The sequence below is a fragment of the Saccopteryx bilineata genome, chromosome 3 (assembly GCF_036850765.1).
Source record: "Saccopteryx bilineata isolate mSacBil1 chromosome 3, mSacBil1_pri_phased_curated, whole genome shotgun sequence".
Lineage (NCBI taxonomy): Eukaryota > Metazoa > Chordata > Mammalia > Chiroptera > Emballonuridae > Saccopteryx > Saccopteryx bilineata.
In genome coordinates, this window is record NC_089492.1 from 87,264,546 (window position 1) to 87,373,871 (window position 109,326).

General features: G+C 50.2%; 2 protein-coding genes across 5 annotated transcripts; one reads left to right on the forward strand and one right to left on the reverse strand.

Annotated features, from left to right (window-relative positions):
- Positions 1-16,190: 16,190 nt before the first annotated feature.
- TOGARAM2 (TOG array regulator of axonemal microtubules 2) lies at positions 16,191-70,256 on the forward strand. Of its 3 annotated transcripts, none has more exons than XR_010730264.1 (23): positions 16,191-16,256; positions 16,300-16,374; positions 22,550-22,634; positions 23,090-23,299; positions 24,806-24,948; positions 27,424-27,537; positions 29,549-29,830; positions 29,944-30,155; positions 31,049-31,239; positions 34,846-34,892; positions 37,328-37,494; positions 40,222-40,372; positions 40,586-40,750; positions 42,707-42,860; positions 43,604-43,709; positions 44,442-44,677; positions 46,523-46,681; positions 57,136-57,253; positions 57,936-58,030; positions 59,438-59,618; positions 60,500-60,716; positions 62,918-63,047; positions 65,359-65,424. XR_010730264.1 is itself a non-coding variant. In XM_066266811.1 (23 exons), the coding sequence occupies exons 5-23, from the start codon at positions 24,921-24,923 to the stop codon at positions 69,854-69,856; spliced, it is 2,967 nt and encodes a 988-aa protein (XP_066122908.1). In that variant the 5' UTR covers positions 16,191-16,256; positions 16,300-16,374; positions 22,550-22,634; positions 23,090-23,299; positions 24,806-24,920; the 3' UTR covers positions 69,857-70,256. The 3 variants fall into 3 exon arrangements, 1 of the variants encoding a protein (XP_066122908.1); XM_066266811.1 differs by lacking the exon at positions 62,918-63,047 and adding an exon at positions 69,600-70,256 and having other exon boundaries at positions 65,359-65,445; XR_010730265.1 differs by lacking the exon at positions 62,918-63,047 and having other exon boundaries at positions 60,523-60,716; positions 65,359-65,445.
- Positions 70,257-78,030: 7,774 nt separating this feature from the next.
- On the reverse strand, positions 78,031-89,660 carry PCARE (photoreceptor cilium actin regulator). 2 transcript variants are annotated; one of them, XM_066266814.1, is made up of 2 exons: positions 85,682-89,660; positions 78,031-81,431 (listed from the first exon to the last, which is right to left on the reverse strand). In XM_066266814.1, the coding sequence occupies exons 1-2, from the start codon at positions 89,362-89,364 to the stop codon at positions 81,266-81,268; spliced, it is 3,849 nt and encodes a 1,282-aa protein (XP_066122911.1). In that variant the 5' UTR covers positions 89,365-89,660; the 3' UTR covers positions 78,031-81,265. The 2 variants fall into 2 exon arrangements, with proteins under 2 accessions (XP_066122911.1, XP_066122909.1); XM_066266812.1 differs by having other exon boundaries at positions 78,031-81,434.
- Between the last annotated feature and the right edge of the window lie 19,666 nt (positions 89,661-109,326).

The following is a 109,326-nucleotide window of genomic DNA, read 5'->3' on the forward strand; positions in this document are numbered from 1 at the left end:
TCTGCACTTCATCATCCTTTGCTACTGTTAATCTCCATCCTCTCCCCCCTTTTTTTTCCTTTGTTGTCACAGTTTAAGTTTGGTTTTATTGTGTTCTTGGTGGAGCTGTTACTTGTGGTGTTGTTTTCTTTTGTTCTTTGAACCTGGTTGGAAAACCCCCTTTAGTATTTCCTGGAGTGGGGGCTTTCTGTTGATAAATTCTCTCATCTTTTCTGTATTTGTGAATGTTTTTATATCTCCTTCATACTTGAAGGATAGCTTTGATGGGTATAGTATTCTTGGCTGAAAGTTCCTCTCTTTCAGGGCTTTAAATATTGGGGTCCACTCTCTTCTAGCTTGTAGAGTTTCTGCTGAGAAATCTGATGATAATCTAATAGGCCTTCCTTTATATGTTGTACTCTTTTTTTCCCTGGCTGCCTTGAGAATTTTTTCTTTGTCATTGGTTTGTGTCATCTTTATTATGATGTGCCTTGGAGTGGGTTTGTTGGGGTTAAGAAAACTTGGTGTTCTGTTTGCTTCTTGAATTTGAGGCTTTAGTTCCTTCCACAGGCTTGGGAAGTTCTCGTCTATTATTTGTTTGAGTATATTCTCCATTCCATTTTCTTTCTCTTCTCCCTCTGATATACCTATTATTCTTATGTTATTCTTTCTGATGGAGTCAGACAATTCCTGTAGGGCTTTCTCGTTTTTTATTATTTTTGAGTCTCTTTCTTCTTCTCTCTGTTGTGCCTCAAGTTGTTTGTCTTCTATTTCACTAATCCTATCTTCAATCTGGGCTGTTCTGTTAGCTAAGCTTGTTACCTCGTTTTTCAGCTCGTGAATTGAGTTTTTCATTTCTGTTTGATTTGTTTTTATAGTTTCAATTTCCTTGGTAATATATTCTTTGTGTTCATTGAGTTGTTTTCTGATCTCCCTATATTGCCTTTCTGTGTTTTCTTGTATATCTCTGAGTATTTTTAAGATTTCTATTTTAAAATCTCTGTCATTTAGCTCCAAGGCTTCCAATATGTTAAGTCTTTTCTCCATAGATTTTTCCACATCTATTTGTGTTACCTCTCTTTCTTTTGTATCCATGATATTCGATTTTCTCTTCCTTAATGGCATCTGAGGGTGGTTTTGTTGATAGTATTAATGAGATTTAATAAAGAATAAAAAGTTAAAAATAATAATAAAAAAAATCGAAAAGAGTTTTTTTTAAAAAAATTAATAATGAAATAAAGAAAAATAAAATAAAATAAAAATTTTTTTAAAAAAGGAAATTATTCCCCCCCTCCTTTTTTCCTCTCCTCTCCTCTCCCCTCTTTCTTGAGAAAATCTTGTGGTGAACTGTGAATTATAACAAACAATGCCTGTGATGGAGGGCCTGAATTGGGGAAAAGTAATAAAGGGGCAAAAAAGAAAAAAAAGAAAAAAGAAAAAAAAAGAGAGTATGGACCCACAAAAAGCAAATAAGGAAAAAATTTGGGTCAAGAATAAAATGATTTGCTTTTAGGTGTTGGTTGTCTAAGAGTTATGATGAAAGGAATAAGAGGAAAATGGAAAAATGGGGGGACAAATTAAAAAATTACTATTGTATTTAGTGGAACAAGAACTAGATAATATGGAGAGCCAGGGATGGGAGCACTGCTAGTGAGTTAAAAAGGTGAAGTAAAAACCCCCCAAAATGCCACAAACATAGGTTTGAGTCCCAGATAAGATAATTTGTTTGTTATTGAGGTTTGAATGAGAGGAGATGTAAAGGAGAAAGGAAGAAACTAATGTAGAGGGAGAAAAGAAAGAGAGAGAGAGAAAAAAAGAGGGAACCACTAAAAGAAGAAAAAAGAAAGGAGAGAGAGAGAGAGAGTTAAGGGTTTTGGAGTGCAACCCTCATAGAGAGAAAGGAAGAGAAGAGAAAAGATAATGGGAGATGTAACACTTTTGGGTAGTGTAGTTCAAGGAGAGGAGAGAGTAAGACCGGTAGAGAGTTAATCGGCCAAATTGGAGGAGGAAAAAAAAGTATCAAGAATGAAGATAAGAGAAACAAACGAACAAATATAATAAAATGGGATAGGTTATAAAGTCTGCAGATTATTCTTGATTTTGAGAGGTTATCTTCTTGCTTTTTCTTTTCTCTCCCTCTTCCTGGTCGGTGACTCTGTACCCCGGGTTCTGCCCCTTTGGCACGCTCAGGTAGAGGTTTACAGTTGATAAGTCTCTATGGCAATGTCATGTATTGTGCTTTAGTCTCGTTGGCAGTCGAAGCTCATTAGCATTTATAGGCTCCGACAGTGAGAGAGTCCATGTTCCTGGAGCCTTTCTCCTAGTCTTTCCTTCCTCAATTAGTAGCCTGATAATCCAGCTATGGGGTTGCTGCTGCCTCTGCCTGGATAGTAAGAGGCTCAAAGAGCTGGCAACTCCCCACTCTATTTCCACTCAGCACAGGGCTCTGGGTAAGGCTCAGTCAGTCAGAGCTGCTAGCATAATCAGGTGGGCTTTCCGCCCACTCAAAGACCTCTGGCTCTGCCACTCTGTCCGGTAACACAAGCGGGCGCCCACTTCCAGGGCGCTTGGAGGAAACTCTCACTCACTGTCTGCGAGCAGAATATCCGGCCAGCAGTCTCACGCTCTGAGTGAAACCCCCAACCGCAGGGAAAAGTTGCAGCGTTGGAATTGAGTCTCGCTCCGTCCCCGTGCGTGACTTTTGCAAGGCTCTGGGGCAGCCCGAGATTCCGCTTTGGCCCACACAAAGGCCCCTGACTCTGCCCCTCTGTGCGATAACACGGGCGCGCACTGCCGAGGCACTCGGAGGAATCGCTCACTCCTTATCTGCGCGCGCAAACCAGGATATGAGGCTGGCCGCGTTTCCCTCTGAGTGAAACACCCTCCAGCACGGAAAATCTCCACCGTTGGAATTAGTTCTCACTCCCTCCTGTGCGTGGCTTTCCCAGGGCGCTGGGGCTGCCCAGAGACTCTGCCCTCGGCCCACAGAAAGGCCTCTGACCCTGCCTCTCCGTGGGGCAACACGGGCACCCACTCTCAGGGCCTAGGAAGAAATTCTTGCCCACTAACTGCGCACCGACCAGGAGACCGGGTAAAATGGCCGCTCCGCTTGTCTTTCTTTGTTTGGGTTTGGCGCGAGTGTTAGCTTGTATTGCCCGGGTTGCCACAGGATCAGATTTTCCTCGGCTTGGATCTCCGTGCCACAGCCTGGTTCGGCCGTTCGTGTCGCAGTCTGGATCTATTCACCCCCTTTGCCCGCCTCAGTTTCTATATTCACAGTTACCAGAGAAAGCCGCCCTGTTTAGGTTAGTGAGGAAGGCGGAGCATTTCTTACTCCCTATTTCCTTCGGGGTTTGGTTATATATTTAGCCAATTTTTCACTCAATCATACCTTTGGGTGTATTGCGAAGCATCTGGAAGCTCCAAGTATAGGTTTTTCTGTTTCTGGTTGAAGATCTTGTTGAGTTTTGGGGGAGATTTATCGGTATCGCTTCCTACCCCGCCATTACTCTGACGTCATCTTCCAGGTTTAATAGTTTTGACAAGACATCAAAGGTCATGATATATATTTTATATTGTAGCACATCAGGAGGTGAGGTAATGAAACATTGTTCCAGTATTAGTGATGCTAGTTAAAAAAAAAACCTCTTTACTGATGTATAATCTACAATCAATAAAAACATTAATTTTTTTGTATGTGTGTGTGTGACAGAAACATAGAGAAGGACAGATAGGGACAGACAGACAGGAAGGGAGAGAGATGAGAAGCATCTATTCTTCATTGTGGCACCTCAGTTTTTCATTGATTGCTTTTTCATGCATGCCTTGACTGGTGGCTTTAAGACCAGCGACCATGGAGTCATGTCTATAATCCCATGCTCAAGCCAGTGACCCTGTGCTCAAGCTGGTGAACCTTGCTCAAACCAGATTAGCCCGGGCTCAAGCTGGCAACCTTGGAGTTTCGAACCTGGGTCCTCTGAGTCCCAGTTCGATGCTCCATCCACTGCGCCACTGCCTGGTCAAAAACATACATTTTAAATGTATAGCTCAATGGGTTTCAACAAATGTTTACACCTGTATAACCATCATGTAATCCAGATAGAGGAAATTTCCATCACCCCAAAAAGTTCCTTTGTGCATTTTCCTAGTTAATCCCTAATCTCCCCACTTCCTAGAAGTCTGTAGCACTATGGACTAGATACATTTCTAAGAGCCTCACATAAATAAAATCATATAAATGTACTCTTGATTCTGAGTTTCCAAAGAAGGATGCTCAACATACTGTTTTAGAGATTCATTGATGTTTCTGCAAGTATCTATATTTTGTTCTTTTTATTGCCAAGTGATATTCCATTGTGTGGGTATGCTACAATTAGTTTATCCCTCTGTTAATGGAGATTTGGGTTCTTTCCAGTATAGCGTTGAAAGCTAAACTTTTCCTCTAAGCACTGTTTTAGCTGCACCCAACAAATTTTTTTTTAATAAATAAATTTTTATTTTAATGGGGTGACATCAATAAATCAGGGTACATACATTCAAAGAAAACATTTCCAGGTTATCTTGTCATTTAGTTCTGTTGCATACCCATCACCCGAAGAGAGATCGTCCTCCGCCACCCTCCATCCAGTTCTCTCTGTACCCCTCCCCCTCCCCCTCTCTCTCCTTCTCTCCCCCCCCCCCTGTAACCACCACACTCCTGTCCCTGCCTCTTAGTCTCGCTTTTATGTCCCACCAATATATGGAATCCTGCAGTTCCTGTTTTTTTCTGATTCGCTTATTTCACCCTGCACAATACTACCAAGACTCCACCATTCCGCTGTAAGTGATCCGATGTCATCATTTCTCCTAGCTGAATAGTATACCATGGTGTATATGTGTCCCATCTTCTTCATCCAGTCCTCTATTTTTTTTTTTACAGTGATTAAAAGCCTTTAAGCAAACTCTTGGCCAATACAGCAAGAATCCATTAAAGAGTAGTGTCCTTAACATGTTCACCAAGTCCAAGTTGTTACCATCACCATGCCAAATCCCTGAAAAATGCAACCCAACCACAGTTCAGTCTGTTAGGAGCTGTCACAGGGAGCGGGAGTCCAGGAAAATTCCCCACAGGAAAAGTCTGCATGGCACTGGAATTGTTGTCACCATTCTATACTTTGCAGCTCATGTCCAAGTCCCAATGACCGCTGCTTCTAGCTGGTAATGATTCAGGTAGACTGGAAAAAGCCATTTGCAGCATGCGTGGATACGGAGCTTCTGTTCTCCTCTGCCTGGAGAGTTGAGACCAGTTTGCTCTTCCCTGGAGCTCTGTGACTGTGGCATGGTAAAGAGAACCTTGGGATACACTAAGCTGGGTGGCAAAGGTAAATTCATAATACAAGTTGGCAAAAGGAGGAAAGAGAGCTCTAAATTAGGAGTAGGTCCCAGCCTGAAATATGAGTGGGGCATTGAGGTAGGAGGGATAAAGGAAACACTATATATTAAGCAAAGCAGCAGAAAATAGGATTATCAACACCCACAACAGAGATCTTTGAGGGAAGAATAAAAAACCTGACTATTCAGGCAAAACATAGTTAAGTGGCCCTTTGCACCCAACAAATTTTAAAGGGTCTGTTTTCATTTTCATTCAGTATAAAACATTCTCTATTTTCTCTTTCTTATGTGAGTTCTCCTTTGCTGCATGGATTATTTATTTATTTATTCATTTATTTTTACAGATAGAGATTCAGAGAGAGGGATAGATAGGGACAGACAGACAGGAACGGAGAGAGATGAGAAGCATCAATTATCAGTTTTTCATTGTGACACCCTAGTTGTTCATTGATTGCTTTCTCATATGTGCCTTGACTGTGGGCCTTCAGCAGACTGAGTAACCCCTTGCTCGAGCCAGCGACCTTGGGTCCAAGCTGGTGAGCTTTTGCTTGAACCAGATGAACCCGCACTCAAACTGGTGACCTTGGGGTCTCAAACCTGGGTCCTCGGCATCCCAGTCTGATGCTCTATCCACTGCACCACTGCCTGGTCAGGCTGATGCGTGGATTATTTAGACACAAGATTTTTATTTCCAAATATTTGGAGATTTCCCCCAAAGATCTTTCTGTTATTCATTTCTAATTTAATTCTGCTTTGGTAACAAGGCATCCTCTGTATGACTTAATCCTTTATATTTACTGAAACATTTTTATGGCCCAGTATATGATATATCTAAGTGAATGCTCTTATGCCTTTGGAAAAAGAAATGTATCTGCTGTTGTTGGGTGGAGTGTTCTATAAGTAGCACTTTGGTAACACTGTTTGATTGTGTTCAGGTTTTCTACTTTTTGAGTCTGCTTATCCTATCAATTATCAAAAGAGGTCCGTTGGAATATTCAACAATAAATGTGGATTTGTCTGTTTTTACTTCAGTTCTGCTAGTTTTTGCTGCATGCATAATCTTTGTGATTGGGAATATTATATTTTCTTGATGAATTGATTCCTTTGTCACTGTGAACTATCTCCCTTTATACTTGGTGGTAATATCTCTTGTCCTAAAGTCTACTTCATCTGATATTAATGTAGGTTTCCAGTTTTTTTATGCTTATTGTTTGTATTATTCACCTTTTTTTCATACTTTTACTTTTAACCTATCTGTGTTTTTCATTTTAAAGTGTTATTTCTTATAAACAGCATATAAATAGGTCTTGTTTTTTACCCAGTCTAGCTCTCTCTTCCTTTTATTCTGAATATTTATATTAATGACATTTAATGTAATTATCAGTATGATTGGGATTAAGTGTACCATTTTGCTATTTGTTATCTATTTGTCTCATCTGTTCTTTGTTCCCCTGCTCTCCCTCTTTTTGTAACTTTCAGTAGAATTAAAAAAAATTCTACTTGATCTTCACTATTGGCTTATTTGCTCTACATTCTTCCTCTGGTGGTGGCTCTAGGCTTTGATGACACCTCACACCTTGCCCAGTCTTCCTGAGTTCCCCAGTGACAGGTCCTCACTGCGGACTCCCCTCTGGCTCAATGGAATGTACAGGTTGTGACTGCTCTGGGAGCTGGTTAGCGACCTGTTTCTCCCTGGCTCTTTGTCTGACCACCTGGAACTTCACTCTATACATGAGAATGTGGTATTCATTGAAGGCTCAAGGGAACATTCCTGGGCAGATTTTTTGGGAGTTGTTTTTCTGTCTTCTTCTCTCTTCGCCAGAACTCTGTTCTGCAACTTCTAGCTACCCCAGCTTCTTTGAACCCCGGTTCCTGTCTCCTCAGTGTGGCGGGTGGGGAGCCCCTTCCCTGCTCTGTGGTTTGGACTGCGCCTCCAAGCGCAGGGCGCTGGCTCCTGTGGGCCTTACGTCACCGGTTTCCTCTCTCTCCGACACCACAGTGCTGCCTATTGTCCGGGGTCTGAAAATAACTGTTTCATATACATATTTTGTCTGGTTTTCTAATTGTTTGTTGTGGGAGGATAAATTTGGTCTATGTTATTCCTTCACATCAGAAGGAGAAGTCTCATTTAACTTTGCTTATTTATCTTTTTTATGTGGCTACAGTCTTTATTATAGTAATTTAAAAATACACATAAATAATCTATGTTCATGATGGAAAACCTTGAAATGCCAACTGAAGTAAAAATCATCCATAATCCCCACCAGTAAACAGAAATAATGTTTTAGCATATATCCTTCCAGATTTTTCTATGTGCATATGTAGCTATAAACACAAACATAAGACCATACTATCCCTACCACAGCGATGGTTTATAACAGCTGCCTACTCCCAAGAACGCAGGACAAATGGTGCCCATTTTTCCTCTGCATTGTGACAGCCCCTGAGTTTCAGGGGAGTGCCTATTGCATTTCAGAGACATTTGCATGACCCTGGACTTGAGAAATTCTAAGTGTAAATAAAAACCATTATTATTTTTTAAATTTTAATTTATTGTGTTTACATAGATTCTAGGTTCCCCTCGAATGCATCCCCCCTCCCCCGTGTTCCTTCTTCCCCCCTCCCCACAACGCCCTCCCCTTTTCCTTCCAGAATTAGCTTTTTTGCTCTCTATAACGTTGTGTTGTGTGTGCATAATTTCACCAATCTCTTTCCCTTTTCTGATCTCTTCCTATCATCCCCTTTCCCTCTGTCTACTTTCCCTCTGGTCCCATTATTTTTTAAAGTCTGCAAGTCTGCAAATGCAAAACTTTGTAAGAGAAAATGTTTTAGTTGAGAAAGAGAGATAGAAAGATTTGACATTGCAATCTTAAGCCCGTCATTAAATGCATTAAGTAGACAAAGTCAGAACGTTTTTAAGGATTGTCAGATTTCAAGGAATTTGTCCAAGTCTCTACTGATTATTAATTTTAATTTTTTAATGTTAAAAAAACCAAATAGGCTACTTAGCTAAAATAAATACATAAATAAATAAATACACACGCACGCACACACATAGGGGTCCTCAGGTTATAACACAGTTCTGTTCCTACAACAGTGACATAACCTGAGTTTTAGTGTAAGTTGAAAGACACCCTAGCCTAAGTCACTTATACCTATCCTTAAACACTTAAAAATCAGAATCTAGAACATAAAAACACAATTAAGCCACAGAAAAAGGAAAAGGATATAAATATATTGTACTGTGTACTATACTGTAGTAGAAGAAAAAATGACAAAAAAATGAGTGTAAAAAAATTCCTTACCTTTATTCTTGTGGTGGCTTGCACACTGGAAGGGGCATTGCAAGGTGGGAGAGAGTGACCTATTGGGAGGGGGAAGCTGGGGAGGCAGGAGAACCTGCAGAAGGTGCTGAGACACTGGGTCAGGTGAATCAGGATTGCCTAAGGAACATGCAGGAGACACTGGAGATGACTCTACCTGTACTACAGGTGTTTCATCTCGAGAAGCAGCTGATGTAGAGGGTACAGGATCTGTTGCAGGCTGCTCTACCTTCTTAAAGAATTGTTCCAGGCTAGTCTGGAAGGTTGATGACTTCTTATCTTCCAAAATCTGCCTATAGTGTTGCAAGTCATCCATAACAGCTGAAACACTCACATCTCAATTTTTTAAAGTTTTTCTGGGAGTGAACATCGTAAACTCAAAACATTGTATGTTGAGACTGTCGTAACCCGAGGACCCCTGTACACTAAAAGCACTGTAGCTCTTGTCATGAAATGGCTTACAATTGGCCCTATCAGAGGCAGCCTGTATTTTCTTAAAAAAAAAAATTAAGGCAAAATCTTTGGAATTAGAGCGGTGAGGACTCATACTCTGGCGCTTACTCTGTGACCGTTGGCAAGCCACTTACCTTCTTAGAGTGTCAATTTGCTCATCCACAAAATGAAGATAAGTGCAGCTCAGAAAGGGCTGTGAAGATGAGATGTTTGTCATGGGTCTGGTGGCTTAGCACCATGTGGTGTTCAGTAAGAAACCTCAGTGGTGTTCCGAAACTAGTTTAAGACCATAGAGCCAGCAGAGGATCGAGTACGAAACCACCTCTTCCACCCCCAAGCCCATTTGTTCTCTCTGTCTTCATCTATTGTCTAGCTAGGACCTTTCTTTTTAACAGTTACATTGTTATTATTATTTTTAAAATAACGCTGCAAATTCTAGACGTGACCACCGTGGCTTCTACACTCAGAGATGTCCTCTGATATAGCTATTCTCCCCCTGTTTCTGTCTCTGTTTTCTCTCTCTCTCTCCCTCCCCTTTCTCTCTCCCCTCCCTGAGTGTGCCCTTTTCCTCAGAGTGTCTGTTTGGTGGAGAGTATCTTGGTCCCTATGTCTTTGTCCTCCTCCTCCAACCCACATGCATCCTAAGAAAAGTGTGCACCCGGATGTGCTTCTGGCGGAAGCACTCCTTCATGTCACCCACAGGGTTCTTAGAGAGCCGTTGCTTCTGCTTTGGTCAGAGTATGTCAGAGGGTCCCCCAAGCAGGCTCACCCTGCCTCTGGGGTGGATGAGGCCATCTCCTGGCAGCTCTGTGAGCTCCAGGAAGATCAGCAAGAGAGGTGCACAGAATATTTGCTCTTTGATCTCACCAGAAGGACCTGCCATTGCTATTTGCAGTAGAATGACAAATAATGAAGTATCAGGATACTCTGTGCACAGAGAGGCTTCAGGAGGATTCCAGCTGGCCTCAGGAGCTTTGCTAGGTGTGCACACAGGCCGCCTCTGAGGTTGAGATTGGCTACGTGATCTTCGGTTCTGGTGTTAGCCCCATGACGGTTACTGGATCTGTAACTGTGTGACAGGATGTGGGACTGAGCAGCGGGTGCTGTAGAGGATTCGGGGATAGGCCGTCTGGGGCTAGGGTGGCACTTTTCCCGAGTGCAGCCAGTGAGGCAGGACATGCTCACACTGGTGGGGCAAATGAGGATGCCTGAAGACTTGCGTTCCCAGGGCACTTGGGTTATTAATGCTACTGGGTTCTTTTTGTACCCATGACGTCTTGGGGTACAAAAACAAATAAAAAACCAAAAGTTTTAGAACCAGGTACAATAAACGTCTGTCCAAATCCAGACTCTTGGCCTTCCTGACTATGAGGTCTTTAATACATGGCTTTCCTCTTAGGTTCCTTATCTTTCTTGCAGAATTAGAAATAAGCCATTGTAAGTAACATTATAAGTAATTGTTCTGGGACATTGTAGGTGATTAATGAATGTTAATTTCCTTTCTTTTTTTTGTTTCCCTAAATTTGGATTACCTTTGACATGATTCTTATACCAGTCCTGGAACATAAGCAGGGAATATATTTTTATTCCCTTTTGAGAGATGAGAAAATGGAGAACAGAGACATTTAATGATTTGCATGTGGCCGGAGGGACAGAGCTGGGTCTGGACCCCAGAAGTCCTGACAGCACAAAACTATGGAACTAGATAAACTGGATTTTAATCCTGGCCTACCTCTGCTGGCTGGGAGGCCTCTCTGACCTTCAGTTTCCTCCTCTGTAATGTGGGGGTGATAAGAGTTCCCTCCCTCGGCAGACATGAGCTTGCTGTCTCTGCTGTATGTCTCTGAATGACCTCATTCAGGAAGAGCTCCCTCTTTACATTCAACTGATGACTGATAGGTACCAAAAATTGATTTATATCCATGGCAACTGTCACCCAGGGGAACAATGAGAAACGAAAGTCTTTTCTCTCCATCCACATCCAACAGAGCCAGTGCCCAGAGACCATCAGGCCTGGCTCTCCCTCAGGACGCCCTGGCTTGTCTCTGCCGAGAGGATGTGAGTGTCTCCTCCTCCTCCTCCCTCCCAGGGAGCCCTGACTGCTTCCGTGAGGCAGGCGCTGGGACCAGCAGGCCCGGAAACTGCAGATCCAGAGCTGGGACTTCTCGCCTTTGAAAAATCCCCTGAAGCCCGCTCCTCAGGTAACATGTGGGAGGCTCAGGGAAGTGTTTGTCAGTCATATTCCACAGGGGCCTTGAAATTGCTCCTAAAAGCTTGTATTTGGTGATAGTTAACACTTTTTTGAGAAAAAAATTGCTCATGGTGGTGGGGAGACCCTCGATCAGCTTTCTGATGGTGGGCAGACACATTCCCTCTCTTCTCACCTGTGAGGCTGCTTTTATATCTGCTCAAGGTATTTTTTTCTCTGACAAATTTTTCTTCCTCTTTTTCTTCTACGGACCTTTCTGGAGGGAAGCAATGACATTCTGGGACCAGCTGGAGAGGGAGCGACACACTCTGACTCATCTGGGCACCTTTCCTGAGATCTGATTTGTCCTGATGGTCCCCAGAGGCAAAATATGATTTGAGTTATTTGGTTGGGCTCAAGTTCTGAGCTAGTGGCCTTGGAAACTTTGATACATCAGAACATAGTTTTGCATCGTATGTGCCCTAAAACTCTGGTCCTAAGAACTATTTCATGAACAAAGGGGTCAGTGGTCATATAGATTTGGAAATTGCTTCATGCTCTGACCCTTATAGGCACATTACAACAGTGGTCCCCAACCCCCGGGCTGCGGACCGGTACCGGTCTGTGGGCCATTTGGTACCGGTCCGCAGAGAAAGAATAAATAACTTACATTATTTCCGTTTTATTTATATTTAAGTCTGAACGATGTTTTATTTTTAAAAAATGACCAGATTCCCTCTGTTACATCCGTCTAAGACTCACTTTTGACGCCTGTCTCGGTCACGTGATACATTTATCTGTCCCACCCTAAAGGCCGGTCCATGAAAATATTTTCTGACATTAAATGGGTCTGTGGCCCAAAAAAGGTTGGGGACCACTGCATTACAATACATAGAACACACAGGGTGGGGTAAAAGTAGGTTTATAGTTGTTCGTATGGAAAATAATACAATAAGTAATAAAAAAATAATACAAGAATAAACACTGTTTCGCATACTCACACCTATAAACCTACTTTTGTCACAACTTGTATTAAAGGCCCTGTGATATGGTATAGTTAAAAAACTAGTTCAGCATTATTTAAGCTTGTGTTTCCCAAACTTTCTTTAAAATAATTTTTTTTTTGTATTCACATTTTTTCCACAAACAGACCTAGGGAATGGCTAGGCTGGAGATTCCCACTGGTCCTGGAGTAGGTCTCGCCAATAGCGTGATTCCAGAATGTAGTTGGAATGAAGCATAGCCACCTGAAATGCAGGGGACTGTATGTGCCATTTACCCCCTATCTGAGAATCATGGGGTTGGAAAGGCTCTTAGTGGGGTTGGGGAGTAGGAGGTGAGTGGAGGGAGCCTGGATCCCTGTTAGACATCTTGGAAGGTTGCCGTCTGGTTTCTTGAACATCCCTAAGGATGGAGAGTTCATTGCCTCCTGAGGAAGCTATTGATATTTGCTAAGTGTTAGGAAGTTCATCCCCCTGTACACACATTAATTAGTGCCCTGGCCTCTGGAACTATGTGACCTAGTCCAGTACACTGTGGCTTGTTATCCCCACAGAGGCTCAATGGAGCCCACACCTTCCCCTGCGAGGGAAGCTCTCTAGATCTTCCCTGTTCCTTACATGATGTGGTCCAGAGCGCTTCACCTTTTCTTCTGGGTGGGCTGGAGTTTGCTGATATCCTTCCCACAGTGTGGTGAGGAGAAGCTGATCTGAACAGACTCAGCATTCCCCTTCAGAGCCCAGAGCAGCACCTGCCCCAGTCTCTGGTCCAGAAGGGTCAAGTCCTCCCCTGCTTGCCTTTTTCCTAGAGAAGCAACTCATTCGATGGGGAAAGTTTCCTTGATTTGTCTGTCCATGCCACACAGGTCCACACCAAGGACATGATCTGTGTTCACACGGTTGCATTAGGTATTGCCCCGATAAAGAAGATCTGTCCAGGCTTTCCGTGTTAGTCTTCTCAGCACAAGAGTCTCTGACTGGATGGAAAGTCTCAGTAAGCTGCCTTGTCAGTTAGGAAGCTGCCATCTTCAAGTAATAGAAAACCCTCCACAAATTGTTTTAAACAATAAAGGACCTTTATAAACCCACAGCTAGCATTCAGCAGTAGGACTTGAGAGTTGCTTGACTCAAAATTTCTCAAATATACTCCTTTACTCTGTTCCTTGATAATGTCTAATTGTGCGAGTTCTGCGTGGGATTTCCAAGCTTCTGGAACATCGTCCCACCCTGTGCACCTGCCCTACTCCAGGGAGGAAAAAAATAATCTATTACATTTTCCTGTATTTTACTCTTTTCCTTGTTCTTTATCCCTGATGTTTCAAACTTCTTTCTTTTATCATTTTCTTTCTGTTTGAAGTACTACCTTTAGCTATTCATTTAGGATAAGCCTGATGGTACAAGTTCTTCACCTTTCACAGTCATCTGAGAATGTCTTGATTGTATCTTTATTCCCAAAGGATATTTTTGCTGGGTACAGATTTCTGGGTTGACAGGTGTTTTTCTTTCAAGATTTTTTTCTTTGTCTTTAGTTTTCTAAACTTTGATTTTGATGTGCACTAATCTGGATTTCTTTGGGTTTATTTCATTTGGTATTTGCTGAGCTTCTTGAATCTATGGATTAACGTATTTCATTAAGTCTGGAAAGATGTTGGCCATAATTTCTCTGAATACTTTTTTTAGGCCCACATTCTTTTTCCTTTTCACTTAAGTAGTACAAATGTTAGGTCTTTGGTTATAGTCCTACAGGTCCCTGAGGCTCTGTTAATTTCTTTTTGGTCTTTTTTCTCTGTTATTCATATTGAATAATTGTTTTATCTTTGAGTTTACCATTCTTTCCTCTGTCATATTGAGTTGTTTGTTTCAGTTGTACTTTTCAGTTCTAAAATTTCTGTTGGTTTTTTATATCTGTTTCTTTGCTGAGACTTTCTATTTTTTATGTATTTCAAGCATGTACATGATTGCTCATCATACCATTTTATGACTGCTTTAAAATCCTTGTTAGATAATCCGAACATCTGTGTCACCTTAAGGTTGCATCATTGACAGTCTTTTCTCATTTAAGATGAGATTTTCCTTCTTCTCAACATGATAAGTGATTTTCAGTTGTATCCTGAACATTTGGGTGTTACGTTGTGAGACTCTAGATCCTATTTAATCTTTCTGGCAGGCAGTCACCCTGTTAGGTATAGTCCACAGATCCAAGTGGGGATGGATGTTCAGTTCCTCATCAGGCCCCACTGACACTATCCCAGGAAAAGCAGAGCACCACCTCACACTGTCATGCCTTGCCTCATTGTCAGTGGGTAGGGGTGGAGGTTCCACTCTCTACTGAACTCTGCAGGACAGAGCTCTCAAGGGCTGTGCAAAATGCACTTCTCTAGTAGATAATGTAGAAAAGCGCAGAAATGCACCTGTTGGGGTTTCTCTCATCACTCAGCTCCTGAAAGCAGACTGTGGTCTCTCTGCATAGCTAGCATCTGGCACAGAGTGTGGCACAGACAGGTTCAGGAAATGTTTTATATTTGACAGTTTGGCAGGGTCAGGGTGCGAGTGAAGGGAGCAAGAAGAGACAGAGAAGGGGCCAGGTTGGAGGGGCTTGTCAGCCAGGGTGCTGAGTGCAATCATTACCCCAAGGATACTGGGAGCCAAGAGGGGTGTCTGGTTGGAGAGTGACTATCAGATCTGAATTTTGGAAGCTCTGATTCTCAAGCTATTATGTGAGGGTTAGAGGGTAAGGGTAAGGAATGGGAACAGTTACCATTTGAGGAGGGAGATGCTAGCCTACGTATATCTGTCTAAGGACCCAGGCTCAATGAACTAAGGTTCAAATCTTCCAAGAGTTGGGCTGTGGAATCTGGTTGTGCAGGAAGCCACAGGCTTTCTGCTAGCCAAGTATTTCTGGGGAAAGGTGATGGAGGGCCTGCTATGGGCTAGCCCAGGTGTAGTCAACCGTTTTATACCTACCGCCCACTTTTGTGTCTCTGTTAGTAGTAAAATTTTCTAACTGCCCACCGGTTCCATAGTAATGGTGATTTATAAAGTAGGGAAGTAACTTTATAAAATTTATAAAGCAGAATTACAACAAGTTAAAGCATATAATAATAATTACTTACCAAGTTCTTTATGTCGGATTTTCGCTAAGTTTGGCAGAATAAATCTTTATAAAACAACTTACTATAGTTAAATCTATCTTTTTATTTATACTTTGGTTACTCTGCTACCACACATCATGAAAGCTAGAATGCCCACTAGTGGGCGGTAGGGACCAGGTTGACTACCACTGGGCTAGACATAACCACAAGCCTGTTACATGCCCTATTTAATCCTTACAGCAACCTTATCAAGTCAGTACCATTGTTATCCCCATTTTATAGATGAGAAAACTGAGGCTGAGGAAAGGTAAGCACTGGCCAGAGATCATAAAGCCGGAAGCAGCAGGATCAGGATTCAAACCCAGCCCTGCCTGCTGCTAAGGCCTAGATGATCACACCACCTGCCCTTCTGCCTCTACGAGCAGCATGAGAGCTGAACCGTAATTGGGCCTAGGAGCCAACTGCAGCAAAACCAGGGGTTAACTGCCCATGGCCTCCCTGCCCCAAGCCTGCCATGCGCTCCCTCTTCGGTCACCATGCAGTGCGGCCCGGCTCTCTCTCTCCCTCTGGTGATTCCAAAGGACAGGTTGGCCTCCTGTGAGTCCCCAGTGCTGGGTGAGCCCCGGAGGGAATGAGGCCAAGAGGAACCGTCTCCTGGCTCCCTCTCTCCCATGCAGGGAGCTGTGGGCTCCTTTGGAGCAGTGGTTGCTATGCAGCCTTGTTTATTCAAGGAGTGCCTGGCAGAGAGAAGACGCACTCCAGCGGCAGGGCAGGCAGCTGTGCCCAGCCCCTGCCCAGACAGGACACCTGCAGCCCAGGGCTGTGAGGCTGGGCCGGGGCCAGGGCAGGCCAGGTGTGGGGCCATCCTGTCCTTTCCTCCTTGGACCCAACAACAGCATCTTCTGCAGAGAGACCATGGAAGCTGGCTTTCTCTGGTGACAGGGGTTTGGCCTCTGGAGGAGTAGTCAGAGGTGATGTGTCCACCAAGTTGTTTGTAGGGGGAGGGAAATGGGCAGTGGATTGGGGCACCTGAAGTCCTTGGAGGGACCTCAAGGACCTGTTCTGGAGCAAGGTCAAAAGGTGCTGTGAGGGGAAAGGCCTCATGCCACGAAATGGAGGCTTTGTGACTGTGGGCCAGTCCTTTCCTCTCTCTGAGCCTTCAGCATCAGCGCTGGAGGAGGGGATGGGACTGTTGCTCTCTGAACCTGTGAGCCCAGGGAGGAGGGGCTGCCCTGGGCTGCCCACGCCCCAGCCATGCCTCTCTCACAGCTCTCTGTTTGGCAGCAAAATGCACGCAGCATAGCCCACCAGCCAGCCAGGGCTCCATGGTAGCGCCCAGGGCTATGGTGCATGCTGAGAGGGATGGGTGCACGGCGGGGAAGGCTCTGTGTTCAGGGGCACAGGCGTCCAGGCATAGGCAGGCGGTGGAGGGGCTCTGCTCTGGGCGGGAATTCCGACCCCACCTCTTACTGGCTGGGTGGAACCAAGTCTTCTATCAATCTGAGCCTCAGTTTCCTGCCCTGTAAAGTGGGGGCTAAGGAACCCTCCCTCGGGCGGCTCATGAAGTGTGGAGGTAGGAGGGAGGGGATCTGGTGTGTTAGCCCCTGTGCCAACAGGAAGCTGCTTTTGTTGCTGCCCTTATTGTCATAGAGGTGATCGTGTTCCTCTCCACAGCAGGTTTCGTGTCCCCCCAAAATACTAGTTTTGGGAACCCCTTCTTCAGGACAAGGGCTCATGGTGGCTGGGGACCTCAAGGGCTGGCATCTCTTCCAGGACACTGAGCGGGCCGTGCTCTGTTGGTGCATCACTGAGGCAGGTCGTAGAGCACAGTGGTGCCCAGGCCCAGGCGGGGGGTGCCGGGGCCAGTAGGTGGGCTGGGCCTGAGCTGGACGAGCCTGCACTGCCCTCCTCCACAGCGGGCAGGGCAGGCGCTGTGCCCCCCCCCCCCAGGCCAGTCTGTCGCAGCTGTGGACCTGAGGAAGAGGAATGTAGGAGGAGCCAGCAATGGGGAGCCATCCAGCTGAGCTCTGGAGACCCGCCTCTGAAGGTCTCCCTTGGCAGTAAGGGGCCACCTCAGAGGCACCAGCCTCTGCTCACCTGCATGGATGCTTGGAAGTTTACTATTTGTTTTAGGCTCAGTTCCTTGAAGACAAGAATGTATGAAACTCGCAGTTTAAAGAAGGATTCTGCAGTGATTGTCTGCGCAGCCACCACCACCCATGTCTAGAAGTAGACAGCTGTCTTCCTTTGAACTTTATACAGACTGAATCATACTCTACGGGGTCTTTTGTGTCTGGCTTCTTTCATTGAACAGTACATTGTAGAGGCAGACATCCATGGTGATGAGTAGAGCAGTGGTTTGTTTATTTTCATTGCTGGAATGTTCTGTGGCATGAGTACACTATGATTTATTTCTCCATTTTCCTGTTGGGCATTGGGATTATTTATAGTTTTTGACTGTTATCAACAGAACCGCTATGAACATTCTCGGACTTCTTTCTTGGTTCTCACGTGCAAGGCTTTCTCTGGGGTAGATACCTAAGAGTGGAATTGCTGGGTGTAGGGTTCGCACAGCTGTAACTTGATTATAAAGCCAGACTGCTCTCCTAAGTGGTCGTGTCCACTTGCCCCTCACCTGCCGTGTGCGACTGCCTCTCTGCTCTGCACGTCATCAGTGCCCGGCATTGTCTGTAGTCTTCATTTTTGCCAATCTTTGCAGACTGGTGGCGGCATCTCATTCCGACTTCATTTGTATCTCCCTGGTTACCAGCAGGTCAAGTTCCTGCACTTGTCTCTCTTCCTCCCTCCTTCCTTTCCTCTTGGTGCCCCCTCCCCCATCTCTTCTCTCTCAGGGACCCCTCCCCCGCCTCGTGCTGTTTCCTGACCTCTGTTTCTCTCTCTCTGCCTTCCCGCCCCTCTGCCCCTACCCCCCTATTGCCCTCCTTGGGACACCAATCACTTACCCACAGAATTCCTCTGCCATTGGTCCTTGAGCTGCAGACCTGGGCTCCCGAGCAGCTGTCTGGAAGTCTGAGGTTTCTACTTTGTCTCTGCTTCAAAATGTCTGGTTCTCAGTTCAGCCTGCCATTCCTTCCTGGGCCCTGGGTTTCCTTTCAGTAAAATTAGGACGGAAAAAAAAGGCCCTTGACCGAAACCATTCCAGTTTCTAGGTAAAACGTGGTGTACACCTGGGAGAGGCTCACGTAAGATTCCAGCTTTTGGTCAAGAGCAGTCGGCTTTCTCCTGGGGCCACTGAAAAAAGGGCCTGACAGCTTCCAGGCTTCTTGCAAAGAGACCTTTGTCAAGAGCCCTTTCCTGGTGTGGCAGACATTTCGATGCTAGGCATGGTCAAAAAGACTTTGCTGAGACTCTGATCGGAAAAGATGTTGTATTCCTTCCCGGTCCCTTCTGGTACCTGTCAGCGTTCGCAGACTGCAGTCTGAAGACCGGAGCTCCAGCTCCTGAGTAGGGATCCCGAACAGCCAAACCACACAGGAAGCTGTCTAGACTCTAGCGGCAGTGGACCGGCTTTTTGTTTAAGACTCCTGAATTGTGTTCAAACTCTACGGCAGCTCAGACCTTGCTGGTGGAAATCTCTGGGTGGGCAACAGGCTTCCAAGCCCTGGCCAGCAGTCGTGCAGTTTCGGGCAGGATACAATATTGAAGTGCAACTGGTATTACCTCCATTTTTGCAGTTAAAGACTGGGGCTCAGAGAGGTTTGGTAACATGCCTGGAGTCACCCAGCTCACTGGTCCTGAAATTTAGTCTTACTCCCTTTTGTATCCTAGTACCTAACATATGGTTGAATGAGTGAGTGGATTTCAGACTTCCAGGGTAGACTGACTACAGGAGCTCAGAGGGCAATAAGGCACCTGAGAATATCAAGTTTTCCCCAGAGGTCTACAGCTGGCTGGCTCCTGGGGTGTCGGTGAGCCGGGTGGAGGGACATGGTGTGAGTATGGTGAGCAGAGGGTTGGGTGGTGACTCTCCACCTTCAGGGCGGCAGCCTGAGCTACAGGAAGGGATACGCTACCCAGTCTGAACTCTGCCAATGACTAGTGGCAAATCTTGGTCAGGTGATATATTTTCTCTGTGCCTACTCCAGAGGCTGGGCTTGTGGTGTTTAAGTTTCAGTTCTAAAATTTGTCAAAAGCCCCCTTTCCCTAGGAAGTCCCTCCCAGCTCCCACTCAAAGGGTCTGCAGGAAAACACAGGTCAGATAATGACATTCCTCTCCTTGAAAACTCTTCAGAGTTCCCTTTGCCCGCAGAACCAGGCCCACGCTCTCTGCTGGGCTTCGCAGGTCTCCGCTCCCGGCCCCCGTCGCCTTCCTAGATGGCCGTTCCTTCCTTCACGCCTTCGCCCCGACCCAGACCGTGGCCTCGGCCTGGAATGCTTCCCCACTCCCCACCCTCCAGGTCCTGCTTCCTCCCAAGCCCAGCGGGGAGGCTGCTGTTCTGTGGCGGGCCTCCCGGTGCCTAGTCAGACGGCACTGCTGTGCCGTGTGTGCACTGCTGTGCCGTGTGTGCCCATCTCTGCCCACGGCCGAGCACCTGCGGCAGCGCTGCCCTGAGCGCTCACTCGGCTGCAGAGCTGCGGGCGAGAGAGAGCTGCAGCAGGTCGGGGTCCGGCTAGTGAGCCTGTTACTCTACAGACCCGTCTGTCTCCTCCTCGTGAGCGTGGCCTGTGCCACCTGGGTCTGTCTTGTAGGAATGGAGGAATGGCCCGCCATAACTCTAAAGATAGTGTGGGTGGGCACGTGTGAGCATGTGTGGGGACGGAGGCGGCAGAGTTCAGACCTGACATTATTGAGCAGCTGCTCTGTACCCATATGGTCCTAAATTATTTTTATGCATGACTTTATTTAATCCTAACAATACCCATTGTTAGGACCGCCCCCCCTTTTTTTCAGATGAAGAAACCAAAGCTCAGGAATTGAATAAATCTCCCAAGTTAGACTTACCAGGCGGTGGCACAGTGGGTAAAGCGTCGGACTGGGATGCTGAAGACCCAGGTTCGAGACCCCAAGGTCACCAGCTTGAGCACAGGCTGATCTGGTTTGAGCAAAAGCTCACCAGCTTGAGCCCAAGGTTGCTGGCTCAAGCAAGGGGTTACTCGGTCTGCTGAAGGCCCGTGGTCAAGGCACGTATGAAAGAGCAATCAATGAACAACTAAGGTGTCGCAACATGCAAGGAGAAACTAATGATTGATGCTTCTCATCTCTTCATTCCTGTCTGTCCCTGTCTATCCCTCTCTCTGACTCTCTCTCTGTCTCTGTAAAAGAAAAAAAAATTTTTTTCCCAAGTTAATACAAGAGGGGCAAGGGCAGGTCTCCAACCCAGTGGTCTGACCCCAAAGCCCAAGCTCTAAGGGCCCCACGGAGCCTCTCAGAAGACTTCTGGGCCACGGGTGCGGGATGGGAGAGGCACCTAGGTCTGAGCCTCTCTTCAGAGGGTATTTTCATGGGAGACATTTTTTTAGTTCAAAAACTAGGTTCATTATCTCTGCCTACCTTCCCCTCCTTTTCTCTGCTCACCTTGAGGCGGGCACTGTGATTCCCACCAGACATGTCTGAGAAGAGAACCCTGACTCTGGAGCCCAGTCCCTCAGAGGTCTCTACACCGAGAGGTGGGCAGTGTCACGCCCACGGGGAGAGGAGCTGGGGGGCTGCAGCCCTGGGGGGGCAGGCGGGGCTGCTGTCAGGATCAGGCCCTTTCCCTCCCGCCCTCCCTCCTTGGACCCCCGCCCCCCGCCCCACCAGACCTTTCCCCGCCCTCCTGTCTGAGGGCTGCTCACTCAGGATGGGTCTCTGCTAGTTCCTCAGAAGCCAGGCGGACGTGGAGCAGGACACTGCTGCCCACAGGCTGTGCAAGGAACAGGGGTGGCTGGGATTTTTGTCCTTGGGCTGACATTCTTGACTGGGCCAGTTCTAGCTTTTGGTTTTTTTCCACTTGAAACCTGAGTCCCTTCTGTCACCTTTCTCATTCCTGTGGTACTGGTCACCATGAGACCTCTGCAGTCATATCTTCAGTGGAAGGAGTGGACAAGGTTCAGCTACCTCGGGTCACCACGTTCCCTGAGCTGGAAACTGAGGCCCAGGTGGAGGATCCACCAGGTTGGGCAGTCCAGAGCATCAGGGAGTGAGGACAGAATCCTGGTTCCCTGAACCCACTGACTGTAGCCCTTTAGGTCAGAGCCTGGCTCTTCCAAAAGGGGACAGTCACTCCGTGGCGCTCAGAAGAGTGCCAGGTACAGAGGGGGACTTAGAGAATTGTGCCTTGGAGGTCAGGCATTAAGTGCTGTCCATACCGAACTTCAAAGCTTTGTCTACATCTGGGCTGCAATTTCTGATTCTACTTTTTATAGTTCGGACACGGATCTTTACGTTTCCATCAGGTCCAGGGCCCAAGTGCTTTCCTGGGGAGGTGCCACCCATTGCGCTCACCTGACGTAAGAGATGGTTATTTGTCCGTATGCAGCTGTGGCCACCTCCAAGTTGGGCATGTACCTAGGAGATCCTGCACTTCATTTTTATTTTTATTTTATTTTTAGAGAGAGATAGAGAGAGAAGCAGGAAGGGAGAGAGATAAGAAGCATCAACTCGCAGTTGTAGCACTTGAATTGTTCATTGATTGTTTCTCATATGTGCTTTGACCCGGGAGCTCAAGTCAAGCCATTGACCCTTTGCTCAAGCCAATGACCTTGGGATCAAGCCAGCGACCTGGGGCTTTAAGCCAGCCACCTTTGGGTTCAAGCCAGTGACCACTGGGTCATGTCAATGATCTGACACTAAAGCCGGTGACCCTGCGCTTGAGCTGGATGAGCCCATGCTCAAGCTGGTGACCTTGGGGATTTCAACCTGGGACCTCAGCATCCCAGGTCAACGCTCTGTCCACTGTGCCACCACCAGTCAGGAAGATCCTGCACTTTAGACCCTGAGGACCTGAGAGGACCTGGGTCGCCTTGGCAGGCTGTGACGTGGGCCCAGGTTTCCTTTCTGTGCTACTGGCACCCCCCAGGGCATGGGGTAGTGTGGGCACTCTTGCCTGCTGAGAAGTTGTGGTGGGTGGGGTGGGGGACAGTCTTGCTCAGAAGGCCCTTTGCCATAGAGGTGGCCACTGAACCTCAGGTTATCTGTACTTTCAGGCAGCTCCAGACCAACTCTGTAGCCTGCTGGAGAGTGATCACTTTGGGGAAACTGAAGCAGACATTACCACTTTGACAGCTGAAGGTGAGAAATAGGACTGGGATCTTAATAAAAGTGAATCTGAACTGTACAGCCCAGTCATTCTCAAACCTATTTGAACATCACAATCACCTAAGAGTTAAGGAAAAAACAAACAGCTCCTTGTGGCCTGATCCCTACAAGATAAATTCATCAGGGGCCTGAGGTAGGGCTGTGGAATTTATCATTTTAATCAGTTCCCAGGTGATTCTGAGCTGTGTCCGAGACTGAGAACAAGAGCTGTAGCTAAATAACGCTTGTCTACATGTAATTTGCACGGAGAGTCTACACTCGGGTTAGCCTCAGGTAGCAGGAGGCTGTGGGCCGGCAACCTTGTTGCCTCAAAGCCTGGCCTCCAGCTTCCCTGTTTTATTCAGCTGTGGGAGGTCTGTCCTTCCTGGAACATTCCTGCTGGGCTTTCCTGGAAGCAGCCGCTTACCCCTCCCTTGTCTCTTTCCCAGCCCACAGGGGCAAGGAGTGGGGTGTTGGGACCTGCGGAGTAGACTCTTCCACCACCTTGCTTGGGAGAAATGCTATGTCTCAGGGACATCCTGGCTGCTTGTCACTACCATGGGGCCAAGTCCTCATCCCTGTAGTCGGCAGGCAGGGGGTGGTCCCCTGGCTTGTGAGGAAAGTTCTCTTCAGACAGGGAACCCGAGCAGCTGGAGGTGGTAAGCGTGAGACCAGGCGAGGGCTGGGCTGGAACCCCTGTTTGACTGGGAGGGCTGCTAGGCGCTGCTCTGCCTCTGGGGCCTGGGAGAGGCTGGGGCCGGGCTGCTTTCCAGACAGAGGGCAGGTCCTCTCCGTTCCTGAGCTGGGATTTCTTGCTCAACCAAAGGGAGTTGGCACTGCATCCTGCCTTGTCCCCTGGTGATATCTTGAGGGAGCTTCTGTAGAGGAGAACTTGGTGGCCTTTTAGAAGTAGACGCAGCCTTTACCCCTGAATTTTTTTTTTTTTTTTTGTATTTTTCTGAAGCTGGAAATGGGGAGAGACAGTTAGACAGACTCCCACATGCGCCCGACCGGGATCCACCCAGCACACCCACCAGGGACGATGCTCTGTCCCTCTGGGGTGTCGCTCTGTTGCGACCAGAGCCACTCTAGCGCCTGGGGCAGAGGCCAAGGAGCCATCCCCAGTGCCCGGGCCATCTTTGCTCCAATGGAGCCTCAGCTGTGGGAGGGGAAGAGAGAGACAGAGAGGAAGGAGACGGGGAGGGGTGGAGAAGCAGATGGGCGCTTCTCCTGTGTGCCCTGGCCGGGAATCGAACCCGGGACTTCCGCACGCCAGGCCGATGCTCTACCACTGAGCCAACCAGCCAGGGCCCTTTACCCCTGATTTTATCACTGATAGCTCTGGCCATCCAGCTCCATATCTGTCAGGGTAAAAGTGGGCCACCATTGTCTCAGCAAAAAATTGATAATGGATCCCGGTTGGGTGCATGCGGGAGTCTGTCTGACTGTCTCTCCCCGTTTCCAGCTTCAGAAAAATACAAAAAAAAATAATTGATAAAACTGGATGAAGTCACACTGTCTGTGGTGAGACCCTTGTCACATAGAGAGTGAAGTTCGGCTGAGGGTGAGAGCCGATGGCTGACCCCAGAGGTTTAAGGGGGGCTGGGAGGAGGATTGCAGCAGTCCAGCCAGCAGCCACAGGACAACAAAGTGGCTGAGAGGGTCGGAGGTTTGGCTTGGTGAAGTGAGAACGGGGGACAGGGACTTCAGGCAGGTAGAGACAGGCCCGCCCTGAAAGAACACTGGAGAGGGGGTTCCTGGGAGGTGCCCTTGAGGGACGCTCAGGGTCACAACGCTGGACATTCCTAATGAGCTGCTGGGGCATCCCGCAGAGTGATGGGTTTCTGAAGAAGAGAGAAACTGAGGGAGAAACAGTGCCAGATCCTCCCTTGGTAAATACCACCGTCCCTGAGACCCTAAGGTCAAAGCCACAGGTGAAGCCAGCTTTGGGGATTTCCTTGTCATTCTTCATAATAAACTCTGGCCACAGGCACGTGGCCTTGACACTTGGAAACTTTGAAGTGTCCAAAGAGGCCAAGTGTCCTTTGGTGCAGTGTCGGATTTTACTATAGAATGCTCTGTTTCGCTCCTGATAGACTTTCTGAGAAGTGTTTAAGAAGCGTGTGATTTGTGTGTACTGACTTCTCTCTGCTCCTCCCTCCCAGAGGTCCTGGATGTTCACAAGGTGCGGCCTTTAGACCCTTGAGCACTGTATGCACCACGACCCAGAAAGCAGCTGCTGCCTCTGGACAGCGTCCCAGGCCCTTCTCCACGCCGGGCATGGGCAACCGTGACATTGTCCCCCCAGGTAAGGGGCCTCAAGGGAGGGTGTGGGCTGGGATCTTCTTTGGACGTTCCTGAGGACAAAGCTCTACCTGGGAGATCAGGGGTGAGATTCAAATAATTTCACAACCAGTTCTCCGCCCTAATGACCATTTTAAGTATAAAAAGATGGTATACTGAAAGGTAGTTTATTATTTCATGCATTTAATACTTAAATGAGAGCAATGAAAGATTGTTATAACAAACTATATTATGTTATGAGTTTTAAAATATTAATGAAAAAATATTAAATATACCTGACAAAAAACAATAAACCTGTTATTTAAAATATTTCCATATTGCTTCTTGATTGGCATCCTCACTTGAAAATTTTTTTCATCTATGGACGGAATGAACATTATTAGGGGTGCTTAGAACACGCTGTTGCGCAGATGAACATTAAAAGAGCAAGGAATGTAAATTTGTGATTTCCACATTGGGCGGCTGCCCAGGTGCCCACCTTAGAGAAAACCCTGATAACAAGTGCCATTTTAACAACCGGTTCACCAAACTCAACAAAAACTTAGGTATTGGTTCTGCCAAACCGGTGCAAACCAGCTGAATCCCACCCCTGTGGGAGGTGTGGCCCAGTGGCCTTCCATCGGACCCAGCTCTGCTTGGGCTGACACTGGCCCTCATTCGGCTTGCTGTCTGGGGCTCCCTGTCCTGGGGAAGAGCTCAGAATGTTTTAGGGACTCAGCCTGAGCTTGGCCTGCTCTGAGAGCCTGCCCCATTCTGTGGTGGGGGAATGAGGATGGTCAGAGGATGTGGGCTGGGGCCGCAGGGAGGGCTGTGTCCCCACGTCCTCAGCTGACAGGCAGGAGGGTGGGAACTGCATGTGGGCACAGTGTCAGGGGACAGGGCTCCAGGCCTGGCACTGCCTCTGGGAGCAGCTGTGTGAGTCTCAGTTTACCCTGGAGAGCGAGGGGGCCGATGGGTCCTGCCTCGGATGGGGTGGGTACCGGTGAGGGGGAGGTCTGCTGTTCCCTGGAGAGGCTGGGGCAGAGGCCAGGTGAGCACGGGAAGGGATGCAGGGACCCCGACGGCCCGAGCGGTTCGGGAAGACCCCATTCTGTCAGCACAGAGCACCCTGGGCTTGGATATTCCTGTGGAAACAGCCACTTAATTTAGTACTACCTCAGATCCTGCAGATGTTAGCTTCTTACAGGGGAGTGGGAGGTGCTGAAGGCTTAAGAAAAATCTAGACGTCTAGAAACAGAATGAACATGTGGTCATATAGGCCCCTGGTCCTGTCAACACTAACACTCTTATTTTACTGATCTGGGAACCGGACTCATAGAAGGTAACTTATTTCCCCAAGGTCACACAGGGGACAGAAACAGGATGGGAACCCAGACTCTGACTCCTGGTGTAGGGGTCTCCCACCTTGGGGGTGGGCCTGCCGGGTTTTCTCCTTCCTGATGGTCGGTTAGGGTCTGTGCCTGGTCCCCAGGTGTGTGGGGGGCGCTGAGCCACGAAGGTGCAAACCCTGATGCGCCAGCTGAGCTTCGGGGCTCGGGATGACTAAGGCTGCCGCAGGGCAGGCAGGAGAGGCCAGGAGGGAAGAGCGTGAGCTGGAGGTGTGCCCGGAGGTATGCCTGGTGCTGTGGGGCCCTGAGGGGACTCAGGCCTCTTAGAGGAGCGGGAGTGTAGCTGAGTCTCCCCTCCTGTATATCTGACTGTATATATACTGTCTCTCCCCTGGGAGGGCCTGCTTGTCCCCGCCCGCAGGGGGGCTCACAGCCCCCACTCTGTCATTGCTCATTGCCCCCCCATCAGACTCCCATTCCCCTGGAGGACTGAGTCACCCTTCCCCGTGCTGTATCACTGGGGGCTGTGAGGGCTGCGTCCCTGACAGAGAAGCTCTTACTAAGTATGTGCGGTGGGTGGATGGTGCCCTCTGAGAGCCAGGACTTTAGGGGAGAAGAGGAAGGATCTCTGTAGGACCCCGATGAGGTACTCGGGCCTCCCAGGACAGGGGCTGAGCAGGTAATGATCTCTCCGCTCTGCTACCCAGGGTGAGAGGGGGTCAGAGCCAAAGACACATGTTAAGGGGCTCCTGCATGAGAGAGATGATTGAAAGCATGACCATGAAGGGGAGGCCCAGTGAGAGCAGCTGGTGGGAGACGTGCAGTGGACAGAGGTGGGGACCAGAGCTGTTGGGGGAAGGGAGACCATGAAGGTATGGTGGCAGTGGTGGGTTTGAGCAGAGCTGGGAAGGAGAAGGCAGACCGCATGAGGAGAGAGGGAGCAGCCAGGCCAGGAGGTGGGAAGAGCGGGGTCATGGGCTTTGGGAGGTTCCCAGTGCCTGGTGGCTGGGCTTGGGGTGGCAGGCCCCCAGCTGAGGGCCAGGCTCTGGTTTGGGGGGATGCGCCGCAGAGACCCTGAGGGGCAGTGTGCTCGGGCAGTCTGTTCCCCAGAGGACTCTAAGATGTCATTTTCCTTGCGATTCTGTCCATAGCCAAGGGTCTGGCTCCAGTGGCCGTGTACTGTGGGAGCGTCCCTCGGACCAGCTCGGGGCCCCGTGCACTCCTAGAAGGAAGCCACAACTCCAGCCTGCAGACTGATGGAGAAGGTGAGATTGGAGGACCCGGCCCGGTGTCTCAGCCACACCAAGGGCCCTGGGCGGCCTCCCTGGGGTCTCTGGGCAGAGAATGGGGGGTTCCACCCAGCAGCTGCCCGGCCAGGGCTGGTGACCACAGAGCAGGGTGTGGGCCTCCTCCTGGAGGAGGGGGTGCCTGTGCTTGGATGCCTGGCGTGGCCTCCAGCTCCCAGCAGCTGTGACTTTCACTGAGGTCCCTGCTGAAAATGCCCTTTGGTTGTAGGTGGGCCTTTCAATTCTGTGCCTCAGAGGTCAGAGGTGTACAGAGGGGGACCCTCAGAACAGGGAATGGGGGAACTCAGCATGCGCCTGGCTCTCCTGGAAACCAGAGAAACCCTAGGAAGACAAGGGCCTGGACTGATGTGTGGCGTCCAGCCCGGGGGTGGGGCAGTGGCACCCGTGTCATGCCAGCGGCCAGGGCGGGGATTTTCAGGACACCACTCAGCTTCGACTTTCTGCTTTAGCTTCTGACCGTGGATGGCTTTCTCTGCAGAGCCCCAGTTCCAGGGTTTCAGATCATCTGAGCCGGTTACTTGTCCTCTTTCAGGCCAGTCCCCTTGTGGGCCTTGGCTGGCACCTAGTCCAGCTTTCCTTGGGTCTGGTGCCAGCACCAAGCCAGCATCGGTGGCCTGGGCATCAGGGTCTCACAGTTTACACCAAGGTGCTCCAAGAAGAGCTATGTGTGGGACGGAGATTCTGAAAGCTGGTCTGTTTGCCACACCCCCTCCTCACTCCCCACCCCCACCCTGTGGTCCAGGATCCATCAGGGCCTGGTGTGAACACTTCACTTCATGAAGGTTTTCCAGACCCTCCCCTCCCCTCCCTCCTCCCCCCTCTCCCTCCTCCGCCTCCACGTGCACCACCCCTCCCCTCCCTCCTTCCCCCTCTCCCTCCTCCGCCTCCACGTGCACCACCCCTCCCCTCCCTCCTCCCCCCTCTCCCTCCTCCGCCTCCACGTGCACCACCCCTCCCCTCCCTCCTCCCCTCTCTCCCTCCTCCACCTCCACGTGCACCAAGCATCTTGCTGCTATCTCTCTGTGGCTCATATCTTACCCTGTAATGCAGCCAGTTTGGAAACATATCTTATTTCTCTAATAGATTGAAAGCCTTTTAGTGATAAAGACTGTGGTTCGCGCAAGTAGAATATAAATTAGATGCAATTCTACATTGTGTTTTATTCCTAAACTGTCATAAGGGCTATGTTGGATGGGACCTTAGAATGAAATAATATGCACTCTAAGATGCTAAAGAAAAAAAAAAAAAACCCTGGGAAGTAACTAGGTAGCGATTCTGTTTTGGAATAATATTGTTAAAATGTTTTAATACCTAAGAAAGAAAAAGATTCAGAAGATTGTAAAAATCTCAAAAGGGTTTTTCTGTGGCTTGTCTGTGTGTTCTCATGGTAATATCAAAAATTATTTTCAAATCATTTGTTCTAGGTAACATTAGAAAAAGAACTTGCATTAAAAAACGAAGTCTCTGTATTTCCAACGGCCTGGGCAGTGCTTGGCACGTGCCGGGCACTGAGTGTTTATTGAAGGAGTAGTTGGATGGACTGGTGTCTGCCTACGAGGGTGATCTGTTCTGATTCCGAATGCCTCTTTTCCACCTGTGCTCAGTATACACCAGGTGCCCTGTAATCCTGAATGAGCTGGTTGGATCCTGGAGACTGGTGGGTGGTGGTCTCTGAGCAGAAGGCTTTCCCTGAGTGTCTCTGGCCTCTCGTCTGAGCTGTGATAGGGCTGCTGATCGCCTCCCACCCCTTTCACACTCTGTCTGCCTCACCATGCAGGCCTTGTTCAGGTTAGGTGCTTCCTGGACGCTGCTGAGTGAACGAATTGATCCAAGAGCGGCTGTGGCGTTGAGTGACTGGATCCACTGGGCAATTGGCTACTTCCAAGGAGGCAGCACCAAAGAGTTTGCTGGTGCCTCGTGCCACCCTGGGCTCTGTGTGCCGAGCCGCTCTTGCCTCTGTCTCCCTCAGCTTCCCTCCAGCCAATGCCCAGTATCCTGCTGGAGAAGCCGTCACAGCTCTTGATTGAACATGGGGACCCTGGCAGCTTCAAGCTGGATGCTCCCCTGAGGGGCTGGCAGTCCAGGAATGGCCGCCCCGGGAACCCTGGAGCCCCGTCTCAGGGGCCCCACTCCCTGACGCCTCTTCCCTCGCTGGAGTCAGAGGCCAGCAGTGCGGCCCGGGACACCATCCAGATCAAGGACAAGCTCAAGAAGAGGAGGCTGTCAGAGGGCTTAGCAGCTTCTCCCCAAGGTGAGCCTTGGGCCCAGCCACCAGCCTTTCACCCGCCCTGGGCCAGCTTTGGAATTACCCCTTACTCTCTGAGCTCCTGGGAGTAACTGATTCTCCATTCCCACACCATACAGCCTCTCTGGATCCTGGGGGAGGCCCCAAAGGAGTTCCCCTGAGGAGTGCCATCCCCTGGGCCACCTCCCGGAGGTTGCTGAGGGTGCCCAGGCCGATGCCTCCCATCCAGAGCATCCCCACCACCCCTGAGGCCAGTGGAACCAAGGAGACGCGCCTAGACCATCCTGGGAGCAGTCAGGGGCTCCAGGCAGGGACACCCAGTGTCCAGGAGGTAAGGAGACTCTGCTACTCTGAGTCTGGCCTCTCTGTCCTTCTTCCCATCCTTCATCCAGCAGTATTCCCGAGCCCCAAGCTTCTCCAGAGGTGACTCAGGCGCTGCCCTTGGGGGAAGGGGGGAACAGCATTGGGAGGGGCTTGAGGCTCCCATCTCGTCTTTCCTCACAGTGTCCCAAACTGTTCTGGCTGGCCTGGGAGCTCTGGGTGGCTGCCCCAGAGGTCCTGAGCTCCAGTTCAAGCACTGGCTGTGTGACCATCTGTCCTGCCCTTGGTGGCCCCCGGGCCTTCTCTTGTCCACCTGCTCCAGAGTTCCTCATTTTCTGACCCTGTCCACTTAAGGCAAAGGAGTGTTGCAGCGGGGAAAGAATGCTGGATGAGGTGCTTGGGCTCTGGTTTCTACTCTGCTCCTCGTAGGCTGTGTGATCTTGGCCAACTCACTTCCCTCTCTGGGCCCCAGTGTGCACATCTATAAAAAGAGAGGCTTGGACCAGATGCTTTTGAAGATCCTTTCTAGCTCTAGTGTTGTAGGATTTTCCTGCAATAAAAACAGAAAAACAAATAATAATGAGAAAAGGGGTTGGAGCAGGGATGAGGGAACTCTCTACCAGCCTTGTCACCTGGAGTGGTGAGGAACCAATGAGCTTTCCGGGGTCCCAGGGTGTGTGGCTGGAAGACAAACCAGAGGACACATCCCCGTACCACTGCCCAGGTGGCTCCTGGTAGAAGGGACTGCCCTGCGTGAGGGGCCGAGGAGGTGAGCGTCGGGGTGTGTGTGTGTGTGTGTGTGTGTGTGTGTGTGTTTCTGTGGACCAGAACCTCCCCCCACTCCTGCTCCCAGGTGTGTGTGTGTTTCTGTGGACCAGAACCTCCCCCCACTCCTGCTCCCAGGTGCAGATCTCCCGGCAATACCTGCACTGCAGTGACCAGAAGATGTACAAGTCCCTGGCGGGCATTGTGATTCCACCCATCCCAAAGGCTGGGGTGCCTGCAGGGACCTCCTCCTGCACAACCAGTACCCTTCCCAGCCTCTTGCCTCTGGGCCAGGACGTCCTCATGGGCCTGGGCCCTCCCCCTACACGGTAAGCAGCCCTAAATCACACCTACATTGCAGTCCTCTCTCCTCTATCCCCCAGATCTGCTTGGGGTCTCCATGGCTGGACCTCCATGCCAGGGCAGAGCTCTGGGGGACTGGGCACATGAAAGGCAGGGTCCCCATCCATGAGCCACAAACCTGGGGAGGCTGCAGCATTGGGATCCTGTTCTCATCCTTGACTCCCCCCAGTGCCTCAGCCTCTATCTCTCTCCTGCCCCTTTCCTGGTGTGTGCAGTGACAAATAAAATACAGATCATTTTAAAGCTCTATTGAATTCATGATAGCTTTTTGTTATTATGTCTTCTCTTAATAAATGGATACTGAAAATACAGCATTGTCCTGTGTCTGAGGCAGCCAGCAGGGAGTAGTCCACAAAGCTCAAAAAGGCTCTTCATATCCAAAAATAGTTGGGATCCAATGGGGTAGAGGTTTCCTGTGTTGTGACGAACCTGGGTTTATGGGTGTAATCAGGACAGGAGATATTCTGCAGCTGGCCAGGCACATCCCTGTGGTGGTCAGTCTAGACTGATGTTGGAGCATGTGTGTGAGAGGAAGAGAGAGAGAGGAGAAGAGAGGGAGAGAGAGAGAGAGAGAGAGAGAGAGAGAGAGAGAAGCACCCACAGCTTGGCTTGCCCAGCATAGGTCACAGTTGAGTTCCTGATGTGACTTACTTTTCTCCCATTTCATTGGGGCCTGATGTCCCAAATTCTTCCATTTCTCTTAAGCTTTTCATCCTGTCTCCCATGCAGCCTCCCCTCTGTCCATTCACATGCCCCCGTCTTTCCCCAACCCTGTCGGAGTGTGGGAACCTGTCGGTGGACCTGCTCCTGGATTTGAGCTCTCTGCTTGAATCCCAAACAGTAGTCTAGACGCTCCACTGATCTCTCCTTCCTCGCCATGAGGTTCTGCCTCTTCCTTTCTGCTCAGACATCTGCCCCGTCCTCCCTTCTGAGAGGCTAGCATGACAGAATGACTGTGGATCCAGACTGGCGGCCTTTCCTTCCATCACTTTGCTTTTAACTTCTTTGTGTTGTTTAAACTGTTGATGCCCTTGAACTCTTCTCCTTCCTCACTCACGCTGCTTCTCAACCTTCCCGGCAGTCTCCTGGGTGCCCTTGTCCATTTATCTCTTAAATGAGGCCATTTCTGGAGCGCGTCCCAGGGCTCTGTCTCCCATCTCCTGGTCCTTCGCTGGGATCTTAGCTGTGTGGGTGACTTCCACAGCCCCTGCTCTGACTGAGGCCTCCCCAGAGCCTCGCTCCTCTTCTACCCCCTCTGCTGGGCAGGTCCAACATCAGAGGAGGGAGGGAGGATGTGCCACCCTCCCTGCAGCACCACGGAGCACCGCACGCCTCCCCAAACCACCTCCCTCCCACGACCTCCCCATGTCCGCCATGCTGCGGGCATTCTCATTCAGCTTCCCCTTTCCGCATCATCTCCGACTCTGGCTCCTGTGGCCTCCTGTCCCTGACGAACTGCCACGTCCCATCGGGTCTTTCTCAGACAAGAAGAAATCAAAAGTTCCCACCCCACCCTTGACCCTGCCTTTCCTCAGTTTGCACTTACTGCTCTCCTGTGGCATCCCCCACACCCCCAGAGCTCTTACCCTGCCTTCTTGCAGCCCGTTGGCCCCACAGTCTAATCTCTGTTTCCACCCCCACCCCATACACCTCTTCTCTGCACTTCACTTTTATTGACTTCCTGGTGCCAGCAGCTTCAAGCTGAGTCTCCTTGGTCTGACCTTCAAGGGTCCACACTCTGTCTCCTGTGCTGCTCTTCAGGAACCTTCCCACCATTCCAGACCCCTGTGGGCATGCTGGGCACTGAATGGCACCTCCCTTCCTCCATCCCTGGAGCCCCAGTATGAGCCCTTCACCCTTGCCCCCTCCCCCATCCAGTCCCTACTGTTCTTCAAGCTGCAGTCCCACCTGTGCCCTCACTCTAAGATCTTCCCTGTTTCCCTTGGGGAGGCAAGGAGGGACATATCTTCTCTGCACCGTCCTCACACAGTGTGGCCCATGGGTTGCACCACACCCTTTTGTTGATTTGTTCAACTCTTATTTAAATCTCATTCTATTCTTTAACTTGGAGCACTAGATGGCTGGGCCATAATCTCAAAATCTCTGTGGCTCCCGTACTGCCAAGCTTGGTACCTGGACAGATAGCCACATAATATCTGCCCGTTTGCTGTCTGGTTGTGACATAGATCTCTCTTCATTGGCTCTGTGAGTTTTTCTAGCAAATGGGTAAGAGGAGTCTTCGTTACCACTTCTCTCATCCATGCATCCGTCCATTTACTCATTTACTCACTTTAAAGCTATTAAATACCTATTATGTGCCAGGCACTGTGCCAGATGCTGTGGAAACAAAGCCAAATCAGACAAGTATGTGTGTTCTAGTTGCTCATTAGAGAGATTTTCAAGTAAACAATTGACTCAAAGTCCAGTGAATTAAGTGCTAAGATGGAAGGCTGCTTGTTATTCTGGGGAGTCCAGTGGAAAACGATCTCAATAAGGTTGGGAAGACTTCTTGGAGGAGGTGAGGCCTGAGCTGAGTTTTGAAGGCTGTGGAAGAGTTTTCAAGATGGAGGAGGGTGAGAGGTGTGAAGGAGGAACGACCAAGGCATTTAAGGAGCTGCAAGATCCCCCTGACATCCACAGTCTCCTGGGATAGGCGTCCCTGGGATCTGGGCAGGCCCTGAAGTGGGTTCTCCTCCTGCCTGTGCTCTGGCCACCCCACCTGGGTCATTCGACTGAGTGAATCCTCTAAGGCCAGAACGTTGGATGTTGCGTCCCAGTTCTCTTGTTGTGGTTTGTCACCCTGTCAAGCCCCAGGGAGTTCCAGTGCCCGTGCGTTTCCCCACTGAGAAGAGGAAAGCCGCATTGGATAGTGTATAACTGGTGTTCACGGAAGTGTAAGCTCAGTGAGGGCAGGCTGTCCTCCACTTTACTGATGCTCTGGGCTCAGTGCATAAGCGGTCTTTAACAAATATCTGTTGAATGAATAAATGCTGCTGCCTATTTAAAAGATTACAATTAAAACCAGCACAGGGAATGCCCAGCCTCCTTTCCTGCAGGCAGATCGGGATCAAAGCTCTGGGACAAACAGTAGGGGTTTCCCATCAGAAGCGAAGGGGGCCATCCCTCTAGACCTGGGGTGCAGGGGAGTAGGGATTACTAACAAGAGGAAGGGAATTTAGGGCTCCAGCTCTCATGTGTGGGGGTCAGTTGGGAGGACTTGAGCGCAGTCTGCTATGAGCCTGGAGATCTAACCCTTATCTACTGTGGTTACAGCAGGACTGAGGTTTCCGTGTAGACTTCCTCCTGGGGAGTCGAGGGTCCATGCAGCCAGGAAACGAGCTCAGAGCTGAGTCTGGACACTCACCTGGCCTTTGAGTTCACGGAAGGAGCTGCATTACTGCAGCTTTGAATCTCTGGCCAAGAGCCTCTTTACAGGGACCCCGACAGCCCCCTGCACAGGGCCCCCCACCTTGGCTGTCTCCCCGCCCAGAACTCCCTACCCTGGGATTCTCACAGCAGCAGCTCTCCCTTGCCGTTGCTCATGGTGCTTTTTTCTCCCCCATTCTTTTAAGACTGGTTCGGGAGAGTAGGCCTCGGGAGAAGACCCCTAAATCTCTGGGTATGTACTCTCCATGTGCACCCCCACTTGTCATTCAACTCTCGGGGTCCTGGGCTGGGTCATGGGATCAGAATTAGGGCCAGAGGGGACCGGAGAGCTGCCGGACCCAAGTCCCCCATTTCACGGACGGGGACCCTGATGGCGTCTGTCGTGCCACACTGGTGGTGTCCCCGGCTTGTGCCAGCATGTTGATGGGCACCGGTGTGTGCAGCTTCAGGATGACCCATGTGAGAGAGAGGGCGCTGTCCCCGTCTCTCTCTGATGAGCGGATGATGGAGGCCCAGTGAGCCGGACCCCTCCTGGTCTCTGCGTGTGGGAGGCAGCAGGCTGGCCCGTCACACGGGTTCTCAGGGCTCCAAAACTGGCGCTCTCGACCCATCGACACCTCGTGCGGCTGCCCCTGCACAGCTGTAAACAAACACAGGGGAGCATTCCTCCCCGGATGGCGAGAGGTATACCACATCCCACAAACCCTAGGTTGGCAGAGGGTTTCAGTGTCAGGGGAATAGGGCTGAAAGGGAGGCAGGGGGCCGGGCTGGAGGCTGACCTGCCGCCAGGCTTTAGACAAGGGAGGGGGCTCTCCAACCTGAGGAGCTAGCTGTGGAGAGGCGGGCGTGCTGACTGGGAGCTGAGCCCTGGGCAGGTTAGGTGAGGGCACCTTGGCAGAGCACCCTGAGCCCAGCCACATGCCATGGGGGCTGGAGGCAGCTGCTGTGCTGACCAGCAGGAGGGGCGGACTCCCAGTCCAGCTTCCCGCGGGGTCACTCTCGTAATCAGCTCAGCAGGTGGGTCCGTTGGCGATGAGCAGGCTGTTGCCCAAGAGGCCTTTGGGTCAGGCTGTGCAGCTGGGCCCTAGAGGCAGTCCTGGCACGGAAACCTCTGTGGCAGCTGCGTCCCCCCTTCCCAGGCGGGGTGAGTGCCAGCTGTCTGGTGTGACGCACACTGGCACCCTGCATGTCCCTTAAGAGCAGCCCTGAGAGGCCTGTGTGGGGTTTGGGGCAGGAGATGCCAGTCTGTTCCCACTCCCTGGTCTTCCTGACCTGCTGCTGCCTGGGCAACCAGGTCGTCACGAGCCTGGGGCGGGGCCAGCTGCTCGAACAAGGCTTTCTAGGTATCTCCTGAAGGTGAAGGTGAGGAGGAGGTGACACAAAACAGCAAAGTCCTTAAAGGGCTCCCCAATCCTCCAGCGGCCAACTGGGGGTAACATAGCCCAGTACACGTAATGCCCTGGTATATAGGGGCTCATGTGAGATTGTCCAAAGTGGAGGGCTTTCTCAAACCTTGTGGCATCCTTGCCCTGGTCATTTGGCACCTGGACACATATGTCCTCTGCCCCACCTCTTACTTCTGGGCAGATGGAAGCTTCGTCAGCCCCTCCTCCTCCGGGGCCATCAGTCCTTCTCCAGGGCTTCAGGTGCTCCTTGCACCAAGTAGAGGGGAACTTCACAGAAGGCAGGGGCCAGGCAAAGGACCAGGGTGACCTGGGAGCTTGGCGGGACCCCAGACTCACACATTCTTTCCAGCCTCCGCAGCCCCAGATGGTGGCCCCCATCCCAGCAGACCCCTGATTTGCAGGTTCACCCAAGGCCGGTGAGCTCCAAACTTTGTGAGCAGGAAAAACTGGTTAACATGTCTTTCATTAAAAGAAAACCAACAAATTACACTGTCCCTGCTTCCATGATAAGAAATGCACTTTTAAAATCATTTGATTGGGAAAATATAGAACTAACAAAGAAATATGGTGGGTTTGATATCCTTTGGAAGTGAATCTGTGTTTTCCCAATCACAAGAGCACCCCGAGGTCACTGGGTCTCCACTTTCCCATCTGTAGAATGAGAGGACTGGATCAGCATCAGTGCTCTGGTCCCTTCATGCTGGGTCGTGGTCTCAGACAGGTGCGTGGCAGCACACAACAGCCAGTGGCCTCACTTTGTTTTCTCCTGAGGTCCATGCCTCCCAGCAGACAGGTGCATGGCAGCACACAATGGCCAGGGACCTCACTTTGTTTTCTCCTGAGGCCCCTGTCTCCCAGGTAAGACAGAGTTCTATTCTCAGGAGGTATCTTCAACCACAGATAACAGATCTGATGAGCCTGTTTCTCACCCAGTGTCCTCCTGCCCTCTTCTGTATTAGAATTAGGTGTGCAGTAATTGTTGAATAAATGAATGGATGGATAGATGGATGAGTCAAAGGAGGAGGGTATCAGTGTTTGGACAGCCTGTACTGTGCCTGTCAGTGCACCTCTGTAGAGTAAATTTAACTTGAGTCTTCCTCTATCCAGGAAGTGTCAGGCAGAAGAATTGAGGGTGAGAGGCTTAGGCAGTAAAATGTTACATCAATCATAGGATCATAGAGCTTCAGGGCTTCCTGAAGGGACGGCTCCTGCTTCAGGGTGCTGTGTGTCCTCAGTTCCATTCTTGTTCTTGACTCCTCAGAGCCAAAACCTTTGGCCGTGCCCGTCAAAGACAGGTCTGCTACCCCTGAGAAGCCAACTCTGCCTTCATCTCAGTCCGCTCCTACACTGACAGCCTTCTCCTTCGGCCATACCAAAGAAGCGCACGCCTTGCTAAAAGAAGACGACCAGAAGGAGAGCAGCACCAAGGTATCTGGAAAGAGAAGAGAGGAGGAGGTCAAGGTCAGAGTGGACCACTGGCTGAATGCGAGCATGTTTTAGGAATATACCAATGTGGGTCCAGCTTGGAGAAAGCAAGGAAGAGCCTCTAGTATTTAAGGCTAGAACCGGCAGATGGCCTTGGGGAACAGGCCAAAGAAAAGAAGAGAAACAAGAGAGAAAGGGAGAGAGGGTGAGGGGGACCAAGTGAAGGGAAGAGTACAGAGGGCAGCGATGAAGGAGGCCAGGAGGGCAGAAGGGGGTCACACCGGTTCAGGAGGAAGCAGGATGTGGAGGAGAGTACAGAGGGGCTTAGGTGAACCAAGCCGAGTAATTTGAGCCAACACCCAAGATAGCAACGGTGAGGCAGCTGACTGAGACAGATCAGCCAAAGGCTGTGCTTGACAGGCTGACAAATAGCTGGCACTTCCAAGGTGACCTTGGCCAGGATGATTCTCTTCCCTGGTCTGAATGAATTTAGTAAAGTTGGGAGAGGGACTGTTCTGGGGACTTGTGCTCCTTTGAAACTGAGATATAAACGTGCAACATATCTTGAAGGGCTGCTGTGGGTATGTACTACGTTAGGACTGGAATCCAGTGATGGCGATGATAAGGTCCAGGCCCACGGTCCTTCCACTCCAGCGAGGATGACAGGCCATGAAACCAAGGAAGAGTAATTCAGTGCTGTGAAGTGACCCCACCCCTCCCCCCTCCCCTTCGCCACTCACTCCCATGGTCACACGGCAGACCTTGGCACTGCCAATAACTTCGGCCCCGTTGACATCTCAAGTTCAAGCATCCTATTTGCTCACCACCATCTCTGATTGTTCTAGCTCAGTTCATCTGATATTCCAACTCTAGTGTTTTGTTCCTTCTCTTGCATAAACAATATTCCCCTTGACATTCTGACACGGCTGTCAGCTTCTTAGCTCTCCGTTATTTCTTTCATCTTAACAAAACAACGAAACGAAACGAAACCAAACCAAACCAGAACAATTATCTGGAAAAGCAGACCCCATTCTCTGCTGAGTTCATTACTCTCAGGCTTCAGTCCCCACTGCCCCACTAAACTGCCCACTCTGAGGCCACTGGTGACTGCCACCTTCGCAGGTGTGACTCATCACAGTCCTCTTTTAACTGACCCATCAGCGGCGTTTTTAGCTCATCCTGCTAAATTCTCCACCTAGGGATGGAGCGAGGGGGTGGTGTCTTCCTCGGTTCTCCGCCTACAACAGAGGCAGCCCTTCCCTTGTCCTCTTTGCTGGGCCCTCTTCACTCGCTGACCTCTGTGTGCGGGAGGCCCCCAGAGCTTGGACCTCTGGCCTCTTACCCTTTTATACTGACCCCTAGGACCTGACCCAATCGTGGCATTTAGTGCTATCTATATGTCATGGACTTTCAGCCTGGACCCTCCCCTGACATCAAGTATCTATATACTGCTCACAAAATTAAGGGATATTTCAAAATGAATATGAAGCAATAAAAAAAAAAATAGAAACATTTTTTTTTATTAAACAAAAACATCAGAACAGCAAACAAGTCAAAGAAAGTTGTTCAATTATGCAAATGAGATGCAAACCAACTTTTATTTCATTGGTGAAAATGCACTGTACAAAAGGCTGAAAGTATTGGACTATCTGCATGTACCCTGATCCCCTGAGTTTTGTGAGCAGTGTAGATGGATGGATGGATGGATGGATGGATGGATGGATGGATAGATAGGTAGGTAGGTAGGTAGATATTCACCATTCCCATTTAGGTATCAAATTTACTTCCAGACTTAACTTGTCCAAAACTTAATAGTTGAAACCTCACCTCCCAAACCTCCTTTCCCAGTGTCTCCTCTTAGTGAGTGGGAGTAAGAGGCAACCCCAGCCACCCAGCTGCTCCAGCCAAAGTCTCAGGCCCATGCTGCCCCTCTTCCTCGCACTGCGCAGCTCACACATCAGCGAGAGCAGCAGGCTCTACTTTAATCAGCTTAACAGTAACCCACCACCTTCCGACCAACTAGCAGGTTCTACTTTACAACGGTCAGAACTGTCCAGTCTGCCATCCCGATTCCCATTACCCTCGTGCAAAACCGTCACTCCATCACATGGGAACTCTTGGTTCTATTTTTGCAACTTCTTGTAAGTCTTAAATTATTTCAAAATAAGTTATAAGAAACACTTAGAATCACCACCCCTTCCCTGCCTCGGTGGAAGTCAGATCATGTCACTTCTCTGCTCAGAACCTCCAGTGGCCCACTGTGACCTTCAGAGGAGAAGCCCAAGTCCTCAGAATGGACCAGAGCCCCCAGTGCACTCTCGCTCCTGCCCCAACCCTGCCACCTCCAGCCCATGTCCCGTCATCCTCTGACTTGGGCGCTCTGTTCAGTGTCCTGCTTAGAGCACGTCTCAGATTCTGCATGGACTCCTCCCTTGTTTTGTCTCCGTCCACACTTCACCTCCTCACTTGGTCCCCCGGCCCTCCTACCTAAAACAGAAGCCCTGTCACCCTCTGTCCCTTACTTTCCTGCTGACACACATTGCCTGACGTTAGAGACTGGTCTGTCTGTTCTCTGGCCCCTGGTCTTTCCTGACCGTGGAAGCTTATTGGGAGCAAGGTCTCTGCCGTTCTGTTTATTCCTAGGACAGTAATCATCACACGACTGAATGAATGAGGGACAGAAAGCACAGCTGGGGAAGGGTAATGGAGTTTGCTTTGACCTTGCCCCAGATCCAGGTCACCATCTCCAAGTCCACCCAGGAGAAGATGCGGCTGAAGCAGACGAGGGAGGTGGAGCCGTTCCCGAGGGCGAAGGAGCCGGCGCGGGAGGGGGAGCCTGCGCCCCAGAGCCTGGGCGCCCGCAGAGCCCTGATGAGGGAAGGTACTGGTACCTGGGGGCGGGCTTCCCTCAAGCTGGGGAGACTTCTTGGCCAACACCTTAGTCAAAAGAAAGGCTGCCAGAGCTCCCCGCCCTCCCCATCCTGAGACTGGACGGGGAGCCACCACTGTTCGCTCTAGCCTGCTCTAAGGGAGGACGTGAAGCTGGGGGACAGACAGAACCGGCTCCATCTTAGGACTCTCTCTGCCTCCACAGGCCTCCTCCCGCTCCGGGGCAGGACGACCCAGTCTGTGCCCACTGGGATAGGCGGTCCACGCAGAAACATCCTCGGCGTCAGCCTGAGGAAGCGAGCCGACCGGGCCTCACTGCCCAGCATCCCCGTCAGCAAGCAGGAGTCCGGCTTTGCCCGCCATGCCTCAGGTGGGGCCCAGACCGCTGGCAGGGGGCGCGTGTCCCTCGTGCTGGGCTGCCTCTGGATGCGGTGGGCATGGCAACAGTGCACTGTGCTGTTCTGCTCTGCCCATGTTAGAGTAGGGGTGGTGGTCCCCTCACCAGAGACAGGAACAGAGTCTGCGGGTCAAAAGCATTGCTGGTCCAGGCTGGGGACCCAGGATATCAGCCCTGGGACTGTGGGTGCCTGGACAGGTGTGCCCAGCCTGTGTGACATGCCCTAGAGGACTGACCAGTGCATAGTACCGCAGATACCAGGGAACAGCATCCACAGAAGTAGCTGAAAATGCTGGGAGGAAGAGAGGCTCCTGGGAAGGCTGCTTGGCCTTCTCGGGCTCCTGCACGTTGCCTCGTCAGCTGTCAGGGCCGGGCAGTGCTGAGTACAGACTGGGTTTGAGGACCCAAACATTCTCTGGGATGTTCAGGAAGGGACAAGGGAGGCTCTGTCCCCACTCTGCCAGAGGAACGTCCCTTTGCCTCGCCTTCTTGTACACTGGGGAGCCATGTGAAGTTTCACTTAAAAAGATTTTGTCAATAAGGAACATTTGACAACGTGGTTCAGGGTGTCTTTACATGTGGGGTGTGGTGAGACGTGGGTGGGCGGGCAGAGCGTCCCCTGTGTCGGTGCCAGAGTGATCCTGACTCACTTCTCCTCTCCGCTGGGCTCCTCAAGTGGGAAGTCCTCATTTGGTGCTGCTTTTAGCCTGTCCTTAAGACCTGTGAATATCCTTTGTAAACAGAGGTCTTCCTTCAGGCTTGAGACATCAGAAGCTGGCCACAATTTTATAGCTAAGGTTTATAACATTCTTTTACTTTTACTGTGAATATTTACCATCTTTTGTGACAAATAATGTCAGTTTACCAATTGTGGCAGTGACTTAAATTTCCCTTTAAAATCAACTTATATAGGATTTTGAAAAGTGGTTTAATTAAGAGATATGGCAAAAACAAAACAAAACAAAATATGAGGGTGGTAACTGAATGGTTGCTACATAAGAAATAGTAATCCCTGTAACCCACCGTACTTATTGTATACAGTAGAACTGAGATCCAGAGGCTCAAGGTCATCCAAGGTCACCCAAGATGATTGTGGCCCATAGGCACTAAGACTTTGGCTAATGACTCTTGTGCCAGCACAGAGCTGAGGAGAGAGTGTAGGAACGAATTCTTATGTTTGGCTTTAAGTAAAGGACTGCCCCTCAGCTCAGATTCGCCCAGGACCTCCAGGGAATGCCAGAGGAGGGGAAGTGACATGTGGCTGTGGGGACTTCGGATTCAGAGACCCTGTCCTGGCTCTGCTGCTGCAGGAGCTGAGGACTGTTGGTGGGGAAGGGGGTTGCTGGGAGGGGAGGAGCCAGCTTCTCTCGCCCTCTGGTGCCCACACAGTGGACAGGTAGACGGGCTCTCCACTGCCTTCCTGTCGGAGGATTTATGATCCCAGCATCTGCCCCAGGGAAGGAGGGCCTAGAAAACACGATCTGATTTTTAAACAACATCTGTGCTTATTGTCAGTCCTTGCAAGTGTGGCCACTTCTTCTTCTTCATTTTTTTTTTTTTAATTTTCCAAAGATTTGTTGAAGCAGAAACAAATTATTCAGATTCTTCTTGGAAAAAAGCTGTTTTAATGGCATTCAGAAATACTTTTTAAAAAAAGGTTCTAGCACAAGTCTTCTTTGTAAACTAGATGATATTGTAAACTTTTTCCTAAATCTCTTAGGAGTGTTGGTTCTTATAAACTAGGGCTTTTCCTACCCAAGCAGTGGAAGGCCCGGAGAGCAGGACTTCTCTGCCTCAGGCCATGTCTTGACCACGCAGGCGCCGCCCTGTTTTCGTTGTCCCTGCTTCCACTGGCCGTCTGCCTCCGTGGCCAAGCCTCGGTCCTCCTGGTGAGAGCTCCCGTGTTCCTTTTCTCTTCTGTGAGTGCAGCTAACTCATTACCTGCGGTGCTGACTCTGGGGTCCCCTGAGTGGGAAGGAGAGGAGGAGGAGATGGATCTTCGAGCCTTTAGGGAGTTGAGGCCTTTCTCGAACCCGGAGCTGGGGTTGATGGATGCCCTCCAGTGCCTCGACAGCAGTGACTGGTGAGGTGACACCTTCGCCTTCCTGTGCTGTGACCAGGGGAGAGCTGTAGAATAGCTCCTGATCCACCCCCACCCCCCCCACTCCCCTGCTAGGGCCCACTGCTAGGGCCTGGTCCCGTGGAAGGCAGTGTGTGCGAGTGAGTGTGTGTGTGTGTGTGTGTGTGCGAGTGAGTGAGTGTGTGTGTGAGAGTCAGCCTCCTCTCTCTGCCCTGTGACCTCCAACAGCCCCGTGTACTGCTCTGTGGCACCCAGAGCCAGGCATGGCAAGTGTCACCTTGGCTCCACAACACTTCTTTAAGAGGCTTTAGGAAGGTCACAGCCCTTTATTTCTCTAAATCAACTTCAGTTTGTTCCCAGTGTTCCTACCACTGAGCTGCTGGACACACAATCTTAGCCGTGAGCAGCGCCACGACTTGGGGTCCAGAGCATTTGCGGGAACCCGCCCCCCGGCCCCATCACCAGGCCGCATGTTCAAGCACCTTCTACTGAAGGCATGACTTATGCCAGGTGTGGGCCCAAGTCTAGGCCTTCCTCTCGGGTGAGGCAGATCCAGGGGCCCTCATGTAATGCACTCACTGGACTATTCAGACTTCAGCCTGAGTGTTACACCAGGAACCCTCGGGGCCGTCAAACCCCACTGTGCTGTGGAGAGAGGAGGGGGGTGGTGTGGGCGCCCTGGTCTGCAACAGGAGCGGGGCTGCCCCTCCCCGCCTGCCTGTGATGGGCCTGGGCTTGCTTCTCAGGCACATGAAGGAGAAGGGCCTGGTGATCACCCAGCGCCTGGCAGCCTGGCACTCGGAGGTCCTCGCTGGGAGGCTGCACGACGTGTCCTTGGCCGTGACCAGGGAGGTGAGGCCTCCCAGACAGCCCGTGTACTACGCACCCTGCCCACCCCAGCCAGTCCCTCTGCCCTGGGTCACATATCAGCCAAGGAGCAGCCCAAGGCTCCTTGGACCGGGAATGTCTCCTACTTATTTCTCAACCCTTACCCACTGAGGTGGGAGGTAGCCGCCCATTTCTCAGATTGGAAATCTGAGGCCCTGGGTGTCCTTATTTTTATGTCACAGCGCTGCCTTGTCCTCTGTACTCAAAATGCCAGAGGAAGGATGGGGTGTTCTGACCAGATCTCCAACCTTAGGGCGGTTGTAGTGTTTCCCGAGCCTTTCTCCCTGGGGCGGGGCTGGGCTGGGCCCAGATGGACAATAAAATGCATCTCATCACAGATGGAGGCCATGCCCCCAACCGCTTAGATTGTTCCAGTGGGGGGGAGGGCTTTGTGAAGATCAAATTGAACATTATTTGTAGAAGTGCTTTGAAGACTGTTGTACAAATTTCAGATGATAATGATGAAATTAGTAATTATGATGATAACAACAGCAATATATATATATGTATACACACACACACACACACATTTTAAATGGGACTGTTTTGCTCAGAGCTGCTGCACGGTGTTTGTTTCCAGCCTGGTGCAGCCTAGGCCTGGGGTGAGGGCGGGGCAGCCGGTAGGGGTAGCACAGGGCCCTATTTTTGGCATGTTCTGGAGCCCCTGACAGGGTCTCTTCCCCATCTCTCTTCAAGGTCAGCAACCTCCGTTCCAAGGTGTCCCGTCTGGCCATCAGCACCCTGGGAGACCTCTTCCGGGCCTTGAAGAAGAATATGGACCAGGAGGCTGAAGAGATTGCCCGCTGCTTGCTGCAGAAGATGGGGAACACCAGCGACTTCATCCAGAGAGCAGCCAACCGGTCCCTGGGGGCCATGGTGGAGCACGTGACCCCCGCCCGATCCCTGGTGGCCCTCACCTCTGTGGGCATCTAGTATGTGAGGGTGGGGTGATCCAGGAAGGGGAGGGGAGAAGAGCAGCCCTGGGACAGGAGGAGGGGTCTGGGGAGGAGGGCAAGCGGTTCACGCCTTTAGCCGGCAGAGCTCCAGGTGGGCTCTGTTGCACCTTTCCTGAGCCAGGTGATGAATGAGCTCAGAGCAGCCCTGAGCTCCGGCTGAAAAGGGAGAGGTGCTTTGTTCTGTTTGAAGCCGAGGAGCTAATAGTGGCGATGGTAAAGTCCCCAAAGAGCGGCCTGCAGAGGCAGCCTTCAGCTGGTACCAGGGGAGGGACATTTCTGATGAAATCTGGGCCTTCAGGAGAGCAAGGCTCAGAGTCTGTCTCCAGCTGGCACTGCCTGGCCTTCTCCTGGGGAGGAGACAGGGGCTGACTCCGGCTGCAGCCGGTTTGCTCTCGCCTTGTAGAAAAACCAAAAGCAAAACCAAAAGCGTTTCTCAAGCCCTTCCTCCCAGAGGGCAAAGCAGTTTCACCCACAGCCCGCCCTGGCGCACCTGCAGGGGGGCCTCTCGGGTAGACCGGGGCGTGGTGAGCCACCAGCAGGCCTCCTGCCGCAGCCTGTGCTCAGGGTGAGGGGCTCTGGGCGGGTGTGGCCTGGGTGCACATCACGGTTATTGAACTTCCCTGTGCCTCCGTTTCCTCATCTGCAAAATGAGGACTAAGTGATTTGATTCGTGAAAGAGCATTTAGAACAGGGCCTGCCCTCACCTAACATTTATCTGGTGCTTACGACAGCTGTTATTAACTTGGGAGAAATTAATTGCATGTTTTCCTGAATTCCTCTCTTCGCCTCAGCTTTGTCCCCTGCAAGATGATGATAACAGTAGCTTCTGGAGCTGAGGAGGTAGGGGTTGAAGGTGCTCAGTAGGGGACCTTGCACAGAGGTGCCCTCACTACAGTCTGGATAATTGACCACTGTTGTAGGAACCAGGGTCAGGTGTCCTCAGGGGAGCCTCAAATTCCTGGGGATCTTTCTAAAATACAGATTCTGACTCAGGTGCTACTGGTGCTAGTGCCCGGACCACACAGACTAGGAGAGCCCAGAGTGTTCCTTGTATTGTACCGGGAAGGGCTCAGGGGGCAGCGGAAGGGGCTCGAGCCGTCAATGGGCTGTGGACACAGACCCTGCTTGAGAGGTGAAAAAGAAAGAGGTGACATCCTGAAGGGGTTCTCTTGTAAGGTTCCAGGGTCCCTCTGTCAGGACTACCGAATCATCCATCACCCTCCTGCCCCTCCTTCCTGTCTCAGCTCAACAGATGGGCAGTGAGCTCCTACCAAGTGTTGGCAAGGGCCAGGCATCAGCGGGCACTGGGGATTCACCTGAGAGGGAGACCAGCTGCCCACTCCCTGGGAGTCCAGTCTGACCGGGAGGCCCCAGGCTGCAGCTGTGCTTCCGCGGGGACAGGGACCGTGCTGCCCCAGGGAGCATGTAGGTCGGCCTGGGAGGCTAGGGAAGGCAGAGGAGATGCCGAATGGGTAGTATCTTTCTAGGTGGAGAAAAGATGGGGATGTGCATTTAGACAAAGGCAGACTGCAGGCTCAGAAAGGCACAGAGAACAGTGGGCACAGGTATATCTAGGAAACACCAAGTGGCTTCACTTGTTCTTCCCTGTCTTGCTGTTGCTGTCATCATTCTCAGTTCCATTGTCAGAAAGAGTCTGCTCTTTCCCCAGAGACGCCCCTTAGCCCACATGGGACAGGACTTGGGGCCCATCACAGTGTGAAGCATGGAGGCACGACTGCAGGCCTATGTGCACCAGTCTGGGGGCCCTGTACTCCATTCCTGACTGAGCCTGGACTGCGACTGTGTGTTTTTTTTTTTCAGTCACAGAAACCCCTTGGTCCGGAAATGCACTGCTGTGCACCTGTCAGCTGTGCTGGAGCAGATAGGTGCCGAGAAGCTTCTCTCGGGCACCAGGGACAGTATAGACATGCTGGTGCACAACTTGGTGAGGCTGGCCCAGGACTCCAACCAGGACGCCAGGTAATGCAGGGCCAGTGGCCTGGGACCTGCTGACCCAGCCAGGGCAGGGCAGGGAAAATAAGGCAACCAACCTGCCCTGGCCCACACAGCTCAGCATCCCCAGGGCCATGTGGAGGCACAGGGCTGTGTCCTTACAAATGTGTCCCATCTCTCCCCATCGTCATCGTCAGGCCTGCCACCTCCAGTCCCCACCTCCCCTTCTCTCTCCGGCCACCGCAGCCCTGATCTTGTCCTGTCCCTCTTCCCTCCTGGCTCCATTCTCTGTGAGCACCTTTTCTTTTTCTTCTCAAGAGATAGTTAATGAGCACTCTTTTCATCATTATGGATGACAGTGAATAACAAAAATTAGGCCTCTGCTGTCTCAGAGTTTGGCTGCTAGTGGGATAGATGGACAATAAACAAAAAGTTATGGTAATTTTAGATACAGATAAGGGATATATAGGGAAAACCAAGATGTAACGGAGAATGGGGGGGCTACATTAGATTGCGAGCTGGGAGAGAGCTTTCTAAAGAGTGACATTTGAATTGAAAACTCAGCTCTTTGAGGATCTGGGGTATGAGTGTCCCAGACAAAGGAAATGGTACAAGGGCCCTCGGATGGGAATAAGGAAGGGAGGGCGAGGCCAGGCGGAGCATGGTGAGTGAGAGGGAGCAGTAGGCGATGAGGCAGCTAGGGCTGGGCCGTGGAGGGCCCCATAGCCGTGGTCAGGAGCCAGGATTGTGTCTGTGTGGCTGGAAGCCACTGGAGGACTTTCTACTAGGAACACAAGGTTTTAAATAGATGATTTTAAACTTGGGGTTGATCCAGTTGATCACACTTCTTAGTTCACAGCACACTGTCACCATGTCTGGGTACTGAATGTGCCAAATCTTGTATGGCCCCAGAGGACACATCCAAGTTGCTTTCTGTGTTGATCCTAGGCAGGGGCACTCTTGGAGACTGCCTGAGGGGACACAGTGGAGGGATTTCATGCATGGTGTTCCTCCTACCCTCCCATACCTGTGGACTCAAAAGTGTCCCCTGATGAAGCTAGGGGGTAATTAATGTCCTTGGGAATATGCCCAGGAGCAGTACTGTGGTCCCGGACATGTGTCCACATAAGCAACCCAAGCATTCCCAGGAGCACTCCTGCATGCTCTCCCTCTGCCCCCTCCTGCATGCTCTCCCTCTGCCCCCTCCCTGCATGCTCTCCCTCTGCCCCCTCCCTGCATGCTCTCCCTCTGCCCCCTCCTGCACGCTCTCCCTCTGCCTCCTCCTGCACGCTCTCCCTCTGCCCCCTCCTGCACGCTCTCCCTCTGCCCCCTCCCTGCATGCTCTCCCTCTGCCCCCTCCCTGCATGCTCTCCCTCTGCCCCCTCCCTGCATGCTCTCCCTCTGCCCCCTCCCTGCATGCTCTCCCTCTGCCCCTCCTGCATGCTCTCCCTCTGCCCCCTCCTGCATGTTCTCCCTCTGCCCCCTCCTGCATGCTCTCCCTCTGCCCCTCCTGCATGCTCTCCCTCTGCCCCCTCCTGCATGCTCTCCCTCTGCCCCTCCTGCATGCTCTCCCTCTGCCCCTCCTGCATGCTCTCCCTCGGCCCCTCCTGCATGCTCTCCCTCTGCCCCTCCTGCATGCTCTCCTTCTGCCCCTCCTGCATGCTCTCCCTCTGCCCCTCCTGCATGCTCTCCCTCTGCCCCTCCTGCATGCTCTCCCTCTGCCCCTCCTGCATGCTCACCCTCTGCCCCCTCCTGCATGCTCTCCCTCTGCCCCTCCTGCATGCTCTCCCTCTGCCCCTCCTGCATGCTCTCCCTCTGCCCCCTCCTGCATGCTCTCCCTCTGCCCCCTCCTGCATGCTCTCCCTCTGCCCCCTCCTGCATGCTCTCCCTCTGCCCCTCCTGCATGCTCTCCCTCTGCCCCTCCTGCATGCTCTCCCTCTGCCCCTCCTGCATGCTCTCCCTCTGCCCCTCCTGCATGCTCTCCCTCTGCCCCTCCTGCATGCTCTCCCTCTGCCCCTCCTGCATGCTCTCCCTCTGCCCCTCCTGCATGCTCTCCCTCTGCCCCTCCCTGCATGCTCTCCCTCTGCCCCTCCTGCATGCTCTTCCTCTGCCCCCTCCTGCATGCTCTCCCTCTGCCCCTCCTGCATGCTCTCCCTCTGCCCCTCCCTGCATGCTCTCCTTCTGCCCCTCCTGCATGCTCTCCCTCTGCCCCTCCCTGCATGCTCTCCCTCTGCCCCTCCCTGCATGCTCTCCCTCTGCCCCCTCCTGCATGCTCTCCCTCTGCCCCTCCTGCATGCTCTCCCTCTGCCCCCTCCTGCATGCTCTCCCTCTGCCCCCTCCCTGCATGCTCTCCCTCTGCCCCCTCCTGCATGCTCTCCCTCTGCCCCTCCTGCATGCTCTCCCTCTGTCCCTCCTGCATGCTCTCCCTCTGCCCCCTCCTGCATGCTCTCCCTCTGCCCCTCCTGCATGCTCTCCCTCTGCCCCCTCCTGCATGCTCTCCCTCTGTCCCCTCCTGCATGCTCTCCCTCTGCCCCCTCCTGCATGCTCTCCCTCTGTCCCTCCTGCATGCTCTCCCTCTGCCCCCTCCCGCATGCTCTCCTTCTGCCCCCTCCTGCATGCTCTGTCTCTGCCCCTCCTGCATGCTCTCCCTCTGCCCCCTCTGCATGCTCTCCCTCTGCCCCCTCCCTGCATGCTCCCCCTCTGCCCCCTCCTGCATGCTCTCCCTCTGCCCCTCCCTGCATGCTCTCCTTCTGCCCCCTCCCTGCATGCTCTCCCTCTGCCCCTCCTGCATGCTCTCCCTCTGCCCCTCCTGCATGCTCTCCCTCTGCCCCCTCCTGCATGCTCTCCCTCTGCCCCCTCCCTGCATGCTCTCCCTCTGCCTCCTCCTGCATGCTCTCCCTCTGTCCCTCCTGCATGCTCTCCCTCTGCCCCTCCCTGCATGCTCTCCCTCTGTCCCTCCTGCATGCTCTCCCTCTGCCCCCTCCTGCATGCTCTCCCTCTGCCCCTCCCTGCATGCTCTCCCTCTGCTCCCTCCCTGCATGCTCTCCCTCTGCCCCTCCTGCATGCTCTCCCTCTGCCTCCTCCTGTGCACGCTCGCCTCTGAGCCCCTCCCTGCAATGCTCTCCCTCTGCCCCCTCCTGCATGCTCTCCCTCTGCCCCTCCTGCATGCTCTCCCCTCTGCCCCCTCCTGCATGCTCTCCCTCTGCCCCCTCCCTGCACGCTCTCCCTCTGCTCCCTCCCTGCATGCTCTCCCTCTGCCCCTCCTGCACGCTCTCCCTCTGCCCCCTCCCTGCATGCTCTCCCTCTGCCCCCTCCTGCATGCTCTCCCTCTGCCCCCTCCCTGCATGCTCTCCCTCTGCCCCCTCCCTGCATGCTCTCCCTCTGCCCCTCCTGCATGCTCTCCCTCTGCCCCCTCCTGCATGCTCTCCCTCTGCCCCCTCCTGCATGCTCTCCCTCTGCCCCTCCTGCATGCTCTCCCTCTGCCCCTCCTGCATGCTCTCCCTCTGCCCCCTCCTGCATGCTCTCCTCTGCCCCCTCCTGCATGCTCTCCCTCTGCCCCCTCCTGCATGCTCTCCCTCTGCCCCTCCTGCATGCTCTCCCTCTGCCCCTCCTGCATGCTCTCCCTCTGCCCCCTCCTGCATGCTCTCCCTCTGCCCCCTCCTGCATGCTCTCCCTCTGCCCCTCCTGCATGCTCTCCCTCTGCCCCTCCTGCATGCTCTCCCTCTGCCCCTCCTGCATGCTCTCCCTCTGCCCCTCCTGCATGCTCTCCCTCTGCCCCTCCTGCATGCTCTCCCTCTGCCCCTCCTGCATGCTCTCCCTCTGCCCCTCCTGCATGCTCTCCCTCTGCCCCTCCTGCATGCTCTCCCTCTGCCCCTCCTGCATGCTCCCTCTGCCCCTCCTGCATGCTCTCCCTCTGCCCCTCCTGCATGCTCTCCCTCTGCCCCTCCTGCATGCTCTCCCTCTGCCCCTCCTGCATGCTCTCCCTCTGCCCCTCCTGCATGCTCTCCCTCTGCCCCTCCTGCATGCTCTCCCTCTGCCCCTCCCTGCATGCTTTCCCTCTGTCCCTCCTGCATGCTCTCCCTCTGCCCCCTCCTGCATGCTCTCCCTCTGCCCCCTCCTGCATGCTCTCCCTCTGCCCCCTCCTGCATGCTCTCCCTCTGCCCCTCCTGCATGCTCTCCCTCTGCCCCTCCTGCATGCTCTCCCTCTGCCCCTCCTGCATGCTCTCCCTCTGCCCCTCCTGCATGCTCTCCCTCTGCCCCTCCCTGCATGCTCTCCCTCTGCCCCTCCTGCATGCTCTCCCTCTGCCCCTCCTGCATGCTCTCCCTCTGCCCCTCCTGCATGCTCTCCCTCTGCCCCTCCTGCATGCTCTCCCTCTGCCCCTCCTGCATGCTCTCCCTCTGCCCCTCCTGCATGCTCTCCCTCTGCCCCTCCTGCATGCTCTCCCTCTGCCCCTCCCTGCATGCTCTCCCTCTGCCCCTCCTGCATGCTCTCCCTCTGCCCCTCCCTGCATGCTCTCCCTCTGCCTCCTCCTGCATGCTCTCCCTCTGCCCCTCCCTGCATGCTCTCCCTCTGCCCCTCCTGCATGCTCTCCCTCTGCCCCTCCTGCATGCTCTCCCTCTGCCCCTCCTGCATGCTCTCCCTCTGCCCCCTCCCTGCATGCTCTCCCTCTGCCCCTCCTGCATGCTCTCCCTCTGCCCCTCCTGCATGCTCTCCCTCTGCCCCTCCTGCATGCTCTCCCTCTGCCCTCCTGCATGCTCTCCCTCTGCCCCCTCCTGCATGCTCTCCCTCTGCCCCTCCTGCATGCTCTCCCTCTGCCCCCTCCCTGCATGCTCTCCCTCTGCCCCTCCTGCATGCTCTCCCTCTGCCCCTCCTGCATGCTCTCCCTCTGCCCCCTCCTGCATGCTCTCCCTCTGCCCCCTCCCTGCATGCTCTCCCTCTGTCCCTCCTGCACGCTCTCCCTCTGCCCCTCCTGCATGCTCTCCTTCTGCCCCTCCTGCATGCTCTCCCTCTGCCCCCTCCTGCATGCTCTCCCTCTGTCCTTCCTGCATGCTCTCCCTCTGCCCCCTCCTGCATGTTCTCCCTCTGTCCCTCCTGCATGCTCTCCCTCTGCCCCTCCGCATGCTCTCCCTCTGCCCCCTGCGCTGCTCTCTCCTGCCTCCTGCATGCCCTCCCCTCCTCCTGCATGCTCTCCCTCTGCCCCCTCCGCATGCTCTCCTCTGCCCCCTGCATGCTCTGTCTCTGCCCCTCCTGCATGCTCTCCCTCTGCCCCCTCCTGCATGCTCTCCCTCTGCCCCTCCCTGCATGCTCCCCCTCTGCCCCTCCTGCATGCTCTCCCTCTGCCCCTCCTGCATGCTCTCCCTCTGCCCCCTCCCTGCATGCTCTCCCTCTGCCCCTCCTGCATGCTCTCCTCTGCCCCCTGCATGCTCTCCCTCTGCCCCTCCTGCATGCTCTCCCTGCCCCTCCCTGCATGCTCTCCCTCTGCCCTCCTGCATGCTCTCCTCTGCCCCTCCTGCATGCTCTCCTTCTGCCCCTCCTGCATGCTCTCCTTCTGCCCCTCCCTGCATGCTCTCCCTCTGTCCCTCCTGCATGCTCTCCCTCTGCCCCCCTCTGCATGTTCTCCCTCTGTCCCTCCTGCATGCTCTCCCTCTGCCCCTCCCGCATGCTCTCCCTCTGCCCCCTCCCTGCATGCTCTCCCTCTGCCCCCTCCCGCATGCTCTCCTTCTGCCCCCTCCTGCATGCTCTGTCTCTGCCCCTCCTGCATGCTCTCCCTCTGCCCCCTTCTGCATGCTCTCCCTCTGCCCCCTCCCTGCATGCTCTCCCTCTGCCCCCTCCTGCATGCTCTCCCTCTGCCCCCTCCTGCATGCTCTCCCTCTGCCCCCTCCCTGCATGCTCTCCCTCTGCCCCTCCTGCATGCTCTCCCTCTGCCCTCCCTGCATGCTCTCCCTCTGTCCCTCCTGCATGCTCTCCCTCTGCCCCTCCCTGCATGCTCTCCCTCTGTCCCTCCTGCATGCTCTCCCTCTGCCCCTCCTGCATGCTCTCCCTCTGCCCCTCCCTGCACGCTCTCCCTCTGCCCCCTCCTGCACGCTCTCCCTCTGCCCCCTCCCTGCATGCTCTCCCTCTGCCCCTCCCTGCATGCTCTCCCTCTGTCCCTCCTGCATGCTCTCCCTCTGTCCCTCCTGCATGCTCTCCCTCTGCCCCTCCCTGCATGCTCTCCCTCTGTTCCTCCTGCATGCTCTCCCTCTGCCCCTCCTGCATGCTCTCCCTCTGCCTCCTCCTGCATGCTCTCCCTCTGCCCCTCCCTGCATGCTCTCCCTCTGCCCCTCCCTGCATGCTCTCCCTCTGCCTCCTCCTGCATGCTCTCCCTCTGCCCCCTCCTGCATGCTCTCCCTCTGCCCCCTCCCTGCATGCTCTCCCTCTGCCCCCTCCCTGCACGCTCTCCCTCTGCCCCCTCCTGCACGCTCTCCCTCTGCCTCCTCCTGCACGCTCTCCCTCTGCCCCCTCCTGCATGCTCTCCCTCTGCCCCCTCCCTGCATGCTCTCCCTCTGCCCCCTCCCTGCACGCTCTCCCTCTGCCCCCTCCTGCACGCTCTCCCTCTGCCTCCTCCTGCACGCTCTCCCTCTGCCCCCTCCTGCACGCTCTCCCTCTGCCCCCTCCCTGTATGCTCTCCCTCTGCCCCCTCCCTGCATGCTCTCCCTCTGCCCCCTCCCTGCATGCTCTCCCTCTGCCCCCTCCCTGCATGCTCTCCCTCTGCCCCTCCCTGCATGCTCTCCCTCTGCCCCCTCCTGCAGTTCCCAAGGTGTGTCTATGTCCTTACAACTGTGCAATATCTGGATCTCCAATTTCCACTAATCTAATGGATAAAAGTGCCAGCTCGTTTTTCAGAGTGCTATTTGCTTTTTGTGATTACTGTTTGGGTGTTTCTTTGTATGCTTGTCAGCCTTTTACAAAAACAACAACAAAACTCTCTGGCTGCTCTCTGGAAGATTGATAGTGGGAGAGGGTGGGCCAGGGTGGAGAAGGGACACCAGACTGATGGTACCCCACAGTCTAGGCCAGAAGAGCTGGAGGCTGCCGGGGGAGGAGAGGTAGATTTGGGTATATTTTGAAGGCAGAACTAACAGGAAGTGGGTGGTGAGACTTTCCAAGAGGGAGCAAAGATAACATTCAGGCTTGTAAACCAAACAGCTGGATGAATGGTATTGCCTTTTACTGAAATGAGCAATTTTTGTCCGGAAAGAAGAAGGCTTTGTTTCATTGATTTTAATTGTTGGTGGGGGTTATGAATCAGTCTAATATCACTCCAGCTCTATCTCATCTCTCCATTCTGATCTTTCTTGTAAGTTTCCCTGAATGGTGTCATCATTTCCAGTGGCTCCAGCCATCGCAAATGCTGCTGCTTCCCAACCTCGGGCTCCAGCCCACAATCTCTCAGCCCCTTATTTCTGATGCCTCCATAGGACCCATCACCAGGATGTCCAACTGTCACCTTCAGGGCAAAGTGTCCCTAAACGAACTCATTGCCTTCTCCCCATGCCTGTTTCTTCGGCTGTGTACCCTTTCGTTCAAAGTCACTATTATTTACTGAGTCATCTAAGATGCAGAATGGGGAATTTCATACTTCATTGATTCTAAGGCACACATTTCCTCCCCACATTTTAATATGTTACAATCAGAGCATCTTAGAGTTATCGACCAGGGAGTAATTATGACTTAGGTTTTACTATCTGCACCTTTGCAAACTTGATCATCATTGCTCACGGTATCAACCTTAGAATTAAAAATTACACTGTAGGAACCACACTATGAGCCTTTCTTTGCCTGTTAGCCTTTTATATTTACTTTAAGAAGTCACTACAGATGCTCTGTGGGGAATTGTTGAGTTTAATTGCTATTTAAAATGTCTTAGAAATATTACACTATAGCTCAGCATTGAAATGAGAAGTTATTGCATATGAGAAAAGGCATGAAAACAGAGCGATGGGAGCATACATTATATATTAATGCAAACATTCATCATTGAAGGAGTGACCAGGATTCCACATTTTCTTGCAAAGCAATCACCAAATACTTTACCCGACTTAAGGAAGGACACTGCCCACAAGTAATGTCACCTTCTGTTTCTGAGGCAGCAAGTGAAAGGGTTGTTTTCACACCTGACACAGTGTCACTGAAGGCACTGAACATTGTCAGTGTTTTCTTTTTCTGTTTTTTCCTTGGTGGAAAACAGATTGGTGGTGCATTTTACTATCAATAAAGTCTTTGGATGAGCAAAATATGACCATTCTCGATGTTTCATGCTCTACCTCCAGTCAGCTACCAAGTCCTGCAGTTTCAACTTTCTTAGCAGCTCTTAAATCTGATCTCCGCTCCTTACCCTCACTCCACTGCCTTACCCTCACTCCACTGCCTTACTCCAGGCCTTCATCATTGCTTGCCTACACTACTTTCGTAGGCAGTAGGTCTCATCCCTAAAGATCCCAACTGCTGCCAGAGACGTGTGTGTGTGTGTGTGTGTCAGAGACAGAGAGAGTCAGAGAGAGTCAGAGAGAGGGACAGATAGGGACAGACAGGAATGGAGAGAGATGAGAAACATCAATTCTTCATTGAGGTTCCTTAGTTGTTCATTTTTTTTTTTATTTTTTATTTTTCTGAAGCTGGAAACGGGGAGAGACAGTCAGACAGACTCCCACATGCGCCCGACCGGGATCCACCCGGCACGCCCACCAGGGGCTATGCTCTACCCACCAGGGGGCAATGCTCTGCCCCTCCGGGGCATCGCTCTGCTGCGACCAGAGCCACTCTAGCGCCTGGGGCAGAGGCCAAGGAGCCATCCCCAGTGCCCGGGCCATCTTTGCTCCAATGGAGCCTTGGCTGCGGGAGGGGAAGAGAGAGACAGAGAGGAAGGAGGGGTGGGGGTGGAGAAGCAAATGGGCGCTTCTCCTATGTGCCCTGACCAGGAATCGAACCCGGGTCCCCCGCACGCCAGGCCGACACTCTACCGCTGAGCCAACTGGCCAGGGCCCTTAGTTGTTCATTGATTGATTTCTCATATGTGGCTTGAATGTGGGGCTACAGCAGACCAAGTGCTTTCTTGCTCAAGCCAGTGACCTTGAGCTCAAACTGGTGAGCCTTGCTCAAACCAGATGAGCCTGCACTCAAGCTGGCGACCTCGGGATCTTGAACCTGGGTCCTCGGCTTCCCAGTCCGATGCTCTATCCACTGCGCCACCGCCTGGTTGGCCAGAGACATTTTTTTTCCCCCTTTTTTAATTTTCTGAAGCTGGAAACGGGGAGAGACAGTCAGACAATCTCCCGCATGCACCCGACTGGGATCCACCCAGCACGCCCACCAGGGGAGACGCTCTGCCCACCAGGGGAGACGCTCTGCCCACCAGGAGGCGATGCTCTGCCCCTCCGGGGCGTCGCTCTGTTGCGATCAGAGCCACTCTAGTGCCTGGGGCAGAGGCCAAGGAGCCATCCCCAGCGCCTGGGCCATCTTTGCTCCAATGGAGCCTCGGCTGCGGGAGGGGAAGAGAGAGACAGAGAGGAAGGAGAAGGGGAGGGTGGAGAAGCAGATGGGCACTTCTCCTGTGTGCCCTGGCCGGGAATCGAACCCGGGACTTCTGTACGCCAGGCCGACGCTCTACCACTGAGCCAACCGGCCAGGGCAACCAGAGACATTTTAATTGAAGTATGAATTGGATCCTTCCTCAGCTTCCCGCTGCCTGCAGGCCAAAGCCCAACTGCTTCCCATCTCCATAAGCTGGTCCTACCTTCTTCCCCAGCCTGTTCTGTTCCTGAGTCCAGTCCCTACCTGCCTTTCTCCAAGTACATACCCGATGATGCGGTGGGCTGTCTTATGGACCCAGAATGGGCCCCCTCCTCCAATTTACTCCCCAATCTTGTCTACTTGTGAACTCCTGCTCACCTTTTGAGTCCCAACCTAAGGGTCACCTCCTCTATGAAGCCCTCTCTGATTCCCTTCCCCACTCACCACTATTCACCAGGTGGAGTTGACCAGTCCCTCCTATACTGCTCCAATGGTACCCTTCCTCAGACTTCTAAATGTCCCACTCTAGAAAAAAGTTATATACATTTTGGTATAGCCATTTAATGAAATATTATGTAGCTATCAAAAAGGGTGACATGGGAAGATGATTAATGTCAAAAATGAAAAAAGCTGGATACATATACATGCATATATTATATACATTCTGTTATCAAATAAATGTATATACATGGGAAAAGACTGTAAGAAATCATGTAAAACTTTAATAGTGGTTTTTCTCTTGGTAATGGGATGTGAATGGTGGTTTTTTTTTTTAATGAATCTAGTTTTAACTGAGTAAAGATTATTGTTAAAATTAGAAAAAGCATTAAGAACTCTCTTACTATAATTAGAAAATTACGGGCAGTTGTAAAGCAAATTGACGATGCATTTCCGTGGCTGATCCTTCATCTTGCTCTTCTTCCTGTGGCAGGTTTTACGGCCGGAAGATGGTGAACATCCTGATGTCAAACACCAAGTTTGATGCATTTCTGAAGCAGTCCCTCCCATCCCACGACTTGCGGAAGGTCATGGCGGCCATCAAACAGTGGGTGAGATGAGTGTGAGCGGGCCGTGGGTGGGGGACCAAAGCTGAGCCCGGCAGCCCTCATGCTTGTCCGGGGTGGGGCCTGCACTGCAGCGGCTTTTATCCCACCCGTGACTCCCTGGGTCAGGTAAATGGGCTTTCCTTGTCCTTTGCTCAGCCTGGCTCTGCCCCTCACTGCTTGTGTCCCTTGAGCCTCCCTGGGCCTTCACATCTTTGTCCGTGAACTGGGGCTCTTCCCCCATCACTTGCCCCCACCTACCAGCACTCTGGAAGGCTCAGTGGTGCCCGGGGGTTGGGGGCTCCTCGATGGGAGAGGTGATGGCCTAGCTCAGTGGTCCCCAACCCCCGGGCTGTGGACCGGTACCGGTCCGTGGGCCATTTGGTATCGGTCTGCAGAGAAAGAATAATTAACTTACATTATTTCTGTTTTATTTATATTTAAGTCTGAACGATGTTTTATTTTTTAAAAATGACCAGATCCGTCTAAGACTCACTCTTGACGCTTGTCTCGGTCACGTGATACATTTATCCGTCCCACCCTAAAGGCCGGTCCGTGAAAATATTTTCTGACATTAAATCGGTCCGTGGCCCAAAAAAGGTTGGGGACCACTGGCCTAGCTGGAGTGCCTGGTAGCTCCGTGCAGGCTACTCCTTTTGGTTCAAGTTCCATGTCTGCATTTTTCAAGGGACTAGAAGATAGTGATGAACTGCCATCTGCCAAAGGCCGCAAGGTGTCGAGGAGCCTGGCAGCATGTGAGAATGGGCTTCCCCCTGAGCACAGGTACGGCCACTGTCTGTCTCTGGGGCTCCGCCTCCAAGGCTGCTGGTGGAGGCGGGTCACTTTGGGAGGGGCTGTGGACCTGGGGTATGGCTGAGACCCACTGGGTCTGCAGCACGGCAGAAGAATTAATAGGGTGTGCTCCCCCACCCACATCTCGGGGAGACCAAAGCCTGGGCTCAGGAACCTCTGCCGGTGGAGGTGGGTTCCCGCACTCGTGGCCGAGGGGGTGCGCTTCCACTAGCATTGGTGGGACGTGCCATCGGTCAGGCTCCCTGTGAACTCAGCGCTTCTCCATTCACTCAGAGCAGCAGATCCTTTCACCAGCAGAGCGCCTCCTGGGAACAGGTTGGAGGCAGAGTTGGGACAAAAGCAGTGGAGAAGGAGCTAGAGGGTGGCCGCTAGGAGGAGTTAGAAACCAAGCAGGATCCAAAGGTCTCCTGTGCCTAAAACTTAAACTCTGGGAGGACTACATCTGAACTCCTTAGCAGGGACTCCAAGGAAGCCCCTACCCATCTCTTCAAGAGCACTTCCTGCTCTGTCTCCACACATCCTCTCAGCCAGACCTGGGCGGCTGGTGTTCCCGCCCCTCCACACTCTCTCTCTGCTGTGCCTGTGCCTCTGCTGATTTGCTGCCTTATGCTGGGCCATGGGCGCCTATTTACAAGATTCCACGTGACCCAGCTCAGCTGCCACCTTCTCCCAGAAGCTCTCTGACGCTCTGTGCCCCTGTCCTCTGGGTGGACAAATTGTCTCCATTCTTCAGTCCTCTGGCAGCCCATTGACTTAGCTGTTCTGTCTCCCACTGGTCTGTGAGCCCTTAGGACAAAGACCATCTCTCTCATCTCACTGTTCTCAGGTCTGGGCACTCAGTAGGCCAAGAGTGTGGGGGGTAGGTGTGAATGACAGATTGGATGATGTGGGGCTCTGGCTGGTGGGGCTCGGGTGAGGGCATGAGTTCAGAGACCCAGGCTCAGAGCTGGGGTGGGGCTAGGAGTTCTGTATGGAACTGCCCTCATACTGGCTGGACCGGGCCAGGGGGTATGAGGGGCATGTGATCCCAGCCCAAGAGAATAGGGCTTCTTAACATTTCCTAGTTACTGGAGGACCATGAGCAGGACCCAGACAACCAGGGGCAGGAGTCAGGCCCCTAGCAAGATCTTCCCAAACCCCTCACTCCAAGCTTTCTCCCCCATTCTTCCCCTGTCTTCTGAAAAGAGAAGAAAAGGCAGGAAGAGCAGGCCCCTGGCCCCTGGGGTGCTAGGCAACCATATTATTGTCTCCTGAGGAAAGGGGTTTGCAGCGTTCCCCAGCCCCACCTGTCTGTGGGAGGGGGCCTAGGATAAGGGGTGTGTCCATCCCCTGGGGCTGCCCAGGTCAGATACTCCTTCTACTTGGGCTTGGCTCCAGTGGCCCGAGGCTGGCGGGGCTGCGCTCTTCCAAGAGGGGTGGCTCGGAGACGGTGGAGCAGCTGCGGGAGCTGACGCGGCTGCTGGAGGCCAAGGACCCCCAGTCCCGGATGGAAGGCGTGGGGCAGCTTCTCGGGCATTGCAAGGCCACGCCAGAGCTCATCACCGCCAACCTGGTCCAGGTGAGCGCCCCCCCTCCCCCACCTGTCTCACCCATGGGCGCACTTTCAATTTGGAAATCTCGGAACAGGGTTATTCATGGCGCCAGACCCCTCAGGGTAAAGGAGCCCAATGAGAATTTGCTATCCAGTTGCTGTGGTCACACTCTAAGGCTACTTGGGAATGGCTGAAGGGGGCAAGGGAAAGTGCCTACCAGGCACTTTGGGACCACTCAGAGGTGTCCTGGGCATCTCTTAGTCCTCTTGAAGATTTCTGGGGAGGAGGGCAGAAGTGAAGGATGCTGTGGCCAAGGGCCACTACTGGTCTAGCTGTGTATATGATGTGTGGACAGAGCATGTTGTTGGCCAGGGGACTGGGCTGGATGGGTTAGGAGTAGGCACAGGCCTTCCACAGGCTGGAAAATGGAGCAGACACTTCTTCCAGGAGCCAGGCTGTGGGCAGTCAAGCCACATAGTGAGTAGTTAAGATGCAGGCATGGGGTCAGCAGACCTGGGTTTCCATTCATGTTTCCTTCCTACTAGCTGTGTGATCTGGGCAAGTGGTTTAACTTCTTTCAGCCTCCATGTTTGTTTTGTTTTTAATGGTGAAGTGAGGATGATAACACATGCCTAATAGGTTCTTAGGATCATTTCTGGAAAGAGAGAGTGCAGAGTACTTAACAAGACACTCTCACTCTTGGTACACCAGGGGCGCTCAATATTGGGTTGTTCTTCCCTCTTGTGCCCCCACCCCCCTTGCGGAGGCAAACTCTTAGTCACTGAGAATGTTCTGGCCCAGGTTGATGACCTCTGTCAGGGATCCCTGCTGAGGGTAGTTGGCTGGACTGTAGGACCTCGCCCAGCCCTGGGTTCCCATGGGCTCTTGGTCTCTGTTCCCTCAATAGGTCTTTGATGCTTTCACCCCAAGGCTTCAGGATTCCAACAAGAAAGTGAACCAGTGGGCGCTAGAGTCCCTCGCCAAGATGATCCCGCTCCTCAGAGAGAGCCTGCAGCCTATGCTGCTCTCCACCATCATCGCCGTTGCAGACAATCTTAACTCCAAGAACTCCGGGATTTATGCTGCTGCTGGGACTGCCCTGGACGCGATGATTGAGAGCCTGGGTGAGCCTTCTCTTCAGCGCTGTCGCTGCTCGGTGCGCAGTGGCTGCCTCCCTAGTGCCGTCCCGGTGGGGGCGGGGCGGGGCCTGCCCTTCCTGCCTCCTCCCCCGCCCCGTCTGCTCAGGGAAGCCGCAGCGCTGTGAAAGGCTCCGGTTACATGTTTTCCTGGAGGCTGTGTAGGGCAGGGGTGGGCAGCCAAGGGTGGACAGCCGGGGCCTCTGAGGTTCTTGCCTGGCAGCTCTCCCATGTCACAGCCACCTGTGTGCCTCAGTGAGAAGTAGAGGTGATGTGGAGGTGATGTAGTCTCGCCTCCATTAGTACACGTGATGTAAATGACCCACCCAAGGTCCCACAGCACCACAGTGAGTGAGCCAACAGGGTATTGAAGGAAACACAGGTCAGGATTGCCAGGAAGGAGTTGGGAAGATTTGTCAACAATTTCTTAGTTGTAGAGATGACAGCAGGGAACGTGGCGTGTTCGGGGACCTGGTGGGACGCCAGTGAGACCACAGGAAGGCCTGTCGGAGAGGACAGAGCTGATGGGTCAGCAGGCCTGGTTGGCTGGCCACCTCGATTGTCTGGCATGGGAGTCAGGCTGAGGTCCTGCCAGCTCTGTGAGTGTAAAATGGATGACAATTAGCTTTTATTAAAATTGCTTGGGGCCAGAGCTTTGGGTGGGAGGGGTTCGGTGTGAGGGGTGGGGAGTGAAATTGGAGTGGGGTTGGGGAGGAATAAAAAGAAAAAGTAGGGCACTGTGGGAGAGACATCAGGAAAGGAGAGAGCTCCCCAGTTCCCTAGGGCTTTGCCATATCACATCTTGTTTCTTGAACATTAGGTGGAATTTTGGGTGCATATGCTTCTGTTTTCTATTCCTTTATAGATTATTTGAAGGTGATATTTGGTGTATTTAGTACACAGGCTGAAGTGCAAGTTCACCACTTTCAGTATATGTGAGAATGTAGTTCATGCATAGACTGATGTCCCAAAGAGTAGAATCATGAATTTTCACAAACTGGTCTTGCTTTGATGCAAGAAAGCTTATGATCTGAGGACCGCCTTTGTGGGCCTTGTTGCTTGCTGCATGTCCCGATGAGCAGAGAGCATCGTCCTGTCTTTAGCACCCACAGAGCATCCCCTGCCTGGCACACGCACCCCACCTCCAGCCTCATCCTCACACCCTGGCCTGAACCCAGCTCCCTCTGGCTAGAGCCGCACCATGTCCTTGGCTGGAGCCTCCAGAGAAGTTTCAGTTACAAATCAAAGGCTTGGCCAGGCCCTCCTCCACCTCTCGAGTTCATAAATATTGTCAATTTCCTCTCTTCGTCTCAGAGGGAATTTATGATTTGCTGGGTTTGTTGCTGTAGAACAAACAATATAAATCCAGCTCTAAATGACGGCTTGTTCTCAGTGCTGCTGTGGGCGAGGGAGATTGCTGTTGCCGATAACAAAGGCTCTTGGTAAATCACCGCAGGACCTGGATTTATTGGGAAACCTACACCAGGCAAATAGGCTTTAGCTATTTGAGGAGGATAAGCGCCCTGGTCTGGGGAGAGGAGCTCTCAACTCTTCCCTGCTGGCTGTTTTCCTTTCCGTTGGCCGCTGGGCCAGGCTCCTTGAGCACCTGAGAGCTCTGAAGCTTCAGGCTGCAGAATCCGTGTCTCACATTGTCCACCAAGACTCGGCCTGTTCTATTTGGGGCCTTGCTATAGGCACCTGGGCTGGGCGCCCTGAAAAGGGGGCCTGGGATGGCCTGCTTTTGTGATCTGACCACACCTTGAGGCAAGTGCAGTTTCCAGGAAGATGTCTGGAGTTCTTGTTTCTTCCCTGGTCAGGGTGTCCTTGCATGTGTCTGACAGTGCCCCCTCTGGTCCATCAGCCAGAGGCCGTGGTGTAGGGATAATGGAATCGGGCATGAGGGGAACCGTCTTCCTCGCTACTCCCTGGTTCGGCACTGGGCTGAAATGGATGGGGTCGGCCTCCGAGGGATGGCGATGCCCAGTAAATCCCTGGCAGAGGCTCCCGTGGGGCCCAGAGGGTGAAGTTCAGGCTCTTGGCTCCATGTCACTTTGAACAGGTGTGGCACTGCACTCAGGGAGGGCCACGTGCCTTTGCTGCGAGCCACACCCTCTCGGCTCCACCAGCAGCATTGGTTTTGGAAGCATTCTTAACTGTGAAGTGGTGAGCCAATCTCTGTATCCTCCTAGGTCAGAATGGAAGGGGTTTATGTTGCCAACAAGGAGAATTTATCACTGCTAGGCCGTGCCAGTGGTAGACGCAAACTCTTTCCAGGAATAATGGTCATGTCTGGAACGGCCAGAGCCTGGTCTGCAGAGGGTGAGAAGGATGCATGTAACTAAATACCCCACCGTACAGGGGGCTTAGAGGTAGAGGCAGAGGTGGGGCAGGTGGGACAGAAGAGAAGGGGTGTAAATCTTACCTCATGTCACCCAGGCTGAGCCTGGTGGCCCCAGTGGTTCCTGGGGGGACTCAGACACCCTGCAGCCCCTCCTGGAGCCCTCTGAGCAGAGGCTGCTTTCTCCCAAGCCTGCTCCTTCCTGCCCCCTGGGGCTCCTGGGCTCCAAGTTGGAGAGAATCCATGAAATGCTGTGAAATACTGAAATGTGAAACGTCATAAAGCAAGAGCTCAGCGTACTCTACTTGTTTCCTGCTCGACACGGGCCGAGGGCACTGAGAGCACGGCCTGGCTACGCCGTCAGCTGGCACAAAGCCCAGACCGCACGGCCAGATGGGGAGGCTGGCTTCTCAGGCGGCTGCTTGGGCCCCTCTTCATTCTGGGACTCGGGGAGAAAGTCCATCCATCAGCCACCACATCTCTTCTAGTTTTTTTGGGTTTTTTTTTTAAAGACACAGTGGTGTGTTATTTGGCAGAATTGGTGGAATTTCTGCCACGTGCCCTTTTGAGGGGATGGTGAGGAAGGAGACATGTTGGGCACCTTGCTCCCCAACTTCTGCCCTTGTCCTTGCCTGCGTGAGCCCTCTCCGAGGGTGAGGCTGAAGTAGCACCTTCTCTACTCAGTGCTGAGACCTTCTGATTTTAGGGGTATTAGTCCAGGTATCAAGGCAGTTCCTGAGCTGACTGGCGGGTTCTTTGGGCTCTGCTATTGGGTGAGTCACAGAAGAAATGTCGCTATTAAAACATCAGGCTGCTGACAGCTCACCCGCTGCTGTCAGACCTCCACATTTAGGCTTCTAAGTGCCAGAATTCTCTTATCACAGCCCCTAGCCAGTGCTGGACAGAGCAGATGGAAATGGTGACTTCAGATGTACTGTGGCTGTTTTTCTGTCTGACTTTAAAGTTATTATTTTAGTCTGGCTGGGCAGCTCAGTTGGTTAGAGCCTTGTCCTGATATGCCAAGGTTATAGGTTTGGTAACTGGTCAGGGCACCTACAAGAATCAACCAGTGAATGCATAAATAAGTGGAACAGCAAATTGACATTTTTTCTCTCCCTCTTTCTCTTAAAAAAGAATCAATCAAAAAAAGTTATAATCTTACATAGATTTTATGAGTAATATCATATTGTTAATGAAATTTACAAATTATTCATAGTACCCCTCTAATATACCGACTGCTTAAAAACATCCCTCTTTATCTCCTGTTTCTTGTCTACATGCATAGGTTTCCCTGGTTAAAATTGTAACAATACAATTTTAACTTTGTATCTTTCATTTAACCCTATCAGTTTCCCATGCTATTATGTAGTCTTTATAGTTAATTTAAAAACATAAAGTTTACTTTCCACCACTGTAAAAGTATATTTATTAATTATTGAGAAAAAAATGAAAAGCATCAGAAGGGGGAAAAAAACCTCACTTTGAGTCCCAACTCCTAAAATAAACCCTTATTAACATTTGGCATTTTTCATTATAGATATTTTTCTGTTCCTGTTTATATGCATGGTTGTGATTGTATCACACATGTGAGTTTGCATCCTGAGCTTTTTAAAACTGCAAAGCATGAGCATATAACTGCACACTTGTGTCACTGTTCTCAGCTCGGTCACATGCTACCCCATGGCTTGCATTTTCTGTTCAGGTGCATCATTCCCAGGTTTTACCTGTGATGAACAGGCCTAGTTTTGGTGGCCACAGAGAATTCGGCTGTGTGATATCATAACTTACTGAGCTTATTGAATTATGATGTCATAACCCTGAAGCTTATTGTAAGGAGTCCAGTTTGATTCCAATTTCTTTGCTGCTGGTGGCCATCTGCTACCATGTTTATTACACATTCTTCAAAGTCCTCCTCTGGCCTTCCAGTGGCTGGAGGACAGTGTGGCCCAGTGGCTTCAGAGTTTGGCTGGGTGGGGCAGGTGCGAGACCCCCGGGCTCCACCCCACTGAAGAGAGGGACTTTGGGGTGAGTGCCGACAATTGACAATCAGAAGGAGATCTGTGAGAGGAAATGAGGCCTGTTTGGAGCCCCTTTAACTCCATCAGGCCCCTCACTTCCCCAGACAACCTGTGTACATTCACTTTCTAAAGTGGCCCCGTTGTGGCCTGGAAACACTCCGTCAGCCCCCCAAGGGCCTCGCCCCCCGGTAGGCGTTGCGGATGCCTGGCTCTGCACTGGCGCCGCTGCTCCGGCCACAGTGTGGCGGCCACGGGCACGCTCTGTCTCTTTCAGACAACCTTTGCCTCCTACAAGCGTTTGCCGGGCAGGTGCGTTTCCTGAGTGGCCGCGCAGTGCTTGATGTCACGGACCGCCTGTCGGGTGAGCACCCCCAGACATGCCCCCACCGCCTTCCAGTCGACCTCCATTCTTCTCTCCAGGCGTGTGCTTGACCCCACTTATCTCAGACCAAAAATAGTGACAGGCCATTTAAAATTTTTGATAATCTGTGTTTTAAAGATACTCCTCACATTGCCAGAAGATGACCTTTGTTTTGGCACAATGAAGAGGGTTTGTACTTAACCAAAATAGTTCCTAAGAAACCATGAAGCCTTTCTTCCTCTCTGTCACTAGCCCATAGGGCACCTGACCCTCTGGGCAGACACCGCCTTGTGGGTCCATGGCTTGGCCAACAGCAGCCTTGTCCTGACGATTAGATAAAGTGCCTCTTCTTGGGCATGTGCAGCCTGGCCGGTGGAGCACGGGCTGGATTTCACCCCAGTGGCCCCTCTGCCAGCTGCCCAGGACTGTATGATGTGGGGAGGGGGCCTCAGCCTGAACCTGCTCTGCCTTGTTCAAGCTTCAGCCCAGGAAAGCTTGCCCCAAGCTTATGTCCGCTTTGAGTTTGCAGCATTGGCCTCAAGGGATTTCAGTCCAGTGCTGAAACCTTCTCCTGGGACTCTTGGATCCGGGCATGGATTTGGACACAGGCTTGGGGGTGGACGGACCCATCTGCCACCTGCTTGACTCTGACCTTGGGCAGGTTACTTAAATTGGTTTTATCATCTTTCTTGCTTGCTGAAAGCCTCTTTCATATCTGACTAAGGTCCCATCTAGAAAGGAGGCAGCACTCAGTCTGTTCTCTGGACTCCTGAGGGCCCCCTAAAATGTGATGGATTATTTATTCTCCACCCCCACCCTCAGCCCCGCTGCTTAAACCCATACATGGCCTCCCAGCAGACTCAGGAGAGTGACCAGGCTCTCTGGAGTGGCTCACAAGGCCTGTCCCTGCCCGACCCTCTTCTAGACTCGGCCTCCTTCCACCACCCCCAATTACATGTCCTGGATCATTAATCCTCATAAGAACCCCATAAGGAGGGTTCCATCATTATCCCTTTAGTAGAAATAAGGAAAACAGAGCTCAGGAAGATTAAGTGCCCAAGGTCCCTGGGCAAGTAATCCAGGATTTGTCCCCAGGAGCGTTGCTGCAGAGCCAAGCCCTCAGCCCCTGAGCCGGGCTGCCTCTCCCCAGGTGACCCTGGCCTTTGCCTCCTAGGGGCCAGCGTGCCACCCTCCATGCAGAGGCTGGTCTCCCGTGCTCTCACCTTGGCCTGCTCACCTGTGGCTCCCGGCCTGCAAAGCCCTTCTCTATCCTTCTTCCTCTGCCTGGGCGATGCCCCCTTGGTTCTGGCCCCCATCACTTCCTCTGCCCCCCTTCTCCCCTGCCCTCCTGCCTGGTTCCAGAAGCCTCTAAAGTGCACACCGCACACTGGGCCCAACCCCACCTGCCAACCCAGCCAGGGCCTCACAGCATCGGGCCTTCAGGGTGCTTGGCTGCGGCCATCACTCCAGCTCCTCCGCCACCCCAACTCTTGCTCCTGGCCTTGCTGCTTGACCTGGTTCTATTCTCCCAGTGACCTTGGAGTGTCCCCTTACTTCCATCCAGGTACCAGGCCTTCCCCAAGCAGGTGAGGCGAATGAGGCAGGGCTGGTGCCCATGATGCAGTCACAGTGCCGTGCTGTGGGTGCCCTGGGGTGAGAATGAGGCCACATAACTGAGAACACCCTGGGTACCAGACAAGGAACCCTATCTGTTGCTCAAAATTTGTGTTTTCTAGGCAAAAGCCTACCTCTCCTTGTATGGGTCATTTATGGGGCCCAGAGGTGGACGCTTTTTCACTTTAGGTGATCTAGTTTCTGTATACATTTCCCATCTATTTCCAAGAGACCCCAAAAGCAAGAATTTCTGTGTAGCTCTTTTGTTAACTAGGTGTCAGCCAAGAACACAGAAGAAAATTTCAATTGACGTGAGGTGCAAACTAATAATAGCCCAGCTTAACAGGAGCAAATCTTTTGCTAATTCAGTTGCCTTTTATACTTAAGTTTAATGGGGTTTTCTTCCTCATGAAGACTCCCAGAAGGGCCACTGCCAGTCTCTGCCAGCTTGAGAGACCCACCCATCCGCCAGGTGACCCCCTCCCTATGCCCTGGGAATGTGGAACTCAGGTGGGCAGGATTAGTGCCTCACTGTTGGGAGGGAGAAGACTCAGTGTGGCGGCCAGACAGGGAAGGGAGCTCTGTTGGGGCAGGTCCTGCCTGGGCCTGGTTCTTGGGGAGGTTTTCACCTTTGTTTGTAGATAGAGAGTTAAACCTTTGAGATATAGGTATTCAGAGTAGGTAGCCAACCAGGATCATTTTCTTTGGTTCCTTTGTGCTGCCTGTTCTGACTTCCCTGCTTGTTGCTCGGCTCTTGCGCTGACTGGGGGGTGGGGTGGGGTTCTCCCGCCGACCACGCCCTCCCTTCTCAGCCTGTTCCCAGCACTCACCCCGCTTTATGAAGCTGCTTGAGGCTCCCCTCCCCTGGGAGACCTTCCCACTGAACACCTGACATGGCTGGGCTGACTCACTGGCTGCAGGCCTGCCTTCCCCAGGAAGGAGGACCACCTTTACTCCTGAGGGCTGTGTAACATTGGGGAGCCCCCGAGGAACCCCCACAGTACATGCCTGAGAGTTAGTGTACACAGTCCTGTGGAAAGGGCCCTGTGAGAGTGGTGGGCTGAGCTGTAGGGGGTGGCCCATTTTCTCTGGTTCCCCACTCTCTCAGGCCGGCTCTACAATCAGCAAGGCCCCATGCCCCCCCCAAGATACCCCGGGGGATAAGGTGACGTTAAGCTGATAAAGGAAGGACAAATTGGGGGGGGGTTTCACTAAAAATAAAACTCTGGGGAGCCTCTGAAATGCAGATCCTGTAGAGGCTTGGGGGCACCACGGTGGAGGGAGTGTGGACTTCGGAGCAGCGCTGGCCTCTGTTCCCTGCTCTGCCCCTGTGGGCTGTGTGGCCTTGGGCCAGCACTGACCCCCAAGCCCAGTTCCTTCCTCTTCCTCTGAGAAGCGGGCCAGCATCCAGCGTCTCGGGATGCTTGAGAATGAATGGAGTCACGCTGCGCGCACTGAGCCCTGACTGAGGCCTTGTTAGTTTCTCAGGCGCTTCTCTGCCCAGGAACCTTCCAGTTTCTTTGCCCTGTAACTAAACAAAGCAGTGCTCTCAGTGTCATCTGCCTTCCGGGGCGCCTCTCCGCGGCAGGTCGACAGGCAGGGCACACTGCCTGTAACACCAGCACAGAGGCCGCAGAGTAACGGGGGTGGGGTGGGGGGGTGGGGGGGGCTGACGCTGACGGCAGAAGCGGACCACGCCCCCCCCCTCAGGGTGACTTCGGGCAGCCCTTGATGTGGCTTTGACATCTGGGGTAGCCCCAGCATTACTCTGTGATGGAGGGGTTACCCACAGGTTTAGCCTGCTTCTGGGTTTTCTGGGGTTTAAAGAAAGTGGGCGGCCATGGGTAACCAGATCTGGGGGGTGTTCCTCATGGAATGATGGTTTATAGAGCGCGTTCACACCTCCTGAATTGTTGGTGGTCTCACAGTGAGGGGTGGCATCCAGACACTGGGTGGTTATGTGGATTTAAGCAATACCAGTACTAGCTACTATTTGTCACCTGCCCACTTGCTTAGGTCTTTCACGCACATTTATTATCTAAGCTGTAACAATCGCGACAGTTTGGTGCAGGATTATGATCTTTACAGATTAGGGAACAGGCTCAGAAAGGTTGGATGGCTTTCTCACGCCCCCACAGCTAGGGTATAGCGGAGACAGGACAGCATCCGGGGGTGTCTGCCTCTTCCTCTCCCCTGGACTGCAGGGGCCCACTATGTCTGTTATGGGCCCCAAGAACTTTGCTTTTGCATACTCCTTCCTCCATTAAACAGACATTAAAAATTGTATATTATGTCTGCTTGGTATAAACACAAAAATAAACCAAGCGATACCTTTCATATTTCCTTTGATTTTCAAAGAAGTTAAAACATGTTCATGGACCCCCAACAGGTTAAGAGGCCCACCCAGGTGCTGTATCTAATGGATCACCTGCTGGGCTGCCTGGCCTTTGAGGACAGAGTGGGTGTCCCAACAGAGGGCAGTGAGAGAGGAAGAGAGCACCAGACTCAAGTAACTCTCCCTCTTTCTTTCTGCGTGACAGTGCTGGTGGCCTCAGTGTACCCCCGAAAGCCCCAGGCCGTGGAGCGCCATGTCCTTCCGGTCCTCTGGTACTTCCTGAACAACATGACGGGGAACGGCGTCCTGCCTGGGCACGGCGGGAACGTCCGCGCAGCGGTGTGCCGGCTGTCCCGCTGCCTCCAGGAGCAGCTGGGCCCCCGGCTGCAGGGCTTGGCCGCTGGACAGCCGAAGCAAGTCCTCAGAACGCTCCAGGAGCTCTTAGACACAGGATCCCGGTGAGGCAGCCGCAGGATCGCCCACAGCGGGGTGGCACCCCACAACAGGACCCGGGCAGCTCACGCCCCTCTCATGGCTGAGAGACAGATGTGAAACGGGCGGTCATTACTTTTTTAACTCATTTTATGTTTATGATGGCATAATCTCCCCGTCTACTTTCCCTTTGCATTCCAGATGTACATAGTATATTTTGAAGTAGAAATAAAAGGATGATTTATTTTTCTAAGGTTTTCCTTATCTTTCACTTTTTTAACCTCAGAGAATTTTCTGATAACTCGGTTTATGACAAACACATGACAACACATGACGATGGCAAAACCAGCTGTAGGCAATACTGAGACAAAGACTTAGGGACAAAGGGTAGCACAAACCTACAGGACTCCTTCAGGTAGAGCCTCCCATCTTGGAGCAGCCGGACCCCCCACCCAGCCTCAGGACCCCGAGTCAGTCATTCTATTCCAGCCCATTTGTCAGTGGCCTGATTTGAGGTGAGTGTGACAAACAGCTTTGAGGGGCATTGTGCTTCTGCCTAACAAACTTTTCAGTGCCATGTTGGTTGGTCCTATGCAAACCTCCTAATGAAAGCTAACCAGCTTATCAAAAGGCAAGGAGAATTTGACATCTGCATTACTAAAAGCTTCCTCTGGGAGCTGACCTCCGGGCTGGTTCTGCAGAGGACAAGATGGTGCTTGGCACTTGAAACACCATAGTTGAAGCCCACAGTTCTCCACGGTCCGCAGATGCCATGTGAGGTCGGAGGCTGCGCGGCTCCTCCAGCTGGGCTGGATCACGAAGCCAGAGAAGGGTGTCAGGTCAGGCCGGGCCAGGACAGGAGGAGGCCGAGAGGAGGTGCTGCCTGCTGGTGGAGCAGCCAGGGAAGTGGTGCCCCGGCTGTGAGAGGCAACGTCCGGGGCTTGGACTTTGCACACAGGAAGAGTGGCCCTGCCTTGACTAGGACCAGTGGCAGGTTGACAGTGGTGTGACCAGGAAGAATCAGAGCTCAGGTCATTATCTCAAATACGTGAGTAAGTGCAAGGCTGGTGGATAGAGTCCCAGTCCCAGCCAGGGAGCCCAGATCCCCAGCAACACACAGGGGCAGCTCCATAAGGGAAGCGCTGAGGCCCCAACCTGACACTAGCAAGTTTTCTGTCTGCTGTCACCATTGCAGAGCAGGGCATCGCTGTTGTGAGCCCGTTCTGGGGAGCTAGGCTAGAGCAGGTGGGAAGCCCCATACTGACACACCTCTGTATCTCCACACATGGCCGAGGAGGAGATAATTGAGAACATCTTCCCATGTTGCCCATGCTGCCAGGTGTAACTGGGCTGCTCCAGCCCCACCCCACCAATGCCCTGGGTGACCCTGGGCAGCACATAGCCATCTGGGGTTTGGGTTTTAACAGGCAGCTTATGTGTGACTTTGGGTAACTCTAGCCTTCGTGTGAGCACTTCTTATCTAAGTGTGACCCCAGCGGGGGCTTCCTGGCTACCACCTTGCTCTTTTTTTGAGTCTGTCTGAACCAGGTTAAAGGCCTCTGGACAGGGAGCCATCAAAGATGCTCAAGAGTATGATTTTAAACGTTTGTTAAGTTTTACACTATTTAATTGGTTCTGTTTGCTGGGAGTCTGAGCAAACATTTGGGATTTGGTTAGGAGATTAAATTTTCTACTTATCAAGAGCATAGAACCTCTCAGGAAATTTCAGGGCTTTTTTTTTAAGAGTTGTAGGAACCCAGGGACGCAGAATCTGGCAGGGATCTGAGGACAGAAATTAAGCCCAACATCATTGTCCTGTCCTCCTGCTTTCCTGTCGATCTTCCATGTACATTTTCAATCCCAAAGTTTCCCATTCCCTGGGCTAAACAACTGCAAATAGCTGAAAAGCAAAGAATAAATCTTTGTGTGGTTCTGTTTTCCTTCACGATTTCAGGTTGTAATCTAGGTAGGGGTGCTGGTGAAGTCAGTGCACTAGTGACCTGGGCGTGCCTGCAGGAATGGGGCCCATGGAAGGCCAGTCACGGGGAAGAGAGATCGGCCTGGGAGCTGGGGGGGGGGGCAGAGCACCATTCTTTGCTTGGTTGTGTGTGTGACCAGAAACTCTACCTAGATGCTTTGTGGGGTGGGAATATAGCCTCCGGCTATGGGATCTCTCTCTCTCTCAGGGGTCAAAGTCTTGTTTGAGAACAGGTAACTGCTTAGGACTTCCTTTCTCATCAATTGCAACTTTTGAGATTTTTAGGAAAACTTTCCTACAGGCTCACCTCTTGTCTTGTTTTCTCGGCTTCCTCTCCTACCTTCTGTGCTTCAGAATCACCTGGTGAGATTTAAAAAAATTCTGCTGTCTGGGCCCCATACCTGGGGATTTTGATTCAGTTGGTTTGGGGTGGGGCCCAGACAGCTTTGTCTTGTCTTGTCTTCTCTTCTCCCCTCTCTTATTATTATTATTATTATTATTCTCTTCCAGTAATCCCAATGGGTGGCCAAATTCTGAAAGCACAGCAAAATAGAAGGTATAGAAAGATAGCACTGGCTTTGGCCCTCTCCGCTTCTGTCCGGGAAGGTGCAGGGTGTCCTGGGGTTGGCGGGAGTGGCTAAGGTCAGGTACTGGTGTCAGAGATGCTGAATTCCAGGCCCTGTTGCTTACTGGGATATGTAGCCTTGGACACACTTATCAACCTCTCTGATCTTTTCTTATCAATCCTGTGTGTGTGTGTGTGTGTGTGTGTGTGTGTGATAGGTGGGTGGGGGAGAAGATGACAACAATGCCCATCTTCACTGGGCTATCATCATGATTAATGAGATAACCTTGTAAAGCACTTAGCATACGGCCAAGAGACCAGGAAGCCCTGGAACACTGGCCATTATATTTTTGGGGTCACAGCTTTAGGAGCAGCTAGGATCAGGGTCTTGTGACTTGTGCTGCTTGTGGGGTTGGAAGAATAACGTGCCTGGGGCTTCGTGGAGCCTGAGACCCACTCTGCTGGGCTTGTTTCAGAGGACAGAGCCTGTTCACCTCTTTGCTGGGATTTAGGGCTGTTTGCACCCTTTGGGCGACTGTCAGCTCTCAATAGCCATGGTCTCCTTACCTGACATGGCCCTCACAGCCACCTCTGCTGGGAAGCTGGGAAGCTCTTCTCCAGGCTGGTGTGCCCTCCCCCCTCCCTGCTTCGTCTGACCAGCTGGAGGCAGAATGGTGGGAAGGCTCGCAGGGCACGTTCTTGCTGAGAGCATTTCCTTTATTATAACCCAGTTCTGCTCTTAGGGAAAGAAAGGGAGACATGACGAGGGTAAAGAAGATGATCTGTTCTCCTGGCAACAGATGGAAGAAAACAGGGCTCCAAGAAGGAGAGACGAGAGGAGGAGCCAGCCTCTCCCCGAGTGTCTGCAATCTTCCCAGGCTGTCACCCTTCTGGATGTCTCTTAAGGAAGATACGATTTTCCCCATTTCCCGGGGAGGAAACGGGACCTCAGAGGTACTTGGTCAGCGACCTCCACCAGTGCATAGGAGCCTCTGGGAATCTTGTTCAAGTGTGCATTCTCATTCAGCAGGTCTGGGGTGGGGCCTGAGTTTCTGCTTTTTCAAGAAGCCGCCAGGTGACACTGATCCTGCTGGTCTGGTGGAGACCACATTGTGGAGGCCAGGCCCTAAGACACAGCTGGGAAGTGGCTGTACCTTGGATTTGTGCTCAGGTCTGTTTGATTTCAAAGTGGCTTTAGGATATATTTACCTCCTTAAATGGTGTCAGTCTGAGCCCTTTGATTGGACCAATTGAAATCCCATGGTCTTCTGAAGTTAGTCTGGCCCTAAACACTTGAAGGCAGAGCGTGTCTGTTTGGTCTGCTCTGGGCATGCTGGGGACACTTGGACAAGATAGGATTTGTGGAAATAGACGAAGACCAGCCAAATGAGAGAAGTCACGACTTCATTCAGAGCTTGCTCTACTAGTAAAGGAGTCAGTCAGGATCGCTTGTGTATTGGCAGAGATTCAAGGTCCGGCTGGCCGAGTAGAAAAGCTTTATACTGGGAGAAAGGGGAGGTCACAGGTAAGCTGTGAGTGGAGGCTGCAGGATGGGGAAGGTGTACAGGCCATGGCCCAGTGACAACAGCAGCACCTGCGGCGTTTGTTAAAGTACAGAGCCCTGGGTCACACCCCAGACCTAATGAACCAGAACCCGCGGTCACTCCTACACACCTTCAGGGTCAAGAACCTCTGCCTCAGCCTGAACGCTCTCAGCATTGTTAGGTTTTTGGGCTAGCCCACACCTGGGAGTCAGTATCCGTAAACCAGTATTTCCCAAATGTGGTTGATGAAAATAATTGCTTGGAGAGGAGGGATGGAGGGAGGGAGATGGGCATAGGGGTGCTGGTTAAAAATTCAGATTCTTAGTCTTAGCTGCAGATCTGCCTCTGGAGCAAGGAGCAAGGGAGTCTGCAAATTATCAAGCAGCCCGGCGATTCCTGAGACCGATTCCTGAAACCGAGCAGGTTGGAGAAGTGGTGCCCTAACCACCTACTCCTGGCTGGGCACACAGGCCGCTCGCCGGCGGGGGTTTCTGAGTCAGGGACACTCAGGGGTTTCAGTTTGGTCCTTGTCATCACTGGAGCTTATTCTGGGCTTCTCCGAATCCTGTCACCTGGTGTTTCAGTGGAGAAGGTTTTGTTTTGTTTTCATGATGGCTTTATAATTACCTCTGTGTGGGTTGACAGCTGTTATTAGCATCACCTTGGGTTCTCCTTGAGAATTTTTATATCCAGAAAGTGATCCAGTACCTCCTGGGCTGGTGTCAGAAGCTGTTAACCAAACAGTAGCTTTAAAGTCACCAGGTTTTGTAAACACAGCCATTCCTGTCTTCTTCCAAAGGAGGAAAAATAACTAGATAAATAATTTTCATGAAGACAATCTGTTTCCTGGGGTCTTCTTTTCCTTTCCGTCTCATCCATTGGTTTTCCCACTTTGGGGTACGGGCAATAAAATGTAGGCTCTGTCTCCTGTGTCACCTGCTCTTTCAGGGGCAGATGTCACCAGGAAGCCCGTTTGGGGGTTCATGGTAATGCAAAACAAAGATTTTTTTGGGGAAAAAGACTTCACTATTTTTCTTAAAAAGTATGTTTTATATATGCATATGTGGGAGGGATGAGGAGAGGTTAAGAAAATTATTATTTTTTAAATTTTCTTTAATATTATGTTTTATGTTTTCATGCAAGTTAGTTCAATAGGAATGGCTAAAAATATAGCTGGATATAAAAAATAATATTCTATTTGAAATTGTTGGAGAAAACTGAGAATTTCGCCCCTCCAGGCGGTGGCGCAATGGATAGAGCATCGATCTGGGATGCAGAGGACTCAGGTTCGAGACCCCAAGGTCGCCAGCTTGAGCGCGGGCTCATCTGGCTTAAGCAAAAAGCTCACCAGCTTAGACCCAAGGTTGCTGGCTTGAGCAAGGGGTTACTTGGTCTGCTGAAGGCCCACGGTCAAGGCACATATGAGAAAGCAATCAATGAACAACTAAGGTGTTGCAACAAAAAACTGATGATTGGTGCTTCTCATCTCTCTCCATTCCTGTCTGTCCCTATCTATCCCTCTCTCTGTCCCTGAAAGAAAACAAACAAACAAACAAACAAAAAACAACTGAGAATTTCTTTCAAAGAAGGCTGTGTTACTTTTTCTAGGGCTGACCCCCCAGAGTAATCTAACTACTGCTCTCAGTAGGTGTTAGGTCCCAGATGGGCAAGGGCTGGGGGACCTGCCCTGCCAGTAGCTGGCAATGCATCTTTGGAGCAAGACATTTGACATTTCTTAGCTTACTTTTTTTTTTTTTGTAAAAGGTATTGAAAAAATACTTGTTTATTTCATATCATAGGATTTTTAAATGATCTAATGAAACAATACAGATGATTGTGTTTTGAAAAAGCAGCATTGCCAACAAAGTGAAGGTGTAGTGATGAATTTGAGCCTGGTCCCAGTAAACCTGCTGTTCAGAAGGCACTCAAGTCGCTTCCGCCATCATGGACAGATCACACATGACCCAACAGGGGAATAAATGGGAGAGTCGTGAGCTTAATTTGCTTTTCCCTGCTTGGTATACTTGACATAATGTAGTTGTGATTGGAAGCAAAATGTTTTAAAGTCTTTCCACTTAGAGACACAGAATCAGTCCTTCAGAGATGGAAGTCAATGCTAGCTGAGTGTCACAGCCGTTTCTAACTTCCCGCAAGGATCAAAGCGCAGACATAGAAGGAGGGGGAAATGGTCCTGAGTTCCTCTCTTAGTCACAACCTTGAAGTGCAGAGATGGCAGAGAGATTATGATGAGTCCTGTTCTTCAAGGTGGCTCAAAAGATGGTTGGGGAAAGAAGCCAGGTCACAGAGTAGGGCAGTGAAGGTGCCAGGCCTCAGCTCCTGTGTCTTAATTCCAACCAAGAGGAGTGTGATCAACTCTGGCTCCCAACGGTGACTGTGACTGTCACACTCACCACATCCCCTCTTCCTCCTCCCGGTTTCTTCCTTCTTCCTCCAGTGTAGGCCTGTCAGGTTTGTCTGTGGGCATTACCTGAGTCCTGCTCGTGCCACAACTCCAGCCAATACTGATTGTTGATGTGTGTGCTAGACTGCAGGGTGTCTGGAGTTACAGCACTCAGAACCTGGGTTCCTACATCAGTCAAATTCTACAGTCACCTGATGCAGGGCCCACAGACCACCAGCGGTTACTTTCTGGTATCCATGAGCGCCATCACGCCAGCAGTGTCCGCGGTCCTTCATTGAGTGCCGGGAGAATGAACTGTTTGCCCCTCTGCGTGTGGAACACATCTTTAATTATATTTCATAAACACAGGATGGATTGACGGAGCTTTGTGTAAACTTCAGGTAGGCACAGGGAGTGAAGCACGCACAGTACAGCATGTTCGGTGAATACAGGCTCAGAACACATTGACCTTGTGGCAGTTCAACCAAGTCTTTGATGGGGGGCTACTTACTAATCTAGTCTCTTTGGAAAGCTGGCCTGTGGAAGATGGGGTGGGTGTTGGCAGCCTGGAAGCCATCAACCGGATGATCAATTGATGAACATGTTAACACTTATAATTCACTGCACCGGCTCCCCCGAGATAAGCAAAAAACACTGGTTTATTTTAGAAAAACAAAAGGACATATTTCTTAAAATCCCTTTCATTCGTGTTGTGGGGTTTATGAGGCGAGTCTTGTCAGACATAAGCTCTTCATAATGAAAGAAAAGTCTCTGATCTGTCTGCCCTGCATTTTCTATTCACGAGGATTACTTGAGGTTCTGAGCGGGGTCTATGATGTGAGGAAGGGAAATAGATGGTGTGTGCAGTAAACAACCACTCAGCCCTGCGCTGTGGTGGGAAGTCACAGTTCATCTTCAATACTGTATTTATACTTGCAAAAAGCTAACACTGTTCTGCCAGAATATTATATTTGCTTCTTTTCTTCATGAATCCTTTTTCTTTTTTTTTTTTCTTTTTTAGAGAGAGAGAGAGATAAAAAGGGAGAGAGATGAGAAGCATCAGCTCATAGTTGAGGCACCTTAGCTGTTCATTGATTGCTTTCTCACACGTGCTGTGACTGGGGGGGGGGGGGGAGCTACAGCAGAGCCAGTGACCCCTTGCTCAAATCAGCGACCTTGGGCTCAAGTCAGCAACCTTGAGCTTCAAGCCCGTGACCGTGGGATCATGTCTATGATCTCATGCTCAAGCCAGTGACCCTGAGCTCAAGCTGGTGAGCCTTTGCTCAAGCTGGATGAACCCATGCTCAAGCTAGTGACCTGGTGGTTTTGAACGTGGGATCTCAGCATTTCAGCTTGACGCTTTATCCACTGTGCCACCACTGACTGGTCGGACACTTCATGAATCCTTTTTTTTTTATACAGGGACAGGGATAGATAGGGACAGACAGACAGGAACGGAGAGAGATGAGAAGCATCAATCTTCAGTTTTTCGTTGTGACACCTTAGTTGTTCATTGATTGCTTTCTCATATGTGCCTTGACTGTGGGCCTTCAGCAGATCAAGTAACCCCTTGCTCGAGCCAGCAACCTTGGGTCCAAGCTGGTGAGCTTTTGCTCAAGCCAGATCAGCCCGCGCTCAAGCTGGCGACCTTGGGGTCTCGAACCTGGGTCCTTCCGCATCCCAGTCCAATGCTCTATCCACTGCGCCACTGCCTGGTCAGGCTCATGAATCCTTTTGATGAAAGTGGAAAATGTGTTTCCCCCCCTGGAGCTAAGCTATTAGCTGTGTGACTGATGTGTTGGGTGAAGAGCTGGCTGAGTACCACCCTCTCAGCAGCTCGGGGTCCGTGGGTCTGGGGGAAGAAGGCCGTATAACCCGAAAAAGTTGGCCCAAATAAGAATAAGGAGGTAGTATGTACTCCTTAGATGGATCTCTTGTTGGGGGCTCCCTTTTGTCCTTATACCCAGCATTTCTTGGTTTCTAACCCTGTGAAGGAAAAGTGCAGACTCTCGAGTCCTCAGTGGTTGGGTTGATGGCTTAATTAACTTAAAAAGACAAAACAAAAACCCTGCCCCCCCTTCTCCCTTGAGCACGGGAAGTAGATTGGGCCCAGCAAGGATGAGGTTCTTGGGAGGGGAAGAGTGACCCATCTGAGAAGCTGTGGAAGTGGGCTTGTCCTCATGGCCACCAGTGTTGTGCTCTCCAAGGCAGAACCCAGGACATAGGCAGACAAAAGAAAGGCCTGGTCTCCAGGAGCCCGCAACTGAGCTGATGGCACACAAGCTGTCCATTGTGGTGGATTTAATTTCTTTTGCAAATAATTTGGGTTAAATCTGGTAGTTTGGGTGGTAGCCAAAAAAGTATATCTTTGGCCTATCTGTTCCTGTGCTGGCTTGGCCCTGCTTCACCTTTGACCCCTCTGCATGTGCCCCAGGGAAGCAGATTTGGGATTCTTGAAGCCTCTGTGTCTTTGGGCAACACTACATCTACATGAGCTCGCTGTCCCTGCTGCCTGAGCCTGGAGGCTCCTGGGACCTCTCATTGTATCACACATGGGGTTACCCAGCAGAGCCTCTCTCTGTCCTGGCACACGTCGGGGCTGAGGGATGAGGAGGCATGAACTGCTCCACGGCTGACGGCAGGAATCCTGCCTGCAGCTCGGGAGAGGGTGCTGGCTGCCGCTTACTAGCCTTGCTTGGGGAAGGGGACAGCCCTTCATCAGAGAGCCTCCTACCAGGCACACTCATGGAGGGCAGCAATGGCTCATTCCAGACTCTCCCAGAGTCTCTCTGATGCTGACCTCCTCCTCGATCTAATACGCTGCCTGGCTCCCATTTGTCCACGTGCCGCTCCCATTGACACAGCCAAGTGCATTCAGCCCCCACGAACATACTCAGCCAGCCCCGAGCCTCTAAGATGAGGCCTTTCAGGGGCCTGGGCTTGACACTCAGACTCACTTCTCCTTTCTGTGGGTCTGGCTCCTGCTTCTATCCTGGTTCTAGTCACTAGACTTTTTATTGTCCCCATGGTTCTGCCCCCCACATTTTATCCTGGTCTCATCAACCATGTGCCTGCGCAGTCTCCCTGCAGCTGGGCTTCTGCTTTGTCTCTTCAGACCTCCAGGATTCCTGCCCCTAAACCCGAGCGCAAGGCGGGCTCCACTTTCTGACCAGTCCCCTGGCCTAGGAGCTGGGTCTCTCCACACTGCTTGCTTCCTGCGTGCCCAGCCTAGCCAGCCCTCCACCCCGCCTGTTACTCATGCTGCAGGCCTAACCGTGTAGACAGACTGCACAGTTCTATGTCAAGCAGGTTTTCCTAAGCCTGGTGTTCTCACACCCTTACCTCAGCCCTGCCCTGCCGGGCCGCTGAACTTCCTCCCATTTCCTGCAGCTCAGGCGGTTCCCAGGGTCCACCCACACGCACAAGGGCGTGGCTGGGTCTTGGAACCCGCCCTGCTGCCGCCTGAGCGCTGCTCTGACCATACCGCGATGCAAGGCAAACGTGAGCACACAGCCGGGTGGGCACAGAGGCGACCATTGCGGGCGGTGGTGGCCCCTCTTGGTAGTTTAGTCACTGTTCCTTGGGTGCTTCTGTCACCCCTATTTTAATAGTAACTGGACAAGTTGAAGTGGTATTCATTTACTTGGACTCATGGCATACCCCGGGGAGTGGGGAGCTGAGTCCCCAAGGACCCAGTTTAACATGTTCTTGAGTCATGACCTATTTCAACAAGAAAGAACTTGAAGTCTATAATTTTCCCAAACTTAAAAACTCAGGACTGCAGCAGATCTGGAGGGCTGCCTCCTTGCTGCACCCCGTGGGTGAGAATTCTTGTCTCGTGACAGCCCACTGAGCCGGCATCAAATCGCCCAATCACTGTGAATTCTTTTCTAAATAGAAAGCACTCCACAGCCTCCAATGGAAAAATTCCAAGATCTGCTTCTGCTCATTCTAGCAGAAGTGAGTGTTTTTGGCACAAACGACCATTTATTTCTCCACTTCAATTTCAACTCCAGAGGAAGTTCTGCAAGTGACTCGGATAAAGGTGGCCAAGAAGCCCTTGGGGGAGATGGCACAGGTGTGTGAGACCTTAGCCGCACATCCTGCTGAGCTCCAGCCCCCACGGGGCTTGGAGAATAAGCCTATTCCCTTGTTTGGGAAGCTTGGGAGTGCCCACTGGGTCTGAGAGGCTCGTGGATGGTGGGGTGGATCATTTGACCATACACCTAGCCTCAGAGGCGACAGGGCTGCGTGAGCAGGCAGGCAGCAGCTTTGTGTTTAGGGCTCTGGAACTGAACTGTGGAAGGAGGAGGGGAAGGAGGGCGGGTGGGACCATGGTCTTAGTCCCACCTCGGTCTTTTCACCTCTGGAGCAACCTGCTTCTAACCAACGCTCAGACTGGGGACCTGGATACTATGCCAGTATTCCACCTTAAAAACCAAAGCTTTCCCACCATTTGCACAACCATTCCTGCTTTAGGTAGATGGAGTGATGGAATGCTCTTGAGCAATGAAATGTAACAGGAGACAAAAGATTCTAGTGCCCTCACACCTGCTCAGAGATTTGCTGTGTGACCTCAGGCAAGTCATTGGGTGGGGGTGCTTTGGTTTCCTCACCGGCAAACTGGGAGGATGCTTTCTGTTGTGAGGATAGAATGATTTCAGAGTCCGACTCAGGTGTAACACCTGGCCCGTCAAGCATGTGAGAAACACACTTCCCCCCTAAACTAAGGCCATACTTGAAGGATTAAGAGCATCATTGTGGGATCCAGAGTTATAGTTAACTTCTGGACCCCAAGGCAAACCAGGAGCTGGGACTGAAGACAGTGCTTGTTCATAATTTTGCAGACCTGCTGGGCAGCGCACCTTCCAGGCCTTTCCAGGACACCTCGGAGTGTGGTAGGCCCGCCATCCATGGAGCAGCCTGACGCTTGGCTGCCACCCTTTGCCTGTCAGGCCGCTTCCTTCTGCGGGGCGCGGCCGGCGCGGGCCTCCCGTTGCAGCCCGTGGCCCAGCACGCAGAGCTCTGGGGGAGAGGCCGCCCCGCTGACCCTCGGCTCCGGGGCACAGGTGCTGCTGCTCCACCGCTCCGTGTCCTTCCTGGGGCTCTCCTCACTGCTGCTGCCAAGAGAAAGGACAAGCGGAGATCAAACAATTTACTGTTCCTGTGGCCCCACCCCTGTCTCCATTCTGCTTCTCTGTCCCTCCCAGTCTGTCCCACCCACGGGCCTGGTGGCCCCCTGCTGCAGGCCTCTGCCTTTCTGTGTCAGGTGTACCTGGCTGGTGCAGTCCTGTGCATGCCTGCTGTGGCCAACCCACATGGAGGCCAAGCTCCTGGCATTTGGACTGACAGGCTGAGTCCTGTTCTTCCTCTCGTGCCCAGGGTCCTGCTGCTCTGAACAAAGCCACTGCCTCAGGAGCTCTGGGAATGGGACTTTATTTGTTTTAGTTTTTAAAGCGCTTCTTATTGAAGAAAGGGCTAGGCTCGCTAGCTGAATTCAAAGCAACACCAACAATAACAGCCCTCCTGCTCTGCTTTGCTCACTGCTACCCTCTTCCTGAACGCAGTAACATGGATACTGGTTGGCCAGGCTGGCATTTGGCTAGAACAGACCTTCCTGGCTGCTGGTGATACAGTGAGATGGGCTTTGAGTGGGGAGGGACAGTGTGCATTGGGAGCCCAGAATGGAGAGTGGTCAGAAGCATGGAGCAAGCTTGGGCTAGAAGGGGGACCAGCTCAGAAAGCCACATGGGCTGTGTGCTGATAGGCTAGCCTTACGGTTACTGCACAGAGGTTGGAGTCTGGCTGTCTGAGTTCAAGTCCTGCTTCTTCCACTTACTAGCTGTGTGACCTGTAGCATGCTAATTATCCTCTCTGATTCTCTTCTTTGTAAAATGAAGATAACAATAGTACCCATCTCATACGACACTCAAAGGTATCAGTATTGGATGAAGCGTTTAAAGCTCTTGGCATGTTAACTAGCATGTGATAAGCGCTCAAAAAATGGCCAACTATCATGCTGGTGCTGCTTTGTAGCATGAATAGGAAGTCACACCTAGAAAGGACCCTTGGGGCCACCTTTTCATAATGCCGGTGGGCACCTGAGGGTCAGAGCCTCTCCATCAGTCACCTTAGGGCCAGGATAAGACCCAGGCCCCACATACACAGTCAGGAGGGCCCTTCTATCTGTGACAGCACATTCTTGACTGTTCCCTGAGCTCTACTATGCAGTTCCGTGTGGGTAAGCGTATGTGGGATGTCAGACCAGTGCAAGACAAGCTTGAGTTTGGATCCTACCAAGATTGAGGTGGCAGGAATAGAGGGTAAGGAGGGGTGGGTGTCAGGCTGGCACATATACATGATTTTCTGGTGGTTAGGAACCCACCGTGGTCCTTAGAGCCAGTCTCATCTGTGTTGGAATCTGGCACCATCCTAGGCCCCTGCAGGGCTGGGTGTGGTTTGTGGGCCACAGCTCACACCTTCCTCTCTCTGTAGCCCTGGAGCAGGACACACTTCCTCCAGAACCCCCTGCCTCACCCCCATTGGCTGGCAGGAGTGGGAGGGGCGTGCCCAGAGGAGAGACTGTGCACACAGTGTTGGTGGAGGCTGACTCCAAAGTCTGATAAATGATTTTTTTTCCCTAGAACCATGTCTTTCCCAATCCCAACCAGGTCCCACATCTACGTGAAGCCCAGGTTAGGGGGTCGATTTTCCTGGTTGCCACCATGTGGCTGTGGTTCTACCTGTTCCCAGAACTGTTGGGGAGACAGGCTGATCCAGGCAATGGGGAGGGGGGTGTTCTGCAGAGAGACCTTCCTGAGAAGGTCCAGTATTAGCAAACATGGAACGCACCAAATTTTGGGGAGCAATTTGGGACCCTTCTTGAATGCTCACAGTGCCCCAGCATGCAGAGACCTGGAGACTGGCACCTCCACCAGGGAATTCAACACGTAAATAACAGTCGCAGCTCAGTAACTGAGCTTCCTGGGCACACCTCCAAGGACTGTTCCCAACCCCTAAGCCCCAAGAGCAGGAAGATAGAAGCATCATCAATTTTTTTTTTTAAATAAAAAGGGCTGTGCCCAGCACGGGATGACCTGAAGGAGGTCAACACCAGCTGCAGGCCAGTTCATCCTGTGAGCCTGCCTCGGCTGCCAGGTCCCATGGGCGTGGTTCTGTCCCTGCAAGTCCCTGCTTGAGGACCAGCCTGTTCGGAGCAGTTTCTGGCTTTCTGGAACAGGCTTGTTGGCTTGTTGCAGTTTCCTGGTATGGTTTCCCATATGCAGGAGGGCAGGAAAAAAATGCTTGTCATCTACAGAGTGGAAAACGCTTACAGCTGGCGTGGCTTCTGCTCCCAGATGCCAACTTTATAGGATTGTGTGTATGGGGGCGGGGGGACGGAGGGCGGGGAGTGGGCATTTCCCCGTCACAGTCCTGGGAGCACAGTTGCAGTTGGGAATGGCTCCAAGGGGTGATCTTACCAGGAGACAGGGGTATGGGTGTGAGTCATTATATGACCTTCCACATGACCTTGGGGAAGTACCTGTTTATGAATCCTCCTCTCTCTTTCAAGCTACAAGTACTGCCCCATGCCCACCCAGTATCCCCAAGTTCTGAAATTCAGGACATAAAACAACCTTTTAGGGTGCCCTCTTCTGAGAAAAGGCCGGGAGAAGGGCATTATTTTCTTCCTGAATAATTTTATGTTGCTTTATTTTGCTCCCGCTGTTTTAAAATGTTAGTATTTTTAATTAATGCCATTTTATTGTCCCTGTTCTTTCCGGCGCCTCTGCTGAAGGGCACGGCTTTAGAAATCTAATAACCAAATAAGTGGCTGGTGTGAGGAATAATGCATTAACATTTATAGAGGTTCTCAGATGAAAGGCACTGTGCTGTAGGAAGTTCATTTTAGATTTAAGAAAAAAGCAATGTTACATTAAGATTCTTGCAAAAAATAATCAATACTTCATTTCTTTCAAGTGGCTGAGGAAGTTTATATAGCTATAATAACGCGCAAACTTTCCCGAGTAATATCTTTATTTAAAATTGACTGCCGAGTACTTTGTAAAAAAATGACCATTTATGCCTCGGCAGATTGTGAAGTCTGTAACCCGGATCACTCTGGCAGAAGTTAACTGCTGATTTACACAGGTGTGGGCAGCACCAGGCAGCAGGGCCGCGTGCTGGCTGAGCTCTGTCTGGTCTGATATCAAGACACACTGATAAGAGTTACTCTCTCAGGCCTCAGAGTTACGTTGTTTCCCCATGTCACGGTTCTGGAAAAGACACGTTTCTCTATATGTTCTGGAAAGCGGTCATTTGAGCGTACCCGTCTACTCAGTGCTCACACAGGCTATCCCCTGGCTCCCGGCCCATGGCAATCGGGAGCCAGGCCTGTCTGCGTGGCTGGGCCAATGACACACAAGTCAGCTGCCTTCATGAGAAAGCACCCTTAGAACTCCGCCTGCCAAGGTCAAGGAGGGTCCTTTCATCGGGGCACTTTCCGATGAAGGGGTCTGTGAGGTCAAAACTATTTTAATAATAATCCTGAGATGTTATTGGCCTTCCTTACCCACTCTTCCGTGAGCGTAGAGAAGAGTTTTCCTGTCTACATGAGGTGTGAGATCCCAGCAGACTAACAGCAGGGACAGAGCTGAGAAGCCACACACTAAAGAGATTTGCAAAAATATAAGACAGTACCCCTCGCCGCTAAATTTTTTGTTGTTGTGGGGAATATAGTTAACTTTCATAAGAATATATTATTCAAGTTGACCTAGAATGGGGTCATGTTTGTCTTTAAAACTTAATTAAGAAATATTTCAAACATTTCTTACTTTTAATTTATGACACAGTAAACAGAGAGGGAGCCAATCCACATACACAAAGACTCTCCTGGGTTCTTAATAGTTTTTAAGAGTTTAAAGGGGTCCTGGGACTGCAACAAGGTCGAGAACCTCCCCCTTAGATGCTGGTCTACTGAAGTAAACCAGGGGTGACAGAAGTCAGGCTGCTGGTTCTAGGCAGAGTGACAGTGACTCCACGAGGGGGCAAGTTACTTTATCTCAGTTTCCCCGCATGTTAAATAAAAGTTTGTGTGTGGCTGGACTAACTTCATTGCTTTAAACTTTATTTTTAATCCAGGTGAGCCTCTTTACAATTAAAGTGTCAGGAGCCTGAAACAAGTGACAGATGAAGGCACAGTTACCCAGGGGTTTGGGGGGCTGATGGCGGGAGGGGAGGTTGGGCATTTCTAGACCGTTTTTACTAATCACTTTATCTCTTGGAGCAGTTTGAAAGCTACCAACCCGGATGATCCCATTGGCTCTACTCCAGTAACTGAGGGCCATGGCCCGCGGACCCTCCTTACCTGCTCTGGCCAGGCGGGGGCTCACAAGCGTTGCTGGTGGTGCCGGGGACAGGCAGGCGAAGGTGGACGCCCGGCTGGCGGTTGGAAGCTGTCCTTCTGACGAAGGGTTGAGGGTTGAGGGCGCACAGAGTCATTCCCCGCTGCGAGCCCGCCCTTAGCCGTGCCCCTGAGCTGCTCCTCCAGCATCCTGTGGAGGCCCCATGAGGGACCCCAGCTTCAGATGGCAGCCACGGGGTGAGTGGGTGGGCTGTTGAGAATGGCAATTTAGCTTCAAACAGAGAGGAGGTGGCTGGGCAGAAGATGGGACATGTGTTCCCAGATGCTTTGGCTACGGCTGCCTGACCATCTTCAGAATCCCTTGTTTCTTTGTGCCCCTGAGGAGGGGACACTGGCAGGAACAGAGAGGGGCCAGAGGCAGGGGAACTTGCTTCTGTGCACTGGACAGTGGGGTTGCAGATCTTGTGCTGAGCCAGTGGGTTCTCAGGGGGAGGGCTAGGCAGCTTGTGCTGGTGTTGGGGGGAAGCTCCTTTTGTTACTGTTGGGGGGCTTAGTGTCCTGGGGCTCGACAGAGGACTGGTTGTTGGGCTAGGGAACCCATGTACAGACGGGACATTTGACTGAGCAAGTCTGTGAGACGAGAGAAGGGTTGGGGGCCTCTTCTCTGCTCTGGGTGCCCCGTGTGCCCTCGTAGGAGAAGCCTTCCTGACCAGCGGGGAGCTTCTCTCTTGGCTGTGCCCCTGAGTTTGTCTGGGCAGGCTGGGTTCCGAGGTCCTGCCCTGCCCAGGTGTGTGGTTGGGATGGGGCCAGGGGACTGCCTTCCGGGGCGGCTTGGACAGGCTGGCGGCCCTGCCTGCCTGTGCCTGATGCTGAGCCCCGCTGCCCTCCACCTCTGGGTGTCGGCCGCCTGCTGGCAGAGGGCTGAGGTCCAGGGCCTGCTTTCCAGGGTTGCAGCCGCTCCCACTGCTCCCTGACCCCGTGCTGCAGGGCTGGGTGGGGGTGGCGGTGCTCCTGCTGGGCAGCAGGTCGGTGGGGCTTGTGGAGGCTCCTAGCTGTGGAGAAGCCCATGTTCTCTGGGCAGGGCCAGCCCCTCCCAGCCCTGGCACGTGGGTCCCTTCAGGAGAGCACTCTGCTGGCTCGTGGCTTTCGGGGGGCTCCAGAGAAGTGAAGGATTTGTCCATCAGGATTTCCAGTGGTGGTGGCGGGAGCTGCTCTGGGTCGCCCTCTGTCTCCCAGCGGAGGTCCTCACTCGTGGACGCTGACAGGAGCGGGGTTAAGACAGGCGCTAAGGGCCTCCAGCCTGCGCCCACCGTGGGAGAGCCTCGGCATGCTGCTGGAGAAATTTGGGGCTTTGGATACAAAGGGGCAAGCCCCCTGTAAATGGGAAACCTGGGGGGCAGGATGGGGACCCCCCACTTCCTGAGACAGGGGCTCAGCCTAGAGTCTTTGGACTCCCCCTGTCCCTGTGAACTCTCAGTGGGACTAAAAGTTTCAATGAGTTTCTTGACTGATGTTCTGGTAGGACGGCCCCCGGAGCGCCAGTTTTCAGCTTGGGGGGCCTCGCTGGCCCTCTCCCCTGGTGCAGTGGCACTTGGAAGCCCTTCCGCATCCCCCTGCCAAGGCCGTTCACCCTCAGGGCGGAGGGAGCTGCATTTCTGCAGAATGCTCTTGTCCTGACTTGGTAAAATGCTAAAGTTCTTGGTCAGAGAAGCCTTCAGCTTGCTGATGGAGCTGCTTGGGGCGACCCTGCAGTGGTGGCTGGGCTTCAGAGATGCTGCTCCGGGCTGCAGAGCCTGCCCCCCGCTCCGCCCCTGGCACTGTGCACCCAGGGCGTAGAATGCCTCCAGCCGCTGGCTGAGGTCTCTCTGGGCTCTCTGCAGCTCCTGGAGGGTGGTCTCCTCCACATGGCTTTTAAGACCTGACTCTGACTGGGACCTCCTCTGCCTCATGGAGGCCCTCCTGCTGCCACTGACCGTGCTAGGTCTTGGTGGGACCACTGTCCCCTCCTCCTCCTCGGCCCAATCCTGGTGCCCAGAAGACACAGGGACAAACTTGATTCTTTCACTGATTGCTTTCTTCATCTTGAGAATAATTTCCCGGGCTTGGGGGCTCCTAAGCCTCCTGGGGTGTGGCTGAAATGGGCTTTCTGGGCCAGCAGGCGAGGACTGTGGCCTTGGATGGAAATCGCTTTCCTCCTCCTCTGTACTGCTGTCCTCCCCTTTGCTGGGGGATGGAGTGTCCATCAACCCAGAGCCTTTAGAAAGATGTGCTTCTACAGAGATCCCGGCCCCAAGGGAGTCACATGAATTGCTTTCGCCAGGCCCCAGAGGCCTGGAGGTGGCGTTCTCTGGGCCTGAGATGGAGGAGCCCAGGCCTCCTGCTCCGCCCTGTGCTGCTGGCTGAACCTTTGCCATAGAAGGCCTGGAGAGCGGGCAGTCCTGGGGCCGGTCTGAACCCATCCAGGGTGGGCTCTGCTGGCAGGTGTGTCCCAAGGGCCTGGCCCCCTCTGTGGCTGAGGTCCCTGGCTTCCATTCTGCAGGCTCTGACATTGAGTCCCAGCTGGCCTGCTTGCCCAGCTTGTCCACTAGGTTCACAGACTCATTGTCTGCACCAATGCCACTGTCCTCAGAGCACAAGGGTAGACCCTGTGCCCCGGGGTCACTGTGGCCGCTCACCAAGCTCTCTAGCTGCCCCAGGGCCCTCAGGAGGCGTTCATCCACGCCCCTCTTCGTGCTCAGTTTGTTTTCCAGGTGGGTCACCGAGGCCTGCAGGTGGGTGCTGGAGCTCTCCAGGACACCGCCGGTGAGGGAGGCCACCGTGCCACTGAGCACCTGCAGCCTGCTGACCGTGTACTGCAGGAGCTGTTGCAGGAGATCCGGCTGCTCCTGGGGCTCCCCTTTCCTCAGCGGCCAAGCCAGGTCCTCCCTCACTTCCTGCAGGAGCACTTCCCCATCCTTGGAGATCTCCCCCAAGAGCTGGTTGACCTCATCAAAGCGCAGCAGCAGGAAGCTGACCATGGGCTGCAGCAGCTCCTGGGTCTGGGTGGCCTGATGGGTGAGGCTCAGGATTGCTTCGTATTTGGAGAGGCAGGAGTGTAGGTAGGTGTAAGCGTGCTGGTGGGCCTTCACGAGGGGCTCCGGGAAGTCCACTTGGCCTTCAGACCCGTGAGCGGGAAGGGTGGCTTGGCAGTGAAGATCCTTTTGCCTTGACCTGTGGCTTTTTGGCTTTCTTTCCCATATGGAGGGCTCCTGAGTATAACTTCCTGCACTCTCTTCCCCAGAAAAGGCTGCCCCCTGTGAGCCGTGGGAGCTCTGTGTCTTGAAAGGAATGTCCTTAGCCATGTGGCTTTGGGATTTATTCAGCTGGGAAGGGGAGGTTTTGGTTTCTGGGATCAGTCCTTGCAGATCTTTCTTTTTGCCTGCAGTGGAATCTCTTGTGAGCTGACAATGACCTTCAGCCATGGTTTGGGTCCATCTGGGACCTGACTGCGCCTCTGTCTGCTTCTGTCCCTGGGACAAGTCCCCCCCAGAGTCATAGCAGGTGGAGCTCTGAACCAGCAAAGGAATGGAGCACCTTCCACTGCCCCCCGGATTCCCTGGCCGAAGTGCTCTGGGCTTTTTGAAAAACTGGATGCCACTCTTAGCCACGCTGTTAACAATGTCGCTGTGGGAAGGTGTACACCCCATGATTTCAGCCTGTCGTCATCTCCCACCCGCAACCTTCATGATTTCCAGGGAATCCTATTTGAAATAGCAGCAAAAGGCAGGCTTACTAGTCCGTCCAGGCAGTTTCCAGGCCAGGATCCTTTGGCGTCCATGGCACCATGTCCTCAACTCGGCACGGGCTTTCTTACGTCCCTGGCCCCACCGTGTAGAGGTAGCGGTGCCTGCTGTCCTGTGTTGTTTAAGTTTTGAACCCTCCGCTGTTAGTGAGCAGCAGGGCAATTGTAAAGGACCTCAGCCTCGTGGATTAGGGGCCTGTGTTTTGCTCGAGCCCTGACAGATGTGGATGGCAAGTGGAACTTTAAGCCTATTAGGTTAATCATGCCCTAGCCAGTCAGCACTCACAGTGCGTTCTAATATAGAACTTCTCAGCATTTACTATCTTGGGAAGCGGATTATTTTTGCACGTGCTTATGCTTTTAATTCTGTTCAGACGCCTGCCATATGAAACCTAGAGAAATGAGCCGTAATTGCGGAGGGCTCTGGAGGAGACACGTTTGTGGAAAAGCAGCAAGGGCTCCCCAGTGACATTTCCTGGCAGAAGAGTGACCTTTGCAGTTTAATAAGGGCAAACCAGCCAAGTGTGCTCCAACCTGTTATTATCAAGAAGACCCTGAACCGCACAATAGACAGTAATAGAAGCCATACATTCTTGTTTGGGTGGCTTAGCAACACACCGCTACCCTCGTGTTGGAGAACTGTAAATAAGATGGTGAATAAAGAAGGAATGGTGGCATTTCCTTGACACTAGAGGAGAGAGTTAAAGAACAGAGAAGCCATCCTCCTTGGTTTGGAGGAGAAAGCAGAAAAACTCACTGATATACAAAGCTCAAGGCCAGTCGCTATGGACCACAGAGGCTCAGGGACACAGATCCTCACAGAATGAAGATTTTTATTAAACCTTCCTTACAGAAATACAAGCTGAAACTGAGCACTGGCGAGCCATTTGGTCGGTACGAGTAGAACATAAGAAAAACGTGTATTTTCCTTTTCAAGTACAACTTCTAGTCTATCTGAGCATGGCACTCTCGCCTGTGGTTAAGGGTAGCAGCTGCCCATTTAAAAACTCTTTTTAACTTTTATTTGCTGTGAGTAGAGTAGGGAGAAGGGATAGGGAGACTTGGGTTTAAATCCTGACTCCTTAAAATAAAATCCTGCCTCTGCCGTTTAGCTGGGGGAACTTCCACATGTGTTTTAACTTTCTTGCGGCAAAGTGCATCTTTGACATGGGGGTGATGGTACCCACTTCATGGAGCTGTTGTGGGGATTAATTAATGCTTAAGTGCTTGGCGCAGTGCCTGGCAAGTAAGTGGTAGGCCCTCAGAAAAGAAAAGGAATTTCCTGTTCTTTTCCCCCTGGCATCTAGGCCACTGTAATAATAAAAGTCATGAGAAAATTCATTAGTTTGTCCAGGGCAACACCCAGTCCTTTCCTGAGTTTTCTGAAAATAATTGCCCGCTGGTGGGCTTGCATTGCTGGATCGGGGTCTTGGCATATTCCGCGTCCGTGACAAGGCCCGCGGCTCAGCACGCCGCTGCTGCGCGAGTTCTCTCGGTCCTCAGCGTGTCACTCCTCTGCTCTGCAGCATCCAGGCCCAAGAGGAGCTTCTGTTTTTACCATTTCTTTATTTCCGGATAGGTAGCTTATAGCAATTTTTAAGTCTCTTAATAGAAAATAAAATTCATTGAGTATCTTCCGAAGTTGCTGAGATTGGAGTTGGTATTCTGGCTTTATAGTTTTTATTTCCTCTTACTGAGCTCGGTACAACCAGTGAAAATAACACTGTGGGTGCCCGGGGTTTCAGAAACAGAAAGGGCTTACAGGTACTGCGTGTGCTGTGAGCAAGCCACAGACTGGCTACTGGGCCTGGTGCCGGTCGCAGCCCTATGCCCAGAGCACATCATTAATCTAGTTCTCTGATCTGTTTGTTTGAAACAGAACTCCTAGGGAACACAGGCTGACTCGGTGCCTGGGGTCAAGCTGTGTTGGGCCTCATGGAGTTGTCTGACTTGTCACCGGGCTGGGCTGGCCCAGTCAACAGGAGCACCAGGAGGGAAGATTCTTTCCTCTTCCATTTAACACAAGGGTTTGTTATGTAAATTCCTTTCCTCCCAGGATTTGGGTCTCTGCACAAATTGTCTTTGTGAAAACCTTTGATCTAAGTGGCTAAAATTATTTCAAACCAATGATCCAAAGGAAAGTATTTGCCAGGAGGTTCAGCTGTCAGAGCTCTGTGCCTGTGGACTGGCTTTCTTGCCTCTTCCAGATAATCTAGAAAGCTCTTTATTCATTGTCACTCATTTTTCATTAAGATGAACTTTTGTTTTTTTCTTTCTTTTCAAGCTAGTTTTGCTTCAAGTGAAAATGAAAATTTACTCTGAGTGGGAATGTAAAATGAGCCAACTGCTTTGGGAAATGGATAGACAGTTAAACATACCCCCACCTTATGACCCATCAATTCCACTCCTAAGAGTTTACCCAAGAGTACTGAATGTATAAGCCCACAAAAGGGGCTGGTACAAGAATAGTCACATTAGCTTTATTCACAGTAGCCTCAAATTGGAAATAAGTCAAATGTCTATCAACAGGGAAAGTAATCTGGCATAATTATATAATAGAATACTTCCCAGCAATAAAAGGAACAAAGTGTTGAAACATGTAACAACATAAATTTAAATTTTATTTTGCTGAGTGAAGAAAGGCAGACATTACAGAGCACATACTGAATGATTCCATGTATATAAAGTTCAAAAACATGCAAATCTAATCTCTAGTTGTAGAACTCAGAAAAGTGGCTACCTCTGGGAAGAGTTAAGCCATCTGGGCATGAGGAAGTTTATTAGGGCAATGAAAATATTCCGTATCTTGACCTGGGTGGTGGTTACATACATACATACATACATACATATATATATGTAAAAATTCTTTGACTTGCACACTTAAGTTGTGCACTTTTTTTCTGTGTATGTGAACACACACACACACACACACACACACACGAACACACTCCCTTAACTAAAAAATGTATGTATTGTATGCTTCACTTTGTGCCTAAAAGAGTCTCAGCTATAATGCTCATGGTTTTGGGGAAGGGTCCCTGTGTTAGTTGTCTATTGTTACAGAACACATTACCCCCAAATTTAGCAGATTAGAACAGCAAACATCATCTCAATGTGAAACCTGTTTCTGTGGGTCAAGAATTTGGGAGCAGCTCACCAGGTGGTTCTAGCTAAGGGTCTCTCATGAGGTTGCAGTCAAGATGTCAGCTAGGGCTGCAGTTATCAGAAGGCTTGAACGAGGCTGGTTCCAAGGTAGATCAGAATAAACATGACTGTTTATTCTTTGCTCAGTGTTTGCAGGAGGCTTCAGTTGCTTGTCACGTGGACCTCTCCATAAGGCTAGTTGAGTGTCCTCACAACATGGCAGCTGGCTTCACCCAGAGCAAGTAGTTCAAGAAAGAGCAAGGAGCAAGCACTGTCCTAATCTTAGAAGCCGTACACTTTCACATTCTCCATATTCTATTTTGTTTTTTTTTAGGACCCAATCACTAAGTATAGTTCACATTCAAGGACAGAAAAATTAGGTTCCATGTTTAAAAAGTCACTGGACATATCATAGGTTAAACTGTGACATCCAAAGTATAACTTTGTAGAGTAAACATTAGTCTACCAGGAGCTCATCCTTGCCCTTCAGCATTTATATTTCACGTGGCCCGGAACTAATTGATCAGCAAAAGATAGTTTTAATGTGGCATCAGTTTTGAGCCAAAACTGGAGGTCAGTTAAGCAATCTGAAAAGAAAGTTTTATATCCCAAGTTCTATCAGCTTCATCAGTGATCACTCCTGAATCATAAGAGCTAAGAAAATTTTCTCACTAGCCAAGGCCGAGGGCATCCCTGATCAGATCTGAAGGGATGCTTTTTGCAACACAATTCCCTGGTCCAGAAGTGGAATGAACAGACAAAAAACAAGCAAGTACTATAGTGAGCTGGCAGGAACAGGGAGCTAGTGCTCGTGTTCTAGGCACTGTGTTCCAGATTCCAGATTTCACTTCACTAGCTTCCCTCCTCTGCTTTGCTTAGGAGAATCTTTAACCATCATTGAAACGTTAGTCTGGCTACTGTTATATACCTCAGAGCAACACATCCAGAGTTGTTCATCCCCTACACAGTTTTCTCTCTTATTAGCATCTTTGATACAATTAACAAATCAATACTGATACATAATTGTTCACCGAAGTCCACACTTTATTCAGATTTCGTTAGTTTTTACCTAATGTCGTTTTTCTGTTTCAGGATTCTGTCCGTAACAACACGTTACATTTAGTCGTCATGATTCCTTAGGCTCCTTTTGGCTATGGCAGTGTCTCAGACTGGCTTTGTTTTTGACGACCTTGGCAGTTGTTAGAATTGCCAGTCATATTATAGGTTGTCCCTCAATTGGGATTTGTCTGAAGTGTTTCTCATGATTAGATTGGGGTTTTGGGTTTTTGAGAGGAAGATCACAGAGGTAATGTACCATTTTTATTACATCATATTAAGAGTACATACTATCAGCATGATTTATGACGGCTGATGTTGACCTTGATCACCTAGCTGATGTAGTATGTGTCAGGTTGCTCAACTGCAAAGCTATCCCCCACCTTTCTCTACTGTTCTCTTTGCCACTACTGTGAGCAGCCAGATTTAGAGTGGGGAGTTATGCTCTCCCTCAATTTAAACATTTTTAAAGCTTTGCTACAAATTGTGAAAATTACTTTCCAGAAAGATTGTACCAGATGAAATTCCTACCAGCCATGTGAAAACATCTACTTTATTGCAAACTTGCCAGCATATCCTTTAGAAAAATTCTTCTGATCTGAAAGAGGAAAATAGCAGCTCATTTTAATTTGCATTTATAAATTTATTAAAGAGTTTTTCTATTTTAAACATGTTTTGTGCCTGACTGGTGGTGGTGCAGTGGATAGAGCCCCCACCTGGGATGCTGAGGTCCCCAGTTTGAAACCCTGAGGTCACCAGCTTGTGCACAGGGTCAGCAACATGCATGATCCCAAGGTTGTTGGCTTGAAGCCCAAGGTTGCTGTCTAGAGCAAGAGTCCACTAGCTCGGCTTGAGCCCCTGGGTCAAGGCACGTATGAGAAGAAATCAATGGACAACTTAAGTGACACAACTATCAGTTGATACTTCTCATCTCTCTTCCTGTCTCTTTCTTTCTCTCTCTCTCTGCAAGAAAAATATATATATATGTTTTGTTGGACATTTACATATTTTCTTTCAGCATTTACTTGAACATCTTTGTTTATTTTTAAAAATTGGGCTGTTTATCTATGTTTGGGTAATTTTCAGGATATTAACATTTTAATTGGTCTTATATGTTGCTATGTTGCCAGTATAGTTTTCCTTTTTCTTTTTTAGAGAGAGAGAGAGGGACAGACAGATACAGACAGACAGAAAGGGAGAGAGATGAGAAGTATCAATTTTTTATTGTTGTTCATTGATTACTTCTCCTGTGTGACTTGCTCCAGCAGAGAAAGTGACCCCTTGCTCAAGCCAGCAACCTTAGTCTCAAGCCAGCAACTTTGGGCTTCAAGCCAGTGACCTTTGGGGTTATGTCTATGATCCCATGCTCAAGTTGGTGAGTCCATGCTCCTCCTGCTGGTGAGTTTGCACTCAAGCTGGATGAACCCGCGCTCAAGCCAGCAACCTCAGGGCTTCAAACCTGGGTTCTCAGCATCCCAGATTGATGCTCTATCCACTGCTCCACAGCCTGGTCAGGCTTGCCTTTTAATTTTGTTTGTGATTTTTTTTGGGGAATTACAGAAGTTTTCATCTCATATAATCAACTCTTTCAGTCTTTTTTTTTCCTCCATAATTTCTTTGTTGTTATATTTTAAAAGGCTAAATCTATGCTTTGTAAAATATTTGGACAAATTTATATTTAGGGAGTTATTATTATTTTTAAAAGTTGAGCCCCCAGGAAATGGGAGAACATGATTAGTTTAAACTTTGTCCCTGCAAATGTTAACAGCAGATACATTTCAAGATGGATTATGGCCTGTCTTAGGGATTTCTGGGGCTGGTTCAAATGTTTTAAAGAATTCTCAGAATGAGAGTGAACTGGCTGACCTGTGATACTAAGTTCTTCAGGGCCACTGGGGGCAAACTAATGGGATGACTGAAAATGTGTAAGTGAGCGCACAGGGAAAGATGAACTGTAAGGTGAAGGTGGGTAAGAGGTGTGGTTAGTCGGTACAGAGGCTAATTTGATCATCACCCTTCAGTGATTTACATATCCAAATGAGCAGTCAGAATAGCGTGATAGGGACTTGGGGGCGGTGGGGCTGCCACAACCATGCATTTCACCAAGTAGCTATTTCCTGAAAATATTTTTAGAACAATCTCGTTTAGAATTTTTTTTCCCGAGGTAATTTCTGTCATAAAGTAAAGTTAGTCTAATTACTGTTGGTTGTAGTTCACAAGGTAAAAATAATGAACGAGAGGAAAGCAGACTGTGTGTGGCAGACTGGGATGCGGCGGGAATGGTCACAGCTGTGCCCTCTGCCACCTGCACTCCTGGGTTTCAGCAGTGTCTCGCGGTCCCTTCCCCACGGCCAGGTTGGAAAAGCCTTTCAGTGAAGACCTTGAGACCAAGCCATCGAATCACGGACTGCTAGGCAAAGGCCCACGCAGTTCTAAGACAGAAAGTTCTCCGAGGGCTTTGGAGGGGATGAACAGAGCAGTCACCCTGCTGTGCCGGGTCCCCCCTGGTTAAGAGATACCTCCGGAGCTTGGAGCTCCCATGGGAATGGGCTGGAGAGCAGCCCCAGGATGTGTGTGAGTGTGGGACTCTCTGTGTCCCCTCTGATCTCACGGCTTCATCTGGAGGGTCCGGGAGAATGGATACCTGTGCCCTGTTCCTGGGCCACACCTGAGGCCGGGGAGAGAGCAAGCCAGCACGCCTGGGGAGAAATGCCTCACGTCATTGTCATCACCATCGTATGTGGCCGAGTTGGAATGGTGGTGGGGCGTATCTAGGTACAAAGGGATGGGAAGTTGTTGGCCCCAGTCTCCCACAGGTCAGAGTAGCACAAGAGGACAATCATGATGTCCTGAAGGCTTCCATGGAGAATGAAACTTAACAGAGAAGGAGAGAGAGCCAGGGGCTCAGCCCCGATGAGGTGTGGGGACCAGGTGAGGCTGGGTTGCCCTGTCACTGGAGAGGACTAGTGAGAACCCCCTTGGGTCCCCCGGACCACCTGGGACACCTCTAAAGAGAGCACAACTCATGCCCAGAGTAAGACGGGACAGATGAAGACCAAGAAGTGAGCTCCTCAGACAAGCCCTTGAGAACTGAGACTCGATTTCAGGGAAGAGAAAGAGAGGGGAAAGGAAACAGGGTTTTAAACCCAATTATGACTAAGTTATAAACTTAAATTAACTAAGTAAGAAATGACTGAATTTGCATGAGTTTATATGAGAGTGACCAGATTAAAAATTTCTGTGCTTTGAGGCAGAGTGGAGGCTCAAGGCAGAAATTACATCCAATTACAGGAAAACAGAGAAAACGACATTTTTGCTGGCTTGAGTCTGCGATGGTGAAATTTGTCCAGGCTCCCACAATTACAGGTAACGCAAAAGGTCAACACGGTGTCTTATCAGAAATTATGACAAAATCCTTCACCTTTCTGTTCAAACATTCTCTTGATATCAGAAAGCAAAGCTAACAGTTGCTAGTGGAACAAATACATTCCTAAAGTTTGGAGGTGGCCCAGTGTGGATTAGAACTCCTGACCAAAAGGGGGAGGTATGAGATTGCAGGGCATTGCAGGGTATGAGATTCCCAGTGCCCTGGGGAAGCAGTGGAATTGTCAGGAGCTTGGGGAGTGGGGCGGCATGGGTCTGGCTTCCTTTGGGAGAGTGCTTTCAGCTCCCTGGGTTTCTTCCTCACCTCTGCCACTGCTGCAGTGGTCTCTGGCCCTTTAAATCTGGTATCCATAGCACCACAGGCAATGTCATTATTAAGTATTTGCTGCCTGTAGGGAAGCAGGCTGGTGCACTCAGGGGAGGATCCACCACAGGGAGGCAAGTCAAAACCTGCCACCACCACCCTGGCTTTCTGTAATTGGAATCTGCCTCTGGGCCCAAAGGAGCCCATTATGAGCACAGCTATTTCCATACACTCCCAACCAACACTCTAAATAATTTGCACTCTTGTTGAGGAGGACCCATGAGGAATTGAAACATTTTCCCCCCCTGCGGACATTCAGGAGATGGTTTGGGTAAGTTTGATTAGAGAATGAATCTTGTACCCACCCAGACCTCTGATGAGACCTAATTTCTTCTAAGGCACAGGCGAGTATCTTGGGCAAAACAATCTGTTACTTTAGATAAATGAACATGGGTTTCAGCAACTGAACATAAACTGTGAGGCAATTTAGGCTTATTTTATATCAAAAAGTACAAAGTCAGTTCAGACGAGATCGGGCGCGTTCAGGGTAGTATGGCCGTAGACAACAAAGTCAGTTTAGTGTTAAAAACCTTAATGGAGTATTAAAAATGCTTCACAATCCATTTTTTTTTTCTTTTTGCAATTGATGAACTGATATTGATACAATATTACTAACTAAAGCCCACAGTTTATATGGAGGTGACTTATTTTGCACAATCTACGGGTTCGGGCAAATGCATTATGGCATGTACCCGCCATTACAGTATCATACAGAATAGTTTCACTGGCCTAAAAATCTCCCCCCTACGCCCCCTGCTCATCCCCCCCCCCATCTTGCAACCACTGATCTTTCATTGTATCTAGTTTTATCTTTTCCAGAATGAACTTGAAACAATGTAGTATGTAGCCGTTCAGACTGGCTTCTCTGACTTAAAAATACATATATATTTGAAGTTCCCCCAAGTCTTTTCATAGCTTCATGGATCATCACTTTTTATTGCTGAATAATATTCCATTGCATGGATATACCACAGTTTGTTTATTCATTCACTTATTGAACATTTTGGTTGTTTTCAATTTTTAGTAATTATGAATAAAGCTGCTATAAACTTTCATGTGCATAAAAACATGTCCACTCATGTTTTTGAGTGGACATAAGTTTTCAAATTACTTGGGTAAATACTTAGGAGCGAGATTGCTAAGACTATACTTAGCTTTGTAAAACTGTTCCAACGTGGCTGGTATTATTTTTAATTTATATCAGCAATATATGAGAGTTCTTGTTGTTCCATGTCCTTGCCAGAATTTGGAATTGTCAATGTTTAGGATTTGAGCCATTCTAATAGGTCTTTAATGATATCTTAGTGTTGTTTTAATTTGTAATTTGCTAATAGCATATAATGTTGAGCATCTTTTGATATGCTTACTTGTTATCTATATATCTTCTTTGGTAAGGTCTGTTAAGATCTTTTGACTATTTTTCTAGTTGGGTTGTTTTCTTTTCTTTTCTTTTTTTTTTAGAGAGAGAGAAAGGGTTAGGGAGAAGCAGGAAGCATCAACTCATAGTAGTTGCTTCCTGTATGTGCCTTGACCAGGCAGGCCCAGGGTTTCAAACTGGCGTCCTCAGCATTTCCAGGTCAACGCTTCATCCACTGCGCCACCACAGGTCAGGCTGGGTTGTTTTCTTATCGTTGAATTCTAGGAGTGCTTTGTATGTTTTGGGTACAAGTCCTTCATCAGATAGATGTTTTGCAAAGAGTTTCTCCCAGCCTATGACTGCCTTTTCATTCTGTTAACAGTCTTTTGTAGAACAAAAGTTTTAAATTCTAATAAAATCTAACTTGTTAATTTTATCTTCCATGGATCGTGTATTTGGCGTTGTATCTAAAAGTCATTATTAAATGCAAGATCCCCCTGATGTTCTCCTATGTTATCTCCTGGAAGTTTTATAGTTTTGCATTTTACATTTATGACTATCATCCATTTTGAGTTAATTTTTGTGAAAGACTTTATTTTTTTAAGAGCAGTTTTACATTTATGTAAGATTGAGCCAACAGTACAGAGAATTCCTATAACCCCCTTTTCCTCCTCACAATATAGTATATGATTGGGTTTTTTAAACATGTCCTTTCTTAGAGAAAAGCAGAAATTAGTGTGGTTTGGAGTAATTAGGAAGCTAGCTCTCAGAGGAAGAAGTGAGATGTAGGAAGGTTCCAGAAGGGCAGCAGGACCTGGATAGGTGGACGTAGACTAGGGGCGAAGTCTGAGCAGAAGGAATGGCCTGTCCAGGGACACAGCGGTGGGGATGCTGAAGGGACCGGCTTGGTCACATCGGCAGAGGAGAAAATGATCTCAAAGAATGTGAGTGTGTGTAATCAGAACTTGATAAAGAGCTCGCAGTCGACTTTCTAAGCAGATCCTTTGGGTCTGGTTCTTTTAGACTATTGGGTTGGGTTTCATACATACCTCAAGGCAGATATGCTAAACCATTTGCTTTTTGAACCAGAATGAAAGGCTCGTGCCAGGGAGCATTTCTAAAGAGGAGCAGTGCCCTCCTGGGGAAAAGCTACCAAGTGGGGCTGTAGTTTTCCATTCGCCACAAGAGGAGAATTTTATGTACACACATCAGGATAAACGAAACCTGCCCAGGAGGTCAAAACCAGCAATGTGGACCCCAGAGAAAGTTGTCCTAAGCTTCCCAGGCTCCTCACTAGTTGGCTGCATTGAACTCACCCTTTAAAGAGCTCCGCCATTTCTGGTGGGCGGGAGAACCCTAGGGTTCTCTCAGGAGAGGAGAAAGTAAAATGGAAAACAGACAAATTCCATTGTTTATCCTCTTCTCATCACTAAGGGGAGAAAAAAGAGGCCATGAAATGCCCTAATTTTTTTTTTTCCTGCTCTGAGTTAACTTACTTCAAGAAGCTTCTCCAGCATTCTGTGTACCATATTTCTCCATGTATCAGACACACCTTGGGACCCAAAATTTGAAAAAGAAAATGCATTACATAAAGTTATTGAACTCAAGTTTTATTCATCATAAAATTCATACAACTCCTCATCACTGTCAAAACGCCCAGCCATTAATTTGTCCTCATCTGTGTCTGATGACAAATCACTGTCTTCAATGAGCACAAAAATAAGCATGAAAAAGCAGAAAATGCAAGTAAAAAATCTACAACCACTGTATAAGATGCACTCAGTTTTTAGACCCCAAATTTTTTGGAAAAAGATGCATCTTATACATGGGGCAATACAGTAATTGGTTATTCAGGTCACCAATAATGACATGACAGAGATTTGAGAGCATTTTCATAGTGAAAAGACATATTCATCTTCAGAACTTTAGACACTGCCTTCTTCAGACATCACTTTCCTTTATGATATCTCTCTACATCCAACTCTTTCTCCCACTCCTAATGCTCACCTTGAGTTCAGGCCCCTGCCTGACTACAAAGACAGCGATCTCCTTGGCTGGATAGCCTCTCTCACAGTGACTGGGGTTCAAACGTTGGGTGCATTCTTTCCCTTCATCAAGTTTCACTCACTCTTTCTCTGCAACATCTCTTTCTGTTGATTCCCCCTTCACTCTGGGACCTCAGTACCTTACCTCTAGTGCTCCCATCCACCTTGTATCAAATCCAGGCTCGTTGGGCTGGATCTCAAAGTGTTCCCTCTAAAAACTGTGAGACTGTTCTGTGCATCACTCCTGTCTCTGATCCACTGCTGCTCATATTCCTCTCTCCCTGCCTTGCATTTTTTTCTCTCTTCCTCCAAAGAACAATTTAGCTTCTACTTCCTCTATGCAGGGTTGCCATTATAAGAAAATAAAACACCATATATATTCAGTTAAATTTGAATTTTGACAAATATTATTTGATAAATAACAAAGGCTTTTAGAAATATGATATATGCTTCTGCTAAAAAATATAATACCTGTTGTTTTTCTGAAATTCATATTTAATTGGGTACCCTGTATCTTACCTGTCAGCCCTACCACTATGGAACCTTTTCTTAATGACCCAATTCTCCCCTATCTCCTTCTTTTATTTCCTAAAATATAAAATTCAGTTTTCTATCTTATACTTTTTGATTATATAGTATTAATACTTACTTAACATTTATTTAATATCGTGATCTGTACTTAGTTTTTTTATACAATAGTTTATTGAATTCTTATAAGATATATGTAAAAAAGTAAGTACTACTATAATGTCCATTTTATAAACAAAGGAGCTGGCTCTTTGAGAGGTTATTTTATTTGTTCAAGGTCCCAAAGCTAATTAAAGTTGAACTTTGATCTGTTTGTAGGGCGACCAACTTGTTCGGATATACCTGGCACTGTTCTGGTTCTAATGTTGCAAGTGCCTTTTCCGGGGACCCCTCTCAGTTCTGGGCTAACCTTACATGTCTGATGTTAAAGCTTGGGAGTTTCTCCTGCTACCCATTTTAATTTTTTTTTCTTGGTTAAGTTATAGAGTTCCTAAGGACAAGGTGATAACTAATGATATATATTTACTGGTAACTTAGAAGTGCTTGAAAAATGAGGACCAGGAGCTCCCCTCAATGGCTACACCTCTTTGGATTGCAAGAGCTGAAGATGGGGTGGTCTAGTGTGCTTGAATGGCCAATCTTAGACACAGCCAGTGTCCATGATGTCACTCGGCACTGCTTGCAAAGATGCTAGGCTATTGTTACTAGCAATAATTCTTCAAAATTGGTGAAAATGCAGCTCCTTGATAGGTGTGTGGTGCCTCACTTGACAAGCAGAACTTAGAGAGACCCCCTGCTTTGAAGTCTAAGTTAAGACATGGGGCGGCTGGAGAAGCAGAAACCGTGGTACCAAGGAGGAGAGTGCATATTGGGTGGGCAGCAAGCCCATCAGCACCTCAATGAATGGACAGCGCCCAAGGAAGCTGAGTGGCTGGTGTTCTTTTTGCTGGGACTGCCTTTGAACAATGGGCACATTTCCAAAAGATTATATTATAACATTATTATATATATATATATAATATATATATAATATATATAATATATATATATATATATAATAACCCAGTGGTGATGTAACCCAATGATAGGTAGGTGTTATTGTTATGCTGCTGAGTGGTTAACGAGGTGTGACCGAAAAGGCAGAAACAATAGATTTCCATCCCACAGGGGCACCTGTATAACTTGTCTCAACTTTATTTTGAATGCAGGACATAGAGCGTATGTTAAATATAAAAACTAAGCTGTCTGTGGAGAAGTCATTTGTAAAGGTCACTTGCTATTTTTAAAATATTTATTTAAATTGAATTGATCAAGGCTAAGACTCTCAAGGTAACTTTATTTTTTGTTGCTAAATTTCACTTTTAAATGCTTGAATTTTAAAATATGCTTTTGTTTCATGAGTTTAAGAGAGCACGCCAAATATGGGGCATAAAGTTTAGGCAGGACTTTCCATTTTGAAGAATACTAAGAGTCCTTAGTGTTTTCTTCTTGAGAAGCTCATGGTGGCTTTTCCCCATAGGATGGTTGAGGCCATTCCTGGTCAAGGCCCAGCCTAACTTTCCAGTCTGTTCCATAGCATCTGCTCAGGCTAGTCTCCAACTCTCCTCCAAACACACATTTCGTTTTTTTGTCCCAAGCCTTTGTCTTGCAACGTGTCAAGGTTAAGAGCTTAATTTCTCTCTCTTCTCTCTCTTCTCTCTCTCTCTCTCTCTCTCTCTCTCTCTCTCTCTCTCTCTCTCGGAATAGACAGGGATAGACAGACAGAAAGGGAGAGAGATGAGAAGCATCAACTCATCTTTGTGACACTTTAGTTGTTCATTGATTGCTTTCTCGTACACGCCTTGACCGTGGGAGTGTTCCAGCTGAGCCAGTGACCCCTTGCTCAAGCCAGTGACCTTGGGCTTCAAGCCAGCCACCTTTGGGCTCAAGCCAGCAACCATGGGGTCATGTCTAAGAGCTTAATTTCTCAAATTAGACTGCCTGAGTTCAATTCTGGTTCTGCTGCTTACGTTGTGGTTTGGGCAAGTTACCTGACTACATGCAGTAAAATGATATTTCTCCATCAGGAGTAAAATAATTCACACAAATGCTTAGAACAACACACATCTCATACTAAGCACTCAGTAAATGCTAGCTCCTCATTTGTGTATATAACTGGATCACATTATCCTTCCCACTTGGCTTAAAATGTCTCTCTTCCTTGAAGCCTTTCCTGATTACCCCATTGTGTGATGCACACTCCCTTTTGGGAAATCCCTAGTACTGACACTGTTCCTTTAGTAGGTGGCTTATATCCTTTTCTCATGACCACACACTATAGTTTTCACCCAGCTATTTATTAATTTTTTTTTTTTTTTTTTTTTTACAGTGACAGAGAGAGGGTCAGAGAGAGGGATAGATAGGGACAGACAGACAGGAACAGAGAGAAATGAGAAGCATCAATCATTAGTTTTTCGTTGAGACACCTTAGTTGTTCATTGATTGCCTTCTCATATGTGCCTTGACCGTGGGCCTTCAGCAGACTGAGTAACCCCTTGCTCAAGCCAGTGACCCTGGGTCCAAGCTGGTGAGCTTTTGCTCAAACCAGATGAGCCTGCGCTCAAGCTGGCAACCTCGGGGTCTTGAACCCGGGTCCTCTGCATCCCAGACCAACACTCTATCCACTGTGCCACTGCCCGGTCAGGCCACCCAGCTATTTATTGAGCACTTATTTTGAGTCAGGACTAGAGAGAGCGCATGACACCATTTGGAGGCAGGGATTCTTTATCTCATTTTACAAAGGAGCAGACAGACTAAGGCTCTGAGAGTGTAAGTGGTTTGCTAGGCTTACAGAGCTAGGGTGGGATGATTCTGACGTTCCATCTCAGGTTGCCCACAGTTGCAGCCATGACAGTTATCCTCCTTTACAAAAAACCAAAGAGCGAATCTTAACACCATGCTAAGCACCCCCATGCTGCCCTTTAGGTGGTAGGCACTCAGTGTATTTCTGGTCATTCGATGGACCAATATGCAATTTGGTTGCCTTTCAAAGTGCAATTCAGTGACTTCTGGTTGTTGATTATCTTAATGATAATGCAGATATTTTATGATATAGTTTGATGGTCCTTTAAAAGAAAGATTATAACTTATTCTTCTCGGGTTGAACCCTTCTTGGGTTGAATCTACAAAAGCAATTCACATTTATGTTTACCTCAACTGTTTGTTCCCTGCTGTTGTAAATATAGTGAGATGAGAAATGTCAAAACTGATCTTATTATCAATGTTGTTTTTGTCACAAAGGAGACTTTCTCATGACTCAGAACAAGCTAATTGGTCTGTCAATGGCTTTCTTTGTTAGGTGAGTCATTTGAGCCATTGTTTGCAGGATGCAAACTGCTCTACCCACTCTGCCGCAGCTCTGGGGGGGTCTGATGTTCTTTCAACCCCTAATCAAGATGCTATTAAGGCAGCTGCTGATTTACAGTGAACAGGGAGGAAACTGTATTGGTTTTGTAAAAAGCTGCTGGAAAGACAACTTGATGGAGCTTTAGTGAGGTATGAATGCTTCCCATTTTAGAGTGTGTGCATGCAAGTGATACAAAGGCAACTTATGTAATGTCTAAATTCTTAGGACATACCGTGTTTTTCGCTCCATAAGAAACACCTGACCATAAGACACATCTAAGGTTTTAAGGAGAAAAATAAGAAAAAAAATATTCTGAACCAAATGGTGTGTTAAAATATTTAACAAAATACTGTATTTTTCACTCCATAAGATGCACGGGCATTTTCCCCTCCAGTTTTTTGGGGAAAAAAAGTGCGTCTTATGAAGCAAAAAATATGGTAATAGTCTCTCTTTACTGAGACTGAAATCTTAAAGGACCAGGCCCACTTAATAAATATTTATTGAATTTGTACTGTGTGCCAGATACTGTTCTAGGTACTGAGGATATAGCAGTGACTGCCCTCTGGAAGCCTTTTCTTTCAAGACTTTTTAGTATGGAAAAAAATCAAATTTATGCAAAAGAGAAAAAGAATAATATACACATCATTTAGCTTTAATAATTATCAATATTTTGTTATTCTTTATTTATTTATCCCTCCAACTACACATTTTTTTATTGAATAAGTTCAACATGTAACATTGTGTAAGTTTAAGGTATACAGTGTTCTACTTTGATAAATTCATATATGGTAATGTGATTGCCAATGTAATGATATCACATTACATAATTACAATACAATATTATTGTCTATATTCATTTTATTGCACATTGGAGCTCTATGGTTTACTTACTTTTCAATGACAAGTTTATACCCTTAGACACCATCACTGGCATCTCACCCTCATTCTCCATCCCCCATCCCTACCAATCCCCTGGTAACTACCATTTATTCTCTCTCTCTCTCTTTTTATTTTAACAGGTTTAACTTTTTTTGGATTCCACATATAAATTATATTATACAGTATTGTCTTTCTCTGGCTTATCTCACTTAGCATAATGTGCTCAAGGTCCATCCATGTTGATGCAAATGGATGCTGTGTGTTCAGTACCAGATACCACAATAGAGCAAGTATAGCATACAGAAAGTCATGATCTTTTGGCTGGTGGAGATTCTTGCCTTAAAAAAACAACAACACAATATTTGTGAAGCTCAGGAAAGCTAAGTGCAATAGAATGAGCTATGCCTGTATAGGTAACATATCTTTTTTATCCATTCACCCATTGACAGGTGTTTGGGTTGTTTCCACATCTTGGCTATTGTGAATAATGTTGTGATAAACATAGGAGTGTGTATATATCATTGAAATCTTGTTTTAATTTCCTTTGGGTATATACCAGAAGTGGACTCGCTAAGTTGTATGGTGGATCTATTTTAATTTTTTTTTTCAGAGACAGAGAGAGAGTCAGAGAGAGGGATAGACAGGGACAGAGAGACAGGAACGGAGAGATGAGAAACATCAATTATTAGTTTTTCATTGTGCGTTGTGACACCTTAGTTGTTCATTGATTGCTTTCTCATATGTGCCTTGACCGCAGGCCTTCAGCAGACCGAGTAACCCCTTCCTCGAGCCAGCAACCTTGGGTCCAAGCTGGTGAGCTTTTGCTCAAACCAGATGAGCCCACGCTCAAGCTGGCGACCTCGGGGTCTCGAACCTGGGTCCTTCGCATTCCAGTCCTACGCTTTATTCACCGCGCCACCGCCTGGTCAGGCTATTTTAAATTTTTTGAGGAACCTCCATATTGTTTGCCATAGTGGTTGGACCAATTTACATTCCCACTACAAACTTTTTTAAAAAAAATTTGTATTTATTGGGATGACATTGGTTTGTAAAACTATACAGGTTTCAAGTGTACAATTCAATATAACACCATTTACACACCACACTGTGCATCCTCTGCCCCAAGCAAAGTCTCTCTCCATTCCCATTCCCCCTCCCCTTTTACTCACCTCCACCTACCTCACCCCTCTTTCCCTCTGGCTATTGCCACCGTTTTCTGTCTATGTGTTATATACATGTAACACATAGACTAATCCCTTCACCTTCTTTCATCCAGTCACCTCTCCACCCGCAACCGCTATCCATCTTTTCCATGTGTCCATGCCTCCGTATCTAATTTGTTCCTGAGCTTATTGCGTTCATTAGATTCTGCATGTAAGTGAGATCATATGATATTTGTCTTTCTCTGACTGGCTTATTTCACTTAGCATAATAATCTCCAGGTCCATCTGTACTATTGTGAAAGGAAAAGGTAAGATTTTCTTTGTTATTACAGCCACATAGTATTTATTCCATTGGCACCACATGCTTGTTTTTTTTTTTTTTAAGAATATCTATTCCATTTTTATTTATTTATTTAGTGACAGAGACAGAGAGAGGGAAAGATAGGGACAGACAGGAAGGGAGAGATGAGAAGCATCAATTCTTCCTTGCAGCACCTCAGTTGTTCATTGATTGCTTTCTCATATGTGCCTTGTTGGGGGGGGGGGTTCAGCAGACCGATTGACCCTTTGCTCAAGCCAGCGACGTTGGGCTCAATCTGGTGAGCCTTGCTCAAACCAGATGAGCCCGGAGCTCAAACTGGCAACCTCATGGTTTTGAACCTGGGTCCTCCGTGTCCCAGTCTGACGCTCTATCCACTATACCACCACCTGGTCAGGCCACACGCTTGCTTTTAATGGAGCACTTTAAAGCAAATTCCAGACATTAAACATTTTGTCATGAATACTTCAGTATGAATCTCTAACAGATGTGAACTTTTAATAAAAACGTAGTCATAATATCATTATCACATCTAATAAAATTAACAAAAATGTCTTGATATCATTTAATTTCCAATTTGGGTTACATTTCCTTCAATTGTGTCAAGAATATTTTTACACTTTTTTGAGACAAGATCCAAGCAGGGTCTGCATTATAAGTTACAGACAGAGCTCTTGTGTCTCTTTTGATCTACACCAGTTTCTCTTAGCTATTTTTTGGTTGTAAGAATTGGGTTATTTGCCCTGTAGAAGTTCCCACATTTTGGACCTGGCTGCATCCTCATGGTGTTGTCCACAATACTCCTTTATGCTTAACTAACATCCTGGTGGAAACTGGCTTGATGCCATTGTTGTGTGCCAGAGATGTTTCTGGAGGTGTCTTGGCCAAAAACTTGGGTGGCCAGTAGGAAAAAAATCTAGTTCTTATACAATGGTGGCAGTTGTGATCTTGATGCCATGAAACATTCCCTTTGTTCCTTCTTTCTTTATATTTGCCTGTAAAGAAGACTTTTAAAAGTGGTCATGTCACGTGGTATTTGGGAGTGGCACCAGCGGGAGGACCTGGAAAGCTAGCTGTTCCTCGCCTAGAACAAGTTGGATTTGAAAAATTCATGTTAGTATCTTCTTGGGAACTAGGCTAACAAAAAAGAATAAACTTACAGAATACCATGAATCTAAATTAGATCAGTTGAATTGGTATGTTTGAGGGGGACTTTAGGGCTTATTTTGTGGAAGATATCTTGGAGATTCAAACGTGCAACCAGGAATGGGAACTGCAGATTCAGAGGAGGCTAGTGAGGACTGTGGTTTGTGGTCTGTTTCAGTGGGTAGTCCTCAGGGAAGCCCTGAGATAGCAGAGGAGACAGGTCAGAGGGAAGCAAGCCCAGTTAACAGTAGAAGAAAGTTCCTAGGGTCCCCAGGGGTAATTGATTTATAGGGATTTCAGTGGTATTGATGAATGTCTTTATCCATAAATAATGTCATGAAATTTTTTGAGGAATGGGAAAGAGGACTTTGGGGAATCCAGAAACCTGAAAGAAAGGATGGCTGCAGTGAGCAAACAGAAGAATTGAGTTGTCATTTATGACATGTGAAAGCTATGGGGAAAGATTCTATTTTGAACGTGTTATATTTAAGATGCTTATTTTACCCTATGGATTAGAAGCTGAGTCAGCAGTTGAATGAATGTAGGTCTGAAGTTCATGGTTGAAGATAGAAACTTTGCAGTCATGAAAATAGAGATGGTATTTAAAGCTATGGACTGGATAATGTCACCTAGTAAATGAGAGAATGCCCTCCTGGAAGTCACATGAAGAAGGTGCCTACAAGACCATTGTAATGGTTTCTCTCAGGCATATTTAAGAGGGTGATTGCTGATTCACAAACCACACTGATAATTTTTTTCAATACTGCCAGATTGCTCTACGGAATATATTTACCTGTTTAAAGTCCCATCAGCAATACACCAGGTTTTCCATTTCCCCACATCAGTGCCAATATTTGAGATGATCTTTTTAATTTTTTTGCCAACCTCGTGGGTAAAGCAGTTGGTTGGGTTGGAGCTGGCTCTTGAGAATGAATTGAACACATTTCTTCCCAACTCCTTGTTCAGAGACCTCACCCTGGTGGCCTGGGTGAGAGGATTTGCACTGTGGGCATTGGCAAACACTATAAACCAAGACTCCCCCACCCCAAACTGGCTTTTAACCATATACCAGCCTACTGGTGGGCTAGAGGTAATGT

What these genes read in the sequence shown, in the direction of transcription:
- TOGARAM2 (XM_066266811.1), top strand. Translation starts at nt 24,921, where the DNA reads ATGGGCAACCGTGACATTGTCCCCCCAG. An exon ending in CTGGGCCCTCCCCCTACACG is followed by an intron (nt 31,240 to 34,845) that starts GTAAGCAGCCCT and finishes CATTCTTTTAAG; the next exon opens with ACTGGTTCGGGAGAGTAGGC. An exon ending in CGCGATGATTGAGAGCCTGG is followed by an intron (nt 60,717 to 65,358) that starts GTGAGCCTTCTC and finishes TGTCTCTTTCAG; the next exon opens with ACAACCTTTGCCTCCTACAA.
- PCARE (XM_066266812.1), bottom strand. Translation starts at nt 89,364, where the DNA reads ATGGGGTGTACACCTTCCCACAGCGACATTGTTAACAGCGTGGCTAAG. An exon ending in CCCCCGCCTGGCCAGAGCAG is followed by an intron (nt 81,435 to 85,681) that starts GTAAGGAGGGTC and finishes TTCTCTTGGCAG; the next exon opens with CAGCAGTGAGGAGAGCCCCA.